The sequence below is a fragment of the Panicum hallii genome, chromosome 7 (genome assembly GCF_002211085.1).
Source record: "Panicum hallii strain FIL2 chromosome 7, PHallii_v3.1, whole genome shotgun sequence".
NCBI classification, from domain to species: Eukaryota; Viridiplantae; Streptophyta; class Magnoliopsida; order Poales; family Poaceae; genus Panicum; species Panicum hallii.
In genome coordinates, this window is record NC_038048.1 from 45,583,449 (window position 1) to 45,716,759 (window position 133,311).

Here is a 133,311-nt window from a genome sequence, read left to right on the forward strand (position 1 = left end):
TCATTTTATGTGCGAAACGACCTCTGATTGACCTGAAACTTTACCACGCCCTTTCTAGTACAGTTCTAAGCATGCTATACAGAAATTACCCAAAAATATTGCCCCTACCTCCGTAACTAAATTATTTCCGATTCAAGCCTATCGGTAAAAGCTTTTAGTTCGTTCGCTTGATCGTGTGCCTGTTTGCTTACGTCTTAGGAGACGGAGTGAACGAGGAAGGTCCCGACTGCGATCAAGAGAACGAGGACCAGTTCTGCGACCCCGAACCCGAAGGACAGTGCTTCGATCAGGACTTCCCGCAAGGACTTGACGATGGCAAGTTCAACTCCACCCTTTGATGCATGTTTCTGTCCTAGTTTTCATAAACACAACCCAGAGGCCTGTTTTATAAAATCGCATGGTTTTGCGTGCCGAAAACATGGTAGGATAGCCACCTTACTTATTATAACCATACCTTGACCATTTGATTTTGCAAAGAAAGTGTGTGTGCGTGTGGGAAGGGATAAAGCGTGGTTTTTAAAAAGCGAGTTAGACGAGATGGATGGCATTTCTGTGTGAATTGCCGTTGGTGTGCTCGTACCGGTGTGATTGAGCGTGGATGGGAGATATCCATCTTGTCACCCCTAAGGACCGAGTTGATGTGTCATCTCACCTAGTTTCCTGTCGTGCAAACCACTTGACCGTTGTATGGGCAACGGCTTGGCCTAACCCCACTGGCTGGTCTGATAGCCATCAGGAGGGCTGGGAGCAACGGGTGATCAAGGAGACGGGATAAGCTCTGTGTGACTTATGCCCCGGTTAAACCTCGGTGACAGGTCGAATGACCCCTTGATGGAACCCGTGGTGGCTAGTCAGGTCTAGCTAAGGTGGGGAAGGGCTTCGATGGGATCTGCACCGGCACTAAGGTGTTCGTGCTGTGGTACCCCACCTGTGGGTAAAGTTGCACACCTCTGCAGAGTTAAAATCTATTCGAATAGCCGTGCCCACGGTACTGGGCAAGTTACGGTGTGGTCACATAACTAGTGTTTCTCTCTGGGAATGGTTGAGCTGGTGTAAGTTGTTTGGAAAGTATCCGGCGATTGTGCCGTGTGCTACGGCGGACGGGGAGTCCGGTAGCGGTTTGGAACTTGGGTCCGTGTGGATCAACATCGCGTGCCCCTTGGTACTGGAAAACTGGTTTTGAAAAATGCTTTTAAAACAAACCCCTGCATACAATTGTGTTTCCGCAAAAGAACCGTAACTTTATCCTTGGATTATCCTGTGCATTTAATCCTGTTATGTCCCCCTCCGTGGGTGTGATTGGACTTGCTGAGTACGTTCGTACTCACCCCATTCTTACTTTTACAGTGGAAGATCCCGACTATATTTCCGAAGACGTCGAGTAGGGTTCCGTCCTGCACCCAGTCTTGCCTGTGGGTGAGGTCACCGTTGGAGCTCCGCATGGCGCAAGACTCTGATGATCCCCTGTTTGTAGTTAGTGTAGTAGTATGGGCTTTTGTTGTAATCCTCGCGATAGTGGCGCTTCACTGCCCATTACCGCGAAGAGTTGTACGGTAATGTACCATCTGATGTAATAAAAGTGTTATCAGCCTCCTGGGACTGATAAAGTAATACTTTTAGGTCTTCCCTGATGAGGGGGACGCTTCAGTGGGTCGGTCGGTTGAGCCTGAATGAGACAATCAAATTGGCAAATTAAAAGAATGCACGACCAAGCCTTCATCGCCCCCAAAAAATAGTATTGTAAGATTAGCGACCTGCCATGGATAGAGATTAGCGACCTGCATTGCATGCGTAGGAGCAGAGCGGCAGGTGAGATCGAAGCACATAAGACCGGCACGATGGCAGCCGCGCGGCGCGCGCGCGAGGAAATGGGCGGCCTGCACGTAGCCGTGGCCGGGCGCGCCATGGCCGTGGTCGAGCGCGACGGCACGCACGACCCGGCCACCGGCCGCGTGCTCACCGGCTCCTGGCTCTGGGACTCCTCCCTCGTCCTCGCCTCCCACCTCGCCGACGACGACTCCGCGCGGCTCCGGCTCCGGGGCGCCACCGTCCTCGAGCTCGGCGCCGGCGGCACGGGCCTCCCGGGCATCGCGGCCGTCGCCTGCCTCGGCGCCGCTCGCTGCGTGCTCACGGACGTGCGGGCGCTGCTTCCGGGCCTCAGGGCCAACGCGGAGGCCAACGGTCTCACCTCCGCGCAGGCTGACGTGCGCGAGCTCCGGTGGGGCGACCAGCTCGAGCACCAGCTGCGGGTGGACGTGGTGCTCATGTCGGACGTGTTCTACGACCCGGTTGACATGCCGGCGATGGCGGCCACGCTGCGCGGCCTGTGGCGGGACGGTGCCGGCGGCGGCACGGTGGGGTGGGCGGCGAGCGAGGTGCGGGACAGCGTGCAGGACTGCATGGACGTGCTGCGGGAGCATGGCTTCGAGGTGGCCGAGGTCGACAGGGTCACCAGGCCGTTGCTCCGCTACCCCGATCAGACCGCCGCGTTCGCGGTCTACCGCGTCTCGCTCCGACAACAAGAGGGGAGTTGACTTTGATTGCTAGTGAAGCTGCAAGTTACTTCCACTTGAGTTCAGACTTCACCTTTGACATTTCCTATGCAGCAGCAAGTCATTTTTTCCACCCGAATCGGCAAGTCAGTCCGGGTTGACTCCAACAGGGGTACTGTACAGGACACCTTGTTAATTCATTTTTTTGTCAACATGTAATTCTTTTTTTCCCAATTCATTATTTGTGCTATGTCCATGTTCAGTCTTTACTTTTTTTTCCACATATAAGTGCACGACTTGTGCATAATAAGAGTATTTTGTGCCATGAGCACAAATCGAGAAGGAATCAAGGCACACGGCATTTGCAAGAATGCAGAGTCTGGACATGGCCAAGAACCACGTAGTATACATCGACAAGCGCTCTGTAGTGAGAGAATTTACAGTTGTGAAGGGTTGCTACAACATACTGTATCTTTCTTGATCTGCTGGCTTTCACTATTCATCGCGGCAAAATTCACCATCCCCGTAGGGCAAAGGGAAAAGAGGTGCTACTGGTATTTCCCAATCCACATGAAACTAGAGACCAGAGTTTTCTGGAGCCTTTGCCTAACCAACCCAAGCTTTGACCTTCCACATTTACACTCTTGTAAGAACCTGTTTTATTTCATGAAGCTATAGCCCTAGAGAACGTGAAAAGCGATCTGCGAGGTTTGCAATAACGAAGCCTGAAAACACCTGCCAAAAAACAAATCACATGGTAATGGTAAATCAAATGACAAATGCATGCAATGAGCTGCAACGGTAAAGAGGCACACAGAATTGAACATGGGATGGCAAAAAATAAGTTAACAACACAAGGGTCTGTAAAGAAAAACGTTTAATGCAGTTAAATCAGTTATTGTGGTAGATATTTGACATAAATCCAGATAAAAAATACTGAGGTGCTGGATATTGATACCTGGACAGATCCAAGAATATAAACTGCTGAATAGTGGCGGCCATGAATGATCATATCAGCAACCATTGCTAGTGGAATTGTGAGAGACATGCCTAAGGTGGCCACCAAGGGAGTAGTCCAAACAACAGAAAGAGCCCTGACGAAGGAACTCCCACAATTACCACAAGTATGGAATAATATAAAAATACATTTGCTTCTTTAACACGTACCAGAAGTAGTCTGATAATACACTTCCGATTAGGCCATTTGCCACCACCACTTCATCAACTTTAGCTGAGTGGGGCATTGAAAACTTTGGTTCAATGCCTAGTGCTGTTAATGGCCAGACTGAAACAGAAACATAATAATGACAAACTTTAGGATAAATCAACCATGAAATACAGGCACAGAATTAAGAAATTTCATGTGAATATATATTTCGAATTTGTATACTTCAGTTATATTAATTTGGAAAAGGGAAGTATTACCAAGCCACCAGAGAGCAACAAGACTAAAAAGTCCAAGATAGCCAAACAGTTTTTGGACATCGACCTTTTCTCCTTCCTCTCCACAAAATTTTTTGAGAAGCACTGGAATAATATTGAAATAATTAGGTAGTAAATTCATAAAATAACAGCTGCAAATAAAGCAGACAAGTAAAATAACCTACCAGTAAAAAGACCATATGAGATCGCTGACATAAGACCAAACATATCACCTAGAAGAGTCCTCTGTGTATCCCTGCATTTGTATAACTTACATTCAGAAGCAAGGAAATGCAGTTTAAAAAACAATGAATGCCCCTCCACAGAGTTAATATTTGTTTTTGTATCATGTTTATCTCTTTCAAGTGATGCAGATTGCAGACATCAAAATGATATGTAACTTGAAAGGCAAAGCAGTTGCAGTCAACCAACTGAGCACTACCAGTAATCAAGGCCAAGGATTTTATAAGAATAGTAAGTCTAATGTTATACATCATCACGCACTCATGAATAGCCCACTTCTGGTTAAATCTATTGTGATTATCAGAATAAAAGAGTTGGCTGAGAGTAAATCACTCACCCAGATTTGCCTACTTCTGATTCATCAGATGCCCAAGTCTGGCCCATAGTTGTCATAACGACACCAGCCATGCTAATGAAAACAGCAATAATTTTTGCAGGATTTATGGAGTCTTGTCCAAGTAAAACACCAATGAAAAGAGTGAAGAGTCCCGAAGTTGAAGACAGTACAGTAGTACTCGCAACACTAGTTCTTGCAAGCGCTGCATTCGATAAATACTGCATTCATTCAGCATAAGAGAAAAATGAGTAATATTTACCAATCAAAGTGCTGCTTGTATGATTGCAATCTATGCGCTCAGAAACATATGACTATAGCTATTTGCAGAACCTTTCAAGACCCTGGAATTACAAAGTAACATGCAAAGTCATTGGAAAGTTACCTCTGTCACAAACCATAAGGGGCAAAGGTACAGTCCATAAGTTGCAATTTCCTTAGAAGAAAGCTGCTTCTCGTTCAGGATGCCATCATTAATTTCAGTGATTCCATAAATAAGTGGTTTTGTCTCTTCTACTACAGGAATCACTATAGTTTTCTGTGACTCCATTTCCAACATCTTCTGAAATTCACCATTCTTCAATGGGGCACTACCGCCAAAGGAAGATTTGCTTGTGACTTTTGAAGCACTGGTGTTTCCAGAATGCTGTCTCATTGAATTGTATATAAAGTCTTTTAGAAATGACAAAGGGAGATATATGACCATAAGGGAGGCCCCCAAGTAAGTAATTGCGAACGGATGTTTGTACTTTGTGAATATCCCCTGCAGAAGAAATTTAGTTACAAAACAAAATATTAGTATATTTCGCAAGACGAACTCTAGGAAGATAAGAAAAGAAACCAAGAACTGGAAGTTGAGGTTTCTTATTTATCATGGAGGTTACGGAAACTCTACTACTGGTAGTTCCTTATTCAGAAATTGGTATCTCCTTTTTATGCGGAGGTTATATGAGAGGTTCTTGATCTAAATTCTAAATGCAATAACTTTTAAACAACAGCATCTGGAAACAAAAACAAAAATAAACTGAGGCCCATAATCTAATATTCAATCATGCGTAGTAGCTGATCAAGCATATCACAACCACCTCCAATCAGCCATAGATTGGTGTCACGAAGTGTCACAACTACCGCAAGTAGATTATGATTTGACAAAAGAATACATGAAGAAAACAAGCTAAGAACTGAAGATTGATTGCAGATAGTTACACATCTGCAAAGCATTCGTGGCAACTTTTAGAGAGCATGTACGCAGTTTTTGGAGAACTGCCTCCAAATTTAGAGAACAAAAGAACAGACTTTTCCTTTCCTTTTGAAGAAAAACGACACCTGATGAACATTACCTAAGCAATTTTCTATTGCAGGAATACCTGCGCGTAACGTTTAAAAATTGAGATGCAGGACAATACCCCAGCGCGGTCCAATAAAAATTAATTTGATAAGCAGAGAGCTTTTTTTACCCCAAAACGAACCAAACCAATCCGATAAGCAGGCATGCATCCCAAGCCAAGATCTAAGAACCTCCAAATAAAGAACACAAACAACAGAGCGCGCTTGGAAGAAAAAAGAAAAGGATCCATACCTGCGTGACCTCCGCGGAGATGACCCAGATCAGCACGACGGCGACAATCAGGCACAGCCCCGACCGGTACTTGAGGCTGGAACCCATGTCCGCAGGCAGCTCTTTCTACGACTAAAGTATGGCGAGATGGCAGGCGCGGGGCGATTTAAAACCGCGCGCTACCTCACCTGCCCCCCGAGCGGCGTCATGCTTGCGGCGCGCGAGCCCCGTGGCCTCGGCATCCGCCTCTCTTCCCTCCTCACAGAAAGAGCGGGGAGGGGGAAGGGCGAGCCGGATGGGGGAGGGGGAGGGGGGAGGGAGGGCGGCAGTTTTGCCCGGGGCAGGGGAGGCGTGCGCGGGGTGGGGGTGGGGTAAAGCGGGGGCGACCTACCAGCGGAAGTTTCTATTTTGGTCTCCCCGAGGCCGTGGGCTGGCAAGCCTGGCACGGCCGGAGGAGCGGAGCCGGAGCGGGGACGACGACGCGCTGGCTCGGGTGGTGGGTTGGATTCGGCGCCAAGCGACGGGGGAAACGAAGCGGGAGAGGCTGCTGGGTGCCTGGGTGGGTTGGCGCGGGTGGAAGGCCCGAGCTCGCGCACGCGCGGTGGCAGTAGGAGGCGGCGATTATGGGTGGCAGGGTGGGAATCAGGTGCGCGCAGCGCGCGAGTGGGGGTATTTGGCGCCTGGCCCTGGTGGCGAGGGCGCTCGTGTCGTGGTGGCGGCGGGCGGATGGCGGTGTCGGTCTGGGCTCGGACGGGGCGTTGCTGTCCCGGCGGATGCCGCGGGGACTCGACTCCCCGTCGCTTTCGGGCACATACTCCTGCCGTGCGGGGACGGCGGCGGGCGTGATGGGGGTTCGAGACTCGAGGAGAGTGGAGGAAGGCCGCCGGGTCGGAATAGTCGGTGGCGGTAGGAACGGAAACGAAATTGAAATAAAATGGAAAGATGGATATTTGAAATATTCAAATCTGTTTCTATGCGTATCCAATAAAGTTCCATTCTTATTAGCGAGTGGGAAATGGCCGCGCTGGAGTGGGACGTACGGGTCATTGGCCCTGAAAATGCTGGGGTATTTATGGCAGCTGATGAGGACGACGTGCAGGTCAACTCGTAATGAGTAATTAGTGGCGGGATTACTGCCGGTTGATCTGGTTTGCACGGTACGCTGCAGCGTTTAACTGAGCGAGATCTGTGGTCGTTTTCATGGGAGAAGTACGATGCACGTCGGTGCATTTATTGTTTTCTAAAAGAAAAGGAAGCCGTGACTTAAAAGGCTTGCCAAGATGACCAGGGATCCGGGGGAGAGTAGCTGAGAATCGCTCAGCATCTACTGAACTCGGTTAGTAACTTCTGTTATCTTAGCTAAGTAGCGCGGAGTGCAAAATCAAAGGCCGTGAACCTTGGTCTTGGCTCTTGGGACACGACATTTGACAAGCCAGCTTGTTTTTACAAAAGTACAGGCTCTCAGTAACTTTTGAGCAGCAGAGACTAATTATCCAATTTTCTGGAGGGTGCTTTTCTTTTGCAGCTAGAAACAGGATCAGGAGGACAATTCTCGCCAACCTTTTGCAGCCAGTTTTTAATTTGTACCCAACTTGGCGAATAGATATAGCTACTGCAGAACAAACGGGTGGCCTACCATTGCTTTCTGACGTAGTGGCAACGAACAAGGCGCAAAGAGCAGTAAGGAAGTGGAGCATACAGCTGCTGGATAAAGTTTCCCATTGTTATTAATCTTTGGTCTGATGGACCCTGAGGAGTCCCCACAACGATTGTAACTGGAGTTAGACTGCTTGCTAACTACATTTTCCCTGTACAAGCGCGAGATTATTCATGATGCAGTTGGCAGCAACAAAGACCTCCTCCAAAATCCAAATGGAAACCCAACTCCTGTACAGTTTGTTCTGGCAATGGCATAACCAAGAAAGATTCAGGTAGGACGGACTTGTCAGTATGCTCCATCAGACATGTCGTGTGCTGTACCCAACCGAACATGAATGGCAAGATATATGGATATGAATGTCACAAGTCCTTGTCAGACAACGATGCACGTATAGCAACTGCCAACTGTTTAATCCTCAGGAAGTTCACTACCTTCCGTCAGAAAAGAAAAGAAAAAAAGCTTTGTTTCCTGCGTGCTGTGGCGAGCAGTTGCTTTCACGAATGCTGCATATAGCTCCTGTGCAAATAACAGAAATTTCTTGAGCTCCAGATTGCCACTCATTTGCTCTGCTAAGCGCTGGCGTGCACGGCAGCGCCTGTACCCAATTCAGTTAAGAGACGCAGACCCTGTGCGGCCGTGCGCAACGAATTCGTTTCATTGACTCTATCAGTGCGCGCTGGTTTTGCGAAGCAGAACAGTGCCTGTAAGCAACGTATCCGTGCGTCCACGGATTGCGATGGTTTTTTGTTCACGTGTCGGTGCGCGGAGGGCTGATCCTGAGGGTACGACCGTGGCAGCGGGCACGGTGGTGGGCTGGTGGCTCCAGGCCGGCGGCCAGCGAAGCTTGGGTGGAAAGCGGCAGGCGTGGCGTGCGCTGTGCGTTCCTTCTCGTTAAGGAAAAGGGGCGGCGGCGGGCGACGCTTGATCGTCTGCAGGATGCGAGCACTGCACTGTTTGTGCGATGCGTGCCGGTCAGCGGCGTGCGCGGCCGCGGCTGATGCAGGAGGGAAACCATCGCGTAACAGGAGCTCAACTCCCAACTGCTCTAGTCGTAGCTTCTTCGCAGTTTTTCTCGTACACTTGCATGGCAGAAATCCGTGGCAACGCAGCCTACCAATCCATCGTAGCGTAGACTCTCCCCTCGCCCCCTCTGCTGGATGCCTCAAATTCGCACGCTGAGCAGAGATCAGCCTGCTTAGAGTATCTCCAGCGGATTACTCATCTCTTATACTTTATATATTTTCTCTCTCTATTATCAATAATACTTTTTAAATTTTTGGTAGCAAATGTTGTAGCAGATTAGGTGGAAGGAGGAATTCCCTACATTTGAGCAAGAGGGAGATGTGTTTTGACAATAAAAAGTATTTAAGTATTGATGATGGAATTGGTAATCTACTAGAGCACCTTCTATTACTGAAATAATAGTTTTTTAGTATTGGTACCGGAGAGAGATAGGTAATCTGCTGAAGATGGTAAGCAGCAGAACCCCACCTTCAATATCTGCAATATATCGATGCCGTTCGGCACAGGCCTCAGGTTTTAAGCTGTTTTTTTAAGCAGGGTAGGCCCCTGCATCAGCTGTGGTCCATGAAACTGGCACTCGACCTGGGAGTATTCCTCGCAATCACGAGAGCCCGAGCCTGCAGAACTCTCCTCCGACTCACAATGGCGCTCATGCGAGAGCTTGTATCTGGTTTTCGAGTGAAAATGACAAGATGCAACTCGCATGATAGCTCCATGTTCCTGCACGTACAGTAGACACGTTTACTGATCTGGGACACGTGCAGTATGGGCGCCACATTTACTGATCTGGGACACGTACAGTGGACAAAACACCAAAATCGAAAGAGCGAAAGCAAAACTGGTAGAAACTATGAAAGCTTCATATTTCAGCTCATCCATTAAGCACGAGAACAAGTGAAAAAAGAAGGGGCAATACACAGAACGATCGGTACCAGAACGAGAACATATATCAGTAGAGCGAGCATGCAATTACTGAAAGGAACGCATCAAAAATTCGGTTCCCTTTTCATTTCGTTTCTACAGTTTCCACTCCTCTCCTTGCTCAATCCTACCAGCACAATTGGTTTGAGCATCCTCACCATCAATGGTATCAAATAATGGCGCCCTTACAGTTTTGTGGTAGCCACCACAAGAAATCCATCAATCAGGATTATATGATAATACAACACATAAAATTCGGCCATCTTCCCTTTGGGCAACTGGCTGTAAAGAAAATCGCCAAAAAAAGGTTCCCTCTGCCTGGAACTATTGCTCAATGAGAACGAAACTTTGACCACCATCTGTCTCGATGGCTGTGCTATCAAAATACCATGCATTTTTTTAACTAATACCATGACTTTTTCCTCTTGACCAACTAAATGTGTATCTGATTCGATGGCAACTTTTTCCTGACGTTGTGGAGTAGTGTCATCAATGTTTGCTTCAGATCAGACTGCAGCTGCTCTTTCACAAGCTTTGTAATAGAGTGTCTTCTGCACATAAAAGAGCATGTATGCCTGAGAAGTTCTGACAGTATGTTCCTCAACTCTCGTTACCCAGGCATCATCACATTTATACCAGTGGTTGTTTAACCTCAGATATGTCACATAATGGCCAGCTTCCAGTTTACCACTATGTGTGATCACTGCGAATATCTCGAATTCTGATGACAATTCTGAAACTGCATCTGCATCACTAGCTTCTGCTGGAAATATGCGGTTTCCATATCTACTTCTGAGAATAGATGATGATAGGTAAGGTGCCATGTCAAGGGAAAAGGGGAACTGCAAACAGTGATCGACTTTCCTTGACACCTTTTTGACTGCCGAGTGCTCAAATCTCTTTATGTGAAAGCAGGAAACTAATGGAAGCCTGCGAATGGACATTTGCTTCAGGGATTCTTGCCTCTCATCGCAGCGTTCACAGAAGAACTTTTGCTCAGCATCAAGTCTCTCAGCCCTTGTAAACCGCTCCAAACATCTCATTAGAGTTGATACCTTGGAATTCATGCCAGCCAAGCCCCGTTCCCCATTGCGCGCATGTGGCTTTGTGTTTGCAACACCAAAAGGACTGTTATCTCCAACATCCAAGTCCAAGGAAATGTCCATACAGGGCTCGAAAGTTGTCGATGTGAACCCACAGCTTGTGCAGGTGACATCTGACCTCAGGATTCCAGAAAACACTCTATGGGCAATGCAACAGTCCCCATGCCCTGATGACAAATTTCACTGTTAGGATGGGACATTAACTCAGATTATTTTACTCAAGAAATAGCATTACAGCAAATCAAAATAAAGAAAGTTATTCTACACTTCATCCAAAAAAATAGGCTGATTCTACACTTCATCCAAAAAAATAGGCTGATTTATTCACCTAATAAGGAAGACTATTCTGTTCCTGTTTGCCTTTCTTGCTGAAAAGCTCCTGCAGGGCTATGCTCCAAAGAGACGTGGGGCCAACAATGAACATGGCAATTAGTACCCACACCCACAAGTTCTACAAGTTTTGCTATTCTAAATTTCTAATACATGGGTCTGGCTGTACTTGTTATTACTAAAAATATGGTCTTATCTTGATTTTGACAAATTTTAGCTCAAACAGCGAGCTAGTTCACAAATCACAACATAGAATAGAAATATGATATTTAGCCACTTGATACAGATTTCAGTTCAGTGCAACACATGCAAAGGTCTTTGACCCAGAAAGTAGCAAAAGAGAAGCTTACTACCTTGGACATGTGACTTGTGCTGATCATCCTTTATATTTTCATGGATATGGTCAAGGATGGAGATAAAAAATTCATGTGCATCCTGTTGCTCGTAGCTTGCGAGGTTTGATGCATGCTGCCACCAACTAAAAAATCACAATGATACTCAATAATCAGAAGAAAATTAATTACTTCTATTCAGGGGGTATAATAAATAGATGCCATATTGTTCTATATGCTCGGTCTAATAGAAGACTACCAAAACTAACCTAAAGCATGCGATTCATATGATTCAGAACAAAGAAACAGTGATAAAATCCAACCGGTGATACAGCAAGTGCCACAGAATACCTTCAAAGTCACCTGGCAAACCGTTACCTGCATTGAATTTACAGCTGTTCATGTATTTGGTCACTTTTAATTTTCAGAGTGTCAGTTTAATGACTGCTAAACAAGCCAGCTGACTTAACAGCTAAGCCCAATGTGTAAACTTGGGAGCTTAAGGTAATATACTCTATATAGGATGCCATGTCATCAAACAGTCTGCATGTATTGAAATGCGTTAACTGCTTTCCCTTTCAAGCACTGCAATATCATAATGCTAAATATGTCTCCCTCCCTAGTTACACATTTTCTGCTCATTCCATTTGCAATCCAGCATGATCATGATCTACTTGCAAACAGTACCAAGGCATAGGATTCAAATAATACTGTATCTTTGCAAGCGATAAATACAATCCAACATCTCAGGCAAGATCCCCTCTCCCACGTTACAATACACCAGGCACCCATTTTAACTACCATAAATATTAACTTTGCTTTCCCAATACGCAATGGATCCAACAGAAAGAAAGACAGCATGCTGCTATAAACCCAAAACGACATGAACCATTGTGATAGCACCCGAGATCCAGAGTCCAGACCTATATAGAAACTTGGCGGGGCTGTATGGCATGCGCTCCCCGGAGAATGCCGCGGAGTAGATCTCATCGAGATCGCACGCGAGGCACGCGACCTTGGCGGCGTCGGCCTCCGCGGCACGGTGTCTGACGGGCGTTCGGCGCGGGCAGAGGAACCGGTTGTGCCGATCGCCGAGGAAGTAGTTCCGGAGCGGGGGCGCGTGGAGGAGCGCCTGGAGCACGGAGTTCATGAAGCAGGTGTTGCCGAGGTTGTTGAGCCCGCGCAGCCCCGCCGGCGCGGCGGCGGACGAGGAGGTGGTGGGGTCCGCGGAGCTCATGAGCGCGAATTCGGCCGGATCTGGCGCCCATGCGCGGTAATCCACGCGCCGGCGCTTGCGTGGGGCCGGGGAGGGCGAGGCGGAGGAGGTGGAGGGGAGGAGCGAGGAGGATTGGGCGAGGAAGACGGCGTGGTCGAAATCGGGATCGTAGACCTGGTCCCCGCAGGCGGCGCAGAAGAGCTCGGCGCGGTCGACGTCGACGGCGATCTGGTGGCCGGGGCCCGCGGAGGCGGAGGCGTGCGAGGCGGCGTGGGAGGGGCAGAAGACGGCGGCGCAGGAGAGGCAGGCGTAGAGGCGGGGGGACGGGGACGGGGACGCTGCGGCGCAGGGCGAGCAGCGCGGGAGCTCTCGCGGGTCCCGCCGGATCTCGGGGCGGCCGAGCGGGCGCACGCGGAGGCAGCGGCGGACGAAGCGCAGCGGGCGCGAGGAGAGGCGGTGCGCGGCGAGGTGCGGGCAGGGCGGCGGTGCGGAAGGGGTGGACATCGGTGAGCGGGAGCGGAGCGGGTGTGGGGGTGGGGGTGGGGCCAGCGGCGGCGGCGGTGAGGGTGGGGTGCGGGATGGAGTGTGGCAGGAGGTGGTGGTGGACGGACGGGGTGACGGTGCCGGTCGTGGAGACGGATGGGTGCCTGGCTGTCTGGGTCATGGGCTCGTGGGTCGGCAGAGGCGGTTCGGGTGCACGAGAGATCGGGGACCTGAATCACAGGATCGTATTTCACGACGGTTCAAAACCGAGGATGGAGTCATGGAGGACACATTGGTATGGTCTCATTTTTGGGCCACAACGATGCACGAGTATCAGACTCGGAGCTGATTAGTCTGATCAGCGAAGATGGAGAACACGCCCCTCTTTTATAGGCACCAGCAACGTAGGGCCAAGCATAGAGGAAAGTTCCACGAGCTGATGAAGGAACTGAACTTGAACAGTGCAACATTCAGGTCGGCCAGTGGTTTTTTAAATTTGTTAATCATGACTTATTTCTCCTAGAAAATCAAATTCCATTCTTTATTGTGAGGAAGTTGTATGAGCTAGTTACAGATAAAAACACTACGGCTCCACCAGTTACAGATGGCATCGTGAAGTACGTTGAAGCAGCTTTGCGTTTCTATCCAAAATCAATTCAAGACCGAAAGACTTCCATCACTTACTCCATCTGTGTCATATGTACTTCAGGCCCAGTCATAAACCTGAGGAAGATCAACACTATCTCGCTGCACCTCAATATCTGAACAGATTTCTTAGTTTTGGCCGCAGGTATTTAAAGCTTGGTTACCATCCTGATGAAAGTGAGCAGAGATCGTCTTTAAACGAGGAGGCACACTATCAGCAATCTGGCCAGCAGCTAAATAGGTGGCGGCGAGCTGCACAATATCTGGAAGCCGGAGTGAAGTTCGCCAAAAGGAAATTTGATAAGGCCGATCCACACTCTCTGTTGGCAATCAAGTTTTAGCTCTGGTACGATGGAAATCCCATGCCTTGTCGTCGATGAACACACAGGACTTCTATTTAGGAATCTTATTGCATTTGAGCAAACATGTCCTCAGTTTGGGGATGACTTCACAGCATATATTGTTTTCTTGTCTCAGCTCATCAGTATGCCTGACGATGTGACGTTGCTTGCGAAAAGAGAAATAATTGTGCACCACCTTGACAGTGATGAAGATGTCTCAGAAGTGATTCAATGGCTAAAGGTAATTCTATATGATTCTTTACTATTAACTTTATGAAAAAACATATCCTGCGCGAGAAGTGAATCAGGAGAATCTACTTTTTTTCCCCGCTCTCAGCTCCTTCATTTATTTCAGACAATTACTTTTTCTAAAAAGAAACTGTTTGCAAGAGCTTCATCTGGATTCAGCCACAAACGAGGTCTGAGATAGGAGCCAACATTGAGCTCAACTATGAAAATATCATCCGGGCAGCTTTCAAATAGCTCCGTGAGTAGGAGCGTCAAAGATGCCTGGAAGCTGAAGAATATCTCAAAGCTCAATTCTTAACGGTTTCAAGAAAAGTTGCCAAGGGGGAGTCACAAGGGTACAGGAGTTTGTGATTCTCTCATTCTTCACTATGCTCAGTAAAGATGCGGCATTTGACTTCAGTGGTGAATATTACCTTAAGCGTCTCTGCCAGATTATGGAAGTTCATTATCAAAGTCGTCTAAACAGGTGGATGGCATGGCTCTGGCTTTACCACTTCAGCAATCCTTGGGTAATTATCACTGCTGTAGCGGGAATAGTAGTACATATCTGCACTGTCTTACAGACTATCTTTGAAATATTGGCCTATGTAAAGCCGCCCGCATAGGTTTCGGTGCAAGTATGTTTGTGTTCTGCAACAATCTGATATAAATAATGCCATCAGTTCTAAACTGGCATGAAATAGTCAGTTTTCATGCAAATAGGTGAGTTGGTTCTTGTTCAAGTTCTGCAGATTACAATGATAACATATAGTGCACTAAGTGGTGCACTTAAGTATGTTCACCATTGACATCTGCTCATTTCATCCCTAAGTTTGGTGAAATACTAATCCAATCAACAAGCCATAAGAAATCGCATTTACACGCTTGTTTATCCTTCACACGTACCATTTCATACCTAAACAAAAAGAGCGGGATGGTATCATCCAAACCAAGAAGCCTTGTGTCTGGACATGCGAAATTTTATGGTGATAAGAGTGCAAGTAAAAATAACTTTTTTTTCTGAAGAACTGAGATAATCTCCGCACTGAGAGTGTCAGCTGGTCTGACAACAGGGCTACCCACCCAGACAAGCTAAACAGCAACCAATGCGGAAACCCAAACCTGAAGTCCTGAACTCAACTGAGAACAAAGGCCATGTATAACTCCTTTTGAATAAGAATTGAGGATGTTTGTCTTATGTTTGTAAAGACAACTGTGATCCATTCCTGCTTAACACATGAAAGTAAATACAAGAACACCCCACTGGACCAATGTCAACAGAACTGGCAACTTATTAATTCATGATGCACTCCGTGGGCTAACAATACACCACCCAGGCACAGGCCGAAGCCAATGATCCAGAACAAGCTGTGGCAATCTAAAGGGAAAGATCAGCCAAGTCAAATGATCTTGACACCGCCTTGTACCATGAATCTGCCCTCTTCTTCCTGTGTGCCTCGTCCAGTTTGGGGCGGAAAACTGTAGTGTTCTCCTTGTGCAAACCGGAGAATACTTGCTCTTTCGTCCAGACACCAGCAGCTAATCCAGCAGCATATGCAGCTCCAAGAGCTGTTGTCTCAATGTCAGCTGGTCTGACAACAGGGCTACCCAACAAATCAGCCTGGATGCGGGTGCATATAACACATTGTTAGTGGTCTGATGAAACCTTGAAGAAATTTTACATTTGCTAGAAAGAAATATTAGAAAGGTCAGCTCGGCAAGGAAAAAGGCTACTGCACTGAATGGCAGACACACACTGAACCGCTTGTCAAGAATTTCATGTCTTGATTCTCCAAATAAAAGGAGCTCATGTTTTGTGTACTTTTATATATTCTGCAAGCTGCTTTCAAAAAGACCAACTTTCAAGCCATTCACAAATAAAGGATAGCGGGTTATTTTTTTGAAATGATGATGCAAGTGATAAGCCAAACTAGATTAAAAAATGAGGCAGTACAGATAGTTGTGGACGCTTCATCAGCATAGATGTGCAAGTGTAGGAAAGGTGGCAAGAAGGCGTGTGTCCAGGTGGCTGTTATCAGCTTCTGGCTTAGAGATATGCCGCACTTACCTTATTTGGTTTTGTAGTCAGGTTAGCAAGATTAAGTTGTTAGCAGTTTGGCAAGCAGATTTGGTTAGTTAATGTATTAGGAGCTGGCTATATAATGCAGGATTGATGGAGCACAATCAAGGATTAAACCAAAGTAGCTCAGAACCTCACAGAGGGCAAGTTCGTTTACCCTGCTAATCCCCTATTCCTCTTTGTGGCTTCGTCCATCCCTAATCCACCAGCCATATCACAGATGCTAGTGCAGAAGTTTGCACTGACAGAGTCTACAGCATAGTGCTGTGACTGCTGTTCTGAATTCTGAATGTCAAGCATGCCCCAGAGAAGCAGGTGGCCATTCTCTCACAATATAAGGATTGGTATTTTTATTCACTCTAAATTTCCAATGCAAATAGGGGCATTATGAGTACATATCCTCATTTTGTTCATTTTCAACAAGCCAAATGTGCAACTATAAAAGAATTATTTTTAAAAATATATGACATTGCAAAAGTTTCAGGTGATGTTAACATTTATGTTGATTCCCAAGTGGAATTCTCTAGTTCGTGATGTTAATTGCTCTGATTCAGAATTGCAGTCACCCATACCAAGTGAAACATGTATTCATACCTGTGATGCTCTTGTAAGTTGTAAAATATAATTTCATTTGTGTTTCTTTTGTAAAACAGCTTGGAAGGAGAATTTTTTTCTTTACCAAGGGAAACATGTATTCATACTATGTGATGCTCTTGTAAGTTGTAAAATATAATTTTGTTTGTGTTTTGTAAAACAGCTTGAAAGGAGAAAATTTTTCTTTACCTGTATCTGCATAAGAAGACTATTAACAGTTGCTCCACCATCAACACGCAACAAGAACTCCCCTTCTGCGCTCTTTACTTCTCCAGCCTCTCCAGCATCCTTGTGCATGGAGCTGAGGACATCATTCACCTGAAAGCACATACTCTCAAGTACTGCTCGAGCAATGTGCCCCTTATTTGTAAACCTTGTGATTCCAATGCAGATCCCCCTTGCATCATCCCTCCACCATGGTGCAAACAACCCATTGAATGCTGGCACAAAGTATACACCACCAGAATCCGGCACAGTTTCAGCCAACTTTTCAATTTCGGCTGCTGTTTGAATAATTCCAAGGCTGTCCCTCAACCACTGAACTGCTGCGCCTGCAATTGCAATGGATCCTTCGAGAGCATAATTAGTGGGTGCAGTTGGGCCAAGCTTGTAAGCAATGGTGCTAAGAAGACCGTGTGAGGATTGGGTAGGCTCTTCCCCTGTGTTGAGAAGGATGAAGGCACCAGTCCCATAGGTGCTTTTTGCTTCACCCTTCTGGCACAGCTGCCCAAGCATAGCAGCGTGCTGATCCCCAAGACACCCTGAGATGGGTACACCTGCCACGGGGAACTCTTTGGCAATCACACCAATTTTCTCTGAATTACTGATAATCTTTGGCAGAATCTCAACAGGAACTCCTAATGCATCAAGTGTTGGCTTATCCCAGTCTAGTGTCTTTAGATTCATAAGCATTGTACGAGATGCATTTGAGCAATCTGTGACATGCTGCCCACCAGCAATGCCTCCTGTAAGGTTCCAGATCAACCAGGTGTCGATTGTGCCGAACAAGGCATCACCAGTCCGGACTGCATCCTTGACAGCATCCACATTTTCCATCAACCATAATAACTTCAGAGCACTGAAATAGGTACTGATTGGCAACCCACACGTCCCCACAAAGTGCGTTCTACCGCCTGATAGCTCATTTTCCAATCTCCTGGATAGTTGAAACATGATGAGAAGACTCGACAGTATCAAGATGTTAACAGAAAACGAGTGATGGACAAAGAAAAGACCTGCAAACAGGGCTTGTGCGAGCATCCATCCACACAATGGCATTGTATAGCGGAAGGCCAGTGGATTTACTCCACATAACAGTGGTTTCCCTCTGATTTGTGATCCCAATGGCCTTCAAACCAGCAACCACGTTGTATTTACCATCTTTGGCTTTGTCAACTGCCTCCTTCATACACACTTTCACAGTCTCTAAAATCTCCATAGGATCATGTTCAACCCACCTTGTAGTTCACAAAAATATGGAGCAACATCAGAGATCATCATCTAAATGAAAAATTAATCGACAACAAAAAAAGTGAAGTTCATTATGATAGTTCACATTGCTTTACAAAAAGAAAAGAAAAAAAGATGGCACTGCATATTACAGACTATAGTGGCTCAAGCCAAATAGCATAAAAAAGGCACGACAAAAGGTATAGTAGATTTGTCCTTTTCACAAATCCACATATAAATGGGAAAATGTAGTTATAAATAAAGAAAAATAAAGAAAATATGTGAGCTTCCTATAAATCTACCAAAATTACAGATATGAACAAGTCAGCAGTCATGAAAGTTCAGCATGATAATAAAGATAGTACTATGTTTGGACGGAGACAATTAGTTAGACATTTTTCCAAGAACATGGATAAGGGAAACTAAAAGTAGAAAATTGATAAGGCATCAAATTAGTCTACTGGAAAAAGAGTTCAGCCTCACATGGAACCTTTGGTACTTGTAATATGTTTTTTTCTAGAATAATACTTGGCTCATAGTAAATGATCATATGCAGGAGTAAATATAATGTAATGATCATGTTATACTTGTAAGCTCATAAGAGAACGCATGACCCTAGTTGTACATGGGATGGTCCACAAATTTGCCAATTACGTCATTGAAGTACATATGAATGGACAAATATGTCACCCAGACAGGTTTAAAAGTTAATACGGAACCTTCAAGCAATTAAGTTTCAAAACATTAGAACCGCAAAGCTATCTTTAAACTAGCAACTTCCTAATTCTCTCCAAGTCAACCAACACGGTTGAGAATTCACACAATCATACCATAATCCTTTGAGCAAACACGCTACCCAACCGATCCCCACCCGGAAAGAACACGATCCCCGCCCACACTCACCCTGCCTCCGGGTAGTGCTGCTTGAACTCGAGCTGGTGCGACGCGACGGGCTTGGCGTGGCGGTCGTAGATGATGAACCGGGTGCTGGTGGTTCCCTGGTCGATGGCCGCCACGTACACCTCCTCCCCTTCCCCCGCCATGATCCCTCTCGCCGGCACAGCAGGGCAGAGATCGGCAGGGGAGGTTCGGGAGCAGCGGCTCGCGAGTGTGGAGGGAGGTCCCGAGGCGGCGTCAAACAAATCGGTGGCAGTTGGGAGCTGGACCCCGGAGAGGCGGGGAGAGCGAGAGTTTATAGGCGAGGGACGGATCCGATTGGGAGGGAGACGGGGAGAAGGTGGGCGGGGAAGTCAATGGCCGTCGCGCTGTCCACACTGCTCTTGCCTATCCGCTCCGCGCCGGGATCTTGTGGGACGTGACGGAATTCTTGGCGTCCGCGCCCCGAAAAAGCTGGGATTTTTTTTTTTTTTGAGATATCGCCGGCTTGGGGTTGCTGACTGGCTGTGATTGCCTGATTGGTTCGTCCACGGCGACGGACAAACCGTGCCGCGGGCGATCACGCGGATTATCCTAAAAAGAATGGCGGCTAAGCATCGGATTAGCTCGTCGTGTGTTGCTGTTGAACGGGCTCCTGCCGAATCTTATCCGGATGAAGCCAAGCTGAGATCGCATCTTCAGCTCAGTGGCATGTGCATTGACTTCCCAAGCCCGTGCGGCCGGTTGCTACTTGCAGGGCAGCGTGGCAGGTGCACGAGAGTCCATGCCTTTGCTTGCTGCAAGTAATGCCAGTGTGTGTCTGGATCGGAATGAAAATGGGGGAGATACCATCATTTATTCATTTTCCAAAAGAGAAGAAAAATGCAGGCTATTCTTCGCTATCGGTCTCATAGACGGTCAGTCAATTCGCATACTTGACACTGAGAGTTGCCTGATTGGTTTACGAGTCAACCTGCCGCAGTCGGCACGGATCCTGCGCTCTCACACGAAAGCTCGTCGTGACCTCCCGTTTTCACTCTCTTTTGGTAATACTTTTCTTGTACGCTCAGAAGAGGCATTAGTAGTTTGGTACCGAGTACGTGACAACTGACAACAATCAGGACGAATCCACCTAGGAAAGGGCAAAAGAATCCACATAGGAAAGGGCAAATTTAGCTTGAAACACCGCGGATAAACTAACAAGTTATAGCCAAATTCCGTCGAATCCTGCAAGGGTGCAGACTTCAGAGTTAGCTCAGCTCGTGATGGAGACAGACAGCGCATTCAGAGACCTCATTCAGGTTTAACAAGTCCTCCACTTGCCCTGCAAGTAGCTTGTCTGAAGAAGATACGTCAGGGACAACAGTTGGGCATGGAATACAGGAATAGGATAGCATAGAATGGGCAAAAACATTATCTTCTTGAACCACTTCTCTGAAGTCTGAACTTGTGAAGGAATACAAAATATGCAGGTCTCGTGGCAGCGCAAGCTGCAAGCGTCGGCGAGCACACAAGAATATGGCTGCTCGCTCGGCATCTACCGCGAATGAAGAGGGGGTCTGGTGATAAAACTGCGGGATGATTTGCGTAGGAAGTGGTGGGTGGGTATTTGCTGGCAGGAGTCGCACCAAACTCATCGGTGCAGGATGGGATTGCAAGGAACATGGCTCCATTAGGTTCCTATTAGGTTATGATTATAATTTTAATGATTATATGATAATATAGTTATTAGGACTAATGAGCTTGTGAGCTTAGGTTATGATTATGATTTTAATGATTATATGATAATATAGTTATTAGGACTGATGAGCTTGTGAGTTTAAATTAGTAGGATTTCTAAGTTTTATGGATGGAGTCACGGAGTCCAATCCATATACAAGATGACCCAAGTTGTTATCAAGATGTCCAAGTTGCAGTGAAATAAAGAAGAATATGAACTGAGCGGTGCATTGGTAATTGCAACAACGATTAAATGAAGAAGAAGTCAATAGCACCGGTTGAACCAACGCTATGCGCTGTAGGCGTCGGTGCAATTCTCAGTTGGTATGGTGTTATCCACAGAAGCTCCAGAAGGTTTTGGGTAAAATGCTTTCAGCACAGGTTGAACCGACGGTGGGTTGGTGCAACGACGTCAGCAGAAGTGAACTTTGGAGTTCAATGGCTAGCATGCTGAGTCAGTGTGACTGGTTAAACCGACGGTGGCGATCGGTTTAACCGACGCATAAAATTTTTCTAGTAAAAGCAAGCAACGGCTATGAACTGCTCTCTAGCTTATATAAGGTCTTACCCTAAGTCATTTGAGGTTGCTGGAGTTCATGTGAAGCACCCATACTCTGAAAATGTTCTCCAAACCAACCAAAGAGCTCATTGATCACATCCTTAGTTTTAGCAGAAGCTTTGAGAGTGTTAGTGCTAGAATTAGCTCTAGAGAGAGTGAGAGAGTAAGGCGTTGTTATCTTGTGTGCTGGTTTTTGAGTGAATCACAAGTTAAGTTGTATCTTGATGTGCCGGCTCTTTAGAGTTTTGGTGGCTCACCCTCGAGTCATCGATCCTCCGACTTCGTGTGGAGCGGCAACGACGGCTTTGTGCGGGGGATGTAGAGACCCACTCCCTTTATGGAGAAGCTCCTTAGTGGAGGCGCTATCAAGGTGACTAGGGACTTGGCGAGAGTCTTGGTAGCTAAAATTTGGTGGCGAGTCAAGAGGAGTCCTGAAAGAGATTCGGTGACCCGGAAGCAATACTCTTAGTGAGTGTTTCAACAACGTAGACTAGGGGTGTCCTTGTGCCTACCGATACCACGGGATAAATCTTCACGTCGAGAATTTGCTTCCCCACACAAAGCTCCGTATTTCTTTTTTCAATATTACGTGCCTTTATATTCTTAGTGTAGTATCTTGTTAAAATTGGTTATATGTTGCAAAATATTTTGGAATGAGATTTTCACGCTATTTGAACCCTAATTGCACATTTGGATTATATATTTTAGCTTATATTTTATTCTAACTAGTTTAAGCTATAGGTTAAAATTTTTAAATTATCTAATTCACCACTCCCTATCTTACGCTACGAGCTCTATTTGCGCAGGCCGAGTGTGGCACCATCATCATGAGCTGGCGTTCAGCCAGCCAGGTTCGCTGCGGCCACTGGACAAACGGCCCCTGGGGGCAACGGCTTGATTGAGCAGCATTTGTTGTCGTAATTGCCAGCAGACTAATAAACTTGAGATTAACACTATGGCTGCCGTGCACCTTTTGTCATCTTGAGATTAACACTGTAACAGTTCATACAACAGCCGAGCTCTTAATGCATTTCAACACTTCTATTGGATCTCGTCCTAGTACCGGAGTCTGAAGGCGACCTGGCACATCCGTGCACCTCGCGGAGCTCGTCGGCCCGCACGAAGCACGGCCGGGGGTGCGCGGTGACATCCAGTCTCGCGTCAGGCTTGCCAAGTGGTCTTTGAGCGAGCTTGATCAAGACGTCAGATCAGTGGGGGAATATGCCTGCTCGCATGGCCACTTACGCAATAGTGCATTAACCAAACGGGACGTGCAGGAGCTCCTCCGCCTTGGGCCTCCATTCAAATCCATTGATAATATCGCATTAGTGAAAAAGACAAGTTGACATGGCTGGCCTGCCACAAACGTCTTCCAATCAAGAGGAGCCCGGTGTCAAGGAAGGGCGAGCTGTCCTCACCTTGAATCCTTGATCATGGTGGGGGGCTCCGGACGCCAGATGGTAACCACGCAGAAATAGACACCCACCACCGTCCACGCATTCGTTCGCGGGTCATGACGAAAACATGCCGGAATCCAACATGAAACAGCTGCATATAAGTAGCACCTGAAAGATCGATTGGAGCGCACGCAAAACCTTTTCTCGATCAGTCTTTACATGAGCTAGCCTAGCAGCCAAAAAGATGAGCAGCTACATTCAGACCATGCTTTGCATCCTGTGCATGCTGCACTCCATGTTTCACATGGCATGCGGCTGCGTCGCCGAGGAGAGGATCGCCCTTATGCACGTGCGATCTTCGTTGGTGAAGGCAGATTCCTCGGTCCCTGATTCGTGGGGACAGAGCGACGAGTGCTGTTCTTGGGAAAGGGTCACATGCGGCGACAAGGTCCCACGAGTGTCAGGTCTTGACCTTAGCAACATGCATGCTCCCCAAGGGAACTCTATCGCTGGAAGTGAGTGCTGGAGGCTGAACTTGACGGCTTTCTCTGCATTCCGTGAGCTTCAGCTGCTGGATTTATCTTGGAATCACGCTTGCTTACAAAATCTTGATGGTATGTTAACTTCTTCCCCGTGCAAGCGACTGCTTCTCTTTAGACTTTTACCAAAGCAGATTGTTCATAACTCGAGGAAAGCTCTCCTCAGGTCTTCAAGGGTTGACTAAGCTCAGGTACCTCAACCTCAGTGCCAACAGCTTCATTGGGAATGATACCATGGGATCACTCGGCAAATTGGCATCTCTTGAAGTCATAAATCTTGTTGGAAGCAATATTAGCGGTACTCTCCAAAATACAGGTACAACAATACTAAGTAAAACATTCTTTTAGTATGTTGGTGTTCCTTGCATTAATTATACTACATGTGTATGTAACAGCTTTTAAAAATCTCAAGCACATGCGAGAATTGCATCTAAGATCCAACCAACTGAGTGGAAGCATCCCTTCATCCTTGTTTGAGCTTCCACGCCTTGAATACTTGGATCTTTCAGAGAACCTCTTCCAAGGGCATATACCTATGAGCTCATTTGCAAGTATTTCTTCAGCGCTACGGACTCTAAAGTTATCTGGGAATAATTTAAGTGGAGCATTTCGTTTCTTCTGGCTCAGAAACTGCACCATGCTCGAGAAGATTGACCTGTCCGGAAACAGTGATTTGTCTATTGATGTGAAGTTCCATGGACTAGTACCTCCATTTCAACTGAGATCACTAGTGCTCTCTGGGTGTAAAACTGACGACAGCATCGTTGTGGGACCAAATTTCCTAGGCACACAACGTCATCTACAAATGCTTGATTTGTCTCACAATAACTTGACAGGAGGTGTTCCTGATTGGATCTTTGCAAACATAGCGACTCTAGTTTATCTGAATATTGCAAGTAACTCACTAGTAGGATCAATAGATCCAATGTGGCAACACCAATCTGCTCTGGAAATGATCAACATCTCTGGTAACCATTTTGTCGGACAGCTTCCAACCAACATCAGCTCAGTGCTTCCAAATTTGGAAGTCCTAGTTGCTTCTAATAATATCATTTCTGGATATCTGCCGCCATCATTGTGCAACATTAGCAACATCAGAATTGTGGACCTATCAAACAATAAATTTACAGGAGAAGTCCCAACTTGCTTTTTCACTGATTGTTCTTACCTAACAATCCTGAAGCTCTCAAATAACAATCTTGGAGGCTTGATATTTGGGGGGGTTAGTGATTTGTCCGTAGCGGCAATATACCTTGACAGCAATAAGTTTGAAGGAACACTCCCTAACAATCTCTCGGGTAATCCGGTAATCATGGATTTACATGATAATAAGCTGTCTGGCAAACTCGATACTTCATTTTGGGGCCTTTCACCGCAAGTTTTGAGTGTTGCTAGTAATAACTTAACTGGCGAGATTCATCCAGCTATTTGCAAATTAAGTAGTAGTCTTCAGATTTTAGATATGTCAGACAACAACTTTGTAGGGTCTACACCAAACTGTGCCAGTGAGTTACAATTATATTTGCTAAACATGTCTCGGAACTCCCTCTCAAGATTCTCCCGTGGTTTCTTCAACAGCTCCTGTATTACAGTTCTGGATCTACGATATAATCAGTTCCACGGCGACCTTGATTGGACGCACAGCCTTGCTCAAACTAGGCTGCTTCTGTTGGGTGGGAATAGGTTTGGGGGCCAAATCTCCCCAAACATATGCCATCTCCAATACTTGAATATAATTGACTTATCAGACAACAGAATTTCAGGTTCAGTACCACCCTGCATTGGTGCCATCTCATTCGGATATCATGCAGATGACCTTGACTTTCAGACCTTGTTCAACTTTATCGTCCTCGGAACCGGGTTTTCTAGTATGGACAATGATGATCCACCTTTCATGTATGACACTCCTTATGACCTGCGAGGCTTCACCTTCTCCACCAAAGGGAACATCTACGCATACAGTCGTAGTTTCTTCAACCTGATGTTCGGCATTGATATATCTGGGAACATGCTGTCAGGAGAAATTCCTTGGGAGATAGGGAATCTGACCCGTGTCAAGTCCCTCAACTTATCGAACAACCACTTCAGTGGCCGGATTCCAGCATCACTTGCAAACATGAGCGCCGTAGAAAGCTTGGACTTATCCCACAATGAGTTAGATGGAGCAATACCTTGGCAGCTGTCTCGGCTATGGTCGCTGGAGGTGTTCTCGGTGGCCTACAACAACTTGTCCGGGTGCATACCGGACTCTGCCCAGTTTGCCTCGTTTAGCATGGACAGCTACATCGGCAACAAGAACCTCCAAAACATGTCGCTGGGGAATGCGTGTTCTCCCGGCTCAGGCCGTGCTGCTGCCCCTGCACCGGAAGATATGGATGAGACGCCTGATGATTTGATCCTTTATGTGGTTTGCGCGTCATTTGTGCTGGCATTTTGGGCCACCATTGCATTCTCCTTTTGCCATCCATGTGGACGCGCTGTCATGCTCAGATTGTAGATCGCAGCACTGGCATTCAGTCACCACTAGCATGGAGACAAAGAGGCAATCGTGAAATACTGTAGCAGTTACCTGGCCTGCCTTTGCAAACATGCATGAATTGGATTTTCTTGTCCCTGAAAGACAGATATCAATTATTCAGTAGGAGCCTGCTGCTCATGCACCTTTTTTATTTTTTAAGGAAAGATTTTTTTTGTTTGAAAGAACCTTTTTCTTAATCCTGCCTGAAACCTGAGGTCGCGAGAACGCAGCCTGCGCCACACACAACACTAACAGGATGCATTATCCAAATGGGACAGGTGCTGCACTGCTCTCTCTCCTCGAGCTAGAACGTCATGGAAGCAGGGTGTACATAACACTAGGCTCGCAGCCGTAGCTCGCATCTTTGCCCAAAACTTAACCTTTCTAGTTTTACACATGAGCTGCATATTATATTCATAATTCGAAAACGTATAGGACTGTATTCTCACTTTTTTCTTTCCGTATGAGATTGACATCACATTGGATCCTTTTTTTTTCTCATTGTACTCATCAGAGCAGGCTCGCACCGAGAAGAACTACCGGTAACACATGATCTTACTGTTCACACACAAGCGTCCAGTCAGGACTTAAGCTGCTAAGTAGTCAACAACGAAAGCGCCACTATGTACGATAACTGCAGGAGGGTACTAATTCCTCCTCTTGCTTGTTCTTGATGACCTTTTACCCTTGCCTCCAGAATCTGACACCGTTGCAAGTGGCACCAGCGTACCACCCCTGACACCATCGTTCTTCTCTATTGACTTCTGCAACTTGATCGAAAATTTGAAATCCTTTATCTGCAATGATTTTTTTTTCACAATATATGTTAACGAGTGGCCCTTTGTACTACCACTGAACTAGAAATATAGCCCTCTGAAAAGGTATACTTTACAAGAAAAATAACAGGCACCTGTTCTTCCAGATCACGAATTGTTTCATCCTTCGACTTCAACTGTGTTCTTTCCCTGTGAGTGCATATTTATCAATTAAAAAAAAAGTTGGTTTCAAAGAAAAAAAAGAACAGAGCAGGCAACCTTTTCACTAAACTGATACTTAGAAATATACCTATGATGCCATCTGTAATATAATAGTATCATTTCTGTTTTTAAAAACCATAATCATACCATTTCTTCTTTGCAAAGAAGTTATCAAACATACCTTTCCTCAATATCTCTTAGTGTCTGACGCCACATGTCTTGGCTCCTAGTGAGTTTTTCATTCATCTGCAGAGAAAGGCAGGAAAATTACACCAACGCAGGGAGTCAAGAGTTTGAATGCTAACAACTAGTTGCACTTGATAAACATGCGTGAGACAAAATGCTCACATCTGCAACTTTCTTTTTCTCCACCATTAGGTTCTCAAGCTTAAGTTGGAGCTCTTGAAGCTTATCATTTACAGCTTTGTCAACAGTTTCAGAAATGAGGCGTTCCTTGTTTCTTTTAGCCTCAGATAAAAGGCCCTCATAATACTGCGAGTATGAACAATATAGGCAGATAAACGCATGAGAGAAACTGCGATTCAACAGGCTATCACAGTTCATACAAAAAATAGCAAAAAAAAAAAAGACTTAGAAGGTAAGTTGAATGCACCTCTCTTTGAGTTTCGAGTTGATTTGCCAGGAGCCGATTGTACTCATCCACAATCTATTAAGAAGAGCATGCATGTATAAAAAGAGACTACCAGTAAGGTATGGAATAAATCAAATCAGGTGAATTTAAAATTCTTACTGTTTCAGCTTTGCTGCTGAACATAGCTCCACCCATGTCCGAGTCATCATTGCATGAGCAGTTCACACAGTCATCCCCAGAGTATTTACATTTCGACTTGAACTTAGCATGCATTGCATCACTCTTTGAGTGATTCAGTCGATGGACAAAACTGTCACCAACATAATCCCAAACACGTTGCGTTTCCAAATCTAGCGAATAACAGTGCTGAGTGTCTTTCCAGTGCTGTTTTGCGTGACCTTCTTGATACCTAGAACACAGGGAATCAATAAGGGCAAGGTTAACTGGGCAGGTAGAAAGAGGCTAAACTAACCCCCCAAGCTGTGTATATCAAAATTCTTCTGATGACAACAAATGCCCCACATGATTATAACTGTATGTCTTTCCATCTAGCAGTCTTAACCACTAAGTAATTATGTGCAATACTTTAACATGAACACCCATGGGTCATTACAACAGAAAATAAGTCAGTAGGTAATGGCATACCTTCCACATCCAACAAAACCGCAAATCACACATATCCAGAGGTTTCCGGAGGTTTGGCAAACAGAGCAAGTAGAATCTTCAGACTGCTTCTGACAAAACTGACATACCTGAAGTGGAAATAGCTATGGGTAAAGGCAGAGTTCATGCTGAAGAAAGTTTTGTATGTGATAATGGAAGGAAGTAGTTCCCGATACACTGGAGTCAACTCTATAATATTTTGAGTTGAAATACTGATAATAATTTGGAGTACATAAGGAAGCGGTTGCTTTTTATTTGCAATGTTATAACCATTGCCAGTATAATGTCCCTAGGACTCACATGTCTGTCATGACCATTCAATATTTTCCCCCTTGCAGTGCAATTACTTGCTAGAATATACATGGAGACAGAGGTAATGTTACAGTAATCAGTATTGATATGCCCCTGCCACTAGAAGTTCCTACTGGGTGCCCAAGATATCAAATTGACACGTGCAAGCTGCAAGGTCCCAAGATTCTTAAAGAAATGTTATGTCTGAATGGTTATATAGTTCCAACTTCTATAAAAGAAAAGGCATCCAGAAATTCACCATTCGTCAAAGAGACTTCCAATTAACATGACTAGACATTTTGTATGATGTAGTTTTCATCGCAAATGCAAATCCAATGCATTTATACATCACCCAAGGAAAGAATAATAGCCACAAGTGATTGTGTGTTGCCCTAGAAGAGCAAATGACGAAAGAGCAAAACGAGCAAAACAACCATTCATTACCGGACAAGATGAATTGGCCCACACTGAAACGCATGAACACTGGAAGGAGTGATCACACGTAGTTGCCAAAATCCCACTGATGTCTTGATCCAATCTTTCTGATCAATTAACACATAAAGATGGCAGAGAATAGTTAGGCATGCAAGACCCCAAACAAGACACATAACTTAAACAACAACAAACAAAATATGAGAAGTGAAAATAACAAATGAAGTGTTGCATCAAATAGAAAGGTATTTAAAGTCCAAACTATGGCCACGAAAATAGAAAGTTAGTATCTATTTGTGAAAGTGCCATGTGCGTACATGATGTTGGTTAAACAACACAAGATGAGCATAAAACTAGTTTTTTTTCTGAACGAACTTGGATGCACATTTTGATAGAACGTGATCAATATGGGTATCGAACTATCGATCCTAGTAGGTTAGAAAACTGCACCCTGAAGGCACCTCTAAAGTAGTTTGTCAAAATTGATAGGCATTGGAAACACTTCAGGAATAAGGTTATTAGTTAAGTCTCAAGGAAATACAACTCCAAAGACAGATAAGTTTAAAAGCTGCAGGACTCCCGACTTCAGAGATTAAGTTTCCAAGCATAGAACAGAAAGTGCCTAGTAAATCTCTTCATCAGAAGTCTCTTCAGAGGCATTCGATAAATCTCTTCATCAGAGGTCACAACAGGAATTCAAATGTGACATTATGGTGATATTTGCACATGATTGTGAATTGTATTGCAGAGCCCCAAAGCAAAATAAATATGAAAAGGTAAGATCACCTATGCAAACAGGGCATATTGGAAGTTCGGTGGATCCAACCGGTGGAGTTGTGGCAACGTCCGAGGAGGGTGTATACTGCACAGCTGCTATAAACAGAACATGGCAAACCTCTCCCTGCACCATGGAACAAGAGTAAATCAGGCGCACTCCCCAATTTAGCACGGTCTCACATATGATCAGCAAATAAAACTGGAATTCAATTGACAATATTAGCAACCTCCGAGGATGAGAACCTCCAGCCATTGAGGTCCAGGTAGAACCCTTCAGCGCTCTTCTGGTCCTCAAACTCCACAAGGACACTGTACCGGTCCTCCACTCCATCATCCCTACGGATACAACAGTGTGGGTAAGTAAATCGCAAGCAGAGAATGGCGCAATTTGCTTCAAGGAAAGCGATAGCCGAAAGCTCACCTGATGAAACGGATGTCTGAGGCGCGCTCGAGGTAGGGTCCACAGAAGCGGACAAAGTCGTCCGGCGAAACGCGCGTCGGGACGGCGAGCACCAGGAGCCGCGTGCCGCGCCATGGCTACAAGTGGCAGGAGGGAACACGACGTAAGCGCGCGAAACAACGAGCACGCGAGTACTAGTAGAGAGCAAACCGAGGGAGAGCAGTTACCGGGAGGAGCGAGTCGGAGGCGGGCTGCGGGGCGGCCGGCCCGGAGGAGGAGGACGAGGTGGCGGCGACGGCCGAGGCGTAGGAGGAGGAGGTGTTGGAGGTGGACGATGACGAGTGGTAGAGGTGGATGACGCCTCGGGTGTGGTGGGTCCTAGGGCTTCGGGCGGACGCGGCGGAGGTCGCGCCGGGGAGCTCGAGTGGAGGTATGGAGGACGTGGTGGTGGAGGGGGGAGGGTGGCTGGAGGTCGGGGAGAGTGGGTTGGAGGTGGCGCCGCTGGTGCCGACTTCGTCGGCGGCGACGGCGGCCGGGGAGGCGGGGGCGGTGGGGAAGTCGACGGACTGGATCCGCAGGACGAACATGGTGGCTGCGCTCGCTGGGCTTTTGGGCCCTTTCCCCTTCTTTTTGGCTGGAGCCTGGAGGAGGAGTTCGACTAATTTCCTTTTTTATTAGCGAATTTCTTCCACCCATTTCAAAAAAAAAGAATTTCTTCCACCAAATAAATTTTGGCTTCATCAGGGTAGTAGTGCAATTAACCCTTTACAAAGCCAACGAGATCAAATAGTTGTTTAGAAAAAAGGAAATGAGATTTTTGTAGGGCACTTTTATCATAAAAACATACTCCAATTGGTTTGCCCTAATCAAAGTGCTGCCATTGATGGTGCAATGCAGCACAAAAGCCTCATTCCTCTCAAGGACTTTCTGAACTCTGATACTCTGCAGCACCTATTTTTTTTTTCACCCCCGAGAATACTCGACCAGTAAACCTGACCAATGTTATGACTTTGCCAAATGGCAATCATGCGTCGGGAACGTGTCGTCTAGAGCGCAGAGGAACGGTCAACATCTCCAGTTCTCCACGCACAACACATACCTCAACGATGATGACTACTCGTGGAAGCGGTCAGAGCAGAACGCACGAATCTTTTGGATTCAGAACAGTAACCAGATCACCGCCTTCCCGCCAAAAACACAACACTCCATCTCCTTTCCCTACCCCCAATGATCAGGTAGCCATTAACAGAACGAGGCCTATTAGCTTTATCTACAGCACTAGCTTCTTACTGCTCACTCTGTCACCATCTCGCACTGCCAGATCTACCCCACATGGCTGGGACCCGATTGCCATTGGAAGGGTTCAGAGCTACAGACACCGACGAGGGGCTGCTGATTTCTTCAGACAACCCACACGCTAATCGTACCCGCCACTAGCTTTTGGAAGTACTAACCCGCCTCGGGAAGCGCGGCTCGGAAGTTGATCAAGGGTGGTGGATTAGACAATCAAGGGCATCGTCTCCTAAGCAGCTGCAGCTTTTGTCTTTTGATGCGACCACAAACAGAACAGTCGCCGCGCCACTTGTTGGTTGCGCTCGCGCACACTCTCTTCTCAGCTCTGCAGTCTGCACTCCGGAGCTCCGCTCCGCTTCTCTCGCCACGGGCTCCAGAGCCGGCGCGGCCGGCGCCATGTTCACCAACGGCATGTCGAGGCTGGCCGTGGCGGTCAGCGTCACGGTGGCGCTCAGCCTGGCCATCTTCCTCACCATCCTGGTGCTCCTCCTCGCGGACCTCTTCTGCGCCCACCTCCGCCGCCGCCGGCTCCGCGCCGAGGCGTCCCAGTCGAAGCTGGGCCCGCTGGCGCTGTCCCCCGCGCGCACCGAGGACGGGTCTGTGGCGACGACCACGACGGCGGCGCGCGAGACGCTCTCCGGCACGCCGCCGTTCTACTACGCGCACGGCGTGCTCCACGCGCCCAACACCAAGGACCTCCTCCTCGCCATCCCTAAGCTGGAGTCCGCCGTGTGGCGGTGGTCGCCCGCGCGCCGCTCGACGCCGTCGCGCTCGGGCTCGTCCACGGGCTCCTCGGGGGCGCGCGGCGACGGCTTCATGTGCATCTCCAACCCGGTGTACGACCGGGGCGGCGCGCGGGGCCAGGCCGCGCCGGGCGGCGGGGACACGCCGCCGTTCGAGACGCCGGGCGCGTCGCCGTCGCCGTTCGGGATCACGGAGGAGGAGGAGGAGGAGGAAGGCGGGTTCTCGCCGCCGCTGTCGGCGATGCGGAAGCTCCCGGCGCTGGGCGTCGTGGCGTACCCCCCTCCCGCGCTGAGCTTCGCCGATGCCAGGCCGGCGCTGACGGTGACCGACACCAACCGGGCCTCCACCTCCTCGTCCAATCTCACCGCCCACTTCTTCTCTTCATGGTCATCGAAGTAAGAGATCACTCGTATTGTTTGCGATGCAGAGAGAGGGACGATGTGCTTGTACGATGCAGCTTGATTTCATTCATTATTTTGGTAATCATTTTCCTTGCTCGAGTCATATCACCTTTCAATCTGCCTTGTCATCTTCCTAGTTCTTGCATATTTTCATCTCAACCAAAATCAATCTTTGCTCAATGCTTGCTCACAAATCTCTGAAGCGAATGCTTAATCTCACTGCGAAACAGAGGAAATTATAAACAGTTTTGCATCGTTCGAAGTTGAATAGCATTTGTTCAGTGCTTGGGCGGTCGTCGCCGAGAGTCTTGAAGCCTGAGCACCGCTACACCGGGGGTCCCGTTGTGCTGTGATCAGGCTCAGAGGCTGGCATCGACTGTGTGGGTCCTGTCCTGTGACATCAAACCCAAGAACACTATTCCAGTACTCCATATTAACAAAGCTACACAAAAAAGGTCTCAGCTGTTGACTACACCACAACACACACTACGCTTTGCTACTCGAATACTCGATTAACCCCGTTGCCGATCGTGTAAGTCTCTCGCCGATCGACAAAAGGTGTTCACAGACAGAAACAGAAGCACCGCACGGCTCAGTTCTGATGGATGCCATGGGAACATGCAAAAGCAAGCTCCCGCACACCCCTGCATGTGTTCGGTAACTTGGCATTTGGTGAAGAACGGGGGCGACGCATATCTCGGGGGCGGGGCGCCAAAAGAAAAGGCGAGCCCTGCTCTGCATGTATGTATAGGCCATGGTCGCAGCGCGGAGGCATCGAGAAAAGGCATGCGTGTTTGTTTAGCCGTATGGAAAAAAGCCTGGGCGAAACGTGCATGCTTGGCCTTTGGCCGTTTTGGCCTGTGGGGCGCCCCGGTCGCAGGTCGCGGCAAGGCCTGACGCGTCACGAGCCCTGACCTCGGCCTGAAGCCCTGAACCAACGTGGAGGGAAAAGGCAACAGCCTGCTCGTCTCTCTCGGCGCTGGCGCTGGCGAGCAGCCTGCTCCCTGTCTGTGCAGTGCGCATGCTTGCTCTTCGGCGCTTGTCTTGTTGCTTGCTTAAACGCGCCGATAGTGACTAGTGAGTGACGACCAAGATCCTACAGTCCTCAGCTTGTCAATCATGAGAAATCTATAAACAAGGGCAGATTAAAAGATTTTTTTGTTCTTTTCAAAAAAATATTTTTTATGAGTGATGAATAAACTAATTTTGATTTATAATGGACTGGAACGATTTTTAGTTTTGAGGTGACGGCCCAGAAACTGGCCTCTCTAGACAGCCCAAGTCTCTCTCACGAGCTCCCTCCCTCTCTCGTGCGCGGAGCCAGGACGGACCACGGGCTGAGCGGGCGAGCGGTTGGGCTGAGCCGCATCCAAGCGCAGGCGCGCGGCGCACACGTGTACAGGCACCACCGCACCAGCCCGCCGTGGCCGGATGCCCTAACCCGCCAAACCGCTCAAAAATCCAAAATCAAAATTCCCCGTCCGTCTCGCCGTAGAACCGAGCCGCCCATGGCGTCCTCCCAGATCCCCGTCGTCGACATCCCCGACGACGACGACGACGACCTCGCCTCCGCCGGCGCGTTCTCCTCCCCTCCCTCCTCGCGCAAGCGCTCCCATGGCTCCGCCGCCTCCACCACCTCCCCCGCGGACTTCCTCGACGCCTTCTCGCCGTCCCCTCCCCGCCAGAAGCGGCTGCAGCTCGCGGCGGGGGACCCCATCGTCCTCGACGACACCCCGTCCCCGCCGAAGCGGAGGACCTCCTACTCCTCGGGCGCCGAGCTGCCGGTCCTCGTGGTGGACGATGACGATGACCCCTCGGCCCCCGATGGCATTGTTACTGAGACGCCCGATTCCGTTCTCGACCGGATCGCTTTCTCCGAGACGCCGGAGACGGCTGTGCCCGCTTCTGCCAGCCTCGGCACTGTTGTCGCGGAGACCCCGGGCTTCACCTCCCCACGCTCGGTCGGGCCGCCTGCTGCCCGCGGCCTGTCGTCTGCTGCGCCGGCACACAAATTATCTGGTAAAGTGTTCTCACTTGTGGCTGCCTTCTCTTTCAGTCATCAAGAATTTACTCGCCTTGTTAATCAAACTGGGAAAATGGTTCCTGGCCAATAGATAGCAATTGTTTCTAGAATGTTTCAGCTTACATTAAGGGAGTTAAAGAAAGGATTGCAATGCAGTTATTGATTCTGTGAAATTTAATCTTCATAACTCATAACAGCAATTTCCATGTTAGTTTGGTGAGCTTATTCTCTTGCATATCCTTAGCTTGTCTGTTTGGCCATACTTGTTATTACTTTTCTTGGATTCAGGACTAACAGTTGCAAATTCCATGTATGGCCAATTTGATGGGGAAATTTGAGAATTCCAATCATGAAAATGTCCTGGATCAATTTCCAAGCAGCTTTTTATGGACCATGGCAGATATTCAACTGAAGGAGTCCCTGTGGATTTATAAATTGGAAACCGAGAAATAACCAACAATATCAGATCTGCATAAACCAAGTACCACTTCTTTGATTTTTGAACTATCATCTAGGACTTACTAATGCTTATGTAAGATAAATGGTTCAAAACTATCTCTATTGAGCTGAGTTCTTTTAGCAGCTTACCTGTTCATGGATGACGCTGCACACGCAGTTGTAACTAGTGCTTTTTTTTTCATTATGCTCATACACACGAAGTATGTTATTAAGGACAGCATATGACATGTTCTAGGCTCATCAGAGTTTGCTTACGATTTGGTAGGAATAACTTGCTTTCCTATTTTGCACATCTTTAGCTAGTTTCTTTGGCCAAACTTTAATTACACCTCTCAGATTCAGGCCTAACGGTTACACATCCATTGTATGCTCCATTTGGGGAATTACGATCATGAAAATATTGTAGATTAAATTCCAAGCAGCTTTTGTTGAACCATGACAGATAATATAAAGGGAAGGAGGCTGTGATTTATAATTTATAAGTTGAACGAACCAGCTACCAGAATTACATAAGCAAAATGGTAATTCTCTGATTTTAGAACTATATCATCTAGAGCTCATGTGAGATCAATTGAGCTTCTTCATGGATAATGTTGTATGTCAGTTGTAAATAGTGTATCTTCATTCATTCTAGACTCATCACAGTTTGTTTTCATTTCCAGGAGTTTCTTCTCTGATATCTCTGGACAGTGATGATGAGTCGGATGATGACACCATGCACAGGGAGCCTTTGATCGATTTGTCAAGCAATATAGAAAATTCTGATCCTGTGGGTGCACTTGGGTCAACGGTCTGTACTGGCAAAGTGGATAATGGGCGAGGCACAGCCACATGTACAAGAATGACAGTAAGTCATATCTATGAAAGCAACTGTAGTTTAGGTGAAACGCATTGCTGTATTTTCTAACTAGAAGATTCTACAAAAAGGAGAACATGTATTGACTTGTATGTATTTTACTGAGCATGCCTACTGATTAGAACTAAATATGTTAGCATCAATCAAGTGACATCACATCAATTTTATGTAGGAAATGAAGGAGCGGCAAAAGAATGATGCTCAACACACTGAAGCGGAGAAAAAACAACTGGTATGGATCATAAAAAAAGATCTTAAAAATTATGCACTACGCAGTTTAAGTGATGAAGCGTTCTTGCATTACATAGGAAGGGAAGAAACTGAGCAAGGAGGAGAAAGCCAAGCTGATGGAAGAAAGAAAGCAAAAACGACAGGTTTGACTCATAAAGTGTTTCACAGAACATATGTTTATTTGTGCACATGGCACGGATTATTAGAGATCATATTTTTTGTTTTATAGGAAGATAAACTTCACAAGCAAGCTATGAAAGATCAACTGGCTAAGCAGAAGAAGAAGAACAAAGAAATTAAGGAGTGGGAATCAGGGAAATTTGCTCTAAAATGTATTACTGCTGAGATAGACTCAAGTATCGTTGAAAGTGGCTCGATTGGAGGTTTGTTAGACTATAGTGAATCAAGTAGTTTTACTATCTATCATTGATGTTCGTTATTTCTATGTTCCTGCACTGCTGAGGTATTTTCCTTTTTTTTCAAACAGGTTGTCTTCTTTCTAGTTTGGCAGAAAAAGGGCTTTCTTATAAAGTTACTAAGAACTTTTTTAGGGGTTCAATTTTGTGGAGTATGAAGATTCCTGATGATATTGCTCATGCCCTTTTTAGTCAAAATGATGACTGCGACACGGTAATGCACATTATCTTTATTCACCTTCACCCTATAGGGTTGTGTCATGCAATATATCCTAATGTGATATTTCTTTCCACAGAATCAAGCTTCAGCATCAGAAGTGCCATATATTTCTTTTGTGCTTCAAGCTGAGGAATTTTGTGGTCTTATAAGCAACAAATCATTTTTTCCTCATGTTCAGGAAGTTCGTAATAAATATCCAAGATTCACCATTTGCTACATCACGAACAAATTGATGAACTATATCAACAAATGGTTAGTTCCCTGAAATCTGAACTATCATGTTTAATAATTTCTATGTTTGATCTATATCCCTAAATAATTTTTTTTTCTGTTTAGTCTTTACCTTTTGTGTTGATTGTCAAATGTCAGCAAAATCTCTTTTTAACCTTTTCAACGCGTCAGAAGATAAGTAGGTAGCAGTGCTATCTATAGCTTTCTTTCTTGATGTTCACCGAACTATATAGTAGCGATTACTACTGCTGTTTCATGTCACTAATAGCTGCAATTCTTGAGAATTTTTCTTAATTGCTTGTGTTTTGCTAAATACTATGTGGAACATGCATGGTTACTGTTATTATGTAGTAGAAATACAACCTCTATCTGAACCTGCTAAAATTAAAATGTGCTTTTTGCCTTGTCAGTGAGCAAAGTCAGTACAAAAACAATTCAATTACTTGGAAACGTCCACCAGTGGAAGAGGTATGTCTCAAAATCGTATCAATCTTTCATGAACCTATTTTTTATCATGGAAGGTGTAAAAATCATTCTTTATTATAGGTTTTATGCACATTGGCAACACACTATACCAATGTCCACTCAAGGCAGTGCATAGATGAAGCTGAAGTTGCTGAGCATCTTGTTGGCTTGACATCTAATCTTGCAAAGTGCAAATTCAGGTAAGTTATATAAATTGGATGAAGAATGGTAGCTTTATTTATTATTCTTTATAGCGAAGTTAGAAAATTTGGATCCGTATGCAGTTTATTTGCCCTTCCTATGTATAATTGATATTTTTGTATTCTTTGCTATCTTCTAATTAAGAGTTAGTCTGTTGCTATCATAATGAGTAATACTATAAGTGCGTCTGCCAAAGGATTTGAAAAACTGGGTTGTGTGTGTGTTGGGGGTGGTGGGGGGGGGGGGGGTGCAGTTTCCACTGATAAAAGTTTGCAGTTCTGGGTAAACAGGACCATCCAAAGCACACAAGGATCATTTGCCTAGAATTTAAATTGAAAAATCCAAAGTCAATTACAGAACTTCTTTTGAACTGTTTGCTTAACTGATCTAAATCAGTATGGCTTGTTACAGCTGATTTTTCACCGGTGGTTGTACCAAGCGGAATTCACATGCTAATTAGCTTTTTTATGTGGTAAAATAGAAAATGTAGAGGCCCCTATCAACATTGAAGTCAGCTTTGTTATCGCCATCTTTCTTTGGATACACACAATCACACAAATACCCAATATGCCTTTTATCATTGTAGAGCACTTCCATTGTGACACCAAATAATGTTTTGGTGCAGTATTCAGTTTCTACTTTGTATGATTTTTTTTGCCTAAGATATTTTGGAATATAGACTATCTAATACAATAGAATACACAACCTTGACGTTTAGTTTCTATTTGTGAATTATTTTTTTTATACCATTTAATGCATGTATGTAGTTCTATTTGGTGCGATTTGCAGTTCCATGTTTTGTTAATGTACCCCCTGACTGTTCTGCAGGAAACCATTGACATGGTTATCAGTGCATGCTAATGGTGCGATTATTTCTAAAGGTTTTGTTGACAAAAATCTGGCTAAGAAGGACACTTGGTAAGTTGTGGCCAGAAGTAACACTGAATTTTATCACTTCTGAATACAATATTATCAGCATGTTTCCAACTTTATCTCTTTCCCATGACTTCCCTTGCAATTTGCTTCAAACCTCACTTTTCTTTAGTGGAATGATACTTTGATTGTAGTTCTAAATTTGTATACTAAATCTAATTCGTTCCTAGACCGATAAGGTTTCTTCTATGCAGTATCCTCAGTATCTATTACTAGGTTCCTGAGTTCTAAGCTCAATTTAGTAGTAGGATTCTGAATTTCGTCCTTTGGAAGAAGCTAATTGAATTGTTTATGCTTGCTAGATATAGAGAACAGAGGTTGTTTCTAATTCAACATTTTTTCTACAAATCTTTTTACAACTGCATCTACATGCCTTTGATGGATTGAACTACTGTACATGTGACAGGTTGAAAGCTTTGATAGCGATTCCTGACATCCAGCCAAGATATGCAATGGCAATCAAGAAGAAGTACCCTTGTATGAGATCCCTTCTGAACGAATACATGGATCCTAGTAAAACTGTGAGGACTGTCCTTTTAGTTCAGAAGAGCACAATGTTAGACAGCAACTTTGTTGTGTTGTTAACTTGTCCCTGTTACAGGTTCTGGAGAAGGAACTTCTGCTTAGCGACTTGAAGTGGGAAGATCGCCTCGGTGAAGAATGCAAGAGGTTGGGGAACAAATGCTCTAGAAGGGTGTACAGAATGCTCATGGCACAAAATGGAGACTTGGATACAGATGATCCCGAAGCTGGCGGTAGAGCTTAGTGCTTACTCATCTGGCCGGCTTGTGTGTATGTCACCTTTTGGTCACGCTTAGCTCCCATGCTTGTACTTACTGTTGCACTGTCAAGGTGAAAGAGTCGCATTAGCTGATCATGCGATCTTTACTGCCAAAGCATCACCTGCTGTGTTACACGACGGCACATGATGTATCTGTATGTTTTGTAGGTAGCTGTGGAAGGCATTTGGTCGTATGCTAGGAAACTGGACGATATGCCATGTGAATCCTATTTCAATGTGCTTACTGCTTGTAAGTTATGTGGACAGTATCGAGCCCCAACAAACCTGTGCAGCCTCTGAAAGTCTAGGGGGTGTTCGTTTCCGGGTACCTAAATTTTAGAGGGGTCACATCAAAGAGAATCTTATCATTTAGAAGTATTAAATAAAGTCTAATTACAAAACTAATTGCAGAACCCTAGTGCTAATTCGCGAGACGAATCTAATGAGGTATATTAGTCCATGATTAGCGAACAATTACTGTAGCATCACTGTGGCAAATTATGGATTAATTAGGCTCATTAAATTTGTCTCGCGAATTAGCATCTAGCTGTGCAAAAAGTTTTATAAACAGATTTTATTTAGTACTTCTAAATAGCAAGATTCTCTTTGATGTGATGGGTCTAAAATTTAGATAGGAGGAAACGAACAGGCCCTAAGATACTCCAATCCAGAAAGGCACAAGTAAATGCCTGGTGTTGAAATATGAGTGTTTTTATATTACGCATGGGCCCTTGGTCGACCAGTCCTGCATTTGTCCGTGTCGGCGGTGTCATACAAAGTACCTTCTGGTGCGGCCGTGCGGTGTACGAATACCCGCATTAATCCACTGAAAGATGCCATTGGCCATTGCCCTCTGTTGGGTACAGGTTCCAGTAAAACGAGTGCCCCGCGCAGCTAGTTTTGCAGTAACTTTGTTCGTCAGAATATGCTCTGTCAGGATGCATCTGGTTCTCTGAACATTTACTGATTCTTCCTAATAATATGCTCCCATTGTAGCTTGTGTAGGAACTCTAAACTCAGTCGATTGAAGAACAGGGAGACTTTTGCTGGGGCGCTCCTCTTGTGAGCGACAAGCATCGTTTTCGCTGTGAATGAGCCCTGCCCGTGTGGTCTGGTGGCCAAGCAGGAGACCGCGACGCATTGATCGGGCGCAGCGAGTACTGATGGGCGGCATGTGCCCTGGACGAATCGACGTCCCCTCGCTGCAGCTGCCGCCTGAGCCCTGCCGGCTGGGTGGTGGAGCACCGGACACGGCCGCGTGCTCCAGGCACGGACGAGCAGGAGCAGGCAGCACGCTCTGGGTGGCGACTACAGAATCCAGATGCCCTGCTGGGGCTCGCTCGCTCTCAGGTTCTCCAGCTCGGGCCGATGCATTCACCATGATTCTGTCGATCAAGATTCAGAGGCGCGATTCCATTTTCCAGGCCACCAAAAAGAACCGTGATTCCGCTGCACGCAGGGGGCCAGAATGTCTGCAAAACTAATGGGACCGTCAGATGCAAAAAGGAGAGGAAATTGCTTGAGAGAAACGCCAGGAAAGGAGGGAGGAGATAGGACGGAATTGATGCACGAGTAGGCATCGCGAAAACGGCCACGACGAAACCCTGATGTCTCTTAGCCCAGATCCCTTTTGGATTAACAAGTGGCTAGGTCGCCATCCAGTGAAATTTCGCAGCATTGCAATGACAAGGGACTGAAGCCTAATCCTAAACGTGCCATTTCATGATCACTTGCCTGCCTTTGCCGGTGGTGCCTTGCATCCGAAGCCGACATGCGTATGCCTTGCACAAGGCCGGTGGCTCCTGCCGGCCGGGAGGCCAAGTCGACACGCCCAGATGCGCGGCATGGCCACGGTCCGGTACGCGATTGTCTGAAGGCAAACCCCATCACCATCACATGCAAAATTGTGCCGATTTGCAAGGTGTGCACCGTGACATGTACTCGTGTCATCGTGACCACTAGAATTTGTGTTCCGCTCCACATGCTCAGTGACAAGTTGTTGCCTAAGTACCTCGGGCAAGCCGCCCCGGTGGGCATCACAACAAACCGCCCTGGGTTTCTTTGGTCGCCATGATGAGGTCATGATGCAGTTCTCACGATGGGGGGGAGAAGTTTACATTATCCCCGGCTGCCTCCGTGTAGCTTTCTTTGGGCTCTGACGGATGCCCAATGGTCCATCGCTGATTAGAGTAAGATGGTAGCTTCACCTACAGGCAATTGTTAACCCCTTGGATGCGTGTTGCTTCTCCATTGGCAGGCTGAGCGCTTAAGCTTTCTTGAGGAGTTGGGCTCTCCGATAGCAAAGCAAAGCAATGCAAAGGTGCTAGCAGAAGTAGCAGTAGCACCCTACTACTGGTATGAGGTCGCCCTTCTTTCGCTTTGCTTTGCTTCCCTTACGCTCTCCTCTCTTGATAAAAACACCCAAAAAATTGTGCTTTTAAACTACCAAGAATTTTCTTCTAAAAACTTTCTTTGCTGCAATTTTTTTTTGAAGTCACGTCATGATTGCACGTCGCAGGGACGGAAGAAATGATGGGGAAGAAATCTCACGGGAATTGAATATATTCACGTGGATGGATATACGGCAGCACAGTGATTGGTGAACATTCTTTTTTACCTAGTTGGCGCACGGCCACCAGCGATCCTGTACGAGACGAGGCGAGCCAGGTCGCCGTCCCGAACCCAAAGACAGGAATCTCTCGCCACGGCACGGCATGGCCACCTCCACTTGCACTGTAGCCATATCCTTCCTGCTTGAGAGCCATCTATGAGCAACAAGAGAGAACAACCCGATCACTCACTTGTCCCTTGTCACCTTCACATGAATGTCTGAGAGCCGTATGCCTACTGCTACTTGAATTACACACGGAGTATACGCCAGCCTGTCACTGTGCTACAGTGCCTGTACTGTACTACTCCGTGTGTATTTGAACAGTGGCAAGGTTTTCTGTAACAGTGGCAAGCCTACGGCCGTAGCCTTGAGCTTTTGAATCCATGGTGATGTGCCTTTGCTTGGACCAGGAGCCTCCTCTCGTTGTCAGGGGCGAAGACCGAAGTGTGAAGAGGAAGAAACGCACTTGGTGAGCGAGCCCATGCCTGCACCTCGCCAACCCATGGACATCACCCACACTTGGATTGGACGGGATGGTAGAACGAACCACTGGGTGGTTTCAATTCAGCAAGAGCAGCTACTAGCTACTAGCTACTGGCTACTGCTAGAGTATACTGTATTTTTGACTGGTATAGATGCGGCCGCACCTGTAACCAAACCGGCCCATAGTCTCAATGCAGATTTATCTACTGGTTCTTTCAATGTCAGGTTTGAACTTTCAAGTCTCTAGGTTGCCTGCCTCTGCCTGATGGCCGGTTTCGCCCAATAGAGTCCCCGTCCTTGTGGTCATTGTCATGGCAACCGGAGTTATCTGTTTGGCTGTGGCCTGCCCAAACGGCAAGCGAGTCGCGACTTGAATTGCCATCGTTTTTCCTCGGTCGCCGTTGCGTCATGGACGGACGGACGGGATCGCGGATGGATATACGCATGAATGCGTGTGCCTGTCCGTGCTCATGTCGTGGCCGCCGCCGCCGCCGCTGACAGGGGAGGCACGGGCACACAGGTCGTCAGCATGGATGTCACTCGCAGCCAGCCAGCCAGCCATGGATTTCTAGGCGATTAGCTGAGGACCCGGCGTGGTGATTAGTTGCCGCTGCGCTGTGCTGTTAGCTGTGGGGTTACAGCGACCGGTGGCGCCTAGCGTAGCAGCATAGCCGGGTGGGCAAAAGCTAAGCTATGGGGTGATGACAAGGGGTAGCCTGGATTAAAATGCAGCGACGGGTGCGGGTAGCGTGGTGTACGGCTGCGTCGTCGTTCCCTCGGGCGCAGGTGCGGGCGCAGGCAGCAGAGGGCAGCAGGTGCACCGTGCCTGTCAAGTTGGCGCAGGAGGCAGCTGGATTAAAGAAACGGGAAGGGAAGCGTTGCCGCCGGACAGTGGGGCTAGCTGCTGCGTCGCGCGTCGGTTGGGGTTGCGTTGGGTCGCCGGAAGCCGAGCGGAGCAGCCGTCGCGCACGGTCGGCCTTGCCGGCGGGCCGCGCTCGACGCGAACGCGGGCGAGAGCGCGGGGGGTCGCGGCGCGTGCCCGGTGCGCGCGGCTGGTTGGGGTTTGGGGGCGTGCCGTTTGGCTCGCGCGACACGTTTTCGCCTGGCGGCTGGCGCCGCTACTGGCAGGTGGCGGCCTCTGGGCTGCGGGCTAGTACAACACTAGCATGCCAACGCCGTGACAGCGCGCAGGCAAGCTGCTCGATCACGAGCCTCTGCGTCTCCGATGCCACGCCGCGCCACCTCAATCTCCCCGCTCGGGTGGCAAGCAGAGCAGCTGTAAACATGGCAGCGGTGTCATCGCGATCACCGCGTCGCGACGCGGGGGTGACTGTTAGCGAGCCTCGTGACGCAATTAACGTCGGCCCCACACGCCACGCTCGGGACAAGCAGAGATCTCGGCATCTCCGGCGGCGTACCGCGCCGCAATTACATGCACGGCGTTCGGAGGCCCACACCACCCACGCCGAGCTCGCGAACACAGCAAGCGAAAGGAACAACCGAACAAGGGAAGAGACGAGCGGCGGCTTCGGGGGCAGCACAGACGCGCCCCGTTCCCGGCGGTAATCGCCCATCACCCCGCTGCCACGCCGCGCCATTAATACTACTTTACTATAGTTTTACCCATGAGGGAGGCCATGCCATGGGCATCTGCATCGGCATCGGGAGCGGCGCGGCCGGACCGTGAATCGGGGAGCAGGCGGCGGCTCGAGCCCTCCGCCCGCTGCCGCCCTGCGCTCCCTCCGCACGACACATCGGTCGCCACAGGAAACCAGCCGGAAATTATGACCCGTCTCACCCAACCCAACCTGCCAACGCCAGCCAGCAGCAAATCACAGTTACCGATGGCTCCCACCACCATGCCACCATTCCAACCCAACCCCATGAATCCATCCACGATGGATGGGATGGCCGAGGCCGACGCAAGAGGGCCTGGAACGAACGAAAAAGGAGCCGGAAACCGGCGCGAGGCCGCCGCGAATTCACACGACCCCCGTCCTTGCCGTACTCGTCATGATCGCGGGCGGGCGCGCTAGCCGGTGGGCGGCCGATCGTGCGCGCACTGTGCGGCGATGGGGAATCCCAGTCAAGCCAGAGCGAGCGAGATGGTCCAAGGCAGCTAATGGGGCGCGCGGTGGCGCGGTGCCGTGCTGTGACTTGCGCGCGTGGCCGTACGCCTGGGCGCTGTGCCTGCCGCGGCGGACGGCTGGCATGGCCCCTACCCCGTTCGGTCCAGGGCGGGCGCTGGTGGCCAAGAGAGCTGGGAGGAAGAACCCGCCCTTGCAGGCTAGTGTACAGTTGCGTAGAGAAATCTGAGCGTCCGGCGAGCTTAGACAAAAGCTGAACGGGCTTCACGCCGCCGACCAGACGCCGGCCGGATGGCAACGGCGGCCGGCCCCGGCCCCCGTCCTCTCCCTCTGAATTTCCACTGTACCTGCGCGCACTCATTTCCACTGCGGGGTTGGTCTTTGATCCCCTGTGGCATCAGTAATTGCTTGGTTGACTCGTTGCGCTTCTGCATCCATCCCTGCTTGGATGGGCGAACGATCATGCATCGCAGTTGCAAATGAGCCCACAGGGGCACAGGTAAAGCGAGATTCCTTCCGTGGCAATGCCCGTCACTGTAGTAGTATGCTTGCTTGCTTCAAGGCTCACGGACGGGTCGGCTCACGGATGAGGGCATGTATGGTCGAAATTTCGGCAGATCTCGTGAAAACAGTTGCGACCTCTCTCGATCGTCTTCCGTTGCAGTCTGACGAGCAATGCCTGATGGTCCATTCCATGCGCGGGCGGCAGTCAGGAAGAGCGAGGGCGCTCATGCGGTTTGAAGTTTCAACTGCGCCGCAGCCGGCAGGCTACGAGCCACCATAACTGCTGCGATGACCTTGCAGTTGCAGGCTGAAAAAGAAAATGAGAAGAAAAAAAAACGAACGCTGCACTGCAGCTCGGTAGTCAATGGCTCAAACAGTCCAACGACGACATGCCAAAACGGCCCCTACCGTGCCTGCTCGTCCACGGCGCGCAGCTTTTACGCAGGCAGGCAGCGGCGTCCACGTCTGACGTCTCGGCCTCCTCCTCTAGTCCTCTGCACTGTAGCAATGTGCAGTAGTAGGAGCCGGCCAGACAGCCCGCGGAGAAAAACGGACAGGATTTCTAGAGAACGAAAAGAATCCTAAAATGTATTTTCCAAAAAAAAGAACCCTAAACAAAACGCTAGAACTGAAATGATGGGCGCTGATCAGAAAAGGTGCTTGGAGGAAAGGCACGTAAGGCCACGCATCATCCATTAAACAGCCGCGACGACTGGTAAACCAAGGCACCAATCAAGCTGACAAACCTGTTTATCTATGCTGTTGCTGATTTGCTGCAGAGCATGCTTGCCTTCCAAAGGCACCAACTTTGCCTTGTTGCCATTGCCAGCGAGCCAGTCAGTCCATCCCTCCATCCACCATGAGTGCTCGCTCGCCTACTACTCTCACCTTCTTTACGTTTCCGCGAGTGGCTGGCAGATTGGCAGCACGGCTAGCTCCACCATCCAGCGATTCTTTTTCCGCTGTTGTTCAGGCAGGTTACGTTCCAGTGATTTTTTTCAGCATGTTTCTGTCAGAATTTGCGGTTGGTTGGCCTGTTAACAACATGGATGATGGATCAATGAGAGAGTGAGAACTTTTCTCCCAATTTTTAGATGCTAACAAGCCGGCCAAATGGCAGCGGACGCAAGAGGAATAATCCATGCATATGCCTTTCTGCTTGTTCTTGCCCGGTGAGCAATCTGTAGATTTTCAGAAAGATATGTGTGCAGCTGCTACTTGTACGATATTATTTTATTCTTCCATTCCATTATCCTCTCCAATCCTGACCCACTGAAAAGACAATCGCTAACAACAACAATTATAGGGACAAATCCCCTCCTTACTGCAACTCTGAAGAACCGGTCAAAGCGGACACATGCACAGAAGAGCGCCAGAAGATAACACCAGCACTATTTTGGATGATGATAGAGGAATCCTTCCGTCCGAACTTCTGAAGAAAGAAAGAAAGAAAGAAAGAAAGAAAGAAAGAAAGAAAGAATCCATTCATCCATCAGTGACGGCTGATGAGGTGAGAGGTGAACCCAAAAGAAAAGAAAAAAAAGAAAGCTGGCAGCGCATTTAGGCGAGGTTCTTTACGTAATTTAGCCCAAAGTGGCAAGGGGAAAGGTAAAGACTAAAGAGAAGAGGGAATCCGACCCAAACGAAGAGAGAACTAAAAACAAGGCAGCAAAAGCCATTTGCAGGTTGGCGACGCATTCTCCTCTTCCAGCCAGCCGTATATTCGCTCGCTCCCGGCCCGGGGAAGAGCAGCGGAGGAGGAGCACGAGCCCCGTCAGAAAAAGCAGCGAGCAAAGCACGACAGGCACCCAGGCATCCGCATCAAAGGAGACCCGGAGAGGAGAGGCATCCGCACCGTCGTTTACCCGAAAACTGCGTGAAATTAAAACGGCCGGCCTCTCACGAAATGCTCATGAGCGGTGGCCGATGACTAGCCTCTTTCCGTGCAGTTGAACGGATGATCCAGTCTAGGTGGTGATTCTCAGACCGAGACGCAGGTAATCTAGGTGAACGACAGTGACAGTGATGGCTCGTGCAGCAGTAAACTTCACTGATAACTGCTGTTAGTTTTCGATTGGTTGGCAGGGGCGTTGGTTTCCTGTGACGGGATGGATCATGGATGGGTGGCGGTGGCATGGTGGAAAGGAAAATGGCAGGAGATGATGGCGTGGCCATGCGACTCCACCGTGGCCGCCGTCGGGCGCCACCGCTCAAGAACACGTATCGGCTTTTGACTTGCTCTGATATCTCCGGACTCCGGTGATGGTGGCGCGCGGGGCCTCCGCGATGAGCGCTCGCAAGCGTGCTGCGGCTGCGTGCGTGAGGGCGCTGTGCTGACGGATGACGGCCAACAGCGGCAGCATGATCCTTTGCCCACCGGCCCATAGATTTTTAATCCATTTTTCAGGCGACTCAGGGATTGGGTCTGCTTCTGCTTGGAGCTTTTTGCATGAATTTTTCGCAGAAAAATTGCATCAATTCTGCACCGTGCTGCAGAAGGAGCTCGCCTCTAGGGGTGAATTGCTTGCATGCCTTTCATGCACATAAACGGGGATTCTTGATTTTTATTCTCATGCACTAAAGCAATGCTTTTCTTTTTCGCCCTGTTTTGCTCGAATAAGGCAAGGTTTTGTGGTGGCACTTGATGTGCGCCCTCGTTTTAAGCATTGCCACCAGAATACAAGTACTGTCAGCCAACCAACCCTGCCGCTGGGACAAAGTGAGACGCCACACCCGGCGCAAGCACAGGATGATTAGTTGGCCGGAAATGACCTGCGGTTACCTTTTAGTAGCTGGTGAAAAATAAATCGCCAGAAAATACAGTACATCCCTCCACGCAGCTCGCAAGTTGATGTGTAGTAATAAATACTCCGATAGCTTGATCTGAAGCCCCTCGCTTTCATATTTTTCTCATGAGCTGACAAATGTGCAGCCATTGCACGTATCCGGATGTTTGATTTAGGGATTAAAGTTTAGTTCTTGTCACATCTATTTTTTAGATGCTAATTAGAAGGGCTAAATATAAGATAATTATAAAACTAATTCGCAAGTTGAATCTATTAAGCTTAATTAATTAATTATTAGCATATATTTATTGTAGCACCATATTATCAAATTATGGACCAATTAGATTTAATAGATTCGTCTCGCAAATTAATCTTTATTTATACAATTAATTTTATAATTAATCTATATTTAATGCTTACTAACTAAATATTCGATATGAGTGGGAGTAAACTCAGTTTAGTATTGTGAACCAAACTCCTCTAACATATCCCATGACCCTTGGATTACACCCGGAGATATTCAATGCAAAGGATGTTGCTACCTTCAGCCAAGAAAAGATATTCAATGCAAGGGATAGATGAGCTTGAGCATAGCATAGCCCTCCTGATGCTGCAGTGCAGGCCATGCAAAGGAGGAGAGAGACTGGACTTGCTGGTGCTGCCGCGTACTAGCTGCAAGGCTCCAAAAGGGGCAGGGCAGGGAGGTCATGTGAAAGACAACACGATACAGGCCTCTAATCTTTGGCCCTTCTTAAAGGAGCCGCTGCTAATTCTAATGGGGCGGGCGCATTTAAAGGTTTTAGTGGGGGAGGAAAGGGATCCTCGCAAGACCCAGAAGAGAGAGAGATTGTGTGACAGAGGAAGAGGAGAGAGAGAGGAGGGAGAAATAAATAAACCCGAATTCAGCCAAACTTCTCTCTCTCCCACCTCCCATACATCCTCTCATCACCACCCCCACCCTCCTCCCCTGTCTTTCTCCCTCCCCCTCTTGACAAATTTTCCTCCACCCATTCCCTTCCTCCTCCTCTGCTCCACCCACTCCACCGATCCCCCCCCCTCTCGCTCTGAATTCTCTCTCGTCTTGCCCACCGTACCATCTGTCTGCTGCCTCTCTCTTGGAATCAATCGGCTCTTGTTTCCTCCGTCTGCTGGTTTGATTCTCTCTCTCTCTCTCTCTCTCTCTCTCTCCGAGGAGAGGATCAAGAAACGGCAGAAAAGAAGAGAAATACGAGCGAGTTTGTTCTCTACCCTGGATTGCGGTTCTGGCGAGTTAGAAACTCTGGGCCAGTTTTTTCTGGTATGGTTCGTTGCATCTCTCTCGCAGTCTGCTCTTTTTTCTGCTTTTTCCTAGTACTTTCTCTTGATTTGCATGCCAAAACATTCCCCTTCTCTTGTTTGAGTCCATGATTCCTTCGCAAATACTATGTGTTTTGTTTCTCCTTGGTTCCTTCATGGTTCATTCCGCCACAAGTCCATCAAACGTGGATATGCCTCTTGATGAACTGTCAATAATTCTTGTTTTTTCGAAATAAAATTCCCAAGTTCATGTCTGAAAAAAAAACATTTTTTATTCTGTATTCCGCGATACAGAAATATCTATATGTCTCTGGCGTTCTTTTGTCGGTTAAATTTCTTTCCCTGCTCCCATATTTCAATTTCGCGATCGGAGAATAAACCGATCCTTCTTTGAAACCGTGGATGGCTACCTCCACCTTTTCCCTTTATTTTTGCTTCTTTTACTGCGTCCTTTTGCAAACCGATAGGGAAGGGAAATAAATGCAAAAGAAAAAGATTGTATTTTTTGAGCGAGCGTCCACAGAAGCAATGGGGCCCATCTTGCATGCGGTCCATCTGTTTAGGTCGCATGCATTGTTCATTCACCGTGCTTTGCTTTCTCACCCATTAAAATGCATGCATCACCACAGCTTTTTGCTTGCAACAGCAAACCAAACCATCAAGTTTGGTGCACGCGTACGCCACACCAAATGCGGCTCATGCCAAGATTGCTACAATCACATTACTTACCAATAGGCAATAGCCTCATTGATTACTTGCTGTCCGCCACTATTTCTAAAACGAAAACAGGTGTAGCAGTGACCTCCATATAGTAACAAACAAGAGTACAATTACAATATTTTGGAGTGCAGACAACGTTCGTTGGCCATTTTTTTGGGTGGTATCGTCAGTATTCCATCTATTTAGTTTTCTGGTTTCTTGTGTTGTTATAAAGCTCGAGCAGTTATATATTCCCCAAATTTTTGATGCGTTGCTTGCATTTACAGGTCCTTTCAGCCATTACTGGAAAAAGTAACCTTCTGGATTCTGAAATGCTACGGCCACAGATCAATTGAGATCTCGCTGCTGTAGTTGGACCACAATGCAAGGGCAGAGGAATTCTATGGAGCATTTTACTGATGTTTTTGGATTCGACATTGGATCTAGTTCAGGCAACCCAGTCATGGATCAGCAGGCATATTGGAACAATGTTCTTGGATCGGTAGAATCACAGAATCTTCAAGGCTATCAGATGAATCACAGTGATGCCACCATCCCATATGGAAATGAACCACAGCAAGATGGTACATTTCTTGGTTTCTGGGAATCAGGCGAAGCAAGTTCAAGTGGCAGTGCGCTAAACTTTGGCAGCTCTAGCAATGCCAAAACAGAGCATCTTAACATCGGCGGTGGCCTGAGGATTGGTGAAAGGCGACTGGTAGCTGACAATGGCCTTTCTCTGGATGTGGATATCAACCTCAATGCCAATGCTAATGATCTACGCGGTCAAAGTTCAAATGTTAACTGTGCCCCTCAAGGTCCTGAGCAGTACAGTGGCTGTGACCGTAATGGTATAAATGCTCAGCCATCTGACCTGAGATTACATCCATATAGGACATTCCTACTAGGTGCAGAGGAAACAGACTCTTTTACTTTGAACCCTAGTGAAAATCCTTTGGGTGATTTTTCATTAATGCAAGAAGGCATTCATCAAAGACCAGGGGGTTCCCTGGATGGTCGCCGGCTAGCGTGCAAGAGAAAAAATATCGAAGGAGCCAATGGACAGAGTTCAGCAGGTGCTGGCACAAGTTTTTCCCACAGGAACGATAATGCCTTCCATAACATTGCTTCTTCAAGTTACAATCCTGCTCCTATCAGAAATTCGTCCTCTCCGAATTGCTTGCTGATTCCAAGTTCTATTGAGGATCAACTCCCCCGTTATGGAACTAATACAGGACTGCCGTCTGGTAGCTATGATCTTAATGGAGGGATCAACAATGCTGGGAATTCACAGAGAAGTTTCCGTGCAAGAACCACCACAGCTCAACAGATTGCTCCCTGTACTGTATGGCCCTCTTCAAATGCTATCAGACTTTCCAATTCTTGGAATCACCAGCCACCTCATCCGCAGAGCACATTTGATGATCCCCAGGAGGTTATTCCTGTAGTCAGTAGCCTCAACCTGCAATACCAACATCCAATGAATGTTCCTGGTTTTCCACAAGCTGCAAACCGTTTCACTGGTCATGGAGCTTCATCGTCACGAGCTGGCAGTTTGGAGAACCGAGTTGTTGGTAGTGAAGAGGTTCTTAGGAGGAATGTGGTGCCTACCAGCTACTCTGATTTAGTTCCCCCTGCTGCCGTAGACCTGAGGCGTTTGGTGCCAGAACCATCTAATTGGATTTCTGATGGCCGAGGCACTGCAATATCAGGAACTATTCCTCCTGTATCAAGAGCTAATACCAGTTCAACAGCTAATCCACCAGCAGGATCCACTCACCAAAACCTCAGTAGACGCCATCCAAGAAATTTGTCAGAGGTAAAGTTTTCTCCATTTTTCACATTTCGATTTTCAACTTGGTTGTTCACCTTGTGCCCCTGCTGACCTTTTATTCTCTTATAGGAGATTGGCCGTCTATCTGGAGCACTCCGTGGTCATCAACCCCCACGCTTAAGGTCAGGGTTTCTGTTGGAGCGCCAGGGCGATGGTGTTTGGGGTGTTCCTTTATCGATGAGGGGTAGGGAAGGAAGAAGGCTAATGGAGGTATGTTGATTGGTTCTGTTCCCTCTCCATTCATCACCTAACTTCTTAAGAACAAAAGGCAGAAAGGGTTTTGCAGTTTACACATGGAAACATAAAAGGTATCATCATCATCAGGTGTTTCTATGTGATAGCAAAGATTATACTAAGTCATCCTGGATACTAGAACTTTCTGCTTATAAAGGTCGTCCATGTTTGTAGCTCTCCTTGTCATCTTGTGTTTTTCTAAGCAAGCCACCCTATTCTATTACCAGACAAAATTGATAAAAGCTGCTCTATTACTTCATTTTGTTCATGTTCTTCATGATCCTTTATTCGATCAAGCATGCTTCTACACGCTTTTGCAAGCCCTGAAATATTGCATATGTTTTTTGTATCAACTATTTGCACATATTATGTCACTGCGGGTCAATGTGTTTTTATTTCCATTCTTGCTAGACATTTTGACTAGTCTTGTTCTAGAGAAGGGGGCAGACTTTGTGTGTGTTTTATATATATTCAACAAGAAACTGCTACCATTAGTCCATGACGCTCTATTTCCCCCCCTAATGTTTGGATGCAAAATTCTGTGATATGTTATGATGCCTTTTCTTTTCTATGCTTGTTTGTTATAGCATGTGGTAACTACTGTGACAATCATGTAAGGGTGAGGGTGCATAGTCCATTGTCTTATGCCTATCCATAGACTTCTAACTTGTTTACTTGTCAACAGATTCGGAATGCACTTGAAATGATTCATAGGGGGGAGAATGTAAGGCTTGAGGTCAGTAACACCAACACTCATCTGGGATTCCTAGCTCTCTATTTGCTACTGTTACTGTAGATATGGTACCAAAATATATAAAATCAAGATTGTTCTTTTTGTCCTTACTTCAAACCTTATTCTTGAACAGTCTATCTTCTACGGTGGTGTCGACATTCATGACAGACACAGGGACATGCGTTTAGACATAGACAATATGTCTTATGAGGTTTGTATCCCTTGGTGAAGCATTACCTTTTATATTCGCTAATACAAATTATGACCACAAGATGGTTGCCTTCTTTCAGGAGCTATTAGCACTCGAGGAGAGAATAGGAAATGTTAACACTGGCCTCAGCGAGGAAGTAGTGAAAAAGCTGCTCAAGCAAAGGAAATTTTCATCATGGAGACTGAAAGCATCTTTGGACCATGAGCCATGTTGTATCTGCCAGGTATTTCATATACTACTGAGCTTATCAGAACTTATACCTTCTTCAGTTGGCCATAGGTATTTCAGTCAGAAACATCAAGCAACTCCAATGATTTTAAGTATTTGCAGTCTGTTTTGTCTCAAAATATATTGATTGAATGTTAACTTGGGTCTCTTAAACCATCGAAATATATTTGATTGAACAAAGGGCAAAAGAGCAAGTCATATCTGAAGTTGTGAAGTTGTCTGGTGGCATCACTAGATCTTCAAAAGTGAATATCAGTCAGTTATCTGTTTTATCCCTTGAGGCACCTGCACCCTTTATTTCTAGTGTTTCAGGCATAGGATTATAATCTGATTCCTGCATGACTTCCTTTAGACCAATCAAAAACCACTAAGTTCTAGTATTGAGTTAGATTCAGAATTTGAGACCATACAACTGTTTAACATTTTTTAAGGGGAATGAAGTCAGCAATAAAAGTTGGTTTAGTGATTTATCAGGAATGCCAGCATTGTTACGAATTTTGTGCATTAGTGTTTTGTTGTCTGGTTTGAATTTCATTCGCAAGAATCAGATATTTATTTTGGGGAGAACATTGCTTGGTTTGTCACTCGGCCCCTGGAACTCTGGAAGATGCATTTTCCTTAGTTTCTTTGCTGTAGTTACAGCCATGACATAGTATTGCTGAGTGAAGTAGGGCTGCAGGGTTGCTTGCAAATGCTTCTGCATTACCTGGAACCATTCCTCGTTCTTAGAGCAATGAAATACTAGATGAGCAGGGGGTTTATACACTTACGTTCATTCTCATGACCTCATCCAGGAGGAGTATGTTGATGGAGACGACCTTGGGAGGCTCGACTGCGGGCACGACTTCCACGCTGGCTGCATCAAGCAATGGCTGGTGCTGAAGAACGTGTGCCCCATCTGCAAAAACACCGCATTGAAGACCTGAAACTGAAGAAATGCTCGTCAGAGACATCCATGTTCCATGTTCGTTGGATCGCAAGATCATTCACCGATGCGTATTACTTTGCTTTTTGGTCGGGAAATTTTGCCATTCACCTTCGGTTGGGAAAGGAATTAAAAAAAAAAACAGAGAGAAGTGGTCCTGTAAACTGCTGCTGCAGTAAATAATCCCTGGAATATGTCTCCCTGCATTTAACCAAATATTTATGGCTGGTATAATGGATGACGTAGGTTTAAAAAACCTAAGCGATTGCATGCTGCCGCTTCGTGCCATGATTTTGCTTGATCTGGGTTTCAGGTGCTGATGGAGCCAGCGAAGAACCTCACGATTCCTTGTTTTTCCATGAAGGATTCTGCTTGCATTCAGACTCGAACTTGTTTGAGATCTCAACGAACAAGGCACGGGGCGGCGTCCGCCGCCTCGGCGCTGTGCGAGTTTTCCGTGCTTGCCTTGGATGGATCCCCCCATGCTTTCATTGCACCTGCACCTGCGTTCTTGTCGGCGACAGGCGCCCTGCCGCGAGGAACCGGCACGCAACGCAACTCCTTGGCGCCGTCGCTGTCCACCCACGATCCAATCCACCCAGGCCGACTCGTTGGTCTTCTCAATCCAGTGGCTGCGCTCTTCCGTTGTGTCCACACACGGCGCGGCGGCCGCCCCGGGGCGTGGAGCGCGGCGCCATCTGATGGGAACCCGCCGGCCCCCGACGCCGCACAACTGGATGGAGCACGTCCGCCTCGGTGTCACGGCGCGACGGCTAGGTTTTAGAGTTCAGTCGCTGTATTCTCACCGGCAGGGTACCGTCTCTGGTCGTCCCGTCTCCCTGCGAAGTGTTCTTGGTCTGAAAGCTTGAGCCTGTTTTGGATGGAGCCGCAGGTTTGTGAAGCCTCCATCAGTTCTTGCTGAAGATCCGGCGTCTTTGCATTCACAACTCCGAAAACTACAGTTGATCCGTTGTGTTTCTGAAGTTTGCCGCTTGGGCAGTTGAATGGGCTCGGTGTTTTACGGACTGGGCTTTGGTTCCTGAACAGGCCCAATTCTGCAGGCAGCCGCCGACGGTAGAAGAAGAAATCCGCCGGAGCAGCAAGCTGGCGGGCGGCGGCGGATCTTGTGTGCGGCTGACGGTGCGTGCGCCCGAAATGAGGTTGACGGAAGACGGAAATTGCTTGGTTGACACGACGACTTGCTGGTTCCGTGGGTGGCGTGTTGGGTCATGGGTGTGATTGGGGAGGCCGCCAAAGTGGCCGAAAAGGGGAGCCGGTGGCCACAGGGGGCAGCGGCAAGTCGCCTTCCGGCAATTTCCCTTTCCATTCGCGCGAGTGCAGGAATGGCTAGGCTGGTCGCCGTCTCGTCTGGAAGGGGGAGCCCGGTCTCGACGGCTATGGAAAAAAGAAATCTGGAAGACGAACGTATCCAAAAGGAGATTTCATGTCATTCTTTGGATTAGTAGAAATAATCAAACAAAAATGAATTTTGTGCTAACACTGGCTCCATGCTTCGAATTTCCCCCCTGCAAAGAGTCGGAATTTCGAGGCCCGTCCAGGTTGTAGCAGTACTTGTATAGTAGTTGCACGGGCTAGTGGCAGAGGGGGCCGGTCCTACCTGAGAGTGCGTGACCTAAGAAGCGGCAGTTCACTGTCACTCCCGACACTATCTATGACAAGTAGCAGAGCCGTGGGGGGGGACACGCAGCTGCGGCAGCTCAATGAAAACCGCCTCGCTGTCCTCCCTGCTCCTCCGGTCCATATTTGCATTACTCCCCGGCATGTGCCGCTCTAGCCTGATCGGTTGCGCTAGCCTAGCCTTCGATCGTGCGTCGCCCGGGACTCCAGCCAGGCCCATGAAACTCACGCCACGGCCAAGTACGACCGGTTCAGACTAGGGATCGATCGATCAGGGCGCACAGCCCGCCGCCGGCCATGGTGGCCAGGGGGGGGGGGGGGGGGCATGAACGCCGGCTGCTCCCGGTGGCTGCGGCGGCGGCTGGCGGAGTCGTTGAGCTACAGGAAGCTGGCGGTACTTGTCATGCGCGACGCGACGGTGAGGGCGGGATCACGCCTGACGACGCGCGCCTGGTTTCCGTTTCGTCGCTTTCCCTTTCCATTTCCACCCAATGCGGTGGCCTAACACCCACCCAACCCAACCCCGGCGACGCGACGCCATCGTCGCACCCCATGCAACGCCAGCACCGTTAGCGCCGGTCGGCACCGTCGGTCGCCCCGCCCTAATCCTCCACTACCGGATCGTTACCAACTCGCCGTCACGGTTAACGATCACTAGTGGTACTCGTAGATGAGCGAGACCGTTGGCGAGCACGACCGGTCCATGGTTGCTGCGCCCATCGCCGCCGGCCGGAGCACACGAAGAAGCGGGTGCGGCGGGTTGGCGGCCGGCCTGCCGGCCTGACCTGACCTAACGCGGATTTGCGCACTAGCCGACAACTAATCACCGGATAAATAAGCAAAGGCGGAGCTGACGAGCGAACAACTGGATCATGCCAAGGCGGGGGCAGGGGCGATTAGTTTACGATCGGGATGCAGAAGATACAGGCGGCACCGCGGTAATAAAAGGATTAAAGAAAAGCGGGGGAGGGAGGGGGGATGCGAGGCCCGATCCGACTTGATTAATCTTTAATCAGCGTAGTGGAGTGCTAATGAATCGCTGCTGCTTATCTACTTGGAAACACAAGAGAGGAGATGCTCTGTGAGGGAGACGATGGATGATGACTTGTTTTTGTTATCACTGTTACAGCTGTCCTTTCTGACCTTCGGAAAGGCCGCCACTTGTGGCCGGCCGCCTCCGTCCCCGCCCGGCCGCCTGCCCACGCCGCCCACCCGGCCCAGCCAGCCAGCTGCCTCCCTCGTGCTTATCCACAACGTACCGATCGAAAACCCTTCCGCCCCGCCGACCGACCCCGCCCGCCCGCCACGGGGGACGGAGAGGGAGATGGACGGGCAGGTAGGTAGGCGGCCGAGCCGGATCATACGCGGGGACGACGGAGACCACCCTTGATGGCGTCGCGGGGCGGGAGTGGAGGAGGGATGAACAGCGTCGTCGTTGAGTTGAGTCTTGCGGTGCTCGCTCGCTCGCGCGCCTGCCTGCCTGCCTGCTTCACTCGGCGTCGGAGCTCTCGGGGCTGGGCGCCCGGTTGAGATCCGGGTTCTTGGCGCGCCCGCTCCAGGCCGCGCGCTGCTGCTGCTTCTGCTCCTGCCGGCGGTGCTCGTCCTCGGCGTGCAGCTGCAGCTGCGGGAGGCCGTGGCCGTGGTGGTGGTGGTGGTGGTGGTGGTGCCTCTGGCGCTCGCGTGGGTGCGGCGGCGCGACCATCATGCCGGTCTGCAGCGCGTCCACGCGCAACCCCACCTCGATGGCCTTCTTCCGGATCGACGCCGCGGACAGCGTGCCGCCGTCGGGCTCGCCGCCGCGCGCGGGGTCCCCGTCGCCCTCCGCCAGCGCCAGCGCGGGGATCTCGTCGGGGAAGTTGAGCCGCGCCGACCGGCCGCGCAGGTAGAACACGGCCGTGTCGTAGGCGCGCGCCGCCGCGACGGGCGTGGCGTAGGAGCCCAGCCAGATGCGCGTGCGCTTGTGCGGCTCCCGGATCTCCGCCACCCACTTGCCCCACTTGCGCATGCGCACGCCGCGGTACTGCCGCCGCAGCTGCATCTGCTGGAGCGGCGCCGGCGCCTGCGCGCCGGCCGCCAGCGCCGCCGCCGCCTGCTCCTCCATCTTCACCGCGGCTGCCGCCGCCGCCGCCAGCGGGGCCATGGCTGCCGCTGCCGCCGCTGCCGCCGCGGAAGCCGCTGGCGACGCCGCCGACTCCTCGCTGGAAGAGCGGTACGCGCCCTGCATGAGCGACCAAGCTAGCTAGCCGCCGCCGCCCTCTCTCCTCGCTCTCTCTCTCCCCCTCTCCTGCTGGGCTGTTGTGCAGCAGCAGCGGCAGTGGTATCGGCAGCTGCTTTTGGCGCTGGCTGGCGTGGGCTTCTTCTCTGCCCTCTCGGGAGGGCTATCTATTTGCTGGGTGGTATTTGTATAGGGATTTTGTGGGTGGAGGGGGGTATCATTAGAGTTTGGTTGGGATAATCATAAACTAGCAAGCAATAGCGCGGGGGCGAAGGAGGAGGGCGGCGACGGCAGCACTCTACTGTCCTGTTTGGAAGGAAGGGCACACACACAAAATTGTTAGGTCCACCGGGCTAACTTGCATCCGGACGTCGGACAGGTCGATGCGTATGCCATGCTACCCGGAATGGGTGACAACTGTGCAAACAATATTATGCTGCGCTACATACGTGTTAGCAAAATAATTCACATTATATGCTACTGTTGCTCAGGTATTGCCAAAATCACTGCTTCGAGATGCTCAGGCTCTTTAATTTTCTTGCCCTGGGGAAAAAAAAACCATGATCAACAACGATTCACTTCTGAGCTTATACATTCACAGCCATCTTCTACCAATATTTTGAGAAGAAGGATACCCTAGTTCATTATTTTTTGCCCCTCCATTTTGCTTCCTGCGACTATGTTCTGCTCCTCCTGTCCTGGTTCGCACTTCTTGATGAACCAGAACACTGACAAATTGAGCTTGTTGTTGCCATGTAGTAATCTAACAAGTCGACGCATGGTCTGACCACAATGAATATCTCGTTCCTTAGTGCTTGAAATTGGCCTCATAACGTGCCCTAATGTTTTTTTTAGCGAAGCATCATATGCCCAAGCTTTAACGCCTAGTTAAGAATTGTTCTGTAGCTGAAAGTAATGTAAATCTGTAGTGTTGACCTCCGAATGTCCCAAAAACAAGAAATAAATTTGTGATTGAATCGTAAAAAAAAAGGTGAGTCGGGAAGTTATTTATTTCCCCCCATTTTGGGTATTTTAATTATCTATACATGATATCATCTTTTCAGATTCAATATCGATCGTAAAAAGGAGATGGGTTCAGTTATTCGTTAGTATCGGATGTGCCTCTATGTATGATCAATATAGGTGATGTGTTTCAAGTCCCTTTCGGATCGTAGAAAACTTGCAGCAAATTTCCACAAAACTCAATCCCACGAGGGCATAGAGAAGAGCCTTACGTGTTCCGCGCCCCACACGCTTTAATTGCATCATCATTGGAGTATGCAAATGATACAACAATCGTAAGGAGTCAAGATAGTGCCGAGGAGAAAGAAAATCCGTGGATCATGGGCATCTCGTCGCAATCCGCCCTTCCTTTCTTCGTCACCAACCCTCGCGCACACCTGTCGCCCCATCGTAACTCGGCTGACCTCTCGCAAGACTAGCTAGCCACCGCCCACCGGCAACCTGTAAAACTCCATCCAATAACAACTTCCAGGTAAGCTCGCCCCCAAGACAAAATGCGTGGCGGATTGGCCAACGCTGTTTTTTTTTTTGTAATGACCAAAGCTGCATTGGTGTAGGAAGAGCGCGCGAAGGGATGTCCGGGCTTCTTTGGTGGAGACTATTCCCGAACCGTCGTCAGTTCATACTACTCCCCCTGAAAACCTGATGCTTCTTTCTTTCATTCCCAGCGTGGAACTTTAGCTGGAAGCTATGTGCAGGCAGCCGGTACTTTTTTATGCGATCATAGCAACATGGCAGTGGCGATAATGGCTTCTTTTAGGTGGACGGGGCAGCCGCCGCCGGTCCGCCGCTCGCGTGCATAATTGCTTGCTGGCCGGGGGAATACTAGCTGGCCGGCTTTTCCCTGCCCTAGAATCCAAAACCCAAATCATGCAAATCTAAGCGGGCGAGCTGGACCTGGCGGCCACGTACCGAACCTGCCCCTCGAGACGTCAGGGCCGCCGCGCCAGTACGCCGTGGACCCCGCGGGCCGGTGCAGCGCAAGCAAGCAAGCAAGCAAGCGCGGCTCGGGCTCGTCGTCGGCAAGTGCACGCGCGCTGCCAGTAGCGTCCGCGCCCGTGGATCAGGTGGATGCGTGGGCGCGCGGACACCGGGCAGTGGGGTTCCGTGGCGGCATCCAGCCTTCCGGCAGGCATCCAGCGGCGGAACAGGAACAGGGACGGGCAACACGACGTGTCGCGCGCGCCGTGGCGCCGCGCGCGGCCGGCCGGGAGGCATGGGCGGAGGATCGAAAAGGGGCCTCCCCCGGGGGAGGGTGGGGGGCCGTGCTGGTGGACCACGCGCACGAGGCTCGAGCTCGATAGGTGGACAATAACGTTGTACACTCCTACTACGAGCTGCAACCTAGTAGGCAGCTGCTCCTTCTCGATCGCGCGAGCTAGCTTAGCTATAGTGCGCTGCATTGGCCCGGCTGATCGTAGTAGATGTGGCAATCTCCAAAGGCGAGGCACCACTTCTGTTCAGGTGGAAGAAAAAGCGAGCCGGCACCATGCGTGAAAGGGCATTTTTCCGTTGCGTGTTTGCCGCGGCGGACGCCAGCAGGCAGCAGCGCGCCCGGAATGATAGACAGCTCTGGAGCTGTTGGCTTCTGATTTTTTCCGAGAGCTAGGATCTAGCGTGGAACCCAGAAATATTCCCCTATCTATGCGTTGTTCTGCAAGGACCGTGCCAAAACAAAAGGTGCGGCGCGGCGCGGCGCGGCGCTGTTTTTGTGACGAGACGTCCGCGCTGACAATTCTCCGCCCCCTTGTCATGTCTAGTAAAGAGAGGCTCGGCTAGCAAGTATACTGCCACGCTCGGGGGCGCATACGTGGCGCCGTAGCTCAAGTCAGAACAGCACACAGGAGCGGCGCTGTAGCCCTTGTACAAGGACAAATGCATGAGGCAATGATTACTCGTACGTGCCGGTACTTGCGGTGGAGATTACGAGAGGGGACACCGGATCATGTATCTTCGGTGGAGGGTAGTACGACAGTCGACAGGCATCGGCGATCGTCGTGGACTAAAGTTTTCTCGACCCGCCGGCAGCGGCAAGCAGGGCCAGCATCCAGCAACTAAAACTGACGGGGGCACACGCCCCTGGCCCGAGTCGGTGGCCAGTACTCCTCCTCCCTGTACTTGCAGCAACGGGTCCTCGCGTGCGCTGGCTGGCTGGCTGTGCGGTTCGGTCTCCACCCTCCAGAGAAGAGAGAAGAGTCAGAGGAAAGCGGGGCGCCGTACCTTTGGTGCGCGTACCAATTTGGCCAGCCCAGCCAGCCAACCGCCCCCGTCGGCTAGGCAGGCGCACCGGCACCGCCGACATGAGGAGGGCGGCTCCGCCCAGGTGGCGCCGGGGGTGATGCGCGCCGACGTGGACGTGGCCCCCTCGTCCACGGAACCCCCGCCACCCACCCACCCACCCATCGTCGCCCGTATCCGGACACGGGACGTCAATTTGCTTGCCAGCGACGGCATCGGCCGCCCATTATCTAATACTAACCCTAATCATTCACGCTAATGACGTCCGCGAGCGTCGTTAGCCGGAGCGCACCCGCCTTTTCCTTTTCCCCCCGCGGCAGGCAGCAGCGACGGCACGGCGCTGCGGCGTAGGCCGGGGTCGTGTGCAGGCAGGTGTGTGCCCCAACCGATTTCGGAGACATGGGAGCTAGTGCCCAGTGGGGGAGTTCTGTTAGGAAATCGCGCGGCGGCCGCAACGACCCGCCGCTCATCAATGATGTCGGTGGCGTCCACGCATTTACACGGCCTGCGTTTCCGGCTCGGCTGGCGCGACCCGAGACCGGATGGGGTCGCGGCGGACTCGTGCTGTCGTACGCCAGCTCCCCTCCCCTGCGGGCCGAGTTCTGGTAAGCAGAGCAAGAGCAGCGCATCGAGATCCGAGTATTAAACTTTTGGCCACCTGATTAGAAACCTGGTCCATCATCTTCTCTTCTGTTTGGATGCTCGCTCGCTCCTCTGTTGTGCTCTGTAGCGGCATCGGCATCGGCATCTGGGTGCGCGCCGCGGCTCCGCCCCGCCCGCGTTGAATTCGAATCAATGCGGTGGTCGGAGGGGAGGGGCTCCGGTCCCTGCCGCGGCAGGCGTGTGATGTGAATGTGTGGCGCCCGTGCAACAGGAGGCCGGTCGGCGCGCCAATGAATGAATATACGCGCGCGCGGCGGCGAGCTGTATATTCTGAAGGGTCGCACCGGCACCGATCGCAGGCACCTAACCGGGGATCATCGTAGCAACGGCAGCGCCGACCGTGGCGAAGCGAGCAGGCCACCTGCCCGCCTGCCCCGGCGACGGATCAAGGGCCGGCGCGGGCAGGTGAACGACGCCCGCCGGGGGTGGCCGGAGCATGCGATCGCGAGAGGCGATGGACGGCGCGAGCGACGGGTGAGGACGGCGGTAGGGCGCTCCGTACGATGCAAGCAATAGGATGGCTGGCAATCATGCGTATCTTAATGATCCCGGCATTGGTTGTTAGTAGCAGTAGTATCTCTGGGAGGCCGGAGGAAGAGGGTCAGGTGAGGGCGCCAAGCGGCGGGGCTCGCGACAGCGACGGGCAGTGGGGAGGTGGAGGCTGTTGCTATCTTATCTGTCCGCGGCGGCCCCCAATAAACAATGCCAGCCAGCCAAGCCTCCGCCGGGGTGGAGTAACGAGGAATACAACGAGGCCGGCGTTCCCCCCTCATCACTTAGCTTGCTGCTCCCTTTAAAAAAAATCAACCAGCAATTAAGAAAAACGAAACCGTGGAACGGAATCATTTGGCACATTACTCCGCTCCGTTGGTAGTATACTTAAGAGCCCTTTTGGCAAGGCTCCAAGAGCGGCTCCAAAACCAGCTTGTGCTGAGCCCTCCCAAACGGGGTGCATGCATCTAGCTCCGGCGGTGGAGTCCCGAAACTTTCGCTCTCTCAAATGATTTGGTGGTGAAGGAGCCACAAAACGTGACTTCGTGCGGCTCCTCCATCTCGCCTGCCACCTTTGGCCCCCTCCCCGCGCGCGCTGCGCCTCCTTGCGGCCTCTTGGCGTGCTGCAACGAGGCGAGACGGGGCGGCGGCGGCCACAGCGGAGTAGGCGCGTCCCGTGGCCGACGCGGAGCCCGTGGCGCGGCAGGGTGGGGCAGAAGGCCAGGCGCCACCGGCCACAACGGAGCAGGCACAGCCTGTGGTCGCCGCGGAGGCAGTGGCGCGATGGGGCGCGGCGGGAGGAGGAGGCGCGGCGCGGCGGGAGGAGGAGACGCAGGCGGAGGCCGCTGCCGCCGGCCAGTGGAAGGAGGCATTCGGGAGGAGGAACAGATAAGAATGAGAGAGAATAGAAGGAAAGAAAATAAAAGCAAAAAGAATGGGAGGAAAAATAAAAAAATAGCTAAAAGTATATTGGACATTTGACCTTTTCAATCCATTCATAAAAATAGTATGAAACCGTTTTGCTAAATATTTTCCAAAATAGCTTCAGCTATATCAGAGAAACTGCTCCACCAGCGGAGCCAGAACTGGATCCGTTTTTTAGAGCCGGAGCCCTGTTTGCCCTGCCAAACAGGCCCTAAACAACTTCTGGCATGGCATGGCACGGAAGCAGCAGCTGGAGACGGAACGGGGCGGCGTGGGAGCGAGGTGGCGGGGACAGAGTGGATAATGCTCGTGCTCTGGAATTCCACTGTCGACTGCGCCCGCCGGCAGTTGGACGGTTCCGGCGTGCCGGTCGGATTAAACAAACGCCCCCGCGCGACGCAAGTGGCCGGCCTGCGCCGGTGCGTGGTGCGCGGCCGCCGTGGCCCCGCCCCCCCGCTTGGCGCGTGCGCGCGCCTGCCGCCCTAGTTGCCCTAGTGCCGCCTCGCTATCCGGCTCCAGTGTTCCACCCCTCCGTTCCGATCCCCGGCCGGCACGCGCCGGTCGCTAGCTGCCGCCAAGCGGAACCAAGCGCGCCGACAGGGAACGGGACGGCAAAGGGATCGGGACCACGCCGACCCCGCGCCCGCCCGCCCGCCCGCCTGCCTGCCGCGATTCCAGAGGACCCCGTTCGTTCTGGGACCCGTTTCTTTGATTCGGGGCAACGCCGCCACGCCGGGGTCCCTAGCCCTACCCTACGTGCCGCTGCTGCCTGGCTGACGGGCGCTCTAGGGCGCCAGACATGCCATCTGTGACCACCAAGTGCTCAGGAAATGCGGTATCTGTTGGAGGGCTCGCCAGCCGAACGAACGGCCGCCTCGCCCGATCGAGCAGAGCGCGCGCACGCACGCACGTGCCGCCGGCCGCCCGGGGCGCTTTCGTCCCCGGCGAGCGCGAGATGCCACTCCCCCTCCCTCCAAACGGGGCCAGGTCCGACGGTGTGACGGTCGACCCACACCTGACAAGTTGTGTCCTCCTTTTTTCCGGGCTAATGATTGTTCGGCTTGCTTGGAAAGGAGGAAACCCACTCACTACTACGCCCAGCGACGCCGCGCCAGCATGGCCTCGGCCTGCCCCCAACCCCGAGAAAAGAAGCCGCGGGCGCGCGGGCGAACTGACCCCGCCCGCCTCTCCCGATCATCACTCGCGGTCGCGGACGTTGGAAAAGCGGCACCGCCACCGAGCCGGGCCGCGCGGCGCGGAGGACGTCGAGGACCACAGCACCGTACCCCACAGGGGGCGCGCGCGCGGACGAACGAGCGGGCAGGCCGCGGCAGCCGGCAGCTCGCGCGCTGTTTTTCCCAGCTGGCGCCTTCCTTTCCAGCCGGCCGCGGCAGCTACGTTACGTGCCGGCGCTTAATGCGTCTTCTTCCTTGTGGACACGGCAAGCTTGCTTGCTAGCTAGCTGAGGTTCGGGAGGGGGCGGCAGATTGGCATGCACGCGCATCCTGCTTGCTTGCTTGTTTGTTTTCTTTTGGTTTCTGCAGGGGAGCTCGCATCTCCTGTTCGGTGATCGGTTCTCTTTTATTGCAGTAACCCTACCATGGAATGCTGATCCACATTCTGGGTCAGTTCCATCAGCGACTGGAGTTGGTACAGTGCAGAGATTAAAGGAGCACCATCGAGTGCCTGCCATGATCTCTCTCTTTCTCGTCCAACATGTCGAGATCTGCACAAGCAACACAGCAAGTGAGGACCGCGAAACCAACCTAGCAAAAAACCGTGCCAAAGAAAAAACAAAGTGATGAACCGGTCCCAATGTTGGCCCATGGGCAGTTACTAAAGTCGGTCCATTATCAACTTCCCTAACAGGCCGGTATAGTTGGACCCCGCTTCTCCTACACATTTGTGAGGCCAGCGTACGTATCTCCGGCCTATGTTCCTGTGGCCCAGTATTTGCTCCACTTCAGGCCCATCCATCAGTGATATTGTTGCACGGAGCTTTTTTCGTTCCCAGCCTAAACTGTTGCAACTGAGCTAAAACATAAATATTTTGTTCCATTTCTTGACCAAGACATCCGGTCAGTCGTCAGTCAATGCACCGGAGACCGACTCACAAGCAGCTCTCGCCCGGTCAGAGCACTGGTTCGTTCTCTCCAAGTCCAGGGTCCAATAATGCAAGAGAAGGGAGAGTCCAACCCCCCTACAGGTGTTACAGTGGAGCCAACTATTCCAAATTCCCAGCACCTCGCCGACCACTCGCGCACAAAGTGCAAGCCCACATTCCTCTTTCCGCTCGTCCTGTGCAGGTGATGCCGCGACGGGCAGGGAGAGACGACCGACCAGTGGAGGAGAGGAGACGACGACGATCGACAAGGACAACGCCATTACCGGCCGGCAGGTGGCTCAACTGTTGTTCCCCCTCCCATACTGGACGGGACGGGACGTTTCGGCCAGCCATGAGTGCACGCATACATCTTGAGCTTGAGCTAATAGTGCGTGGTTGCCAGTTAGCTCGGTCCACTCATCAGAGGCTAGTAGCCTCCCTAGCTAATGGGGTGGCCACTGCCATCAGATCTGATGATCAGCTCCATCTAGTGGCCTCTAGCTACTGGACAAGAGCCAGTCGCGAAGAGAATCTACCGCGGTGAAGTTAAAACAGTTTAGTAGTGGACTGGTGGTCATGGTGTTTGACTCGACCATCGGTGCTGTGGATACAGTTGATCGATCCTCTTCCAAGAGCCATGTGGGCTCGGACTTGCTGCAGGACATAGCCTAAGCATGACTTTGTGTGCAGAACTGAACTTATATGCAGTTGATCCTGAACGCGTCACCCGTGAGCTGATCAGTGCTAACAGCCCATGCATGCATCCTGAGTAGCAACAAACTCTACCAAGGACGACGAGCTGAGACTTTATTAACAACGGGAGAACACTTGCACTATAAGGTTGATAGTTCCGAGGAGCCATCTAATCGAGCTAGGGGTTAGCCGACTAGTCGTACGATGTTTCTATTTGTGGATACCATGTGCCCATGTGCCAGCACACGATGCAAATGCATCCAAGAACACTGAGCTAACGCCAGACAGCAGCATCGTATTGTAGTTGTAGATAGGGGGGAAAGCCAAAGCCAAGCAGCGAGTGGTGCTACTGCCACTACGCTTCCGGTCTAGCTAGATGCCATAGTATATGATGTTATTGGAAGTTGGACCATGCACTGTGACCGACTACTTGAACCTGGACTTCAAGTGTTGCATACCAGGAGTGCATCATGCTTTTTTTTGCCTGTTTTCACGGCCAGCGAAGAGATTCCTCTCCTTTTCGTTCGAGAACTTGGCCAACGTCCTGCCGCCGTTAACGGGAGCCCCAGCGGCGCCATGCATACGCATGGTAAAAGTATAGTAGAAGGCACAGCATAGTCAACAGTGTAGCAGGCCCCAGCAGGTATGCGTATAGTCTGCAGTGATGTATACGTGACGCGGCACATACGTTCAAAGTTCAAACAGCCTGCTGGGCCGGACCCGATCGAACACCGATCCGCCGCTTAACACGCCCAGCTGCACTACGGGCCACGTAACGTACGGCGCCGCGTCTGACCCTGCCGTATGTGTATGTACGCGAATGAATACGCTGCCACGCTGGTAGTATGTATGTACGAACGTGTTCGTCAGTTGCTGTCTCGCCTCATCACGACGTACAAGTACCACGCTACCTACGTCAGTCACTGTACCCGATTCGTGGAGCAGGACCCTGGAGCCGGGGGGAGCACACGCAGATCGTCCGCGGCTGCCACGCGCTGTTACTCTTACCCCGGGACCGATCGCCGGGTGCCCGTAGACCGTCGTGCCCGGCCTGTTTTGCAGCCCGTTCCGTTCCGTTCCATGTGACGAGCGTGCCTGCACTGCACAATGAACACCACAACGTAACACACATGGTAAATAAACGAGGAAAAGGAAGGTAAATAAATGGCAAGCGAGAGGCAGACTGTCCGCTGGCACAGCCTGAAAAGGGAGACACGGTCATGGGAGAGGATAAAAAGGAAGGGGCAACAGAGGGGGCTCGAAGCGGATGAGCTCGGTGGCTGGTGACTCGACACTTGTTGCATGCATATGCTCCGCTAACATGTTCAGCAGCAGCGAGACCGTACGGCTAGCATCTTTTCTTTCTCCTTTTACCGGTCAAATTTCGATGGTGTCATGGCTGCAGGGACGCCAGCCAACTTTTGTTGCAGGAGTTGGTGCGCGCAGAAGCAGAAAAAATAGCACCGGGTACCTGTGACAAATCACATGTGGTAATACCGGTGCATGCGCGTCGATGATCCGAGGCTGGCTATGGCCATGGCTATCTGGCTGCTCCGGGAGCGGGAGGCTCCATCCATCTGGTCCCTTCCCGATCCGGTGGTCCGCCTCCGGAAGGAAAGGTTGCCTGCTTGCTTCGCCCGTTTCTGAACGGCTCAACAGTTGGTTGGCCACTTCCTTTTGCTGCTAGCATTCTATAGTTAGGAGCTACTAGCGGTTTAGGAGTGGTACTGTTAGTTAGCGGTAACTGCGATGAAGCTGGGGCACATGGCTATTAATAGCCTGGTTTGTGCTCATTAAGGAAAGGGGGAAAGGGTTGCCCATGTCCTGTGTCCTCTGCCCCTGTCTGCTGTTGGCCTCAAGCCTGACGAGGAAGCTGCAACTGCTTCGCTGTTGTCTTTCAAGTCTCAAGGTCCCAACCAGGGCAACCACCACCACTTTCTGAATTCTGACAGGAAAGATGCTTCCCCAAACCTCCCTTCGTACGTGGCTGTAATAACAAACAACTGCTAACCACTTACTACTGGAGTATAGTTACCATCCCCTGTCCAAGAACCAAGATACTGCAGTAGTAGAGATTCATGACAGTGTGATGGCCTCCAATCCCAAGTCTTGCTCCACATGCTACTGCCGTGACGTAAGCACGCGCCGGTCGCCACGCACCGGGGGCGCCGCGCTTTCGCCATCACTGTAGCGGGTACGAAGTTAGGTCCGGATTAGACCGGTTGGTTGGGGCGATGGGCAAGCCAGCAACCTCGCGGCCGCCTCATTGGCCCGGCGCCTTGCCGTTTGCGTACCCTGAGGGCGGCTCCGGCGGCGACGCCCCACTGCCGAAAAAGGAAAGCATTTACGCCCAAATCGACCGGCCAGCGGCGATTAGCCGGACGCATCCCCGTCGGCCGCAGCGGAATAAGAATCGGGACCATGTATCCGGCCTGTTCTGCTGCTGCTGTCCCCGTTGAGAGTTGAGAGGATGACGCGACGCGGCTGTTGCTTTGCTTCAGCAGCTACAGCCATTCAGATTCCCGGCTACAGTTAGCATGGCCTCTGTAGACCATCTTGATTTTCATTTCTCGTCGGAGGTCGGTCCCAGATCAGAGCCGTCGTTGCCTACTCGCCTCACCTCACGTAGGAGATACGAAAAGGTATGTGCAGTAGTGTAGTGCGACATGACTAGCCTGGGACGACTCACAACTGCTTGCTTTTGCAGATGCTAGCTAGTTCTAATGAGTATGCATCGTCAATTCGCCATTGGCGCCTGCCTGCCTGCCTGCTTTCATTAGGGTTCTAGAATAAGTCCACTTCAGCTATCATCAATAATCATCGCTGCCTGCTCTGCCCTCATTCCGCCGTTGGCAATAATTTAGCGGAATGAAGCAGCTAGGTGCCTGGCCGACGCGCCCAAGCGGAGGATGATATGATAACGTATTTTGTTCATCCAACGTATGCAGGGGTCGAACAATACTGTTCTTTTGTGGCCGGGCATGCGGCCACGCCGCCCGGAAAACCATGCCCGGGGTTTAAATTTAACAACGCCCGAAACGAGCAGTGGAGCGTCACGATGCTTCTCGTGGCCTCGCTAACCTGTCCTCGCGCGTATTCCCGTAATAGTAGCACTCACACAAACATGCATGATGATGCCCACTTTGTGGTGTAAAGAAAATGCCCAATTGCATGCGTCTTCCCCTGCTTTGGAGGACAACCTGTTGAGACCCGATTGGTAGGTTTCGATTTTATTACGGGCCTAACAGGAGCCGTCTCGGCGGCTGATGGCGATGGATCAGCAGAAAGCAGCACCCCCCGGGTTCAGAGACCAAAAGATACAAGATATCATCAGAGCAGAAGCTGCCTAACCCTAACCGGCGAGCCTTGATCAGTATTGCTCCGGGTAACCATGCAGCAGGTGCAGCTCTGCCGTCCCTGCGATGCACACGTCGGCCGCATCACGTCACGGGCCTGACTCGTACTGGGCATAGCTGCATGACCGATCAATGGAGTAGTAGCTGAGAAGGACCGATCAGTTCCGCCGGAGAAATTGAAGGAACAAACAAACAGCCGGAGTGATTTTTTCAGATGCAGACACCGGCCAATAAAACGCATGGATCCATCCCTGCGCAGATGGAAACACGCCCTGCTTGACTGCTACTGCAATCTAGCATCTAGATTCAGTGTAGCCAACCAACCAGACTTGCCATTACCGGAGTCGCCACCGGCTGGATGCCCCGTTTCGGAAGATACTTGGTGCAGGAGCAGACATCGATCATCTCCCGATGAAAGCAAGCAGCTATATAGGCTAGCTAACTCCACACACAGGCTAGCGTGCACTAGTGGCGGCATGACTTGGCCAAACTAAACCAAACCCAGGCCACGAGCTGTGACTCGCGAGCTAATCGGTTGGGTTCATCAAGCCTGGCGTGATCCCGAGGAAGTGCGACAGCAAAGCTGGAGGAAGCGTGCTGGCAACTTGGCATAGGACGCGTACAGCGCTAGCAACTGTGGCAAGCAAAGTGCCCTGCGACCCTAGGCCACCCAGCACTTGACCTCCTCCAGTCCTCCGAGCCCAGGAGGCCCGGCTCAGCTCGCTCGTCGCTACCCGTAGCCGGGGGCCACGGGGACGTGGCTGTAGCCCCTCCCATTCCGACGGACCAACAACCAACCAACAACAACCGGGCTCGTCTCGGCGTCGGCGTCGTCGGCGCGGCATGTATAAACCATGGCTCCCTTTCCTTATTCGTGCCTCCGTGCCGCTGCCGCCTCGCCTTTCCCCTTTTCCTTCCGGCTGGCCGGGCAGGGACGGCAGTGGTGACCTCATTCCATTGGCAGCGCGCGCTCACGCTTCCGACGAAACCATTCGCCCCGGCTTTTGGTGACACGAGTTTTGTCTGCCTGACACTACGAATCGTACTAGTAATGGCGTGAATCTGTCTGTCTAAGCCAAGCGATGCAATTAGCTTAGTAGTAGTCTGTCGATTTCTTCATCAATGGGCAAAGCCGGACCGAATTGGCCCTGCAGGTCTAGAAGTGGAAGAAGGGGAAATGGCTAGAACAACACAGCCGGCCGGCCTGTTGTGTTGGCAGCACCACCACTGATGCATGAGAAAGGGGACAGGACATGGAGATTTGCATCGGAGGTCGCTCTTTATTTAGCCCTAGCTGGTGGCCGGTAGGCTGTGGTCAACAACAGAAAGCTGAAAGCTAACGGGCACTGTTGCCCCAGTCCTGTGCGTATGCATCTTTTAAGTCTTGGCCCCTGCTGCCATCGCAGCACAACTTTTAAACTTGCACTGGATAGGAGAGAATATTCGTACGAAGGAGAGAAAAAAATACTCGTATCTCGGCTATTAGTACGGGATGAACAGCGGCGACACGCACGCCGAGCCGTCCAGCTCCAACCCGGGCGAGACACGCTTCTTCTGATCTTTGGGATGACGCGATGCGCTCGAGGCCCTTATTGGAGAGTCAACATGGGCATCCATGGCTACCCGTACCTCAGGAGTTGGAACACCCGTCTGCATTTTGTTTTATTTTGTTTTTTTTATGAAAGGGGTGTCCATTTTGTTCAGACAAAAGTGTGGTAAATCGGTCCATTGTACAAAGGTAACAAACAAGTATTGTTGAAAAATGGACTGATTTCATCATAAGTAGTAGCCTAGCAACAAAGTACTGATGAAGCATAGAATCTTGTGCTCTCTAGACATGCGCCGTCCCTTCCTTCACCCACACCTCTGTTTACCAGGGTCACTGTCAAGTAAAGTTAGACCTAGGGCTTACACGAGACAGGAATGCAAAGAATAGCAAGTTTGAATGTCAGGCTTGCGGCTGTACGGTAAGTGGAAGAAGACTATGGTGGCTGCAAAAGGTGATTAAAAAAATTTCAGTTCCGATCAACTAGCATTTAGGCATAACACCAGTCTAATTAACACGTTGATATGGCACTAGGTGTTAAGGGTCTGTTTGGAGCAGTGGCGAATCCAGCAGCCCAGTGAAGAGGGACTTATCTTGCTTCTCTTTTTCTTCCTTCCCTCTTCTTCTTTATTCTTTAATTACAAATAGAGAGGAGAGGGACGGGTATCCATTGATTTTGAGGAGATAAAAGGGATTGATCCCCCTAGCCCCCTTAAGATCCGCCCCTGGTTTTGAGGAGCTAAACTTAGGTGATAAATTTTAGCACCTATTAGCACTTATACACCATGCTAAATTTTTTAATTCTTATTAAAGTTTAGCCCATCCCATTAGCACTCCTGTTTGAAGAGCTAGTGCTAAAACTTTTGACCATTAGTATTTAGATCCAAACATCCCTAAATTTCCATAAAGCGGTGAAATAGCACTAGTGGAAGAAAAGTTTATATTAACATTTTATACGAATCTAAATGGGTGTGTGCACTTAGCTACTATTTACATAAATATTTTTTTCTCGAAACACCGCACACATGCATGCATGAACATCTAACCTCTATAACCATCGTAATTATTTGTATGAGATATGATCTTCTCGCTTGTTGTGAAAAAAAATCCAGTTATTTTTGGCTTTGCTTACGGTCTAGTACGTAGTTGCTTCTTGCCTCGAGCAAAGCCATAAAGTCTATACGAACACCTTTTGGTATTCAAAAAACGAAGAAAAAAATAAAGAAAGAGCGCTTTTCGCAATAAGAAAAGGGTAACGAATTTAAGGAAAGCACGAACGCTTTGAAGCGTGACGCTGACGGCCGGAAGCTGTCACGGGCCATCCACGGCGGGCGCGGAGAAAAACGGCGCCAGGATACAGTGCCACGACGTGACACGCAGCGGTGGCACTGTAGCGGCGCCCGTCCTGTACTTCTCCACCGGTACCGAGGCGTGACGCCCCCGCCGGCAGGGTAGTAAGCCCCCAAACGGCATGAGCCCCTCCCGCACGCCGTGCCAAATATGATCTCCGGCGTGACACCGATCCCGGCCGGCGACGAGCCGCCAGGGCGGATGAACTGAGCTAGGGGACATGCTAGGACTAGGAGCAGAGCTCTCGCCACGCGCGCGCGCGCGAGCCCGAGGTGCCGTCGCTGTCCGGCCGGGGCCCTCCGGTAATGGCGATGAGGTAGCTAGCCAGCGATCGCATTAGCTCGGCGCCGCGCTTCATGGCCACTCCACCTTACCCATCTACTAGTAGAGTTGAGTTGCCGCGTTGGCGCGACCGTGCTTTCCGTCCGGGCGAGAGCTACGACTCGCGGGCTCACCGGCCAGCCATGGGGTTGGGTGGCCTCGGACTTCGCCGTCCGGTACCGGCGCCGGCTTGATCTCCCGAGGCGGTACGACAACCACGCACGCTTAGCAGATCTCCACGGAAGCCATCACCTCGCCACTAATGGCGAGTACCACAAGCTCGATCGGATCGGAATACACAAGTCCCGAAGGAGAAAATTAAAAGAAAAACAATCAAGAAACTTGGCATTCTCCATCGTTACAGTTACGGTTCAGAGCGCCGCTGGGAGATGATGACAGGCAGGGAGAGGAGATCCGGCACAGTACCGGATAGATCGCGCGACAGTTACCGGTCATGGCAAGGTTTCAACACTCACGACCGAGACGCGCACCGATGCGGCCGCCATTGCCGCCTCGGATCTTTTCTCTTCCGCCGAGCCTGCCAATGGGGCCGCGGCACGTAAGCCCCCTCCAAAAACGGAACTCCTCATCGCCTCCCTGTAGTGGGAGCTGGACCAGACGCCTCCGCGCATCTACGCGCATACGCGTCGCCGTCGCACGGCGGGACGACGACCGCATGGAGTCCGCCGGGATCATGGAACGCTGTTGCTGGATGGATGCAGGGCGCAGGGTCCTCCTGCTCCGGTTCGTGGAGAGGTCAGGAAACTGGGCGGGCGCCCTAGCTAGTACCTTGCAGGGGTACCAGGATGAGTTGGAAGTTTTGGGCCGGGATGCGAGGTACTCCCCTCCCCCATGCACTTCCACACACAATCGTTTCTGCTGGATGCTTTGACTTGCCGGCTTTGACAGGCTAGGCCGCGCGCGCGACAGGCTTGTGATCTGTGATGGACAGTCCTGGTCGTCCGGAGCATGGTGGAGACCAAACTCTAGCAGAGGCCGCTAAAGCAGAGACCTGACGACTCCCTGCTGAAAAACCATCTTTTCCATGTTTTTTTTCTTACAAAAGAGGAAAAGATGAAGCAGCAGAGAGCATCCGATATTTGTTCAAACCAAACATCGCGAGGGTGCAAGCTGTGAGTCGTATGATTCCGAGCTCGAGATATCAAGGCAGAAAGAGAAGAGAGGTCCAATAATGCTGGGAGACAGCAAGGACGTGCAGCTGGTGGCCGCCACTGTTGAAGCTCCATGATCGAGATATTCGGCTCCGATCGATCGAACTGGAAATTTACGACGTTGGGGATTTCTCCGATTTGGCAGCGCTTAACTTGCTACTGCGACCACCACCACCTGATTGGCTCTTGTTTCGCACAGACGTGTCGAGCTGAAGCTTGATGCACAGGGTTAGTACCGTAGAAGCCTCACTACTCGTTGCCAACACGGCGATTACGCTCTCGTGTGGTCAAAAAATAAAAAAAAGAAGAGGAAGAGGAAAGAAGCGATGCAGTAAAAAGAAAAGAAAGACCTGGTACTCAAGGAAACATGCAGCGGTAGAAGCGGTTATTATATGGTTCTTCAAGTCTTCAGGTTAGCGCTCCCTGCTGCGTGATATGACTTCTCCATGAGCCGTGTTAATTCGCAAACCTACGGATTATTAATTCCTCTCGGAAAAGACACTTCCTGCAGCTAACCCCATTCCTTTTTTCAGACGAGATTACTTACAAAACCGTCCGTGCCCTGTCTGTTAAGAAAGGTGATTTTTTGTCCTGGCGAATTAATTTCTTTTCCGGTAAGTCCTGGCAATTCCTGAGACCGCATGAAACGCAAAAGCTAGTTTACTGCGAGCATCCATGTTCGGTCCCAGTGAGAGTCAAGATCACCTTGTGTTCGATCTGATCCTGCTGGTCCCTGAGGACGGTGCGTGAGGAAAAGGGGCCTCAGGTTGTACGTCGGATAACCAGGTAACCACATGTGACTTTGGCTGCAGGGACGGCCATGGCAGACGCCAGGCTGAGGCCCGCCGCCCCACGACATGACGGTGAAGTAAAACCGAGGCGAGCTCGCTCCCTCTGCCCCCCTGGCCTGCTGTCTCTGCGGAGCAAACCGCCCACCCTGTGCCGCCCCCAAAAGGAGAATCCCCTCGCCAACACAACCGGGGGCCGGGGCGTATCGCGTATAGTGTCGGATCGGACCGGACCCAGCCGCAGAGAAACCACGGCCGCCGGATTGACGAAGGAATGGTTTGATCACTAAGGTTGCTGCCCTCGCTGAATCAGCTGGTGGATGGATGTGTGGTCCGTGGTGGGCGTCGTCCTCGGCGCGCGCCTTTTATAACCGCGCGCGCCTCTCCCTCTCGTCTCTTCTCCTGCTGGGCATCCCACTATGCCGCGCGAGCCGGCAACTTGCAACCGCGGCAACCTCCTCCGGCTGCTGCTCTTGAGAGTTGAGAGAGAGAGGGCGTGAGAGCTCGGCTCGGGCTGCTGCCTTTTGCCTCCTCTGCTCTCCTAGGTTGGGAGAGTCTTCGCCAAGGGGATAGCAAAAGAGAAAGTACTTGCATACCCCAACAAGGCAACAGCGCCTGCTTTTTGCCTTCTTTTCTCGCCCCCTCCCCCCTCCTCTTTTGGCTGGGGTCCTCTCCTCTCCTCTCCGCGTCTCGCTCGTCTCTTGTTCATTCATCACTCGAGTTCGTTTCGTTGGGGATCGAGTTCTTTTCGAGTGCGAGGCAAGGAGGAGATCGAGTCGAGGGAGAGGCTCCGTGGACCACACGGAGACCACCACCTAGCTAGCAGCCATGTGGGATCTTAACGACTCGCCGGCCGCCGAGGCCACGCCGCCGTCCCCGTCCGCCGACGACTCCGGCGCGTCCTCCTCGTCGGCCGCCGCGCTCGTCGAGATACCCGACGACGCCGACGAAGACTCTGCTGCCGCCGGCGCGGACGCCGTGGTCACGCGCCAGTTCTTCCCGGCCCCGGCTGTGGCGGCGGCCGGCGCGCGGGCGGGCTGGCTCCGCCTGTCCGCCGCGGCCCCGCCGCCCGCCGCGGGCGCCAACGGCGCGACGGCCGCCGGCCCTGCGGGCGCCACGGTGTCGTCCAAGAAGAGCCGGCGCGGGCCGCGGTCGCGCAGCTCGCAATACCGCGGCGTCACGTTCTACCGCCGGACGGGGCGGTGGGAGTCGCACATATGGTAAGTTCCGTTGCCGCCGTCCTTTCCTCTCTCGAGAGCTCGAGGAGCGAGAGAGAGAGACGGCGAGGAGGGGAGGGGTGGTTTGCTATTGGATTCCTCTTGTTTTGGGCATTTCTTGCTTCTGCTCCTTTTGCCTTTCATAGCAACATCTTATCAAAGTTATTCTTACCAGCTGTTACCATGCCATGCGCTCTCTCTCTCTCACCGTCTTCTCTCTCTGTTTGTCCCCCCCCCCCCCCCCCCCTGCTTTCTGTTTGTGCAATGCAGGGATTGCGGCAAGCAGGTCTATTTGGGTAAGTTTCATTCATGTCCATCTTGTCCACGCCCATACTTGGGACTGCTACGAATCGCCCAATCGGAGGCTTCCTCTCCCCTCTCGATTGCTCACAAATGGCTTCTTGGACGACTTGCAGGCGGATTTGACACCGCTCACGCGGCGGCTCGGTAAAGCCTCTGTCTGTCTCTCCTTGTTCGATCTTTATTGGCCCTCTCTCTTCACTGACTCCCGTGTCCAGTTCTCCGCCAATCGCTGGCGGGCTCGCCGTAAAATTCTAATCTTTATTCTTTTTGCCCATCGACCTTAGGGCGTACGATCGGGCGGCGATCAAGTTCCGCGGCGTGGAGGCCGACATCAATTTCAGCTTGGAGGATTACGACGACGACATGAAGCAGGTGATCGATACACAACTAGTGCAAAGCAGCGAGACTTTTGGTCTAATCATCGTCCTCGTCTACCAGCAGATGGGCAACCTGAGCAAGGAGGAGTTCGTCCACGTGCTCCGGCGGCAGAGCACGGGGTTCCCCCGGGGCAGCTCCAAGTACAGAGGCGTCACCCTCCACAAGTGCGGGAGGTGGGAGGCGCGCATGGGCCAGTTCCTCGGCAAGAAGTATGGCACCGATCGCCCGCCCCCTTCCTTCCTCCTTCCCTCCTTCACAAGCTCTCCAGCTCCCCAACCACCTCGTCTTTCCCCATCCCCGTATCGTCATCATCAGCTCTCCTTTCCTTGTCGCCGCGCCTCTCACCCCATTCATGGCTGTCACCTCCGGTCTGTCTCACTGCAGGTACGTCTACTTGGGCCTGTTCGACACCGAGGAGGAAGCCGCCAGGTAAAATAATTGGACCCGCACTGTGCTGTGCTGCTCGCGAGGCGCCTCGCCATGCCATTGCCATGCCACAGCCCTGGGCGGTGAAACTGATTGATGATGGCCCCGCGTCCGTGGGGATTGTCGGGGGTGTGTGTGTGCAGGGCGTACGACCGCGCGGCCATCAAGTGCAACGGCAAGGACGCGGTGACAAACTTTGATCCCAGCATTTACGCCGAGGAGATCGAGCCCGCGGGTTCGTGCCCCCCGATCCATGCGCCATCACTGTGCGATTAGCTACAGGCCTCTCTGTTCATTTCGGACGATTTGTTTCTCGCTGTGCAGCGGCGAAGGGCGGCGGCGACGAGCACAACCTGGACCTGTCGCTGGGGAGCTCGGCGGGGAGCAAGAGGGGCAGCCTCGACGGCGGCGACGACGAGACCTCGGACCAGCGCGTGCCCATGGCGTTCGACATCGACTGGCAGACGGCCGCGGCCCGGAGCACGAAAGCAAAGGTATCCGTGTCAGTTTTGGTCCCGCGTTCTGCAGCAACCAAATTTTAAATTGGTCTAAAGCAACAAGCTGCTCATGTTTCGACTGCTGGGGTCGCAGTTCGACGCGAGCTCGAAGCAACCCCAGATGCCGCCTCCTCCTCCTGCCTTCCAAGCTGCTCACCACCTGCCGTTCAGCCCCAGGCATCATCAGCAAGTGGGTACTCGGAACTTTTGTTTTCCTCGTTCGATGTTCCTCGGCAGGCGCGAACTGACACTTGTTTTGGTGCCAAACTGCGGCAGTTCCTGAGCAACGGCGGCGATCCGGGGACAGCGGGCGGCCTGTCCCTGGCGATCGGTGGCGCGGGCGGCGGGGGCGGCCACTGGCCTCCCCATCTGCACCAGCAGCAGCAGAGGCTGCTGCACGGCTGGGGCAACGGCGGCGGCACGAGCTGGCCGCTGCCGCCTCACCCGCCGCCGCCGACCAACGCCGCCGCCGCGACCGCAGCTGCAGCATCATCACGATTCCCTCCCTATGTTACGACGCAAGGCCCGCCGAGCTGGGTTCAGAAGAACGGGTTTCACTCGCTGGCCAGGCCCACCTAGAGCAGGTCTCAAGAACACCGAGCGTTCGTTCATGGATCGTCTTCCACGGCAAAGACCATCTGACGACCCAAAGCCAAACGATTCCTCGAACCACGGCGACGTTTAGCGGAGACAACCGGACGCGATTCTTTTCCCCTTCTTTTTTCTCTCTTCCATTATTGCCCCTTCTTCTTTCTCTCTGTTTCTTGATTGGGTGAGAGACATGGATTCGAGGATGGACGGACATGTAAATGAGGAGTTCCCGAGACGACGACGAGTGATTGGTAGGCGTCGCATCAAGCAAGCAGTGTATCTTTTCGCCGCTTTTTCTTTTCACCATTGGCCAGCACCGATGGCACTGGGTGTCAACATCACAGCTCATTTTGTTTGGTCTCATGTTGCATCACTCGCTGCACGATGGACATGGTTGGGGAAATTTGCTGCGTCCACCAGACCACCACCACCACCCGGTGGGCCGACAGAACCTGCCTTCTGGTGGATTAATATCTTAGAATACGCGTGGTGTGGCTCTCGTGCTCGAGTTGAAACCTAGTATTATGTGTTAAGTGTCATCATCAGACAACACTCAAATAATAAGATAGTAGTACTAATCTTGAGATTACTGCGGCGGCTTGTGTCATGTGGAAGCGTATGGCTTACTGATGGAAATCAGATAGGGTGTCCGAGTCCTTAACTCGTCACTAGACAGTAATCTCTCTTGTAAAGTCTCAAGCTCCATTGTTGTTGTTCTCTTGAAATTGACAACCTTATCTTAGTTAGGCTTCTTGGAATCAAAATCCAGATAGCCATGCAGATTACATAGATTATCTATAAGCACGTCAATACCATGAAGCAGTAATGTTTAGATATGGATTTTAATGGCACTCAATAATCTCTTGTTATTTCTATCGTGCAGAAGATAACCTTATTTACAAGTTATTTATGTAAGTGCGTCAATACCATGTAGTAGTAATGTTTTGACTTAGATTTTAGAGGCACTCGATAATCTCTTGTTATTCCTGATATTAGTAGAAGAAAATATTTTTTACCTTGTCAGAAGAGAACCCTATTTTCTAGATATTTATGTAATCACAACATTGGTAGGACTACATGCTTCTCTTTAAATGAATTAGTAGTGTTCCTGTGTTTCTTCAGAAAAAAGAAGTAGATAACACTAATCTACTACAAGAGGAGGAACAGTATACATATATAAGCATTTTTTTTCTTGCTGCTGAAATTCACTTTGCATATCCTTGGATGAGGTTTAAAATGTGTTGCCTAGGCAGCTCCCTGAAGGAGAAGAGAAGAGAAACAGTTCTCGGGCAAGTGGACCTAACGTTTTCCCGGAGAAAGGGGATTCCTTGTTTCTACTTCGGGCACTGCAATAATTGAAGGGTGAAGAGGAAGGGAGCGCACAGAGCCTGCAACATTGACGAGAGGGCGGGAGGGGCCGGCCACGCCAGGCCAAGGCAGGCCAGGAGGAGAGACGCAACCACACAAGCAGCAAGCGAAAGCAGGCTAAAGTGGGCTGGGCCAGGCTCCCAAAGGCTGGCTGGCTGGCTGGCGCGGTAAAGCTGAGCTGAGCTGATTGGAGTAGCAACAACTGGCGGCTTTGGACATAAGTTAATGTGGACTGGTCCGGTGCCCTGTCGCTCTCCCAAGGCCCTCCGAATCAGTTCGCCCTCTGTCGTCGTCTCTCTCACTCGCAAAGGATTCATTCATTCATTCATGGATGCCCCTGCTCCTCCTCCTCCTCCTCGTCAGCCTCTCAACCACAGCCATGCCCCTGCCATCGCAGTAATTGCCGCGCTCGCTTCCGTCTCTCTCTCTCTCGCCTCGGCCATCCCCTGATCACTCCCAAGTCCCGTGTCCCAGGTGCACGGTCTTGTTTCCTTTCTCTCCTGCCGGCCAGCGAACGCCCCAGTTCCTGGTGGCAAGCACCTTCTTGACCGGCAGGGAAACGTAGCCCATCTTGACGCATTCATGTGTTCCGTCCAGATGTTGCGCAGCGCCTCCTGCGTCGTCCTCTCCCGTGAAATTTCGTGCCGTGCCGTGTGCGCGTGTTCCCGCCGACCGTCTTGCGATTGCAAGGAAGCGCGCGGCAGACAAGGACGAGTCCGGAGTTACTGGTCGCGTTCAGCATCATTTTTGTGCGGTAGGGACGCGCGCGGACGTCCAGCTGACGAAGCAACCGGCAGCGACGCACACTGCACACACTTGGAGACCTGCAAGTCGATTGACGGGCTTTTCCGGTGTAAGGACGGACCGAGACCGACCGGAACAGATGCGATGCGACGCCTAGGTAGGCTACCAGCTACCTGCTGCAGATGGATTGTGCTGCCAGTTGATTAGTCCGCAATAGCGGCAGCATGTGCATGCAGCGCGGGCTGATCGAACGACTGGTGATCAGATGAGCAAGCACACGTAAGGTCTCGTTTGGCATAGTTTATTTTGACTTCAGCTTCACCTATTTCATGCACGTGAAGCTGTTTTATATTCCGTGCTAAAATAAACTAGAAGTCAGATGAAGATAGTTTTTCTAGCTTATTTTGGACGAAGCCATGCCAAAGGGGATCTAAGTCTGTAAAGCGACATATTGATGCAAATGATATCAAGCTTCTCGGCTAGGTGTACATCGACCTGTCCCTACATTTTTTTTTGAAGGGAAACAGGAGGGGTGCGCCCTACTGTGATTTATTGAAATAAAGGTAAAAGGAGTTCAAAATACAACAAAAGCGAAAGCAGAAAGAAAGAAAAAAGGACAAAAAAAATACAGTACATGCAAATGCAGCTAAGATATTGCTGATGCTAGCTCTGGTTTGACTCTGTGTGGAAGAGCGAGTTCATCTCCCTCACGAAGTGTTCTTTACAGCTTTCCATGGATGGGTCAATATCGTTGAAAATCCAATCACTCCTGGCAGTCCAAATGCTCCAAGCCATGAAAATTAAAATCTCCATGTAAAATGGGACCTGCCCCTACTTAAACTAGACGTGCACGGAGCACTTAGCGACCGGTGCAGCGATGCTGGCTCGCCCAATCCTCTCGGCCACCGGTCAGCCAGCCACCAGTAGTCAGTAGATATGCAGCATGGTCCAACTCCAACGCACCCATGCGCGAGCAAAAGGAGCGCGCTGTGCATATGCTTCCCGCGGCCGTACGTGCGCGCGAATGCGCCCCTGCAAGCCGGCCGTGGGCGCGGCGGTCGGCGCCCCGTCTCCCTCATCGGAGGAGACGACGCGAGACCCCACGCCGGGCGTCGTTAGATTGCCGCCAAGTGCGGGAAGTTGACGCAGGCGGAGGCCTCCGTACCGTACCAGCGGGCAGGCCGGTAAAAACTTCCGGCCCGGGGCCGGCCGGCCGGGCGGCGCATGCATGCATGCCAGTCGGTAGGAACAAGCGGCTTGCATGCATGAGTGCAGGGCATGACGGCGATGAATCCATGGCCTGGCATGTCCTGTGTATCCGTTGCCGGATCGATGACGACGACGCATGGAGATCGTCGGATCAATCGGCCTCGCTCGCTCTCATGTGCGTGCAATGTGCATACGCACAAAAGCTCAACATGGACGAGACCCATAACGACAAGCTACATGGGCGAAGGAAAAGGAAAGCACAGAGGTGGCCTAGCCAGCGGGGCGGCAGGCACAGGCGGGCCGAGGCCGGCAAGGCGCTGTTCACCGATCTACACGACGCACGTACGTACAATGCCGATCCATGGAGCGATCGATCGAAGAAGGCAAGGCCAGCCGACGCTCCCGTCCGCCAACTACCTCTGGCGCATAGTGCGCCTAGAGCCTCCTAGATAGGCCGCTAGCTAGGGTAAGCCAGCGCGCTGCATCGACGGACGGATCGGTCGGCACTGCATGCATGCATGGTCCTCCGGGCCGGACGGGCGTGGAGCCGGCTGGCGGCCGGGCCTGTTGGCGGCCTGCCCGGCCTTCCCGAAACGGAAAGTGGGCACCGACGCGCAGCTATCACGGCCGGCCGGCGAGCTGGCGGCCAAAAGCCGCGCCCGCGCATTATTTCCCCCGGTCCGGTCCAGATCCAGCGCCAGTGCCCCCGATGGCGACGTGAGAGCGGGGCGCCGCACGGAAAAGGAGCACGCCCAGGACGACGCGGCCCCGGCCTGCCCGCGCCCGGCGTACGTCTCTCCATCTCATGCATCCTTGCTTGTTGCCTGCATACTCCGTCCGGCGCTTGCCTTGGCCTCCCGCGCGCGGGCGCGTCTCCGCTCTGCCTGCTGCTGCTCCGCGCCGCGGAGTAGCTGATGATCTATCGCTGTAGGTGCGCGCCGCGTGCACAGCACGGTTGGATCTTGTCGGCCGAACGTTTTGTTTTTACTGCTGGGCTCGCGCATGCGCTTGTGTATGTGCACGTACCTGCGCCGACTGCCGTGTGCGCCAATACCCATCGTGCACTAGTACCGGTAGCACTACTGTTTCAGCAACCTAGCTAGAGCTAGTACCGAATAATTGATTGCCCGTTGCAAGCCAAGCTCCTGCATTTGCAACCGGCAGGGCATGCAGCTTGGGCAGGCGACGTGCGGTTGGAGTTACCCCACCCACCAGTCTGATCGGATCGTGCATGCATGCATGCATGCACCAGTGAGTATATATGTACATACGGGCCCGGCCGCCTTTGACATGCATGCGTGCTTGGTTCTCCGAGCAGGCGTTACGTTCTCAGGCCACGCAGCGCGCATTTACGGCTGACCATCTCTCGAGATAGCTTCTGGACGTAACGTTCCTGGTGGCGAGTCGATCCGCAGCAGGCATGCAACCTTTTCCTGTACTCGGACAGGCCATGACTAGACTACGACGAGGAGTACTTGCCGTGCACGCTTGCACTTTGACGGGGTGCCGCCGGACTCGCGTGCGCAATCTGAACGAGTACGGCCGAGATACACATGATGAGGTGCGACCATGTACGTAACGCGTGGCTGACTTGGGGTGCTGATCTGATGCCACCAGGCATGCATGACCCTGATGCAGACAGAGCTCAAGAAAATCAAAGGATGCCGCCGCCTTTGCCCCGAGACCCGAGTTGCGTGGGCTAGCAACAAGCAAGCAAGCAACTTTTGGGCTACCGTCTCGTCGCGTGTCGGCACGCACAGCACAACTCCAGCGACCAGCAGTGTCCGGTGTCCGCGCGGGCCTCGTCTCACAAATCGAGCCAGCTTAACGATGGTGCACGTGCATTTGGATTGACCTAAAACCTTGTGGAAACGTCAACGACTGAGCCGGTGGGACGCATTCAAGAGCGTGGCAGCACGGATGCACGTATGGGCCGCCGGGCCAGGCCGGGTACGCCGCCGGTCAAAGATCGCACGGGGTTCGGACATGGCCACCACAAGGCTCACGCCCGTGATCGCCGACCGGGAGTAGAGAGATTGGATTTGCTCAGAAAGAAAAAAGGAAACACGCTAGTAGACCCATGTCTGCGGATCGAAGAAACAGCCCAGCCCAACTTTGGAGGTCTGTCTTATAGGCCCGCAGGTCAATCATATATTGGGCCCAATTGTGACTGTCTGGGCCCACTCATCTCGTTTCAGAAAACGAGCGCTCGAGTCTGCCGCCGGCGGCTCGCCTCGCCGGTGAGGAGGGGTTTGCGAATGCGAAGCCGGTGGCGGCGGCGGCGGCGCCGATGTCTCCGCCGCGGCTCCGTCGTGCTGCTCTCCGGCTGCCGCTGCCGCTGCCGCCTGCGTGTACCCCTCGTCCGCGTCTCGACGAACTGCTTGGATTCGACGCACCGACGCCAATGCGAGGACGCTTTTATTTCTCGGCCGCCGCAACCCGGCTACACGGCGTTCCGGCCGCGTGATGATCCTGAATGATCTACTCGCACTCAACTTCGATCGCAGGTTAGTAATGCGCCTACTAAATCTGGCATGATATTTTAGGTTTCAATGGATAAGGATACTGGATAGTGGATACTCCCATATGAGATGGGGGATTCGCTGAAGCTACCAACCTTGGCATACCCCACACAGTGGCCCTGCCTGCTTGACAGACATACCAGCATCATCCACTGGACTCTGCATGTTTTTTCCAGTCAAGTAGTAGTATCATTAAGTTCACTTGATTCTAGGTTGTTGAAACCGTCTCTGTTCTGTGCGTAACGGCGTAAAGTCTACCTCACTCTGATTTCTCCAGCGAGTTCTCCTCCTGCCAGAAAAATGCTGGTCAGGAACTGTACCTGCATCCCTCACAATAATCAGCACAGCGATCAGATAGGCTACGACACCTGGAGCAGACGAATACAGAATTCAAGAGGAGCGAACAAAAGACACCCAATTTAATGGAGAACCAAATGCTGGTGCCCGCAACTCCCCTGTCCACCGGCGGCACCGCCGACACTTTAAAGCCCCTCAATTATGCAAATCTAAACCCTGTCATCATGCTAATCTTACCACTCGGCTGGATCATCACTACTGGCTTTGCCCACTGTGATTAACCTGCAGTGGAGGCTGCCTTTGGGCCCCGGACCCTTGCGGCAGTGACCCGAGATCGCAGCTTCTGCCCATGGCGATGCTACTACCAGTTTCAGCATCGCTGTACTTGCGTCATCTCAAGGGCCTACCAGGGACACCTTTTTCTGCCAGGTAGCTCCCACACGGAGAGCTTTGTTCTTATACCCGCCTCTCCTTTCCTGTTTTCTCCCCACCATCCACCTTTGTGTCCTTGTCCTCATCTCCCCCTTCTCCTTCATAGGATGCTGTCACAGGGGCACAGTCACTCAGCGGCAGCTCATTGTTGGTGAGCTGCAGCACCAGCCACTCCACTACTCACTGTCACCGGAGGTCAGTTCAGCACTTCATCTCAGCTGCCTTCCTTGAATCTTTATTCCTTCTATGTTACTCTTGTCCCTTTGGATCTTGTCGGTGTGCGGGGAGTGCGGTGAGCGCGCACTCCATCTTCCTTGTTTGGTGGTTGTGAAAACGATGGGGAAATCTGGTGCCTGATGGAGAGAGAACTCGGGGGAATGGGGGTTGTAGATGGTGATGTTTTTCGCTTGATTGCTTCACTGCACTTGCATTGCATATTTGCATGCATGGCAAAGACCCAGCTGTCTTTGTGCTGCTTAGCAATCGAGCCCTTATGGCTCTGTATTCTTGCTAGATTTTGGGTGAGACTGTGCTGTACGGTTGTACCATTGTTCTTCTTCTGCTTCGAAGCAGAGACTGTCCAGTGCATAGAATCTTTTTCCCCCACTTCTTGCTGGGGGCCTCCTCATCCTTCCGTTCTTTCCTCTTCTCCCTCCCTCCCCTTGTGCGTAATGAAGTTTTTTGCCTGGAACTTTGGTGCAGCCAATTCTCAGGGAGAGGTTGAGTGCAGATAGTGCCATGTTGTCCCCAACTCTCAATCAACTTGACTGCTTTGTTCGCACTCCACTGCATTGGCCTTTAAGATTTGTATTAGGTTGTTGGAAAGAGTACTTGCGTTAGGTGCCATTCTTACTGCATTACAGCTGCAATTCTGTCTGGAACCATTTTTATTCACACTTTGGGAGAAGAATCTCTTTATTATATGCTAGTGTCTACAGTACCTTTAGTTCTTTTGACTTTAGAAACGACGTACTTTGTGTCACATAAATGTTTCATGTACCTACCAGTGTTGGAAACTTCATATGTTTGGTTGGTCTCAACTTGGTAAGCTAAATGACAGAAAACCGACCACTACTAGAGTCCATGCAGAACCTGAATTAGTTTGCTGATTTTGTACTAACAAACTCTATTTCTTAAACAACTTATCTTAATTATGTGGTGACTGGTGGGCGTACTAGGGATGGACTGAACTAACCTTATAATATCCTTCTGTTTCTCTTTTAGTTGAGCATCACTTTCTGTAATGAAAAATCATATTCCAGTTGCAAAGAAACTGTTATCTATGATGAGTGGTTTAGGTAACGACAACAACAATTATCTAACTAGTAAAGGTAATTGATTAGTTTATCAAGGATCGTTCTTAGCATAGTGCAAAACAGTGATGGAATCAAATAAGTTATATGTATAAAGGATATAATGCTCACTATAAGAAACAACATCAGATATGCGTTCTCATTTAACACTGAAGATATACAGTTTCTATATTTGATTGTGCAAAGAGAACTTCATCATTAATTATAGCTGATGTGTATCATGTTGAATTATCTTGCTAACTAGTAGCCCCAGCAGATGTTCTACCTGTATCCACCCTAAAACAGAACTTGCTGTAGATCTTACATTGCATCTGTTGTGTTTTTATCACCAGGGAAATTATCACGTAGTTGAGTACAGATAGATATAAAGTATCCATCGATGGATCATAAGACATGGCTCTGGAGAAAGAAATCAACAGAGAGGGAGCTGGAGGTACACCATCTGCACTTCTTAAAATTACAAAGTTCATATAAAATTGTTAGATTCTTATTTCTAACATCATTTTTTCTTCCATGCAGAAGGAGAAGTTTGTATTATTAGAGAAATCCTTGCAAGACTTAAATGAACAACTTTCATTTGCTCAGGCTGAGTGCGTTGAGAAGGATGGTATTTTAGCTAAACAGGCAAAAGTAGCTGAAGAAGCCATACTAGGTATTACTATACTCACTTAAGTTATTGCCTCACATTTCCCTGGGTCATAAATATTTTTACCTATGGCCTGCCATCCTAAAAATAAAATGTATGCATATACGCCAGAATTTTTTTTTACTCAGTCTTTGTATTGCTAATGGATGCTAGGTTGGGAGAAAGCTGAGGCTGAGGCACTAGCTCTCAAGGCACAACTTGATGATACACTAGATGAAAAAACTGCAATGGAGCAGAGGATTTGTCAGCTTGATGAAGCTCTAAATGTTGCAATGGTAGAGAGGGACTCATTAATAAAGGAGACAGCTCAAATGCTTTCTTGTGAACAAGACAAAGTTCAGAAGCTGGAAGAAAATTTAGTGGATAAAATAAACATAATTGATAGCTTAGATGCCGAGAATGACAAACTTTCTGAAGTTCTGTCAGTGAAAGAGAACATCATCTCAGAGCTAATTGAGTCGAAGCGAGTAATAGAATCAAAGTTCAAGGACCTTGCAGTAAAGCTAGAGTCATCCGAAAGATCAAATTCTTCACTTAGATATGAGGTTTGCATGCTGCAGAAGCAACTTGAGATTCGTAGCGAGGAAAGGAAATTTAGTCTGAAATCTGCTGATGCTGCACACAAACAGCATCTTGAGAACGTAAAGAAGATAACCAAGCTTGAATCAGAATGTCAGAGATTGCGTTCAATGGTACGTAAAAGGCTACCAGGTCCTGCTGCCATTGCCAAAATGAGAAGTGAAGTTGAAACAGTGGGTAGCAACACAGCAATCACAAGGACGAGAAAGTTGAATTCAGTGACATCACAGAACCCAGGCGTTTCAGTACAGAACTCTCATGATGCATCACCTGTAAATTCTCCATTACTTGCAAGGCTACATGCGATTGAAGATGAAAATAAGGTCATAAAGGAATCTCTTTCTAGGAAGGATTGTGAGCTTCAGTTTTCTCGGACCATGCTTGCTCGCACAACTTCCAAACTTTCCCAAGTTGAAGCCCAGCTTGAAGAATTATCGAGAGGTCGAACTGCTGCAGAATTGGTAAAAGGTAGCCCTACACTGGTTGAAAATCCTCTTTCATCCATCTCCGAGGATGTCTGCAATGAAGATAATGTCAGCTGTTCAGCCTCATGGGCATCAGCCTTGTTGTCTGAACTGGAACACTTCAAGAAGGGGAAACTCACAGCACATTCAAGTAAGAGCACAGGAGTATCAGACATGAGTTTCATGGATGACTTTGCAGAGATAGAAAAGTTAGCATCGGTATGTAGTGATAAACCTGTGGAACCATATGGTTCAAAGAGAGAGGTCGTAGAGTCATCAGGAAAAGAGCTAGCTCCAGTTGATGTCCCCACTGGAGCAACTGATCAAATTCACCAACCTAAGATTGAGAAGGCTGTCCTGAAGTTAATTGAACTTATTGAGGGAGTTATCCAAAGATCATCAAAGGATTGTAGTAGCACAGTTGTGCTATCTGGCAGTGATGAGGATAATGGCCAGGGAACACTGTCGGGCTACGTTGCTCGCGCGTTCTTGTGGAATATGTCAGAACTTACTTCTGTACTGCAAAACTTTGTCTTTGCATGCAACGAGCTTCTGTATGGGAGTACTGATATTGAAAGCTTTGTTCATGACCTCCAACTCACATTAGATTGGATAATCAACCACTGCTTCTCACTTCGAGATGTATCAGACATGAAGGAAGCTATTGTGAAGCATTTGGAGTTAAACAATAGCGACGGACTTGAAATTGTTGCAGTAACCAGGCACACTGGAATCCATACTGAAGATGAGCCTAGAATGCTGGAGAATGTTCAGACGCCGCTATTAGCTGACTCAAGTCGTATAAATATTGAATCTGAATCTGATGCTAGCACACAGAAGACAGGTAATGAAGTAGCAGTCTCCAAATTTCAGGGGATAGAAGAAAAAGCTTCAACTTTGCGGGCAGAACTTAATGAGTTGAATGAATCTAGAAAAATGAATATATGTAGCACACATGCATCCATCTGCTTACCTGGACTAAATAAGGGCAAGCAAGAGGGGGTTAGTTGTCTTGAATCCAAGCATCAGCTTGAATGGTAATTCTTTTCAGCCCTGTCCTTCCATTGCTGATAATATTCTGTCTAACAAAAGTTATTTTGCTAGCAGTTGCCCTGCTAAAGAAGGCTCAAAAAATGTTGGTGAGAATGACGAGAAGCATCTGCAGATGGTGAGATCCTTATGACCTTTCTTGTCCTTATCATTTCCCAGAAAGTAATTGGCACTTCATGCTGTATATTTTCCAAGCAATTTTCTCTACTGTGGCGAAGCACATTCTAGATGTTCAAATTAGTAGCTCAACTGTAAAACTAAGCATAAAAGCTCATTTTGTTTGTCCAAGTGACTATCTGAACCTTTTTTTTTTGAAAGGGCTATCTGAACCTTAAAACTAGTGCACATTTTCCCTGCCCAAATTACTAACTGTACTTTAAATTCCTTGTGTCACAGCAGCTGGAGATCTCAACGGCATCAGAGAAGCTGATTGAGTGCCGGGAGACAATATTAAACCTGGGGAAACAACTGAAGGCGTTGGCATCTCCAAAGGATGCGGTCCTCTTCGACCAGGTGCTCCAGACTGCAGGTCGTTCTGAGCGGAAGCCCCGATCACAATCACTAAGCGAGATGCTATCCATGGAGGATGGTGGATTCTATGACCCAAGCTCCCCCAAAACCAAGGAGATCATCTGTACTGAACCGAGGGCATCAAGTGAAAGAAACCTCTCTGCCGACGAGGGAGATGGTGGTTCTGCCGCAGCATGTAGTTCCTCGCAACCAATGCCAGTGGCGCAACCCATAAAGCAGGCTTGCAGGGTGAATGGAACCTGCAAGGGCGAAGCTGATGTGAAGGTAGTAACACTTGCCGTTGTCCCGAGAAAGCAGAAGGGGAACAGCAGCTTGCTGAAGAGGATTCTGACGGGGAGGAGGAAGGAGGCCATGGCCAAGCCACAGGTGGTACTGAGTTCTTAGCTGACAGAAGAACGGGGCCCTGGACATAGCAAGTCTTCCTTTCAGGTGTAAATTAAGTGTGTTCGTTTGTGTGTGGAGCCGTGTTAGGTGAGATTAGTAATAAAATTGCAGTGTGTTGTGTACATGTTGTATGGACTAGTGCGGTATGTGACACAGTGATCATCATGACCTTGTTTTCATAAGACCACCTGCTTGTGTGTTCTGGGGAGTTTCTTATCAAGCGTCTGGATTTTCAAAAAGCGGGAGGATGTTGAATTTTGAAGATTTACAAATAGGTTTGCTCATTGGCACTTGGCAGGTCGAGGGAGCAATTTTTGTGGCTGGTATCCTGGTTCTCGGTTTCTTTTGGTGGATACCTGTATCTGTTGTCATAGTATTTTAGAAGGCAACAATTTTGCTAAGGTTATAGACTGAATAGTGCTCTGTTCTTCCACTCCGTGGCAATTGATTGTTTGCTTTTATACAGCCCATCCTTATCGAACGCTAGCGGTCCAGCCACCCATCAGTCCATCACCATGCCCAGCCTAACCAAATGGCTGACTACTTTTCAGAAAAGGTATCCAATTCAAGGACAGTCTGATTCAAATGCTCATGTCAAACGTCTTCAATTATCTTTACCTGAGCCTCAGCAAACGAAAAAAAAATTACATTGGTCTGCAAACAAGCGGTTTGAATTCCTTATTCTGTCTTGCCCAAGTTCTAGCTGCCCTTTCTCTCCAGATGAACGCTAAGGGCAGCTTGATTGTTTCATGGTGCAGTGAAATTGTCTAGAGCATAAATTGACCTGGTGATTTCTTCTGAAATTCGGTTGGTGGCCTTTGCAAAAGTTGAAGTGGCTTTATGCTCAATTGCCCATCCATCAATTCGGTCAGACAATACAAGTAGTCCCTGCAAGTTTAGGGCTCGTTTGGACGGCTCCCTGCTGCTCCAGCTCTGCGCCTGTAGCATCCTGTAGCGCGGAGCTCGGGGGAGCCACTTTTTCAGCTCTGCCGGCTTCTCCCCGCAGTTGGTTGTAGCACCTTAAGGTTTGTTTTAGCTCCGCGCTACAGAGCAGCACTGTCCCGCACAACACCGGTTACTGTAGCGCGGAGCTGAAGACCCTCCGGGCGGAGCCGTCCCAAAGGCGCCCTTATGGTCATGGGCCGGAATTCAGAAAAAAAAAATTGAAGAAAAGAGTTCAGAAAATTTCACTGAATCTTTCATGAAAGAACAAGACTTGGAGACATAAATACTAAGCTGTTCAAAAGAGTAAGCATTGGTTTTAGTCTCGTTATTACCTTTGTTTTTTCCAATTCCGGCTAACTATTACCAACTATCCTAACGAACAAGTTATTTCTGCACACATATCATATCAGTAGTCATTTAATCTGTAGAACATGTAAGGATCATAACGGTTGTGTGCAAGTCCTGACTCCTGAAACTATCATCTGAACACGGGCACCCTGCCATCGGCGGCACCCCACGAGATGGTCACGGCACGGGCACGGGCACCACCGCCAGCGCAAGCAGCAGCGGCCATGTCATGCCGTCACCCCCACTAGCTTTCTCCCCGGCCCCCCGCCTGTGGCGGTGCCGCCTGGCCTGCGCCGCTGCGCGCGTCGTTTTCCAAGTGCACGTCCAGTCTGTGCGCGCCTTTGCAAAAGCCGTGGCGCGGCCGCGACTGCGGGGGAGTCTCGGTAAAGAGCGACAAAAGCGCGCCGGGCTCGCTTGCACGCGCCCCTCTCCCCCTTCATCCCAGCTCGCGCCGTGCCGTCCCCTCCGGCCGGCCTCCTCTCCCCGGCCGCCCGCTGCGCGGCGGGGGCCGCCGTTGGCCGGCCGCGGCGTGGGCGTGGGCTCCCCCGCCGGTTGGAATCGTACGGCCCCCCGGCCAATGACGCCATGGGCGATCCATGGCATGCCGCGCCTGCTGGGAGTGGACTTGGGTCTGATCTGATCGTCTTTTTTTCAGCGTGCGATGGCATGGCCCGCGCTGATGCCCCCTGATGCCGTGTCCCCCAACGGTTCCCCACCTTTTCCGCTCGTCGGCGTCGTCCGTTTCAAGGCCACCGGATAGTAGCCGGGAAAGAAATTCTGCTTGCCATGAGAGGGGGTCAGGAGTGTTCCATGACCGAGAGCTCAGCTCCTCCATGTATTTCGTTCTTCACCTGCACGACAGGGATGTACGCCTGGGCTGAACACACCTTTACATTTCTCGTAAAGGTATGGCCATGGCGTACGCAGCAGCTCTGGTCATGCCTCACTGCTGCAGCCTGCTAGCTAGCCAGTGGTATGTACATGCATGGTGCCTGTCAGATACTGCACGCACGGCGTACGAAGCTCCGACCAGCAAGTCAGTATGATTGGCGTCAGGGGGCATGTTTCAGTCAGGCAATTATCACCATGATGTCATGGGTACATGTTTAAAGCTAGCAGCGAGCCGAGGAACGTATAAAGCTGGAGCGGAAGGCCTCGCCCTCGCGGTCAGGCCTGCTGGGTATAATTGCCTCATAAAGCCTGAACTTGCGTCGGCTACAAGCTTATACAGAAATCATTTGCATGGAGGAAAGGATCGATCGATTGGTCTGGCCAAAAACTTCTGGCCCTTCTAAGTGTCGTGTAAGCAAGGCATTTGCGTGACACACTTACTAATTCGTAGTTCATGTTTTGTATGGTTAATTACATGAGTAATGTCAACGTGTCATGCATGCGATGTTTTTTTTCTTTTGCTCTTGACAGTGTTTTGTTTGCATGCATGGTAACGCCTATCAGCTCAGCTCTGGCCTTACCGGACATGCTCACATCCTTATCGTGTGAACGCTACCTACAATCTATATAGTCTACAAACCCTGCTAAATAGGATGCGTGCTCTCTGCCATAGTTCGGCTCTAGCTTTACGCAACACGCGGCCGGATTACATGCACTTTCTTCCACGTGTTCATACATGATACAGCTTGACAATCATCGTGAAACCCTAATTTATATTAGACTCGTGTCCTTCGTTAGTAGTGATCTTGTGGCCAACCAAAGTTAGTAGTGATCTTGTGGCCTTTGTTTTAGCTGGCATCTTAGCAGAATTTTTGGATTATATTCCCTAGAAGTAGCACCTACATACCCTCTGTCTCATTGTCTCAAGCAGCATGGCGTAGTCTGAACAAATCAAGGTACTTACTACTGGGTAGTAACTGGTTACTTTTTGACCACTCATGGTGACAAGGAAGCATAAGCAGGTTTAAGCAATCCAAGCATGTCCATATTACAATACAAAGCACACGTGGATGCGACGATCGACTAAGTTTTCACGACGAACACCACCAATCCTGGAGACCATGCATCTTGCAAGGAGGCCTGTTAATTAGCTTTCCCCTGAGGACGCAACGGGAAGAGCTCCAGGGTCACATCGTCGGCGCAGTCGGCTACTACCTCCGCCCCCGCCCCCGCCGTCGTCGTGACATCGCCATGGACGTCACCCCAGGCCCTGCACCTCCGCTTGCGGATCGATGCATCTTCAGACGACGACGCTTCCTCCTTCTTCCCCAATCCATCCTGCATGCGCATTATTTATGAACACACGGACGTTAAGTACCTCATCAAGAACATCATTCATGGATGGATACTGTTCGCTGCATCTGCTAAATCATGCATACGCATGCATGGCTGCCATGGATTGTTACTTTGGTTTCAGCTTCAGGTAGAGATGAAGTGGTGGTGCTGAGGGTGAGGAGGGCGGCGCGCTTCTGCTTCTGCCGCTCGCGGGCCTTGTGGTTCTGGAACCAGTAGAAGACGTTCTTGCCCTCGATCCGGCCGTACTTGCCGAGCTCCTCCGTAATCTGCTCGATCTGGAACGAGTTGGGCGTGCGCATCCCGCCGCGGTACAGCATCTCCAGCACCTTTATCTGATCCGGCGACGGGTTCCATCGCGTCGTGCCAGACGCCGGCACCTGCAGCTTGCACAAAGATCATCATCTACCTGTTAGCTAGCAGATCGATCGAGTCAGTGATGACCGGCTAACAATACCTTGTCGATCTACTACCAGCTATAGCACAAGGTTGGTTGGTTTATCCTAACCGTGCAGTTGAGCAGCCTCGAAGCATTTCTGACGCGAGCGAACTCGGGCAGGACGACCATCTTCCTCGCCTCAGGGAACGAGATCTTGGGCGCAAGCGGGCGCAAGCATTGGAGCGCGCCCAAGGGGAGGGCGGCAGATGAGCTGAGAGACGGGGATGAGATGGATGGAGGAGACGACGACGTCGAGGCCGCTTTCTCCAAGTAAGCAGCCACATGGAAATGGTGAAGCCTCATGGTTCAATTTACTTTAATTGGCTTCAAATCTAGCTTGTGCGTGGATGCAGATGGATCGGAGGAGTACATGTAAACGGAAAGCTGGGGAGGGATCGGAGCTACTACTACTAGGGCTAGGTGAGAAAGAGTCCCAGCGTCCTTGCGTGTTTATATATGGGGAGACCCTAGGCGATCGATGGGTAAAGGGCGGCGAGGGTTTGAGTGCTTGCGCGATCGAGATCGAGGTAACAGTCGAAAGGCGTGCTCTCAACTCATCTCATGGGGGGCGAGGCGACAGGGAATGTGTCTGGAGATTGCTGGTGGGAGGGCGTCAGCATTGGCGAATCGCAATCATCGTCAGAGCCACGGAAAGCAGGCGCGGTAATAAAGGTGAAAAGGTAAAAATTCTCGCATGGTGCATCTCTCCTTTCACCTTTCTTGTCGAAGTTCATGACGATTGACAAGGAATATATGGGGGGGATATAGGTTCTCCTCTCTGTACGTTTGCATGCTGTTAAAGCAAGTTTGAATGCAGCCTATAGCTACGTCGTCAGTTAATCTTGACCTGGCTAGAGTATTCAAGGTGTTATCGGATCACGCGACAGCTAGCTTTTTATTATTACCTCTGAAACTAATCAAATTGGGCACCTCACTACTGATCAGAGCACGGCTAGAAAGTTCCGTGTTACCAGATCGGAGGAGTTCAGTAACCTTTATCCATGTATATACTGCTTGTCATCATGCAGTTGAGATATTTTGTAAAATTTGGGGTTCATAGTACATGAACGACCAAGTAATTTACCAGCCTTCTACTGAGTTGTTACTCTTCATCTGACAATTAGTAACCTTATGCGTGTATATATCTTCATCTGGAGAAGAAGTATCTCTGCATGATCCGAGTTCAGTAACCTTATGCGTGTATATAAATACTCATCTCTGATGCCCTGATCTGGGTGTTTAACTGCTTGTCATGCTGTTCATCTAGTAGTATTTTGCAAGTTTTGAGGTTTACAAAGCGACCAAGTAATTTAGCATCCTTTTACTGAGCTAATCTTCATCTGACACAATTAACTTTCTCTGGCTTACTTACCGTCTACTCAATCTGCATGCATGATGTCGTGCGTTAGCTCTCTCTAGTCTGCATGATGATAGCGCATCACAAACCAGATAAAGGCCAGCAAAGAGTCGCGCGCGCGTATCCTTGGCCACAATCTGCAAGATTGGTTTTGCCATGCGGCCATGCCTACGTGTAGCTACCCGCAGAGGCCTATCAAGAGTAGACCATCGATCACCAATTCACCATCTAAAACCCCCTCCTCCATATCAACCCAGGAGGGCATCGATCATCAGTGAAGCTGCAACATGCATGCTGATATATGATTGGAGAAAGCATGCATGCAGACGAAAGAGAGAACCGGCATGATGGGTGCCGAGGTTGACCTCGGAGTTAGCGCCGCCATCCGCCGTTGAACCTGGAACAGGATACTGCACATGAACAGCCGGACGCTGGATTAAAAAAAAAGAAAGAAATAAGAAAAATCCCCCAGCTGCCGGTGCCGATCGCTTTCGGGGCTGTTTGTTTGGATACCGGGAGTAAATTTTTAGTCCGGGTCACGTCAAATGTTTGGATGCTAATTAGAGGGATTAGAAAATTAATTGCATAAATGGAGACTAATTCACGAGATGAATCTATTAAGCCTAATTAATCCATCATTAGCATATATTTACTGTAGCACAACATTATTAAATTATGAACTAATTAGATTTAATGAATTCGTCTTGCGAATTAACCTCCATTTATGCAATTGATTTTGTAATTAGCCTGTATTTAATACTTCTAATTGGTGTTCAAACATCCAATGTGATGGGAACTAAAGTAAAACATCCGATGTGACGGAAACTAAAGTAAAGTAAAATTGTAAATTGTTTAGTACGGGAATCCAAACGTTGATGAGTAACTTACCCAACCCTGCTAGAAGAGCAGAAGCAACAGGCCGGTGAGGGCGAAAGCCCACCCCTAGCTAGCTAATGACACATCACTGCAGCCTGCGGGCAACGGCAATGCGCATCATTCTCCGGCGAAAGTTGCCCAGGAAAACGAGGCGCATGCATGCTTGCTTGCTTCCATTCCTTGCAAGCGAAATGCTAGTACAGTGGCGGGTCGATCTCAATGCAATTACCGCCGGTTGTTGATCTTGCATACATACGCATGCGTGCATGGGCTGGTCCTGGCCTGGGAGATGGATCAGCAATGCCTGCAGCGAGTGTCACACACCCAATACAGCATGCAGTGTCGGGAGGGCGTCAAATCTGTCGGGCTTTTACTCCCCAGTAATGATAGTTTTAACAAGAGGGAGAGGCGCCTGACTTCCCGGCCGGTGAAACTAACTAGGCCAGTGCAGGGAGTGAGCCAGAGCCAGAGCCAGAGCCAGAGCCAGGCATGGGGATTATCTAACTACTCCTGCTTTATGTTTTCGTGGTGTGGGATTATTAGCGAAAAAGAGATCGTGCCAATCCCGATAAAGAGGTGAAGGGCCAAAAGCCCGGAAAAGGGAAAAAGCTAGCTCCAGCGACAGATGAGCAGCAGCGTCAAGCCGGGCCGACGAGCGACACGGCGGGCCGCGCGCGAATGGAGGGGGACGCGCCGTGCTGCATGCCGTGGTGTGTTGGATTGATGGGGATGACGCGCGCGCGCGAGCATAGCTACCGGCGCCGCGGAAAGCTGCCTACTACTTGCGCTGCGTGGCCGGATGACGACTCGGCGAGGGAAGAGAAGCTACCGAAAGATGACAGCTGGGGCCGCCTTGACTTTTACCAAGTAATTGTTCCCTTTCCCTTGCCTTCCTTTGAAAGTTTGAAACATACAAAATGGAATAGCAGATCTCTCTCTCTCGCAACCCACACACGCATGCGACTGGAGGCCTTCTTCAACCTTCGAACGCACATCCGTTTGTAAATCCTACTGTAAACTTTGAGCCGTCGACTTGGAAACACAATCCGGATGAAACTGGACTTATAGTGCCTGAACCGGTATAAAATCCTGATTCTTTGAGAGCTAGGCCATATGAGTGTACACGCAGCATAAATTTACTAGCTGGCATCATGAAACCTTGTTACATAATACGTGCTTCATTTACTTACAATTGAGTCAACAACCAATGAATTCTGACTCAACATCTAAGAGATGCCAATTCAACATTCTACGAGGATCAAATATGCATACATGCACGCAGTTGGCTTGGAGGTTCATCTATGCATGGTGGTTGCCTTGCTCCCCCACCTCATATTTATCATACATATGCTATAGTATGTATCTCTTTTTTTGCGAAAACTATAGTATGTATCTCTAGTGCAGTAATACTGGAAGTTTCAAAAAAAGAAAACTACCGAAAACTATATACATATAATTTCCATGGAGGCGTCGGTTGTCCTGATCCCCATAGTACAGTTTAGGCCTGGCACGAGAGTTTGGGCCAGATGTGTATCTGGTTCTCTAGCAGGCCGAAACCGGGCTTCGTTCCATGGGCTGGTAAACTTTATGGTGGAGTGAAGGGCCGAAACCCCGGGAGGCTGGGAAAGAGAAACGGAGCGGGCGTGCGGCAACGCGGTCAAGCCGGCGGCGGGCCTCGAGACCAGGAAACCAGCGCGCACACAGATCGTCGCACGTGCTCTCCCTCCATTTGAGTATTTCATATCCAGATGCATAATAAGATTTATTCACCTAGAAAATCTAAAACGACCAATTATTTAGAATGAAGGGAGTAGTTATAATAAACTAGAAAATACGCAGATAGCTAGATGCCGAATTAAAATTAAAAATCAGTATTATCCACAGTTGAGATACATTGCAAGTTTAGTGAAAGGCAGATAACTTCCTCACTAGAAAACAGAGAATTTCAAATGCTAATTTATTAGGACATGGAAGAATGAACAGTAAGCGAACCATCATTTAGTAAATGCGGAATCCACGTGCAGGCTCATAACTTAAGGCTAACACAAACTTAAGGCTCATCACTTCCCGTTGTCGCTGCAGGGGTAGCGCCTCTCATTGCGGTTGCCGATGCCGAAGATCACTGCCGCATCGTAGAACTTGCATTGACCCATCATCCAGGAAGTAGATGCCGTCCTTGAAGTCCGGCGGGTACCGTCTCGCCTCGTAGGATCTGGAGCAACCATGGCCGACTAACAAGATCCGGCCATCCAGTGCGTGCAGCTCGCTCCATGCCAAGGGGTACTGAGCCACGGGGAAGGCGTCGGGCATGTTGTTCCGTACAGCCACCCGGAACACCTTGAACTTGGACGTCGGCCGATTAGGCTGAGGCGTGAACCTGACGACCATGAGCGTGAACCCTGCGGGACACGACGAGGTAGCGAGCGCGGACGTACTGGTCGTAGCATCGCCCACCGGGACAGAAGCGGACCGTCTCCCAGTGTGTCCTCGGCGCGCACACGCGGGTGTGTTCGCCCTGGGTGAGGAAGAAGAAGGATCCTCCCGCGCGGTGGTAGAGGACGTCCTCAGCATCCAAGGCGGCGGCGTCATGGCCAGGGGCGCGCGGGATCATGGGCGCGACGCCAGCCCCTGCGCCAGAGCGCGACACAGCGGCGGTATGGCGGCACGGCGGGCGCGTCGAGCGGGGGTGGGTGCTCTGCCAGGACGTGACGATGGCGGCGCCGACGTAGTTCGGTTCGTTGGGCCAGGTGGAGAGCGCTGGCGCGCGGCGGCGTGGATGGCCATCCGGTGGACGTACGGGTACGGGTCGGTCCGGCGCAGGAGCTCCCGCGGGAAGACGCGGACGAAGCCGGAGCGGACGTGGAGGGCCCTGTGGGCGCGCGGGCGGCGGGTCTCGACGAAGAGCCAGGCGACGTCGTGGGAACCGAAGCAGCGCGACCCGGGTGGGGGCGACGGCGAGGTAGTGGTGGGCGCGGCAGGCGCTGAGGACGCAGGCGAGGCAGCGGACGGAGAAGGGCGCGGGGAGGAGGAGCCACGGGAGCGCCGGCGGACGCAGGAGCAGGCGCCCGAGCCGGCGACGCTGGTCGCGCGACGCGCGGCACACCAGGGACATGCGGCCGCGGTCGGCGCCGCACGGGATGCGCCGGAGGTTCATGTGCAGGATGTCCTCGTGGAGGTCCTGCAAAGGACGCGGGCGGGGGCGGCCATGGCGTCGCAGGATGGGGGAGGACTTGACTTGCAGGTGGAGTCGGTTTTCTCTGTTTTTCCATACTAACTGTATTTGAGTTGGGAAAAATGAAGAGAGATGATTCAGCATATTGCGTGGCATTTAAGCATCTATCCATGTTCACCTTAACAAAATATGTTTTGTGTTCTAGCATGTTCGCATGCTAGCAATATAATGTAAAACTTGCGAATTGCAAAACCACACAAATTGTGTTTCTGTAAGGTATGCTAGCAATATAACACAAGACATTTTCCTGATTACATTATGCATGCTGCAAATTGCAATCCCAGGTTACATTGTGTTAACTAGAATAATAATACAAAGATTGCAATATACTAAACTAAGATTAAAAAAATTGCATTCAGCGCAGTCTAGATTTGCATTGCAAGTTCAGTAAACTGCAGACAGTTTGAACTGCAAATTTAACAGCACATGGGATGGTAAGGTAAGGTGCTGCAAGTTTAAATCTCTCCTCTCCCATCTCCTGCTAGATCGTCAAAACTCTCTGCTCTTCCATAGAATGACAATATCAATCTCTAGACTCCTATCTCCTGCTAGATCAGACACAACGAACTCAATAAGAAAAATGAGTTTGGCTACTGCAAATTCTTCAGGGCACGATTGTAATCTCATTTCAGACTCCACGAAAATATTCTGCATTCAAGTCATGAAATCTGGTAGGCAAGGAAACAAACACTGAACATTGGTAAGGACACAGATCCTGTTGCAAAGTGGTTACTGCATTTGAAATGAGCCTATGCTAGGTTCAGAGTTCAGAACACTGTAGAATTGTCACAGACTAATCAACAATCACCATGCCACGACAAATACTTTTCACTATTATTTGAACATTTTTACTCCTATTCCTGTTCCTATTCCTTCACATCTCCTCCTACTCCAAACTCATGGGGCCAGCGAAGCCGGTAGCAGATCCTGCACCCTAGCGGACTCGTTCCAGCAGCGCACCAAGTCCTTGTTTAGGTTCTTCAGATCATCACGAAGAACAGACGTCGGCTCCGTGTCGCGGGTGAGACGATGCCCCAGCTCCTGCATACGCTCTCCAAGCGCACGAACCTTATCCAGAGGCATACGCATCAGCTCCAACCCTGCCTCAGAGACCCGCGTCGCGACTTCGGGGGTCACGAATCGGCCCGCGGGGCGATCCTCGCGGCGGCGGCGGGAGGCGGAACGTCGGGGAGAGGGGTCGCGGTGGTCCTGGCCGGAGAGGCATCGAGGAGAGGGGTTGCCGCTGCGACCGCGCCCGGCGGAGAGGGAGCGGCCAGGGGAGTTGCCGCCGCGGCCGCGCTCGGGGGAGAGGGAGCGGCCGGAGGAGTTGACGACCCGGGCGCGCTCGGGAGAGAGGGAGCGGCCTGGGGAGTTGCCGCCGCGGCCGCGCCCAGCGGAGAGGGAGCGGCCGGGGGAGTTGACGTCGGGGCGCGCTCGGGGGGGAGGCAGCGGCCTGGGGAGCCGGCGATGCGGGTGCGCTCGGCTGAGAGGGAGCGGCCGCGGAAGCTGGCGACGCGGGCCCGCTCGGCGGAGAGGAGGCGGCCGGGGCACTTGGCGATGAAGGCGCGGTCGGCGGGGAGGGAGCGGTCGGGGAAGCTGGCGTCGCGGGCCCGCTCGTCGGAGAGGCGGCGGCCGGGGGAGTTAGCGACGAAGGCACGGTCGGCGGGGAGGGAGCGGTCGGGGGAGTTGTCGACGCGGAAGACGCCGGCGAAGGCAGCGCGGTCGGCGGGGAGGGAGCGGTCGGGGGAGTTGTCGACGCGGAAGACGCCGGCGAAGGCAGCGCGGTCGGCGGGAGAGGCGGCGATTCCCTCCTGACTTCTGGCATGACGGTTGTGGAGCTTGTCCGCGACTCGCTGGGCGAAGGCTGCAGTTCCGTAGTCGGGGGAGCTCATGGAAGTGGAGAGGCGGACCGACTTGTGGAGCATCTCGGCGGTGACGGCGGTGGAGGAGTCGGGATGGTCGGCGGCGGCTGGCTTGGTGATGCCGAGGACGTAGTGTGCAAGCCCATGCGCCCGGCTGTAACGTCCCGAAAATTTCAAGCCTAAGCTACGCGTTAAAGGTTCCGACTAAAAACCGATTCATCGTAAAACCCTGACCCTCTCTGCCACACGCACGCCGTCACGCGCACCGTCTCAACCCTCGCCACCGCGTCACGACGACCACGCGCGACCGCCCTCCGCAATTAGCGCCGGCACAATACCCTTCTCGCACAGCGCGCGAATCTCGCGCGCGCGTGGCCGACCGGCCGCGGTCGCCGCCGCGACCGGCGCCGACACGCCTCTCTCCCTCCCTTCTTTCTCTCTCTTTTTCTCCCATTTTCTTTCTTTCCTCTCTCTTTCTCTTTTCTCTTCCTCCCTTTTTCCTTTCTCCTTTCTTCCTTCTTCCTTTCCCGGCCTTCCCCTGCTCTCGAGCGCCGCTCCCCTCCTGCTGGGCCCTGAGCCACGGCCCCTCCTCCCTTACGCGCGAGCGCGCGCAAGCCACCGCGCCAGCCCCTGCCCGGCCGCGCCACGCCCCTGGCCCGCGCCGTGTCACGCCACCCGCGCACGCGCGCGCGTGCGCCGCGTGCCGCGCCGCCCACCGTGCAGCGCGTCGCCTACGCGCGCCCTGTTTTCCCCGCGTGCCGCGCCGCCCGCCGTGCCGCACGCCGCCTGCACGCGCGCGCCGAGCAGCGACGACGCGTCGCCCGCCGCTGCCACGCCTGCTCCGTCGCGCGCGCGCCGCCCACGTGCCGCACCGTCGCGTCGCCCCGGCCTCACTGCCTGCGCCGCCGCTCGACGACACGGGCGTCACGTCGCGGCCGCCATTAAAGTGCCCCGCGCCTCTCGCCGGCCCTCCCCACCGGTCTCCACCGCTCCTCCACCGCGGCCGCCTATAAATAGCCCTCCCCCGCACCTCGGCACCCCCACAACCCGCGCCATCACCTCCCAGCTCCCTTCCCAAGCTTCCCTCGCCGCCCCGCCGTGCTCCCGAGCCGTCGCCGCCCCCCCTCTCGTCGGCCGGCCACCTCGCACCGCCCCCGCCCGAGGTGAGGCCGGGAATGGGCCCCCCCTCATTCCCCTCTCCCTCTCCCCCACCCCCGCCGCTATTAGGCCCTAGGCCGGCCGGACATTGGCCGCCGGCGCCCCCCCCCACTCCTCCTCTGTTCCTGCTAGCAAGGGGAGGAAGAAAGGGGGCAGTTTTGCCCAAAACCCCCTCCTGATTCCCTGTTTTCCCAAAGAAACCCCTCCTAATCACTCCCTTTCGCAAAAGAAACCCCGTTCTTTCTAATATTACAAACGAACCCTCCATTACATAAACTTAGATACGCCCGACACCCTTTTGCATACTCTGGATATTTCTAGGGTTCGCAAATAAACCCTGCCCTCTTTAGATATTTACGAACAAGCCCCTGGACCCCGTTTAACCCCTGAAACCACCTTTAACTCGTCATTTTATGTGCGAAACAACCTCCGATCGACCCGAAACTTTACCACGCCCTTTCTAGTATAGTTTTAACCGTGCCATTAAGAAATCACCCAAAAATATTACCCCTACCTCCGTAACTAAATTATTTCCGATTCAAGCTCAGCGATAAAAGCTTTTAGTTTTTGTGCTTGATTGTGTGTTTGTTTGTTTGTGTCGTAGGACATGGAGTGAACGAGGAAGGTCCCGAGCGTGACCAAGCAAACGAGGACCAGTACTGCGACCCCGAACCCGAGGGACAGTGCTACGATCAGGACCTCCCGCAAGAGTTTGACGATGGCAAATTCAATCCCGCCCCTTGATGCATGTTTCTGTCCTAGTTTTTATAAACACAACCCGATGGCCTGTTTTTATAAAATTGCATGGTTTTGCGTGCCGTAACCAGGGTAGGATAGCCACCCTTGTTGTGATAACCATACCTGGAACACCTGATTTTATAAAGAAAATGCGTGTGTGTGGGAAAGGGTAAAAATGTGGTTTTGAAAGACGAGTCGGACGGGATGGATGGCATTTCTGTGTGAATTGCCGTTGGTGAGCTCGTACCTGTGTGGTTGAGCGTGGAAGGGAGATATCCATCTTGTCACCCCTAAGGACCGAGTTGATGTGTCGTCTCACCTAGCTTCCTGTCGTGCAAACCACTTGACCGTTGTATGGGCAACGGCTTGGCCTAACCCCACTAGTTAGTCTGATAGCCATCAGAAGAGCCGGGAGCAACGGGTGATCAAGGAGACGGGATAAGCTCTGTGTGACTTATGCCCCGGTTAAACCTCGGTGATAGGTCGAATGACCCCTTGATAGATCCCGTGGTGGCTAGTCAGGTCTAGCTAAGGTGGGTAAGGGCTTTGATGGGATCTGCACCGGCACTAAGGTGTTCGTGCTGTGGTACCCCACCTGTGGGTAAAGTTGCACACCTCTGCAGAGTTGAAAATCTATTCGAATAGCCGTGCCCACGGTATTGGGCAAGTTATGGTGTGGTCACATAACTAGTGTTTCTCTTTGGGAATGAATGGGCAGGTGTGAGTCGTTTGGAAAGTGTCCGGCAGTTGTGCCGTATGCTACGGCGGACGGGGAGTCCGGTAGCAGTTTAAAATTTGGATCCGTGTGAATCAACATCGTGTGCCCCTTGGTAATGGAAAACTTGTTTTGAAAAGTGCTTTAAAAACGAACCCCTGCATACAACTGTGTTTTCCGCAAATGAACCGTAACCTTATCCTTGGACTACCCTGTGCATTAAATTCTGTTATAACCCCTCAGTGGGTATGATTGAACTTGCTGAGTACGTTTGTACTCACCCCATTCTTACTTTTACAGTGGAAGACCCAGACTACGTCCCCGAAGACAACGAGTAGGGTTTCGTCCTGCACCCAGTCTTGCCTGTGGTTGACGCCACCGTTGGATTCCGCATGGCGCAAGACTCTGATGATCCTCTTTTCGTAACTAGTGTAGTAGTGTGGGTTTTAGTTGTAATCCTCGCGATAGTGGCGCTTCACGGCCCATTACCGCGAAGAGTTGTACGGTGATGTACCATCTGTTGTAATAAAAGTGTTATCAGCCTCCTGGGACTGATAAATTAACACTTTTAAGTCTTCCCTGATGGGGGGACGCTTCAGGTGGTATCAGAGCCGTAGGCTGGCCGTAGGACGTGACCCTAGGAACGAGACCCCTTTTCAGACCCTAGAACTCGTCCCGGTTTAGAAACTTTCTGCACAAACACTCACCACCGGTCTTTGCCTTGTTCCAGATGGCTAGCAATGGATGGGTTAGCGGAATCTGCCACGCAGAGCCTGGCCTCCCCAATTTACTATTGCTCAGCCTGGAACGCGTTGGGATTAGGGAACCACCGGAGTATGCTTACTGTGAGTACATCGCCGGAGGCACCCTTCGGTGCGACATGATGGTTTTTGTGGAGAGAAGCACCCGCTATCCTGATGTGGATCCTTGGTTCATCTCCACCACTGGCTTCCGCTTCCCCGACACCTATCGAAAGGCCGCCCGCAAAGCCCTGCGACGGCTGCGTGTGCTCTACAAGCACCACCTTCAGCGGACTACTATGGGGTTTTTCCCACCCGCTGAGGGACGAGGACGCACTTGGATTGCCCGAATGAGGGGCCTTGGACGAGAAGAAGAGGACCTCGAAGATACGGTTTCCCACCTATCCATCTACCTTACTGGCTTGGATGCCCTCTACCGCGAACAGGCGGCACAACTAAGGCAGTTAATTCGTGGGATTGAAAAGATAACCCAGGAGCTGGAGGAACAACGGACAAGAGCCGCAAACGCCGAGTATTCCTTAGCCGCCCTCCAAACCCAGATGCAAGAATACGAGAACCGCAACGGAATAGGTGGATGGATAGAGGAAGAAGAAGAAGAACCCATGGAAACCCATTGGGATAAGGGTACTCAGACCGAAAACGAGATGGATCGGTTCCTTCCAATAAAGAAGCGCTCTATCAGGACCGAGGAAGAATCCCAATGATAGGATTAGCACCCCTAGCTAAAACCCTACCCTAATGACCACGTATCTATGAAAACAGTACCACCCTTGTTGTAATAATAAATATCATCTACTCCCCTTTTGCACCTGTACCAGGTTGTTTACCCTGTTTCTGTTTCAGATGGCTGAGGAAGGATGGACCCAGGGCGATTGCCAAGCTGCACCTGGATTCCCCAGCCTTTTGATCAACACCCTGGAAGGCCTTGGTGTTGCAGAACGCCTAAGGTACTACAGCCGAGAGTACGAGCACCATGGTACCCTCCGCTGCAGGGTGATCCTGGTCATCGCCAGGAGTAACCGCTACCCCGACATCCAGCCTTGGCGAGTGACTGCCACAGGGTTTAGACATCAGGACACCTATCCCTTGGCCATCAGAAAAGCACTCCGTTATTTGTGCCGGATTTTTGAAGAACACCTCGCCCCCACACCAGCGAAGTTCTTCCCGCCGGCCATCAGAACCCCAGTCTGGGAAGCACGCATGAGAAACCTGGAGCGACGTCGCCACGAAGAAGGCCCCCTGTACCAAGTGGCTACTTACCTAGCCGCCCTGGACCAACTCTTTGATGAGCAAGCCAACCTTCTAAGGGAGCAGACCCATCGAGCCGAGCAAGTAGAGCTCGCGGTAAGGATACAGCAGATCCGAGCCGCCCATGCCGAGGCGAGAACCGCAGCCGCGGTCAGTAGCGAAGCGGTCGCCCAAGAAAGCCTCAGGCAGGCCCGAGACCGGCGTATGCAAGATTGGACCCAAAGTGGGACGCCAGTCCCGGCAATAGGGGAAGACCATGTTTTACTCGGGACACCCGTCATAGGGTGGGGATCACTCTTTGGGAGCACACGAGCCCCACCCGAGAATCCTGAAAGTTCTGCTGCCGCCGACGAAGGGGATGCTGCAATGCAACCCCTGACCGATGGGAACCCAGAAGACGGCGAGCGAGAACCTCTCACCCTGTCCGCCCCGGAAGAAGACACACCACGCAAGTAGAGTGACCGACGCCATCCCAGTGATGCCCCTCCCCAGCCTTTCTGTTTGCGCCGTACCCTTAAGACAAGACCCTGGCTGAGTAGCACGAGACCTAGTCGTACCCCCATGCTGTACCCCCCCTTGCTGTAATAAAAAGGTTGGTGCTTGCTGTTTGTGGTGATTGTGTGCTGGTTTGTTGTGTGCTACTTGTTTATACGGGTACCGGCAAAAGGTAGATTCTGCCTTATATATACGAATTAAACAACTTAAACATCACAAAATCGTAACTCCGATTTACCCAATCAACAGGTGACCCCCCGGAACGTCGCGAGGGCCTCCCGTGGCCGGAACCCCGTAGCCGCTAGTGTCGGAGCACATCCCGTTGAACAAGATCTTCCCCAAGGAGAACAAGAAGTAAGCCAGAACTGAGGAGGAAGTCAAGAAGGAGAACAACTACCACCACCTCCACCCCTCGGAGACCTGGCGCAGATCATCCATAACCAGACCCTCATACTGGAGACTCTGGCGAATGCCCTCATTAACCGGCAGCCACGAGGGCAGAATATGAACGACAAGCTGACGGCCTTTCTAAGGACCAAGCTACCTACCTTCGCCGGATCCTGCAACCCGTTGGATGCTGACGACTGGTTGCGAGTAATTCAGAGGAAGCTCGAACCATTCGAATGCCAGGACCGGGATAAAGTCCTTCTGGCAGCCCACCAGCTCACCGGAACAGCATTATCCTGGTGGGAAAACTATTGTGCCGCAGCCGAAGATGCCTCTACCATCACCTAGGGAGAATTCGTAAGGGAGTTCCGCCGCTACCACATCCCTTCAGCCACTATGAAGCGCAAGGCGGAAGAATTCCGCGCACTACAACAAGGAAGCATGACGGTGGAAGAATACACCCACCGGTTCATAGAATTGGCCCGGTACGCGCCGGAAGAAGTGAACGACGACGATAAGAAGCAAGATATGTTCAAGAAGGGGTTAAGCCCAGAACTCCGGACCTTGCTTACTCCCTAGATCTATCCAGACTTCAACACCCTGATGAACAAGGCTATCCTCACAGAAAGGGCCAAAGCTGAAGAAAGAAAGGATAATAAACGCAAATTCCTGGAAAGTAAGGCCCGCCAACAGGACCGCTTCCAAAAGCCGAGGAACTCCAACTATACTGCACCAAGATCCCAGGCCCCAATGCAGTATAGGACTCAGTCCCAAGTGACAGGATCACGAGCCCCTGAAGCACAGCCTAAGAGTCAGAATACCATGAGGGCCCCGCAGAGCAACACAAGCCTGGCCGCCTCTGACAACAACAATGTTAGGGCCTGTTTCAACTGCCGTGAGACGGGGCACTTCATCGCCAATTGCCCCTACGCCAAGAATAAGCCGGCAACGTCGGCCTTCTCCAACACGGTGAATGGGCCCAGACCAGCCCTGACCGGTGCCAACCGAGTGCCCGTCCGCAACAACGATGGCAGCCAGCAGGTGAAGCAGCAATCATTTGGACGAGCCTGCGTCAATCACATCGACGCGCAGGAGGCTCAAGAAGCTCTGGGCGTAGTGCTCGGTGAGTATCTAGTCAGCTCAGCTCTGGCAACGGTACTATTTGATTCTGGAGCATCGCACTCGTTTATATCCTCGAGCTATGTGGAAAAACACAAAATACCTACAGTACTACTAAAAACACCCCTATTAACCCGGACGCCTGGAGGCGACATTAATTGTCAGTTAGGTTGTCCACGGGTAAGGATCAATTTAAGTGGGGTAGACTTTCTAGCAGATTTGGTAGTACTTAAGTCTGGAGGAATAGACGTAATCCTTGGAATGGACTGGTTAAGCCGGCACAATGGTCTCATAGGCTGTACCGACAAAGTGGTACACCTAACAAACCCCGAAGGAGTACAAGTGATCTGCCATACCCGGGATAGCAAGTTTGACCCAATGGTGTTTAGCGTGGAAGCCAAGCCCTTAGAAGGGGTCCCGGTAGTAAGCGAATACCCAGATATATTCCCCGAAGAACTTCCTGGCATGCCGCCAGACAGAGATATAGAGTTCGTCATAGACCTTATCCCCGGAACATCCCCTATAGCCAAGAGACCCTATAGGATGGCAGCCTCTGAATTGACAGAATTAAAGAAGCAACTAGAGGAACTGCAACGAATTGGTTTCATTAGACCAAGCTCGTCACCATGGGGAGCCCCAGTGTTGTTTGTCAAGAAGAAGAATGGGAGTATGAGGTTATGTGTAGATTACCGGGCACTGAATGAAGTTACCATTAAGAATAAGTACCCCCTCCCCAGGATTGATGACCTGTTCGATCAGCTAAAAGGAGCCAAGTACTTTTCCAAGATCGACCTAAGGTCGGGATATTTCCAGCTCAAAATTAGAGAAAGTGACATCCCTAAGACAGCTTTTGTCACCCGCTACGGGCAATTTGAGTTCACCGTAATGTCCTTCGGACTAACCAATGCCCCTGCCTATTTTATGAACCTCATGAATAAGGTATTTATGGACGAGCTAGATAAGTTTGTCGTAGTCTTTATTGACGACATACTTATCTACTCCAAGAGTGTTCAGGAACATGAGCAACATCTGCGGGTAGTGTTGGAAAAGCTAAGGAAGCATAAACTATATGCTAAATTTAGCAAGTGTGAATTCTGGCTGGAGAAAGTAGCTTTCCTTGGTCACATTCTGACCGCGGAAGGCGTAGCAGTGGACCTAGAGAAGGTCGAAGCCGTGTCCAAGTGGCAGCGACCGACCAATGTTAGTGAGATCAGAAGTTTTCTTGGATTAGCCGGATACTATCGGAGATTTATCGAGGGATTCTCTAAGATAGCCCGACCCATGACGGAACTTCTTAAGAAGGAGAAGAAGTTCGCCTGGACGGAAAATTGTGAAAGAAGTCTTCAAGAATTGAAGCAAAGGTTGACAACCGCCCCAGTGCTGACCCTACCGGACATTCGTCGGGACTTTGTCATTTATTGTGACGCATCCCGACAAGGATTAGGGTGTGTGCTGATGCAAGACGGGAAAGTCGTTGCATATGCTTCCCGCCAACTCAGGATCCATGAGCAGAACTATCCGACCCACGATTTGGAACTTGCAGCCGTAGTGCATGCCCTTAAGATTTGGAGACATTATTTGATTGGAAATAAGTGTGAAATTTACACCGACCATAAGAGTTTGAAATATATCTTCACCCAACCAGATTTGAACCTAAGGCAAAGGAGATGGTTGGAGTTGGTTAAGGACTACAATTTGGAAATCCATTATCACCCCGGAAAGGCGAACGTGGTAGCCGACGCCTTAAGCCGGAAATCCTATGGACCCAAGGATGACAATCTGCGCGAGGAAATGGCACGATTAAATGTGCACATTGTGCCTCGAGGTTCCAGCCATGTGCTAAGCGTCCAATCAACACTAGAGGATAGAATTAGAGAGGCCCAAAGCTCGGATCAGGAGTTAATGAAGATCCGCAAACAAACTGGAGAAAACAAAGCACCGGGCTTCAGAGTAGACGATAAGGGGACATTATGGTACGAGGATAGGATTTGTGTGCCCCAGAATGGAGACTTCCGGCAGATAATCATGGACGAAGCCCATAACTCGGCCTACTCCATTCACCTGGGATCCACCAAAATGTATATGGACATAAGGCAAAAGTATTGGTGGAATGGAATGAAAGCGGATGTTGCACGATTCGTGGCCCATTGTGATACTTGTCAAAGGGTTAAGGCCGAACATCAGAAACCAGCCGGATTATTGCAACCCTTGCCTATCCCGGTTTGGAAATGGGATGAGATAGGAATGGACTTTGTAGTGGGTCTGCCTAGAACACAGAAGGGACACGATTCCATATGGGTAATAGTGGACAGACTCACTAAATCGGCTCATTTCATACCTGTACGAACCACTTATGGTGGGGAAAAGCTGGCAAAGCTTTATGTAGAAAATATAGTAAAACTACATGGGGTGCCCAGCAGAATTGTCTCGGATAGAGGAACCCAATTCACCTCTAGGTTTTGGAAGAGCTTGCATCAAGCCATGGGCACTAAGTTAGATTTTAGCTCCGCATACCACCCACAGACGGATGGTCAAACCGAAAGGGTAAACCAGGTCATGGAAGATATGCTGAGAGCATGTGTCCTGACCTATGGAAATGATTGGGAGCAGAGTCTGCACTATGCAGAATTCTCGTACAATAATAGTTACCAAGCCAGCTTGGACATGTCGCCATTCGAAGCCCTCTATGGAAGGAAGTGCAAAACTCCCTTGATGTGGTCGGAAGTTGGAGAACGTGCACTAGTAGGACCTGCACTTATAAAAGAAGCGGAAGAAAAAGTAGCAGAGGTCCGCGAGAAATTGAAGGCAGCTCAGTCGCGACAAAAGAGCTACGCAGACAAGAAGAGGCGGGAAATAAGTTTCAACCCAGGAGAATTTGTCTATCTCAAAGTCTCACCCATTCGAGGGACACGAAGATTTCAGGTACAAGGGAAATTGGCCCCTCGATACATTGGACCGTATCGAGTTCTGAAGAAAGTCGGAGCAGTGGCATACCAACTAGAGTTACCAGAAGAAATGTCAGATATACACTCAGTATTTCATGTTTCGCAACTAAGAAGGTGTTTGAGAGTACCCGAGGGAGAACATGTGATGGTGGAAACCATAGACCTACAGCCGGATCTGCGATACCAGGAAGTACCGGTCAAAATTCTGGACACTGTCACTAAGAGGACAAGAAACTCCGAAGTACGGATATGCAGAGTTCAATGGAGCAGACATGGAATAGAAGAAGCAACATGGGAACGCGAGGAGGCCCTAAAGAAGGAGTTCCCCCATCTGTTCAAAAGCCAGCCGAATCTCGAGGACGAGATTCATTTAAGTGGGGTAGGTTTGTAACGTCCCGAAAATTTCAAGCCTAAGCTACGCGTTAAAGGTTCCGACTAAAAACCGATTCATCGTAAAACCCTGACCCTCTCTGCCACACGCACGCCGTCACGCGCACCGCCTCAACCCTCGCCACCGCGTCACGACGACCACGCGCGACCGCCCTCCGCAATTAGCGCCGGCACAATACTCTTCTCGCACAGCGCGCGAATCTCGCGCGCGCGTGGCCGACCGGCCGCGGTCGCCGCCGCGACCGGCGCCGACACACCTCTCTCCCTCCCTTCTTTCTCTCTCTTTTTCTCCCATTTTCTTTCTTTCCTCTCTCTTTCTCTTTTCTCTTCCTCCCTTTTTCCTTTCTCCTTTCTTCCTTCTTCCTTTCCCGGCCTTCCCCTGCTCTCGAGCGCCGCTCCCCTCCTGCTGGGCCCTGAGCCACGGCCCCTCCTCCCTTACGCGCGAGCGCGCGCAAGCCACCGTGCCAGCCCCTGCCCGGCCGCGCCACGACGCACGGCCGTGCGCCGCGCCGTGTCGCGCCACCCGCGCACGCGCGCGCGGGCGCCGCGTGCCGCGCCGCCCGCCGTGCAGCGCGTCGCCTACGCGCGCCCTGTTTTCCCCGCGTGCCGCGCCGCCCGCCGTGCCGCACGCCGCCTGCACGCGCGCGCCGAGCAGCGACGACGCGTCGCCCGCCGCTGCCACGCCTGCTCCGTCGCGCGCGCGCCGCCCCACGTGCCGCACCGTCGCGTCGCCCCGGCCTCGCTGCCTGCGCCGCCGCTCGACGACACGGGCGTCACGTCGCGGCCGCCATTAAAGTGCCCCGCGCCTCTCGCCGGCCCTCCCCACCGGTCTCCACCGCTCCTCCACCGCGGCCGCCTATAAATAGCCCTCCCCCGCACCTCGGCACCCCCACAACCCGCGCCATCACCTCCCAGCTCCCTTCCCAAGCTTCCCTCGCCGCCCCGCCGTGCTCCCGAGCCGCCGCCGCCCCCCCTCTCGTCGGCCGGCCACCTCGCACCGCCCCCGCCCGAGGTGAGGCCGGGAATGGGCCCCCCCTCATTCCCCTCTCCCTCTCCCCCACCCCCGCCGCTATTAGGCCCTAGGCCGACCGGACATTGGCCGCCGGCGCCCCCCCCCCCACTCCTCCTCTGTTCCTGCTAGCAAGGGGAGGAAGAAAGGGGGCAGTTTTGCCCAAAACCCCCTCCTGTTTCCCTGTTTTCCCAAAGAAACCCCTCCTAATCACTCCCTTTCGCAAAAGAAACCCCGTTCTTTCTAATATTACAAACGAACCCTCCATTACATAAACTTAGATACGCCCGACACCCTTTTGCATACTCTGGATATTTCTAGGGTTCGCAAATAAACCCCTGCCCTCTTTAGATATTTACGAACAAGCCCCTGGACCCCGTTTAACCCCTGAAACCACCTTTAACTCGTCATTTTATGTGCGAAACAACCTCCGATCGACCCGAAACTTTACCACGCCCTTTCTAGTATAGTTTTAACCGTGCCATTAAGAAATCACCCAAAAATATTACCCCTACCTCCGTAACTAAATTATTTCCGATTCAAGCTCAGCGATAAAAGCTTTTAGTTTTTGTGCTTGATTGTGTGTTTGTTTGTTTGTGTCGTAGGACATGGAGTGAACGAGGAAGGTCCCGAGCGTGACCAAGCAAACGAGGACCAGTACTGCGACCCCGAACCCGAGGGACAGTGCTACGATCAGGACCTCCCGCAAGAGTTTGACGATGGCAAGTTCAATCCCGCCCCTTGATGCATGTTTCTGTCCTAGTTTTTATAAACACAACCCGATGGCCTGTTTTTATAAAATTGCATGGTTTTGCGTGCCGTAACCAGGGTAGGATAGCCACCCTTGTTGTGATAACCATACCTGGAACACCTGATTTTATAAAGAAAATGCGTGTGTGTGGGAAAGGGTAAAAATGTGGTTTTGAAAGACGAGTCGGACGGGATGGATGGCATTTCTGTGTGAATTGCCGTTGGTGAGCTCGTACCTGTGTGGTTGAGCGTGGAAGGGAGATATCCATCTTGTCACCCCTAAGGACCGAGTTGATGTGTCGTCTCACCTAGCTTCCTGTCGTGCAAACCACTTGACCGTTGTATGGGCAACGGCTTGGCCTAACCCCACTAGTTAGTCTGATAGCCATCAGAAGAGCTGGGAGCAACGGGTGATCAAGGAGACGGGATAAGCTCTGTGTGACTTATGCCCCGGTTAAACCTCGGTGATAGGTCGAATGACCCCTTGATAGATCCCGTGGTGGCTAGTCAGGTCTAGCTAAGGTGGGTAAGGGCTTTGATGGGATCTGCACCGGCACTAAGGTGTTCGTGCTGTGGTACCCCACCTGTGGGTAAAGTTGCACACCTCTGCAGAGTTGAAAATCTATTCGAATAGCCGTGCCCACGGTATTGGGCAAGTTATGGTGTGGTCACATAACTAGTGTTTCTCTTTGGGAATGAATGGGCATGTGTGAGTCGTTTGGAAAGTGTCCGGCAGTTGTGCCGTATGCTACGGCGGACGGGGAGTTCGGTAGCAGTTTAAAATTTGGATCCGTGTGAATCAACATCGTGTGCCCCTTGGTAATGGAAAACTTGTTTTGAAAAGTGCTTTAAAAATGAACCCCTGCATACAACTGTGTTTTCCGCAAATGAACCGTAACCTTATCCTTGGACTACCCTGTGCATTAAATTCTGTTATAACCCCTCCGTGGGTATGATTGAACTTGCTGAGTACGTTTGTACTCACCCCATTCTTACTTTTACAGTGGAAGACCCAGACTACGTCCCCGAAGACAACGAGTAGGGTTTCGTCCTGCACCCAGTCTTGCCTGTGGTTGACGCCACCGTTGGATTCCGCATGGCGCAAGACTCTGATGATCCTCTTTTCGAACTAGTGTAGTGGTGTGGGTTTTAGTTGTAATCCTCGCGATAGTGGCGCTTCACTGCCCATTACCGCGAAGAGTTGTACGGTGATGTACCATCTGTTGTAATAAAAGTGTTATCAGCCTCCTGGGACTGATAAATTAACACTTTTAAGTCTTCCCTGATGGGGGGACGCTTCACCGGCCGATCGCGCTGTCGATGTAGGTGAACGGCTCCAGCGAGCTCTTCTCGACATCCCAGCCCTGGTGCTCCATGTCCTGAAGCAGGCGCCACATGCCCGTCGCCTCAGCGATGGAGGCGAGGCGGCCGGTGAAGGTGATGGACACGCCCTCATCTCTCTTGTGGTCACGGAGTATGTCTTGGATTTCCTTTAGGCACTTCACGTGGTAGGCAAACGTCATGGCTGCTGCACCTACTGGAATTGGATCTTCACGGAAAAGTGAGGGGTATTTGTAAGCCGAGGAACGGCGAAGGGGAGGGGGAGGGGGAGACCGGGAGGGGGGACCGGGGGAGGGGGAAGCGAGGTCTCGATCCATGTGATCGGGATGCCCGACCGTCGGATGCTTTTCGAGCTAACGGCTGAGATGTATTCAGGAGAGCACGCGTTGGACGTGTCTGCGAGGTGAGACGTGAGAGGCACGTCATCCAGCGGCGCGCCGGCGTCGAACGTTTTGCTTTTCATTTTTTTTAACGAAAAGACGGTAAAGGAAGAGCTCGTGGCCTCGTGCTGTGTTTCTTCGAAAAAAAATCAAGAAAATTGTTTAGTTTTAACACATCATATAACCTTTGGACTAGAGCTTATGAGTCCCCGCTCACATAGGCTATCAGCAATATAGGACGTGTTTGGTTTGCACCTCTAGCGAACGTACCAAGCTAAATTATGGTTACCGCTAAAGTTAGAATACAACCAAAATGTGGTCATATAAAAAATGTTTGGATAAGAATCTTTCCAAATCGGTAAAAATATTAATAAAATACTTTGTTTGCGCATAAAACATGTGGATACCATATTGTTGGGAATCATCAATGGGAAAAGTAGCCAATACGGATTGATTTGTCGATTTTTATTGTAGACCAGATTGAGATTAGAATGGCTTCGTGCACGTTAAATAAGGTGACACATCCACATGTATGGTGATATAGCAAGATAATTATGTAGATAGATAGAGATAAAGAGAGAGTGGGATTAGATGTCACTAAGACTATAAAATTTGTTGAAACTTGCATTGGGAGCTAGAGAGTTCAATTTCATATAATTACGTCCAATCACATCTCGCGCAATATGAAACCATATGAAACCGTAAGATGAATTTGTACATTGGAAATCTTCTTTCGTTTATCATCTCAAAACATCTTAGATGACATCTTACTTTTGGAGAGAGAAAAAACGAAATGAAACTCATCACGAGAATGGTAACCCAGTTGCAGTTTCAAAATTGACGCGGTATTGGCCATGTCCCTAGCTAGGCTGCTTAGGCAGGTCGGGCTAGCCGCCCAAAATATGGCATGGCCTATCGGAGCCTTGAAGCCAAATAAACCCAGCACTTTGTGACGGTTTGGATAAATTTTAAGTCTCGTCAAGTATTTTTGGATTATGGACGTTGTCACAAAAGGTGGAGGACCAGAACAATGCGTGCAGCATGCGGCCTTTTGGAAAATCGGAAACTATTGCGATCAGAAACTACTTAACTCTGAATATTGCAATCAGAAACTGTCACTGCGAATAGTGCAATCAGCAGCTACTCCTAACTCTGGATATTGCAATCAGAAACTAACATTAGTTTAGCATCCTTGCAACTTCAGTTCCAAGCTGTATAAAGATAAGGAAAAACCAGTGTACTAACAAACACATTTTCAAACTCAACTGTACAAACATGCAAATCCAATTCAATTCTGCTCTGCATTCAGTTGACAAGAACAGATAGAATACCCACAACGCATTTGGGCACTATCTGACTCTGAACATTGCAACAACCTCACCCTGAATATTACGCGACCAGCAGCACGTCGATTAACACGATCTCAGACTAATTAACTCATGAAAACAAGGCGCCGCCTCAAGGGAGAAGCCAAAACTGGAGCAGCGTGGCCCGATGGGTTTGATCTCGGGAAGCTGGACATGACCTTCTGACCACTTCCCGTTGTCGCTGCAGGGTAGCGATTCCCATTGCCGTTGCCGAAGATCACTGCATCCTCGTAGAACTCGCCATCATCCAAGAAGTAGATGCCGGCCTTGAAGCCCGGGTACTGATCCGCGTAGTAGGATCTGGAGCAGCCAGGGCCGACGAACAACATCCGGCCACCCAGCGTGTCCAGCTCGCTCCATGCCCGGGGGTACGTACCGATCAATGGGGAAGCGGTCGGCTTAGACGTCAGGCACATTCCGCTCAGCCGCCCGGAACACCTTGAAACTGGACGTCGGTTGATTAGGTTCAGGTGTGAACCTCACGAACATGAGAAGCTCCTCGTCGGAAACGACGAGGTACGTAGCGAGCGCGGACGGCCTGGTCGTAGTGGCGCCCACCGGGACAGAAGCGCTGCGTCCTCCACTCTGTTGTCAGCATGTTTTCCTGACTCAGGGTTGGCTTGCACATGCGAAGGTGTTCTCCTTGGGTGACGAAGACGAAGGCTTCACAGTGGTCGAGGTAGAGGACGTCCTCAACATCCCAGAACGCGACGCAGAGGTGGAGGGCCGGCGCCCGGGGCCGGGTCCCGCCAGGTTGTGACGATGGTGGCGCCGACGCAGTTCGCGTCGTCCGGCGAGGACGAGAGCGCGGCGGCGTGGATGACCATCCTGTGGACGTACGGGTTGGTCCAGCGCAGGAGCTCTCGCGGGAGGTCGCGGACGGCACCGCCGGCCCTGTTGTGGGCATGCGGCTCGCGGGTGTCGACGAGGAGCCAGGCGCCGTCGTGGGAGCCGATGCAGCGCGCGTCGGACGGGACGACGTTGAGGTAGTGGTGGGCGAGGCAGCCGCTGAGGACGCAGGCGGCCGGGTGGAGCCTACGACGGGGAAGGGCGCGCGGAGGAGGAGCTATCAGCTACGGGAGCGGCCGCGGGAGCAGGCGCCCCACCAGGCTACGCTGGTTGCGGACCATGTCGCACCACGCTCGGCACACGAGGGACATGCGGCCGCGGTCGACGCTGCAGGGGATGCGGCTCAGGATCAGGCGTTGGGTGTCCACGTGGAGGTCCGGCAGGGACTTGGGCGGCGGCGGGGCCATGGCGTCGTGGGATTGGGTGGGAGCCGTGACCCGTCAGGACTTGCTGGTTGCTGCTGCCCCGCGGGCTGGTGGAGGAAGAAGACAGGCGGTGGCGAACTGGGTGGGGGATTCGAATCCCCTTTTATTCCGGAGAAAATTACCTATTTGATATTAATATAATAAATGATTTCTTATTTGATCCTTAATTTTTACATTTTCGCATTTGACACTCGGTCTAAATTTTGTACCTTATATTATATGATATTCCGTTAGCTTTTCGATCCAATGACCGTTAGATTTGCCCCTATTTGGCTCAGTTCAACAAGTTTACAAGAATGACAATGTTGTATGATGAAAATAATAAAATTTAGATGAACTTTAGTTGAAGTGACAAATAGAAATCCCCGCCGCCTGCTCCCTTCGATGCTACTGCTGGCTCCCCGGCCCGGCGTCGCCGGCAGCCGCTCGCGTAGGGCCGCAGCTCGGCGTCGTAGAAGGACGCGACCTCCCGGAGCGCAGGTGGCGCGCGAGGTTGAACGGCCACAGCTAGCAGGAACATAGGCGTTGTGTAACATGATACGTAATATACAACGTTGCAGAGCTAAATTATATTATAGTAGCTCGGCATCTATAGCAATATAACATGGCACCTGCTACAAGGCTCCACAACATTTAACTTAACTGTAGAGGGGACTCTTCTCACCATGTATCTTTTGATGACGCTATGCGCTTCTAAGACCATACAGTTACTGATGGACCTGCATTTACCGAATTTTCTAGCAGAACACCTAATGGAAGGAAGCTTGGTGATGGCATAATTCACAGCATTGGGCTCATATGAATACTCCACCTTTAGATTCTTTACTCGTGATGATTCTCCAAGTATGAGCTGTACTGGTTCACCGAATAGAAGAAGTCAGCGGTGGAGAGGTTTGGAGCTGTGCTCTCTATCACTTGCAGCATATTGCATTCAAATACTCTCAGATAGCTGAACTGTTCAAGACGGAATGGTATCTTCAGGCAGATTAGCTCGTTGCAATACCTTAGTTCCTAACTCATCCCCATTGTCAGGCTTCTCAAGCAATCAAATCCAAATGTCGTCGGCCGCATGGTACAACAGGAGAGGCAAAGATAACGAATAGAGTTTCCACGCCCATCAAGTAAAATGGAGCACGGGAACTCGTGCTTCGCTCTATATTTTGCAGATAGCTTAAGGGTGACTTCTTCAATACCAGGTGTTGATAGCATTTTCGAGCCAACTATTGATCTTGTAATGATCACGTATTACAAGCTTGAGTATTTTCACGCCGGCACCTGAGTGATTTCTTAGAACGTAGAAATTATGGTTGAGCCCATGATATGTGGGCCCCACTTCTTCTTGGCTAAATAAAACCCAGATTAAGCTGTTGGGTGGCTTACGGGAGGAGAGCATGGATTACATGCTAGATGGATTCTAGAAGGCTGGTGGAGATTCGTTTAAACACATTGGAAATAAATCCGGTTAGTTTGCATAGGCACCCGCATACAGCTCCATCTCAGCAAATACCGAGAGTCCGACTGCTTCCTGATATGCTGGTCCACCTGTCAGTTCCTAGACGAATTTCATAGGGTTGGAATTCTGAACTGAGACAGGGGGCGACGCAAGCCAGACACACGCACGCACGCCAAGGCCATACGCTGCAGAGACGCCGAACGCCAAACGCACGCTGCACCTGGAAGCCACGCCGTCGACGAGGAGTCCTGCACGTCCAGACGCCGCTGCAAGCTGCACCTCGCCGTCGTCAACGAAGGAAGCAAGTACTGCGCCAACGAGCAGCAGCCACCGACGCCAACGAGCGAGCATCAATCTGAAACACACGCCAGCCGACGGCTCCATCGCCAACACTCGTCTCGCCGCCAAGCCGTTCAGCCCCAACACGATGTTGACCTTCCCTGCGGCTACGACTCTTGGTGAGCGACGCTAAGAAAAATATGTAAACTTTTTTCCATCTACAGCTGTGTTACGATGTTCGACGGCTATATTCAGATAGATTGTGTCGGAGGAATTCTCCAGCCGGGTGGCGGAAAGCACCCGCCTAATCCTAGTTAAGGATGGGTTTGGAGGAGACTTAGGAGCGCTCGATCGGTGTGCGGATGAACACAGGGAGAACGTTAGGATTTTAGAGCGGTTCGGGCCGCCGGAGCGTAACACCCTACGTCCACTTGGGAGTTGTATTGACTGTGTAATCCCGGGTCGAACTTAGTCTGGACTTGAGTTCGTGTGTATGGACCTGACCTCCCTATCTAACGAATGCACTCTCCCTTTTATAGTCCAAAGGGAGTGCTTACACTGAGCGGGACCCCGACATATGGGTCCGGCCAATAGGAGCTTGTTCTATGAGAGATATGGAGATCTTCATCTCCAGTTCCTCTCCGTAGTCCTCACAATCGGGAAGTTGATGTGCGTATCCACAACTAGGATACGGCCGTGTACAGCCTTGTCTTGCTCAGTGTTCGGTGTCAGCGTTGCCCAACAGTGAAGCCGTGCTGTCACTGTTGGGATGTAACCTCTTGTCAGGCGGTGAAACAACACTGACCTGTTGCGTGCGCACTGTCGCAGCGCACGCCTTGGCTCTCCCATTACAGGCCATCATCACGCACGCAGCGCCGTGACAGGACTGTACACAGTCCGCGCACTGTGCACGGTGATACGACGCGCCGCCTTGGAAACAGGCGGTCTTACCGTGGTGTCAGCCTACCTGCCCCGTGTGTCAGTGGCAGGCTGCTCTTTTTGACTTGGGCGCGCCCGGCCCAGCTACCGCATTAAATGCTGGTAGGTGGAGAGGTGACCCGCAAGGGGCCTCCAGCCGCAGGCACGCGGCAGGGCCAACCCCGTTCCCTCCGCAGGACGGCACATGGCAGCGCCGGACCTCTTCCTGGGGGAAGGGGGGTTCGGCCCCCCAAGGCCGGTCGGAGCGGGCTGGCCTGTGATGGGCGGACCACCACACGTGATGCCCCCGGACCTCCCTGAGGAGACTGGATCCGCAGGAGCTACCCGAGGGCTCTTCCAACCTTCCTGGGGACGCAGAGACCCCTGACCCGGGGCAGCTCGGGGAGGGTCCGGAGACCACGGTCCTAGCTGTCAGGCACTGGTCGTATGCCACGTCCCCCAGAAGGCAAGGGGGAGATTACGTATTTGTGAGTTCTTAAGGGCCTGGACACCCTAGCAGGAGGTACCCCTGTCTGTATATACCGACAGATTGCATAGTGACGGTGTCCTCGGAAGGAAACGGTTACGGCTCATATGATCGATTTCCTCGAGGTGACACGGCTATATTCAGATTGCATAGTGACGGTATCCTCGGAAAGAAACGGCTACGGCCCGTACGACCGATTGCCCCGAGGTGACACAGCTATATTAAGATTGTATAGCGACGGTATTCTCTGAAGGAAATGGCTACGAATCGTACGACCGATTTTCCCGATGTGACACGGCTATAATTATTCCATGAAGGGCAAGACTATTTTTGGGGTCTAAGCTATTTTCTCGTTGATGAAGAACAGAAGATTGCTAATTGTAGGACTTGTCCCGTTGCATGGCAGCGAGAGAAGCGAAGAATAATCTTGCAAGCATATCGCTACTGGATCGGAAACGCTGCACCAAAACAACTCAATTTCATCGGCCTGCGGAAAGCCGACGAAAACCGTTAAATAGTTCGTCGGCTTAAGCAAACCGACAAAATTGCCTTATTTTTGTCGGCCTGAAAAGGGCCGACGAAACTAAGTCCCTATTTTCGTCGGCTTCAACAGGACCGACGAAACTACATGTTTTATTTTCGTCGACTTGACCTGGACCGACGAAACTAACTTAATTTCGTTAGCCTGGTTGAAGCCGACGAAAATAGTTGTGCCCTGCGTCGCGAACTAGCCCATACTGTTTTATCCAGCCGCCACTTACTGCCCGCCCGCCCGCCCCCAGCCCCCCGCCGCCCGCGCGCTCCGGCTGGCCCCGCCGCGCGCGTCCCCCCCCCCCTGACCCGGCCGCCGCCGCCGTCGACGAGGAGTCCTGCACGTCCAGACGCCGCTGCAAGCTGCACCTCGCCGTCGTCAACGAAGGAAGCAAGTGCTGCGCCAACGAGCAGCAGCCACCGCCGCCAACGAGCGAGCATCAATCTGCAACACACGCCAGCCGAGGGCTCCATCGCCAACACTCGTCTCGCCGCCAAGCCGTTCAGCCTCAACACGATGTTGATCTTCCCTGCGGCTACGACTCTTGGTGAGTTTTGAGGTCTTGTGCTGTATCCACAAGAGAAAATAATGTCTATTAATATCTGGATTCGCCACCGGCAGCCAGGTAGTAGCAGGAGAGCGCGGGGTGGAGTGATAGAGTAGAAGACCAGTGGTGGCATACAGAAAGAAAGACTAGTGATATTAGAGAAGGATGGTAACGTGGAACCTTGATCTTATCGTGGGCCTAGCGATGAACCCGACCTGACTCGACAAAAGCACCAAGTCGGCCATAATGTCCATACGCGAAGCCGACTAGATAGCCAGCCCAGCCCACCAGATTGTTCTGGCCGAGACAAGTGAGCCCACACAACAGATGGTGGCCCATTCAAGATTACGTTGGATTGGTTTGGTCCCCTCGTTCGACGGCACATTCCAGAGCCCGGTTTGCTCCCGACTCACCATAGCCCATAGCCATAGGAGAAGAAAAGGAAGACCTACCCTTCTCCTTCCCCACCCCGGCGGCTCCAACTCGATTCTTCACCTCGCGCCCTCTTCAGCTATTTCCGTGTTTCGGATGATTTCGAATCGAAAACGAGAGCGCGCGACAGGGCGGGACAGATAGATCTAGAGGAGGAACAAGCACACAAACACTCCCGCACACAGAGACGGGCGGGCAAACTGAGTTCGGCCAGCTGCGGCCTTCGTGCCCTCCGTACCGGTGTCATGGGGATGGTGTCGCTGAATCGCCTCATGTTCAAGCACAAGGAGCGGAGGCGTCGCAGGCGAGTCCGCAGTAAGTCACCTCTCAGCCCCCACCTCCTCTGCCACTCTGTTATTCCTCTTCTGATTCGCCGTGTCCATGGCCTGAATTGAAATATAGTCTGATCTGCGTAGTATTGCTCCATTAACCTATGGAACGAGCCTCTGGTGCTGCTTATACGCTTCTTCCTTGCAAAGATTATCTTTTTATGGTGTCGGCTGGTAGAAAAAAAAAACCTTCTGAAGGAGGAGCAAACTGGGTCAATTAGATTGGTATAAGCCGGCTATCAGCAGTTCACTTGACCTTAATATCTTACTATGTTTCTTTTTAAAGCCCAAAACCTTACTTTGGTGGATATCGACTAGCCATGATTGCTCCTTATTCTGTTTTGAGTAGAGTCGGTTTTCAACCACACTCATTTTGTGTTCAGATGTGTATATTCTCATAAAAAATAGTGGGGTGGGAGGTGATTCCGAAGTTAAAGAAGATAATATTCTCATAAAAAATAGTGGGGTGGTTCTCGTAATGGTAGTCGTGTATCGAGAAAAGCCAGCACTGCAGTGAAGGTTTCATGATTTGAGAAGCAGCTGAGGCACGGTGGGCTAACAGCTCACCATCCAAAGGTAGCTGGGAAGCCAATGCCTTGTTTAGCAGAAATATATTATGAGATGAGCCTTAGAGGGAAGAGAGTGAAGGTGGTTGATCCCACCGACTGGTTAGCTCCTCCATCTTGTGCTTGACGGGTTTGCAGTATTTTTGCACATAATATTGATGGTCGGTTATAATTTTTTTTCTTGAATTCGAACGATGTGGGTTTTTAGTAAATAAATTAGTGTTCCTGCAAATTTTTGATAATAGGAATAAATCGGATTGCTGCCTGTGAGTTTGTATACTTGACTTGGTTGTTTCCTTCTGTTATTATCTGTGCTATTCAGTAACATGCATGTTCTGCTGCAGATGGATTGATTACTTCAGTGTCACAAGAAAATGAATCACTCTGCCAAGAAATTGATCAATCTCAGAGTGGTGAAATGTCGAGATATTCAGGGCCAGACCTTCCTGAGGTATGGCATAACATGTTGATAATGCAAAGCTTATATTGCAAGTAGAACTTTTTTATGACTGCTAATTGGTGGGCCTATGGTAGGTATTACATGTTTGTTACTGCTATAGTGAAGACTATGCTATAGCTTCCTCAATAACCAATTGAGTTTAGTTACATGGTAACCATTAAAATAGAGTTTACCTGGCATATGGTCATAAATCATTGAAAGCTAACCTGGCAGTACTTTAACAGTCCTTGATTACATGGTCAAGGAGTAGTACGGCTTTGCTTTGTAGTTCCCTTTCTGCATTCTGATTGCTCAATTCATCATTTCCCCATGAAACCTTTCTCTTATTACTTATACCAGAAAATGGGCCTAGCATTTCTAGTTGAACCAGTAAACTTTACAGATGTTTTCCAAGGAACTTGATTATTCTATTAAGCTATAACAGAATTGCAATAAACATGGAACATTTTCTTTTCGCCTACTTATGAGTAGCCAGTTTTAAGAGTAGATTGTACTTATCGTCAAAGTATTGTAGTCATACAGAGTATGTGAACACTATCTGGTAGCCTAGTAAAAGAGCTATTTTTGAAACTTTTCTCTGTATGCACATATCCTTTTGATCAGGGCCAAAGTACCTTCCTACCTTGTTCTCCACAATGCCTGCATGACCTCATGCGAAAATTGAAGGAAATCTATCATAAGACTGTCGCCAACAAACAAGACTAGGCTAGCTGTATTAGTGAGCGAGACCATGGTCGTGTGTGTATTGATGGGAAAGGGATCAATTGTGAACTTGAGAGTTACTTACTTACCTCACGATAGTTTTGAGGTCTTGTGCTGTATCCACAAGAGAAAATAAGGTGTCATTATGCTTACTGTGTGCATTTCTAGTGTTCAGGATTTTTTTTTTTGTGTTCTAATGTCTATGACCTCATACTGGGGGGTGGTTACCAAGTTCTATGCCATGTATGTAGCTGCTAGGAAGGTCATTTAAATATTATTGAATATTTTGCACCAATGCGGAAGCTAATGATAGTTCCTTTTCTTTTCGCTACATGAGATTAGTTATTTATGGCATGCAATTGTGTAATGCCTGATCCCTGATTTCTTGGTTGGTACAGATGAACAAAAACCCTGTACTGTTGACTACTTCAGGTGTAAATATATTACAGAAAAGAAACCGATATTGTTGACCATGTAGTGATATTAGTTGATCGTACTAATTACTAAGGGACGTTCTAGAAACACATCATCCGCAAGAAAAAAAAAGGAAGTTTTATACACATGCTGAACTTACCTACCAAAATTGCATTCCAGTGCATTTATCTTCCTCTGCGATGCAGCACATTTTGCACAAACATGGACGATCACCTAGAATTTGAATCCATATGGCTCCATTATCCTTTAACAGAAAAAAGAAATGAAGAAAATCAGTTGCCACTAAAAACCAGAGTTGACCGGTGCTTTCAATACTTGTGCAGGATATCTGGTGCCATATACATTCCCTGTTGCCACTCCGAGATTCTGCCCGTTCTGCTTGTGTATCTTACACATTTCTACATTCTTGGAGGCGCTACCCCAAGCTCACATTCACTGAGGAAGCACTGGGCTTGAAACAAATGGAAGGCCAAAAGACAGGAGTGGATTTCACTAACAGAGTTGACCACATTCTGAAAAATCACTCTGGCACTGGCGTGAAGATACTCAAGCTTGCAGTCCCTCTTTATCGCAATGTCAGCAGCTGTCATCTCACTAGTTGGCTCCAGAATGCTATCACACCAGGGATTGAAGAAGTAAACCTTACACTGCATTCAAAATATATGGAAGAGTACAACTTCCCATGCTCAATTTTACATAATGGGTGTGGGAACTCAATTCTTTATCTTCGCCTTACCTACTGCGCCTTCCGGCCCACAAGCGGATCTGATTGCTTGAGAAGCCTGACAAAACTAGATCTGTACAAAGTGTCTATTACAGGGGATGAGTTAGGGTGTCTTATTTCCAATACTTTTGCTTTGGAGAAGTTGATGCTCGGACAATGCAATGAGCTAATTTGTCTAAAAATACCATTCTGTCTGGAGCGGCTCAGCTTCGTGGATTTGACTTGGTGCAGAATGCTGCAAGTGATAGAGAGTGCAGCTCCAAACCTCTCCACTTTTAAGTTAATTGGTGACCCGGTACAAATGTCATTTGGAATATCATCACAAGTGAAGAACCTAATTGTGGGCTTTTCATTTAAGCCCAACATTCTTAGTTATGCTATTACCAAGCTCCCTTCTGTTTTTCCACATCTTGAAACTCTTATCTTATCTTCGAGGAGTGAGGTATACTTTGAAACTTCACAATATTGATACCAGTGTGATGACATATACGCTTGTCATGCTCACGAATATAGCTCATTCGGGTCACCTTTGTACAGATGATTGATACACCAATGGTAGCTGACAAATTCCTCCACCTCAAGCACTTGAAGATTTTTCTTTCTATCCTTTATGACAGCTGGTCCCCAGCCTATGATTTTTTGTCACTGGTTTCGTTTCTGGATGCTTCTCCTCAACTGGAGACTTTCCTTTTAAGTGTAAGTTACTGTTCTTCTTACAAAGATATCTAGTATCTGGTGTGTAGCCATTTAATTCAATATTGATCCTGTGTAGATTAGACATCTGGGTGATATGGAGCATGATTCTGGGGATGACGCACACATGAGGCAGATTCCTAAATACAAGCATTGCAGGCTCAGGAAGGTGCGCATCAATGGATTCTTCTCTGCAAAGGGCATGGTTGAGCTAACATGTCATATTCTGGAGGTAGCAACATCACTTGAAAGTCTGACGGTGGACACTGTATATAATGAGGAGGAGGATGATAAAATTAGTAGGTGTGCTGTTAAGAAAAGCGGTGAATGCTGGTCCATCAGCAGGGATTGGATCTTAGAAGCACATAAAGCGGTTGGGGTCATCAAAAGGTACATCCTGGAAAGAGTTCCCTCTACAGTTAAGATAAATGTTGGGGAGCCTTGTAGACGGTGTCATTCTATAGATATGATAGCATCCAATATTTAACTGTGCAATGTTGCATATGTTATAATCACTTTGTTATTTGGGTAGTGTCCAGTATTTAACTGTGCAGTGTTGCGTGTGTCATTTGTCATAACTGTTCATTGTTTAGGTCCTGTGGTATTACACTCTTGTGCTTTGTGTTATCATAATTTTGTATCATATATACTCCCGCTGTTCTTAAGGTCCATCCGCCGATCCCTCACTCCCTGTTTCGTATCATATGTACTCCCGCTGTTCTTAATTGAATTATGTTCAGCACAAAGCTAACTCCCTCCGTTTCAAAATATATTTACTTCTAGTATTCAAATTGTATTTTATAATACCGTTTAAAGTGCTATTGTTTAAAAATTAAGTCCTAAACATCATTTATTCTAGATTAGACAGAGTACCAGTTTTTCTGTGCTTCTGAGGACGTTTGGAAGGAGAGGATTGATCTGATAAATTTGTAGAATTTAATTCGAATTTATACTAAACCCTAGGGACTTGGGTCCACAACATCGCCAACCAGAGTTCATCTTGCCCTGCGAACCCGGACCCGATCTCACGTCTCAAAGCAATACAGCGTGGTTAGCTAACAGCGGACTGTATATTTTCACCATATCATATACAGTCCATTCATATGTAGTGTGGCTATAGACTATACTAAATCATTAATTGCTGACCCTAGTGCATCCTGCTTTCTCTTCTCTCTTCTCTTCTCTTTGGTCCAACTCATTATAAATCTGATGTGGTAACTCTTACAACTCATCTACTTCACCTTTGTAATACTTGCCTGCACCTCAGCTGATATCTATAACATTAATTAGTGTGCCACATAAGAAAAATTTGACGTGGCAAGAAAATTGCTCGCGGCTCCAATTCGTGCTGCTCTTGGTCCTAAGCGAGAGAGATCCAATTCGTGATTTTGGAGTTTGGCGTGCTGCAGCTTTCTACGGATCCAATTCATGCTGCAGCTGCTGGAGGTGGATTAATTTTGTGACTTGCTCTGCTATTGCTCAATGGAGCAGATCAACGGAGAAGGAAAATTCGTGGTGCTTGTTGCTGCTGTTCGGATTTGGAAGGAGATAAGGGAGAGATCGATGGAGAGAGGATTGAGGATGGCTGGGCTTCTTGTTTTTCCGATTGGAAAGAAGAGCAGAGAAGAAACGAGGAGCTGCGTGTTTGCTTCACGCTCACCAGGAACTTGGGGACCCACCTTAGGAAACTATGGGTTTTTTTTTTAAAAAAAAAGGAGAAGCAATACAGTTCTTACAAAGGCTGTGATTACATAAAAGCTAGAACTCAAACTCAAATTAGAAAGATACATTAAGAAACTGGATTGGCCGTCCGGCCCTCACGCGCTTGTCGTCGAACCTCCATCTCTTGCATGATCAAACCGAGGAAACTATGGGTTGGAGAGTGGAGTTTCCACATTACCTATGGACATCATGTCTTGCTCTAGTTAGTTACTTTAGTATCTTCTGCTGAAGCTCTATCGAAGAGCAAGACGTCAAATAGTTTCGACGGAGGAGGAACCCGACAAACTGTTCCAAAGTTGGGGAATCACCTCGACGAGTTCGGTTAGGCTAATCACAATGGGGGTTTCATATCCATGTTTCCAAAAATGCCACGTCAACTTTATAGAAGGATGAAATACCCTCTCTCAATAGAGAGTTTCATCTCACTATTTCATATGCCAATATACTACTTAAATGCTGCAAATAAATAACCAATAGGATTTAGTCAATTGTGTGAAGATGAAATAAAACACTCTCAATGGAGGTTTCACACGGTTTCCAAGTTCTTGAAAATGGGTTAACATAGTTTCATCCTCATGAAACTCTATGAAACTCTTACTTCTTAAATGATGTGCCATGTCATCTAAATTGCTGATGTGACAGGCTAATTAATACTATAAAACATCCTATGAAACTCCTACTGTGAATAGCATTACGCCGCACGATTGGCCCCGTCGCGATCATTCGGGCAGGCGGCACATGGTCGTTTCGCCACAAACTTCTTGGCTCGGCCTTTCTCGGTTACATGAGCCGCTTTTTGGAGGAGCTGCCGGCTTTTCGGAGATCCTTAAGGCCTTGTTTGTTTTGGCCCGGAACATGGCCTGTTCCACCCGGATCGATTTGGCCGGATTCAAAGTCAAATCGGACCAGGAATGATCGTTCGGTTAGGATACGGTCCGGAATGAAAAGCGGTCGATCCGGCCCAGAATGGAAACGGACCGTCATATATCTGGAATGGAGACGGACCAGATTTCAGTGAGCCACCAGGGTTCACTTGATCCGGCCCAGGAAGGAAAACAGGCCTGTTTTCAACATCAAACAACTGAAACAACCGAACGAGGGCAGTACGATCTGGGTCGGATAAGGTTGCAGCGTGCAAGTTTTTGTACTTTTTTTTGTCGGTCACGCATAACGGCAATGTAAAAGACAGATGAGTAGTGTGCGATGGATTGAACTCCACGAGAAGATCAGTACGGTCGAGGGTGACGGGAAAACGGGCCGGGAATGGTGGTTGCGATTTCCTTAATCTTGCACGCGAAGTTAACACCAGACCGCGCCACGCAGCCACAGAGAGCTGGACCATTCTGCAGGAGGCGCCAGCAGCAGGAAGATGGAGCCGCCGCCACCCCCACACCCACACCCCGCGCCGGGTGGCGACGAGCAGATCTTCCAGAGAGAATGCTGCGGCGGGTGCCTATCGTGGTTTCGATTCGAACCCGAAACAGCTGAAGAGGGCACGGGTACATATCCTTTTTTGGCCCTTCGTGGAGACTGGAGAGTGGAGAGAGCTGCGGTATGTGGAACTGCAAATCCGACGTGGGCTGAATTTGGCCCTGTGGGCTTGGAGGCACGCACGACGACCCGTGGAACTGGAGCAAACTACCAGGGCCAACTTTTTTACTACGGAGCTCTAAACTAAACTGATCGTAAAACTTCAAATCAACTCGCACCATTCAGCACACTAAATGCTGCGAAACTGTGTTAACTAAAAGAAGAGGATATGGATGTAAGTATGTCCACGTACTCATTTATCATTTTAAGTATGTTTATATACTAATTCTAAGATACTTTAAAGGGATATGTACGAAAAATTTCAAAAGCATCCTTATTTCTTAAATATATCATAATTATACATTAGTATTAGAATATAAAAATGAGTATGTCCGTATACTTCATGTATGGTATATATCATTACAGATGATTAGTATGATCACATACATCTCGTACGTACGCTTCGTTGGGTCAGATACGCCCTACATCATAAGATACACATGTAATAATAGCTAAAATCGCGTGTAGAATGGATTTTTCATATATATATATATATATATGTGTGTGTGTGTGTGTGTGTGTGTGTGTGTGTGTGTCACGTGACCAAAACCATGCACGATTTAGGAATAAGTGATTAACATGACTAAACCTTTGCTCATGGGTGTAGGAAGAACCGAAGAAGAAGACTGATCCAAGAGGAATCAACCCAATGGGTATGTAGCCCGGCAGTGCGCCGTGGCAGCAGGCACCCGAGGCGTCGTCAGTAGGAGATGTCGACGAGCGCGATCATGGCGTTCGCGACTAGATCCCTGTGCGGCGCCGTCTGCCGCACCCCGCTGAGCGAGGCGTACTGCTGGCTCCCTGGCGTCGCCGGCAGCCGCCGCGTCGCGCCGCTCGCGTAGGGCCGCAGCTCGGCGTCGTAGAAGGACGCGACCTCCCGGAGCGCAGGTGGCGCGCGAGGTTGAACGGCCACAGCTAGCAGGAACATAGGCGTTGTGTAATATGATACGTAATATACAACGTTGCAGAGCTAAATTATATTACAGTAGCTCGGCATCTATAGCAATATAGCATGGCACCTGCTACAAGGCTCCACAACATTTAACTTAACTGTAGAGGGGACTCTTCTTACCATGTATCTTTTGATGATGCTATGTGTGACGGAACCGCCAAATTAAAACTCTAATTAAGCGTAATGCCCGTCATTTGAACACATCGGGCGCATTAGCTTAACGGCTTAATTTGGCGATCCTTTCTCAACCCACGGCCCGATCGAAACAACACCGGTAGTCCCACGCGAAGGTGGGCGCAGATGGTACAACATGACATAACTTGAAAATACACAAGAGTGACAAAAAGATAACAACAAAGAGTTTTACAAACCGAGTTCGAAATACATAATATTATACAAGAGATGCCAATTCAACATTCAACATACATGCACGCAGTTGGCTTGGAGGTTCATCTATGTATGGTAGTTGCCTTGCTCCCCCACCTCATATTTATCATACATATGCTATAGTATGTATCTCTTTTTTTTCAAAAACTATAGTATGTATCTCTAGTGCAGTAATACTGGAAGTTTCAAAAAAAGAAAACTACCGAAAACTATATACGTATAATTTCCATGGAGGCGTCGGTTGTCCTGATCCCCATAGTACAGTTTAGGCCTGGCACGAGAGTTTGGGCCAGATGTGTATCTGGTTCTCTAGCAGGCCGAAACCGGGCTTCGTTCCATGGGCTGGTAAACTTTATGGTGGAGTGAAGGGCCGAAACCCCGGGAGGCTGGGAAAGAGAAACGGAGCGGGCGTGCAGCAACGCGGTCAAGCCGGCGGCGGGCCTCGAGACCAGGAAACCAGCGCGCAGACAGATCGTCGCACGTGCTCTCCCTCCATTTGAGTATTTCTAGATGCATAATAAAATTTATTCACCTAGAAAATCTAAAACGACCAATTGTTTAGAATGAAGGGAGTAGTCATAATAAACTAGAAAATACGCAGATAGCTAGATGCCGAATTAAAATTAAAAATCAGTATTATCCACAGTTGAGATACATTGCAAGTTTAGTGAAAGGCAGATAACTTCCTCACTAGAAAACAGAGAATTTCAAATGCTAATTTATTAGGACATGGAAGAATGAACAGTAAGCGAACCATCATTTAGTAAATGCGGAATCCACGTGCAGGCTCATAACTTAAGGCTAACACAAACTTAAGGCTCATCACTTCCCGTTGTCGCTGCAGGGGTAGCGCCTCTCATTGCGGTTGCCGATGCCGAAGATCACTGCCGCATCGTAGAACTTGCATTGACCCATCATCCAGGAAGTAGATGCCGTCCTTGAAGTCCGGCGGGTACCGTCTCGCCTCGTAGGATCTGGAGCAACCATGGCCGACTAACAAGATCCGGCCATCCAGTGCGTGCAGCTCGCTCCATGCCAAGGGGTACTGAGCCACGGGGAAGGCGTCGGGCATGTTGTTCCGTACAGCCACCCGGAACACCTTGAACTTGGACGTCGGCCGATTAGGCTGAGGCGTGAACCTGACGACCATGAGCGTGAACCCTGCGGGACACGACGAGGTAGCGAGCGCGGACGTACTGGTCGTAGCATCGCCCACCGGGACAGAAGCGGACCGTCTCCCAGTGTGTCCTCGGCGCGCACACGCGGGTGTGTTCGCCCTGGGTGAGGAAGAAGAAGGATCCTCCCGCGCGGTGGTAGAGGACGTCCTCAGCATCCAAGGCGGCGGCGTCATGGCCAGGGGCGCGCGGGATCATGGGCGCGACGCCAGCCCCTGCGCCAGAGCGCGACACAGCGGCGGTATGGCGGCACGGCGGGCGCGTCGAGCGGGGGTGGGTGCTCTGCCAGGACGTGACGATGGCGGCGCCGACGTAGTTCGGTTCGTTGGGCCAGGTGGAGAGCGCTGGCGCGCGGCGGCGTGGATGGCCATCCGGTGGACGTACGGGTACGGGTCGGTCCGGCGCAGGAGCTCCCGCGGGAAGACGCGGACGAAGCCGGAGCGGACGTGGAGGGCCCTGTGGGCGCGCGGGCGGCGGGTCTCGACGAAGAGCCAGGCGACGTCGTGGGAACCGAAGCAGCGCGACCCGGGTGGGGGCGACGGCGAGGTAGTGGTGGGCGCGGCAGGCGCTGAGGACGCAGGCGAGGCAGCGGACGGAGAAGGGCGCGGGGAGGAGGAGCCACGGGAGCGCCGGCGGACGCAGGAGCAGGCGCCCGAGCCGGCGACGCTGGTCGCGCGACGCGCGGCACACCAGGGACATGCGGCCGCGGTCGGCGCCGCACGGGATGCGCCGGAGGTTCATGTGCAGGATGTCCTCGTGGAGGTCCTGCAAAGGACGCGGGCGGGGGCGGCCATGGCGTCGCAGGATGGGGGAGGACTTGACTTGCAGGTGGAGTCGGTTTTCTCTGTTTTTCCATACTAACTGTATTTGAGTTGGGAAAAATGAAGAGAGATGATTCAGCATATTGCGTGGCATTTAAGCATCTATCCATGTTCACCTTAACAAAATATGTTTTGTGTTCTAGCATGTTCGCATGCTAGCAATATAATGTAAAACTTGCGAATTGCAAAACCACACAAATTGTGTTTCTGTAAGGTATGCTAGCAATATAACACAAGACATTTTCCTGATTACATTATGCATGCTGCAAATTGCAATCCCAGGTTACATTGTGTTAACTAGAATAATAATACAAAGATTGCAATATACTAAACTAAGATTAAAAAAATTGCATTCAGCGCAGTCTAGATTTGCATTGCAAGTTCAGTAAACTGCAGACAGTTTGAACTGCAAATTTAACAGCACATGGGATGGTAAGGTAAGGTGCTGCAAGTTTAAATCTCTCCTCTCCCATCTCCTGCTAGATCGTCAAAACTCTCTGCTCTTCCATAGAATGACAATATCAATCTCTAGACTCCTATCTCCTGCTAGATCAGACACAACGAACTCAATAAGAAAAATGAGTTTGGCTACTGCAAATTCTTCAGGGCACGATTGTAATCTCATTTCAGACTCCACGAAAATATTCTGCATTCAAGTCATGAAATCTGGTAGGCAAGGAAACAAACACTGAACATTGGTAAGGACACAGATCCTGTTGCAAAGTGGTTACTGCATTTGAAATGAGCCTATGCTAGGTTCAGAGTTCAGAACACTGTAGAATTGTCACAGACTAATCAACAATCACCATGCCACGACAAATACTTTTCACTATTATTTGAACATTTTTACTCCTATTCCTGTTCCTATTCCTTCACATCTCCTCCTACTCCAAACTCATGGGGCCAGCGAAGCCGGTAGCAGATCCTGCACCCTAGCGGACTCGTTCCAGCAGCGCACCAAGTCCTTGTTTAGGTTCTTCAGATCATCACGAAGAACAGACGTCGGCTCCGTGTCGCGGGTGAGACGATGCCCCAGCTCCTGCATACGCTCTCCAAGCGCACGAACCTTATCCAGAGGCATACGCATCAGCTCCAACCCCGCCTCAGAGACCCGCGTCGCGACTTCGGGGGTCACGAATCGGCCCGCGGGGCGATCCTCGCGGCGGCGGCGGGA

General features: G+C 50.4%; 15 protein-coding genes and 2 pseudogenes across 20 annotated transcripts; 9 read left to right on the forward strand and 8 right to left on the reverse strand.

The window, feature by feature from the left end:
- Positions 1–1,837: 1,837 nt before the first annotated feature.
- Positions 1,838–2,702, forward strand: LOC112901751 (protein-lysine methyltransferase METTL21C-like). The gene has a single exon (XM_025970726.1). The coding sequence runs from the start codon at positions 1,839–1,841 to the stop codon at positions 2,532–2,534; it is 696 nt and encodes a 231-aa protein (XP_025826511.1). The 5' UTR covers position 1,838; the 3' UTR covers positions 2,535–2,702.
- A 155-nt stretch (positions 2,703–2,857) lies between these two features.
- LOC112901750 (uncharacterized vacuolar membrane protein YML018C) lies at positions 2,858–6,674 on the reverse strand. The gene is made up of 8 exons (XM_025970725.1): positions 6,071–6,674; positions 4,877–5,254; positions 4,495–4,712; positions 4,100–4,170; positions 3,918–4,019; positions 3,660–3,777; positions 3,451–3,586; positions 2,858–3,227 (listed from the first exon to the last, which is right to left on the reverse strand). Exons 1-8 carry the CDS (start codon positions 6,155–6,157, stop codon positions 3,165–3,167), a joined length of 1,173 nt encoding a protein of 390 aa, XP_025826510.1. The 5' UTR covers positions 6,158–6,674; the 3' UTR covers positions 2,858–3,164.
- A 2,985-nt stretch (positions 6,675–9,659) lies between these two features.
- On the reverse strand, positions 9,660–14,100 carry LOC112901043 (ubiquitin carboxyl-terminal hydrolase 22). Its single transcript, XM_025969862.1, has 3 exons — positions 12,342–14,100; positions 11,440–11,564; positions 9,660–10,923 (listed from the first exon to the last, which is right to left on the reverse strand). The coding sequence occupies exons 1-3, from the start codon at positions 13,136–13,138 to the stop codon at positions 10,160–10,162; spliced, it is 1,686 nt and encodes a 561-aa protein (XP_025825647.1). The 5' UTR covers positions 13,139–14,100; the 3' UTR covers positions 9,660–10,159.
- LOC112900886 lies at positions 13,213–15,004 on the forward strand. The gene is made up of 3 exons (XM_025969666.1): positions 13,213–13,362; positions 14,198–14,326; positions 14,697–15,004. Exons 1-3 carry the CDS (start codon positions 13,213–13,215, stop codon positions 14,955–14,957), a joined length of 540 nt encoding a protein of 179 aa, XP_025825451.1. The 3' UTR covers positions 14,958–15,004.
- A 463-nt stretch (positions 15,005–15,467) lies between these two features.
- Positions 15,468–19,721, reverse strand: LOC112899591 (glycerol kinase). The gene is made up of 4 exons (XM_025968120.1): positions 19,358–19,721; positions 18,241–18,462; positions 17,195–18,161; positions 15,468–15,952 (listed from the first exon to the last, which is right to left on the reverse strand). The coding sequence occupies exons 1-4, from the start codon at positions 19,495–19,497 to the stop codon at positions 15,710–15,712; spliced, it is 1,572 nt and encodes a 523-aa protein (XP_025823905.1). The 5' UTR covers positions 19,498–19,721; the 3' UTR covers positions 15,468–15,709.
- Positions 19,722–23,179: 3,458 nt separating this feature from the next.
- On the forward strand, positions 23,180–26,182 carry LOC112899901 (receptor-like protein 15). Its single transcript, XM_025968559.1, has 3 exons — positions 23,180–23,619; positions 23,711–23,860; positions 23,940–26,182. The coding sequence occupies exons 1-3, from the start codon at positions 23,250–23,252 to the stop codon at positions 26,039–26,041; spliced, it is 2,622 nt and encodes an 873-aa protein (XP_025824344.1). The 5' UTR covers positions 23,180–23,249; the 3' UTR covers positions 26,042–26,182.
- Positions 26,183–26,443: 261 nt separating this feature from the next.
- On the reverse strand, positions 26,444–30,823 carry LOC112899903 (BRCA1-associated protein). Its single transcript, XM_025968560.1, has 12 exons — positions 30,422–30,823; positions 30,216–30,331; positions 30,022–30,130; positions 29,804–29,918; positions 29,030–29,127; positions 28,277–28,383; positions 27,791–28,040; positions 27,653–27,706; positions 27,388–27,531; positions 27,221–27,285; positions 26,973–27,027; positions 26,444–26,859 (listed from the first exon to the last, which is right to left on the reverse strand). Exons 1-12 carry the CDS (start codon positions 30,779–30,781, stop codon positions 26,710–26,712), a joined length of 1,623 nt encoding a protein of 540 aa, XP_025824345.1. The 5' UTR covers positions 30,782–30,823; the 3' UTR covers positions 26,444–26,709.
- Positions 30,824–31,806: 983 nt separating this feature from the next.
- Positions 31,807–32,735, forward strand: LOC112898827. Its single transcript, XM_025967130.1, has one exon. It carries the CDS (start codon positions 31,884–31,886, stop codon positions 32,628–32,630), a length of 747 nt encoding a protein of 248 aa, XP_025822915.1. The 5' UTR covers positions 31,807–31,883; the 3' UTR covers positions 32,631–32,735.
- A 1,364-nt stretch (positions 32,736–34,099) lies between these two features.
- LOC112900311 (crossover junction endonuclease EME1-like) lies at positions 34,100–39,849 on the forward strand. 2 transcript variants are annotated; one of them, XM_025969126.1, is made up of 13 exons: positions 34,100–34,651; positions 35,777–35,961; positions 36,143–36,202; positions 36,279–36,344; positions 36,431–36,584; positions 36,689–36,831; positions 36,914–37,089; positions 37,479–37,536; positions 37,615–37,733; positions 38,563–38,652; positions 39,074–39,188; positions 39,269–39,459; positions 39,617–39,849. In XM_025969126.1, the coding sequence occupies exons 1-12, from the start codon at positions 34,141–34,143 to the stop codon at positions 39,431–39,433; spliced, it is 1,842 nt and encodes a 613-aa protein (XP_025824911.1). In that variant the 5' UTR covers positions 34,100–34,140; the 3' UTR covers positions 39,434–39,459; positions 39,617–39,849. The 2 variants fall into 2 exon arrangements, with proteins under 2 accessions (XP_025824911.1, XP_025824910.1); XM_025969125.1 differs by having other exon boundaries at positions 39,269–39,849.
- Positions 39,850–48,740: 8,891 nt separating this feature from the next.
- Positions 48,741–54,340, forward strand: LOC112899539 (probable E3 ubiquitin-protein ligase HIP1). Its single transcript, XM_025968042.1, has 7 exons — positions 48,741–49,216; positions 50,202–51,733; positions 51,818–51,958; positions 52,668–52,718; positions 52,849–52,926; positions 53,006–53,149; positions 53,949–54,340. The coding sequence occupies exons 2-7, from the start codon at positions 50,297–50,299 to the stop codon at positions 54,078–54,080; spliced, it is 1,983 nt and encodes a 660-aa protein (XP_025823827.1). The 5' UTR covers positions 48,741–49,216; positions 50,202–50,296; the 3' UTR covers positions 54,081–54,340.
- Positions 54,341–56,583: 2,243 nt separating this feature from the next.
- LOC112901482 (ethylene-responsive transcription factor RAP2-10-like) lies at positions 56,584–58,224 on the reverse strand. The gene has a single exon (XM_025970408.1). The coding sequence runs from the start codon at positions 57,939–57,941 to the stop codon at positions 57,207–57,209; it is 735 nt and encodes a 244-aa protein (XP_025826193.1). The 5' UTR covers positions 57,942–58,224; the 3' UTR covers positions 56,584–57,206.
- A 16,780-nt stretch (positions 58,225–75,004) lies between these two features.
- Positions 75,005–78,719, forward strand: LOC112900017 (AP2-like ethylene-responsive transcription factor TOE3). 2 transcript variants are annotated; one of them, XM_025968713.1, is made up of 10 exons: positions 75,005–75,822; positions 76,090–76,115; positions 76,236–76,266; positions 76,407–76,494; positions 76,561–76,709; positions 76,885–76,929; positions 77,070–77,161; positions 77,251–77,420; positions 77,518–77,613; positions 77,700–78,719. In XM_025968713.1, the coding sequence occupies exons 1-10, from the start codon at positions 75,431–75,433 to the stop codon at positions 78,000–78,002; spliced, it is 1,392 nt and encodes a 463-aa protein (XP_025824498.1). In that variant the 5' UTR covers positions 75,005–75,430; the 3' UTR covers positions 78,003–78,719. The 2 variants fall into 2 exon arrangements, with proteins under 2 accessions (XP_025824498.1, XP_025824499.1); XM_025968714.1 differs by having other exon boundaries at positions 76,564–76,709.
- Positions 78,720–84,634: 5,915 nt separating this feature from the next.
- On the forward strand, positions 84,635–89,769 carry LOC112898740 (filament-like plant protein 7). 3 transcript variants are annotated; one of them, XM_025967019.1, is made up of 6 exons: positions 84,635–84,781; positions 86,232–86,332; positions 86,419–86,551; positions 86,699–88,625; positions 88,696–88,756; positions 89,035–89,769. In XM_025967019.1, the coding sequence occupies exons 2-6, from the start codon at positions 86,279–86,281 to the stop codon at positions 89,551–89,553; spliced, it is 2,694 nt and encodes an 897-aa protein (XP_025822804.1). In that variant the 5' UTR covers positions 84,635–84,781; positions 86,232–86,278; the 3' UTR covers positions 89,554–89,769. The 3 variants fall into 3 exon arrangements, with proteins under 3 accessions (XP_025822804.1, XP_025822806.1, XP_025822805.1); XM_025967021.1 differs by having other exon boundaries at positions 89,038–89,769; XM_025967020.1 differs by lacking the exon at positions 84,635–84,781 and adding an exon at positions 84,846–84,878.
- A 2,970-nt stretch (positions 89,770–92,739) lies between these two features.
- Positions 92,740–93,931, reverse strand: LOC112898987 (WUSCHEL-related homeobox 4-like). Of its 2 annotated transcripts, none has more exons than XM_025967316.1 (3): positions 93,599–93,931; positions 93,204–93,470; positions 92,740–93,075 (listed from the first exon to the last, which is right to left on the reverse strand). In XM_025967316.1, exons 1-3 carry the CDS (start codon positions 93,830–93,832, stop codon positions 92,881–92,883), a joined length of 696 nt encoding a protein of 231 aa, XP_025823101.1. In that variant the 5' UTR covers positions 93,833–93,931; the 3' UTR covers positions 92,740–92,880. The 2 variants fall into 2 exon arrangements, with proteins under 2 accessions (XP_025823101.1, XP_025823100.1); XM_025967315.1 differs by having other exon boundaries at positions 93,177–93,470.
- Positions 93,932–115,575: 21,644 nt separating this feature from the next.
- LOC112900887 lies at positions 115,576–116,969 on the reverse strand (annotated as a pseudogene).
- A 786-nt stretch (positions 116,970–117,755) lies between these two features.
- LOC112900888 lies at positions 117,756–118,326 on the reverse strand (annotated as a pseudogene).
- A 2,612-nt stretch (positions 118,327–120,938) lies between these two features.
- LOC112900889 (putative F-box/LRR-repeat protein At3g49150) lies at positions 120,939–124,904 on the forward strand. Its single transcript, XM_025969667.1, has 4 exons — positions 120,939–121,896; positions 122,821–122,927; positions 124,397–124,708; positions 124,893–124,904. The coding sequence occupies exons 1-4, from the start codon at positions 121,827–121,829 to the stop codon at positions 124,902–124,904; spliced, it is 501 nt and encodes a 166-aa protein (XP_025825452.1). The 5' UTR covers positions 120,939–121,826.
- Positions 124,905–133,311: the final 8,407 nt, after the last annotated feature.

Bases quoted from the DNA above. Each gene is read 5' to 3' on its own strand.
- LOC112898827 (XM_025967130.1), top strand. From the start codon at position 31,884: ATGTTCACCAACGGCATGTCGAGGCTGGCCGTGGCGGTCAGCGTCACG.
- LOC112899539 (XM_025968042.1), top strand. From the start codon at position 50,297: ATGCAAGGGCAGAGGAATTCTATGGAGCATTTTACTGATGTTTTTGGA. The intron at 51,959-52,667 runs GTATGTTGATTG...ACTTGTCAACAG, and splicing joins AAGGAAGAAGGCTAATGGAG to ATTCGGAATGCACTTGAAAT. The intron at 52,719-52,848 runs GTCAGTAACACC...ATTCTTGAACAG, and splicing joins GGGAGAATGTAAGGCTTGAG to TCTATCTTCTACGGTGGTGT.
- LOC112901043 (XM_025969862.1), bottom strand. From the start codon at position 13,138: ATGTCCACCCCTTCCGCACCGCCGCCCTGCCCGCACCTCGCCGCGCAC. The intron at 11,565-12,341 runs GTCTGGACTCTG...GTGATTTTTTAG, and splicing joins CCCGCCAAGTTTCTATATAG to TTGGTGGCAGCATGCATCAA. The intron at 10,924-11,439 runs GTAGTAAGCTTC...ATTTGTCATCAG, and splicing joins GCACAAGTCACATGTCCAAG to GGCATGGGGACTGTTGCATT.
- LOC112899591 (XM_025968120.1), bottom strand. From the start codon at position 19,497: ATGGCGGGGGAAGGGGAGGAGGTGTACGTGGCGGCCATCGACCAGGGA. The intron at 18,162-18,240 runs GTCTTTTCTTTG...TCAACTATCCAG, and splicing joins CGCACAAGCCCTGTTTGCAG to GAGATTGGAAAATGAGCTAT. The intron at 15,953-17,194 runs GTAAAGAAAAAT...ACCCGCATCCAG, and splicing joins GTCTTCTTATGCAGATACAG to GCTGATTTGTTGGGTAGCCC.
- LOC112898987 (XM_025967315.1), bottom strand. From the start codon at position 93,832: ATGAGGCTTCACCATTTCCATGTGGCTGCTTACTTGGAGAAAGCGGCC. The intron at 93,471-93,598 runs GTTAGGATAAAC...TGCAAGCTGCAG, and splicing joins CGAGGCTGCTCAACTGCACG to GTGCCGGCGTCTGGCACGAC. The intron at 93,076-93,176 runs GTATGCATGATT...ATGCGCATGCAG, and splicing joins TCCATGGCAGCCATGCATGC to GATGGATTGGGGAAGAAGGA.
- LOC112901750 (XM_025970725.1), bottom strand. From the start codon at position 6,157: ATGGGTTCCAGCCTCAAGTACCGGTCGGGGCTGTGCCTGATTGTCGCC. The intron at 5,255-6,070 runs GTATGGATCCTT...TTTCTTCTGCAG, and splicing joins TCTCCGCGGAGGTCACGCAG to GGGATATTCACAAAGTACAA. The intron at 3,228-3,450 runs GTATCAATATCC...GTTTTTTGGCAG, and splicing joins ATATTCTTGGATCTGTCCAG to GTGTTTTCAGGCTTCGTTAT.
- LOC112899903 (XM_025968560.1), bottom strand. From the start codon at position 30,781: ATGTTCGTCCTGCGGATCCAGTCCGTCGACTTCCCCACCGCCCCCGCC. The intron at 29,128-29,803 runs GTGATCTTACCT...TTAATTGATCAG, and splicing joins AATATGCCCTGTTTGCATAG to AAAGATTGGATCAAGACATC. The intron at 27,028-27,220 runs GTATGTTTGATA...ATGCACTCACAG, and splicing joins CTAAGAGATATTGAGGAAAG to GGAAAGAACACAGTTGAAGT.
- LOC112898740 (XM_025967019.1), top strand. From the start codon at position 86,279: ATGGATCATAAGACATGGCTCTGGAGAAAGAAATCAACAGAGAGGGAG. The intron at 86,552-86,698 runs GTATTACTATAC...AATGGATGCTAG, and splicing joins AGCTGAAGAAGCCATACTAG to GTTGGGAGAAAGCTGAGGCT. The intron at 88,626-88,695 runs GTAATTCTTTTC...TTTTGCTAGCAG, and splicing joins TCCAAGCATCAGCTTGAATG to TTGCCCTGCTAAAGAAGGCT.
- LOC112901751 (XM_025970726.1), top strand. From the start codon at position 1,839: ATGGCAGCCGCGCGGCGCGCGCGCGAGGAAATGGGCGGCCTGCACGTA.
- LOC112900889 (XM_025969667.1), top strand. From the start codon at position 121,827: ATGGGGATGGTGTCGCTGAATCGCCTCATGTTCAAGCACAAGGAGCGG. The intron at 121,897-122,820 runs GTAAGTCACCTC...GTTCTGCTGCAG, and splicing joins GCGTCGCAGGCGAGTCCGCA to ATGGATTGATTACTTCAGTG. The intron at 122,928-124,396 runs GTATGGCATAAC...ATACTTGTGCAG, and splicing joins CAGGGCCAGACCTTCCTGAG to GATATCTGGTGCCATATACA.
- LOC112901482 (XM_025970408.1), bottom strand. From the start codon at position 57,941: ATGCAGGGCGCGTACCGCTCTTCCAGCGAGGAGTCGGCGGCGTCGCCA.
- LOC112900311 (XM_025969125.1), top strand. From the start codon at position 34,141: ATGGCGTCCTCCCAGATCCCCGTCGTCGACATCCCCGACGACGACGAC. The intron at 37,537-37,614 runs GTATGTCTCAAA...TCTTTATTATAG, and splicing joins AACGTCCACCAGTGGAAGAG to GTTTTATGCACATTGGCAAC. The intron at 38,653-39,073 runs GTAAGTTGTGGC...TACATGTGACAG, and splicing joins CTGGCTAAGAAGGACACTTG to GTTGAAAGCTTTGATAGCGA.
- LOC112900886 (XM_025969666.1), top strand. From the start codon at position 13,213: ATGGAGTGTGGCAGGAGGTGGTGGTGGACGGACGGGGTGACGGTGCCG. The intron at 13,363-14,197 runs GTATTTCACGAC...ACATGTCCTCAG, and splicing joins GGGACCTGAATCACAGGATC to TTTGGGGATGACTTCACAGC. The intron at 14,327-14,696 runs GTGATTCAATGG...AGGGTACAGGAG, and splicing joins GTGATGAAGATGTCTCAGAA to TTTGTGATTCTCTCATTCTT.
- LOC112900017 (XM_025968713.1), top strand. From the start codon at position 75,431: ATGTGGGATCTTAACGACTCGCCGGCCGCCGAGGCCACGCCGCCGTCC. The intron at 75,823-76,089 runs GTAAGTTCCGTT...TGTGCAATGCAG, and splicing joins CGGTGGGAGTCGCACATATG to GGATTGCGGCAAGCAGGTCT. The intron at 76,116-76,235 runs GTAAGTTTCATT...GACGACTTGCAG, and splicing joins CGGCAAGCAGGTCTATTTGG to GCGGATTTGACACCGCTCAC.
- LOC112899901 (XM_025968559.1), top strand. From the start codon at position 23,250: ATGAGCAGCTACATTCAGACCATGCTTTGCATCCTGTGCATGCTGCAC. The intron at 23,620-23,710 runs GTATGTTAACTT...AGCTCTCCTCAG, and splicing joins TTGCTTACAAAATCTTGATG to GTCTTCAAGGGTTGACTAAG. The intron at 23,861-23,939 runs GTACAACAATAC...TGTATGTAACAG, and splicing joins CGGTACTCTCCAAAATACAG to CTTTTAAAAATCTCAAGCAC.